This window comes from Bos indicus, chromosome 9, assembly GCF_029378745.1.
Source record: "Bos indicus isolate NIAB-ARS_2022 breed Sahiwal x Tharparkar chromosome 9, NIAB-ARS_B.indTharparkar_mat_pri_1.0, whole genome shotgun sequence".
Taxonomy (NCBI): domain Eukaryota; kingdom Metazoa; phylum Chordata; class Mammalia; order Artiodactyla; family Bovidae; genus Bos; species Bos indicus.
In genome coordinates this window covers 62,810,981-62,955,159 of record NC_091768.1, presented here as the reverse complement: position 1 = coordinate 62,955,159, position 144,179 = coordinate 62,810,981, and the positions used below count along the sequence as shown (strand labels likewise).

At 38.7% G+C, this 144,179-nt stretch overlaps 2 protein-coding genes and 1 pseudogene across 6 annotated transcripts; 1 reads left to right on the top strand and 2 right to left on the bottom strand.

Annotated features, from left to right (window-relative positions):
- Positions 1-17,389: 17,389 nt before the first annotated feature.
- On the bottom strand, positions 17,390-19,074 carry LOC109563645 (large ribosomal subunit protein uL16-like; annotated as a pseudogene).
- Positions 19,075-26,087: 7,013 nt separating this feature from the next.
- ZNF292 (zinc finger protein 292) lies at positions 26,088-121,601 on the top strand. Of its 5 annotated transcripts, XM_070796117.1 has the most exons (9): positions 26,223-26,361; positions 45,451-49,635; positions 78,559-78,713; positions 78,906-78,984; positions 81,232-81,367; positions 99,649-99,851; positions 105,552-105,688; positions 107,477-107,618; positions 112,050-121,601. In XM_070796117.1, exons 2-9 carry the CDS (start codon positions 49,456-49,458, stop codon positions 119,187-119,189), a joined length of 8,172 nt encoding a protein of 2,723 aa, XP_070652218.1. In that variant the 5' UTR covers positions 26,223-26,361; positions 45,451-49,455; the 3' UTR covers positions 119,190-121,601. The 5 variants fall into 5 exon arrangements, with proteins under 5 accessions (XP_019822950.2, XP_070652218.1, XP_070652217.1 ...); XM_019967391.2 differs by lacking the exon at positions 45,451-49,635 and having other exon boundaries at positions 26,088-26,361; XM_070796116.1 differs by lacking the exon at positions 26,223-26,361 and having other exon boundaries at positions 26,383-49,635.
- An 18,113-nt stretch (positions 121,602-139,714) lies between these two features.
- Positions 139,715-141,972, bottom strand: GJB7 (gap junction protein beta 7). The gene has a single exon (XM_070796120.1). It carries the CDS (start codon positions 141,970-141,972, stop codon positions 141,166-141,168), a length of 807 nt encoding a protein of 268 aa, XP_070652221.1. The 3' UTR covers positions 139,715-141,165.
- Positions 141,973-144,179: the final 2,207 nt, after the last annotated feature.

Genomic DNA, 144,179 nt, shown 5'->3' with positions numbered 1-144,179 from the left:
CTGACATCATGATGCATAAGAGGTAAGAAGCTGCAGTTTATGCTCATCATAATACATTCCTGTAGACTAAAAGTCAATATCCCACTTGACATTCAGAAAATGTCCTCATGAGCCTGCCATGAACAAATACCATAGACTGTGGGGCTTACACAGCATAAATTTATTTTCTCAGTTCTGAGGCTGGAAGTCTGAGATCAGGATGCTATCATGGTTGGATCCTGGTGAGGATTCCATTCCTGGCTTGCAGATGGTCACCTTCTTGCTATATACCAACATGGTGAAGAGAAAGAGAGAGCAAACGCTGGCATCTCTTCCTAAAGGTCATTAACCCCTTCTTGAGGGTCCCATCCTGATGACCTCATCTAAACTATAAAGAAGATTGAGTACTGAAGAATTAATGCTTTTGAACAGTGGTGCTGGAGAAGACTTTTCAAAGTTCCTTGGATTGCAAGGAGATCAAACCAGTTAATCCGAACAGAAACAGAAGATATTAAGAAAAGGTTGCAAGAATGCACAGAAGAACTATACAAAAAAGATCTTCATGACCCAGATAACCACAATGGTATGATCACTCACCTAGAGCCAGACATCCTGGAATGCGAAGTCAAGTGGGGCTTAGGAAGCATCACTATGAACAAAGCTAGTGGAGCTAGTGGAGGAATTCCAGTTGAGCTATTTCAAATCCTAAAAGATGATGCTGTGAAAGTGCTGCACTCAATATGCCAACAAATTTGGAAAACTTAGCAGTGGCCACAGAACTGGAAAAGGTCAGTTTTCATTCCAATCCCAAGGAAAAGCAATACCAAAGAATGTTCAAATTACCTCACAATTGCACTCATCTCACATGCTAATAAAGTAATGCTCAAAATTCTCCAAGCCACCCTTCAATAGTATGTGAACTGTGAACTTCCAGATATTCAAGCTAGATTTAGAAAAGGCAGAGGAACCAGAGATCAAATTGCCAACATCTGCTGGATCATCAAAAAAGCAAGAGAGTTCCAGAAAAGTATCTACTTTTGCTTTATTGACTATGCCAAAGCTTTTGACTGTGTGGATCACAACAAACTGAGGAAAATTCTTCAAGAGATGGGAATACCAGACCACCTTACCTGCCTCCTGAGAAATCTGTATGCAGTTCGAGGAGCAACAGTTACAACTGGACATGGAACAACACACTTGTTCCAAATCAGGAAAGGAGTACGTCAAGGCTGTATATTCTCACCCTGCTTACTTATCTTATATGCAAAGTATGTCATGCAAAATGTTATGCTGGATGAAGCACAAGCTGGAATCAAGATTGCAGGGAAAAATATCAATAACCTCAGATACGCAGATGACACCACCCTTATGGGGGAAAAGGAAAAAGAACTAAAGAAAAGAGCCTCTTGATGAAAGTGAAAGAGGAGAGTGAAAAAGTTGGCTTAAAACTCAATATTCAGAACACTAAGATCATGGCATCTGGTTTCATCACTTCATGCCAAATAGATGGGGAAACAATGGAAACAATGGGAGACTTTATTTTGGGGGGCTCCAAAATCACTGCAGATGGTGACTGCAGCCATGAAATTAAAAGACACTTGCTCCTTGGAAGAAAAGTTATGACCAACCTACACAGCATATTAAAAAGCAGAGACATTAGGTTACAACAAAGGTCTGTCTAGTCAAAGCTATGGTTTTTCCAGTAGTCATGTATGAATGTGAGAGTTGGACTATAAAGAAAGCTGAGCACTAAAGAACTGATGCTTTTGAACTGTGGAGTTGGAGAAGACTTTTGAGAGTCCCTTGGATTTCAAGGAGATCCAACCAGTCTATCCTAAAGGAAATCAGTCCTGAATATTCATTGGAAAGACTGATGCTGAAGCTGAAACTCCAATACTTTGGCTACCTGACATAAAGAACTGACTCATGGGAAAAGACCCTGATGCTGGGAAAGATTGAAGGCGGGAGGAGAAAGGGACGACAGAGGATGAGATGGTTGGATGGGATCACCGATGAGATGGACATGAGTTTGAGTAAACTCTAGGAGTTGGTGATGGACAGGGAAGCCTGGCGTGCTGCAGTCCATGGGGTCACAAAGAGTCAGACATGACTGAGTGACTGAACTAACTAATCCTAAAGGAAGTCAACCCTGAATATTCACTGGAAGGACTGATATTGAAACTGAAGCTCCAGTACTTTGACCACCTGATGAGAAGAGACCCTGAAGCTGAGAAAGATTGAAGGCAAGAGGAGAAGGGAATGACAGAGGATGAGATGGTTGGATGACATCACCGACTCAACATGAGATTGAGCAAACTTTGGGAGATAGCAAAGAACTGGGAAGCCTAGCATGCTGCAGTCCATGAGCTCACAGAATCAGACTTGACTGAGAGACTGAACAACAACAACAAAACCTAATTACCTCCCAAGGATTCTATCTCCGAATACCATGACAACAGAAGTTAGGGCTTAAATGCATTAATTTCTGGTGGTGGGGGAGGGGACATAATTCAGTCCATGACAGTTTCATAATGTTTTTTCTGAGCAAATAATGGAATAGTTATGCAGAGGTTAAGCTCCATGGGAAAAGCATGTGAAAGGAGTGATGTGGCAATAGAGGTTTAAGTGCAAGATCTTCATCATGAACTTCATGCACGCACACACAAACACACAGACACACATGATTTCACAAGTGGCATCTGGGAAATTTCCCCAAACAGTAGTGCATGGTCTTAACATAAGCAGCAATTTGCTTTCCTATTTGTTTCTAGAGGGGAAATTTATGGGCTTCCCTGGTAGGTCAGACGGTAAAGAATCCACCTGCAACGCAGGAAACCCTAGTTCAGTTCCTGGGTTGGGATGTTCCCCTGGAGAAAGGATACACTACCCACTCCAGTATTCTTGGGCTTCTCTGGTGGCTCAGATGATAAAGAATCCATCTGCAATGCAGGAGACCTGGGTTTGATTCTTGTGTTGGGAAGATCCCCTGAAGGAGGGCATGGCAACCCACTTCAGTATCCTTGCCTGGGGAACCCCATGGACAGAGGAGCCTGGTGGGCTACAGATCATGGGATCACAAAGAGTCAGACACAACTGAGTGACTAAGCACAGCACAGGGAAATTTATATTTCAGACTAATTTTTGTTGGTTTTTGTTTTGGACAATTCCACCTGAAGACTAGCCAGAGAAAGAAAATAAAGAACAATCATTCTCCCCTGGCCATTTTGCCTGCTGAAGGGAAGTTTCTTCATATATCTACATCCACAACTGAGCCTTCATAATGAGCACTGCTTTGCCCATTATGGGATTGAACCAGTTAAGGGGAAAAGGAATTGCTGTCATTTATTATCAGCTCTTAATTCTTTTTCAGTTGCTGCATGTATCCAGGCTATAGTGATTCTTTACTTTAGAGGGGATTCCAGAAATAAAAGATTATCCTTTTGAAGACCTGTTCCTTCCTTGCTTGGTTTTTGTGTTTTGTGTTTGTTTAATTTTTACTAATAACCAATATGTATCTAGAGAAGGAAATGGCAACCCACTCCAGTATTCTTGCCGGGAAATCCCATGGACAGAAGAGCCTGGCAGGCTACAGTCCATGGGGTCACAAAAGAGTTGCACATGACTTAGCGATAAAAGCAACAGCAATATGTCTTTGCCTTCCACCCAAGTCCTCTCTCCCCCATGAATCATATTTCATTCCATTCTAAAATTTTCCTTTTTCTGGTTCTTAAAGCATGCATTGTATGGGCTGCATAATCACTTCCCCAATAGTTCTTTAAGGTGATCACATATAACATCCAGTAAATATTTGATATTCTGTATAAATACTTCTAGTCTATTAATTGGACTTCCCTGGTGGCTCAGGTGGTGGGGCTTCCCAGGTGGTGCTAGTGATAAAGAACTTGGCTGCCAATGCAGGAGACATGAGAAACACAGGCTTCGATCCCTGGGTCAGGAAGATCCCCTGGAGGAGGGCACAGCAACCCATACCACTATTCTTGGACAGAGGAGCCTGGTGGGCTACAGTCCACAGGGTCACAAAGAGGTGGACACAATTGAGGCAACTTATCACACACATGGTGGCTCAGTGGTGAAGAATCCACCTGCTAATGCAGGAGATGTGGGTTCGAACCCTGGTGCAGGAAGATCCCCTAGAGAAGGAAATGGCAACCCATTCCAGTACTCTTGCCTGGAAAACGTCTTAGAGGAGCCTGGCAAAGGCTACAGTCCATGGAGTCACAAACGGTAGCACGTGACTTAGTGACTGAGCACAAGCACACAAGAGTCTATTAATTACCTGTTTCCTTAAAAAGAGAGAGCTAACAGGAGAGACAGCAAGCTATGTGCCATTGAGCTTCTTCTGGAAACCTCTTCATGGTTTATGCCATCAGGCAATGGTTTTCATTCACAGCTCTCAGGCAGGAATGAAGGGAGGTCAGGGCAGAATGGAACTCATTTATCAAGTATTCTTTCCAATTTCTCTGCCTTATACTTGGTCCTGGAGATTCAAATTTAAAAGCAAGGAAACAGTTGATCAAAAATAAGAGGTTGCTGCCTTAAGAATTCCTCCATTCGGGTTAGGATTCTGTGCTTTCGCAGCTGAGGACCTGAGTTCAATCCCTGATCAGAGAAATACGATCTTACGTGGCGCAAAAGAGAAAAAGAAAAAAGGAAGTTGCTACCTTGTTTTTCTGGTTCCATTGTCCTTGGGACATCTGGGGGCACTGGCAGCCTAACATCCATCCCATAGTACAACTGGGAAAGGGTTAAGGAAACAGAAGAACACAGAGGGGACCACATCCATAACTATTTAGTGTTCTAAAAACTCATTTGGGTGCAGATTATGGTGATTTGATTCAGTACCAAAGGCGGTTGAATAATTATTGAAGGACTTATTAAAAAGAATACATTTGAGAAACAGGATTTAGTGATCAATTTAAATAATTATTCTTAAATTAATCATAAAATTATGTTCGTCCTAGATTTCTACAGGTTTCTCCAATTCTTGGCTCACACAACTTACCCTATCAATGACATATTTTTTCCTACAGAAATCCATTAACAATTTATATCTGTAAAGTGCAATTTTGATCATTTGATTGCTGTGAAAAGCAGTGGTTTGCTTTCAGCAAAGGTGACATTTTGCCCCTGATCGAGTAAGAGAATAACTGTGTGTGGAGCTGCTATCTTGGTGCTAAACAATGGAGTCTGTGCATCCGAAACAAAGAATGTATTTGCCAGTTGTTGATTTCAGGAGAGATTTAGAGGAGGAAGTTAATACTTTCTTGTTAAATTCTATATCACCATAATACTTGGAATTAATTGCAAATTAATGCAAAGGTTTGTATGAGTGACAATTATATACAAAAAGCTACAGGAAAATAAATTTAGCTGCTGAAGATATATGTGTTATAAAGCTTTTTATTAAGAAATGGTTAATATTACATTCTTCTCCCAATATTTTCTACATTCTTAGTTCTGCTACTCAACTATGTTACAAGAGGAATTTATTACTTTCATTGCATTCCCATTAATCTTTTAAAAAATAAATACTGTATTGCTTTTCATTTTATTTCTCTGCTATTGTTTTTCCACTAGGCAATGATTTTTACCAGGAGGCTGAAATCAATAAACATTTAACAAGTACTATACATAGGTTTATCATCAATCAAAAACCCCAAGGACCTAACACAGCACTTATTAAAATTGAGTTGGATTTCATCCTTGCTATTGTATTTTGTGAAACCTCTTTTACAGGTTCTGGTTTATTTTACTGAGAAAATGATGCAATTCTCAATGATAATTGACAAAAGATTTAAGGAAATGTAATTCAGAAAAAAATAATTTACTGCACATAGCTGGAACATGAAAATTTGGAACCCTTTTCTTCTACTCTCATTCTGCTTTGGTAATATAATAGAGATGGATATTTTGAGACTACTTTGGCTTTATGTAATTTTTACATAGAAAACCTTTACTTAAAAGGAGATAGGAGATAAGAGTGCTTTCCAGGAAGGCAAAACCAATCTCATATTTTTGAGGAAAAGCTGCTTAAAATAACATGAAGTTGTCTCTGGTTATTTGATTATACTGTCTCCCCCTAAGCCAAGAAACTAGAATGGGACAAGTCAAAAACTTAAAGATCAAATTATTAAAATGATGGCAGAACTTTAGAATTAGAGTGTGGCACTAATTATTATTAGGAGTAGAAGGGAAAATACATAGTTAATACTAAGGAAAGCTGAAAATACGAGTACAGATTCTAGCTAGCAATGAGAGGTCCTGGTACGGAAAACCAGACAACTCCAGATGTAACAATGCAGAGATGATAGAAATGAGCTGTCAGGCCAGGACCTCAAACTTTTCATGCATTGGTCTCCTTGTATAATCCTCTGTCACTGGGTTACTTCTTCCTTTATTGCAGCCCATCACAGTCCAACCTGCAGTATTTCTTTGGGTTCTGGAACCCACTTGCTGGTTTTTCCCACCTACCAGGAAGAATTTATGGCTGAATATTTACCAAAGAATAATTCTCACTTATATTAACACAGCACAGCATCAACAGTGCTAGGAGCACACTCTTCCACTTCAAGAAACTCACAGCCATTATTTTTACACATTATCCTCACCAAATGGAACTCAATATTGTTTGAAATGGCTATGTTGTCTGTACATGCATGTATATGGTTATAAAGGAAATTTCTTGGGGAATGTTTTGATAGTTAAGAAAAGGAAAAGAAAGGAAAGGTGGGAAGGTGTACACACTTTGTGGAGAATACAGTTTAGTAATTAGAAATAAGTCTGTGCAAGAAACTGGGAATTTTGTAAGACTAACCATAAACTCTCTAGGCTTACAAACCCTTCTGTAATCAATCTATCCTCCCAAAAAAAGTCCTCAGAGGGCTGTCACTCCCTTTTCTCCCACCATTTGATTTATAAATTAAAGTCAGGGGTATTTTGTTGAAAATGTCCAACAAACCAAAAGAGGATAAGGCCCATTTAAAATTTGTATACTACCAGGTGTAAAATTAGAGAAGGAAATGGCAACCCACTCCAGTGTTCTTGCCTGAAGAATCCCGGGGATGGGTGAGCCTGGTGGGCTGCCGTCTATGGGGTCGCACAGAGTTGGACACGACTGAAGCGACTTAGCAGCAGGTGTAAAATAGATAGTTAGCGGGAACCTGCTACAAAACACAAGAATCTCAGCTTGGTGCTCGGTGATGACTTAGATGGGTGGGATGAAGGGGATGTGGCAGGGAGGTCCAAGAGGGAAGGGGAATATGTATACATAGCTGACTCACTTCACTGTACTGCAGAAACTAACACAGCATTGTAAAGCAACTATTCCGATAAAAAAAAAAGAATTTCAGCTTATGAAAATGCAGGAACTCATTAGAAAAGACTCTGATGCTGGGAAAGATTGAAGGCAGAGGAGAAAGGGATGACAGAGGATGGATGGCATCACCAATTCAATGGACTTGAGTTTGAGCAAGCTCCAGGAGTTGGTGAAGGACAGGGAAGCCTGGCATGCTGCTGTCCCCAGGGTTGCAAAGAGTTAGACACGACTGACTGATTGAACAACTGGTCAGTTCAGAGACTTCTTGGCTTCTCAAAGGCTAATATTACTTTTACATAATATGTTACAACTTGAATGCATGGTAATCTATAAAATAGGAGAAGAAAAATCAGGGCAACAACCGTCACTCCAAGCTTTAGTTAATATTCCTTTAGAATGGGGTGATTTTTCAGAGCCTTAAATGCTTGCAACTGAAAACAACTTTATGAATAAGAATAAGGTAAATTCTTAGCAGATCAATACCTTGTTTTCAAGGAGCCGGATTCTCATTCTATGTAACTATGGAAATCAGATTACACAGGAAGACAATCTTCCCCAGAGAGCTGGTTACAGGTGAACCTTCTCGTACTGCTAGTGAAATTAAAATTCCAAATCCAGCTATGTTGATTGAATTCAACACACTCTACTGGGCATATGCCTCCTTTTAGCAAGCTTTATTTTAGTAAATGGAAACAAAGTACAAATACTCTGATTGAAAGGCTTATTTGACTTCTGAGTGTAATGCTGCTGAACAATGTGAAAACATCCTCTGCATCAAGAATCCGGTATTAACATCTTTTACAACCAGCAGTAACACTTAGCAATTGGTTTTGATAAATTGTTTTCTAAGCCAAATCACTGTTATATTTTCTAACATCTCCAAGGCTCCTCTCTCCATGGGGTTCTCCAGGCAAGAATACAGGAGTGGGTTGCCATTTCCTTCTCCAGAGGATCTTCCAGACCCAAGTGTCAAACAGGAATCTCCTGCAACTCCTGCCTTGGTAGGTGAATTCTTTCACCACTGAGCCACATGGGAAGCCCATTTTGTCTTAGGTAGCTCTATTTTACAAATTTCAAGTTGTTGATTCTATACTAAAATTAACCAGTTTAAAGACTATCTTCCATCTTTTTAGGATATTAGCACTTGTTACATTTGCACTTGTGACTACTGTACTAAATGACCACAGACTAAGTAGTTTAGAACAATACAGATTTGTTATCTCACAGTTTGGGAAGTCAGAAGTCCTAAAGGAGTCTCACTGTTAAAAGTCAAGGTTTTGGCAGGGCTACATTCCTTCTAGAGGCTCTAAAAGAGAATCCATTTTCTTGCCTTTTCCAGTTTCTAGAAGCTGTTGCTCCCTTTCATCTTCAAAGCCAGCAATGGCTAATCAAGTCTTTCTCACAGTGAATCATTCTGACCTCCATATGTTATGACCAACCTAGACAACATATTAAAAAGCAGAGACATTACTTTGCCAACAAAGGTCCATTTAGTCAAGGCTATGGTTTTTCCAGTAGTCATGTATGGATATGAGAGTTGGACTGTGAAGAAAGCTGAGCACCGAAGAATTGATGCTTTTGAACTGTGGTGTTGGAGAAGACTCTTGAGAGTCCCTTGGACTGCAAGGACATCCAACCAGTCCATCCTAAAGGAAATCAGTCCTAAATATTCATTGGAAGAACTGATGCTGAAGCTGAAACTCCAATACTTTTGCCACCTGATTCGAAGAACTGACTCATTTGAAAAAACCCTGATGCTGGGAATGATTGAAGGGGGGAGGAGAAGGGGACAACAGAGGATGAGATGGTTGGATGGTATTACCAACTTGATGGACATGAGTTTGAGTAGGCTCTGGGATTTGGTGATAGACAGGGAAGCCTGGCGTGCTGCAGTCCATGGGCTCACAAAGAGTCAGACATGACTAAGCGACTGAACTGAACTGAATTATCTATATTCATTTGTATAATTTTTTCAGATTCCACATTTATGTGATATCACATGATATTTGTTTCTGACACTTCACTTAGCATGTTAATCTCTAGGTCCATCCATGTTGCTGCAAATTCTTTTTTATGGCTGAGTAGTGTTCCCTATACATGTATACGTGTATATGTATAGATATAGCTAAATGCATATGATATATATGTATGAGAAGTGAAAGTTGCTCAGTCATGTCCAACTCTTTGCAACCCCATGGACTATAAAGTCCATGGAATATCTAGGCCAGAATACTGGAGTGGGTAGCCATTCCCTTCTCCACGGGATCTTCCCAACCCAGGGATCGAACCCAGGTCTTCCACATTGCAGGCAGATTCTTTACCAGCTGAGCCACAAGGGAAGCTCAATATATATGTATGGAGTTTCCATACATATATGAAAACTATGCTCTCCACAGTGACTACACCAATTTACAGTCCCACCAATGGTGTAGGAGGGTCCCTTTTCTCCACACCCTCTCCAGCATTTATTGTTTACTATTATTATCTTCAAGTTTTTGGAATAGTTTGAGAAGTATAGTATAAGTTCTTCTTTATATATTTGGTAGAATTCCACAGTGAAGCCATCTACTCTTGGAGTTTTGTGTGTGATGATTTTTTAAAATTATAGACTCTGTTTCACTTCTAGCAATTGGTCTGTTTAATTTGTCTGTTTCTTCTTCTTTTTCAAAAAAATTGAGTAGAGTTGATTTACAATGGCATGTTAGTTTCAGCTATAAGCAGCATCATTCAGTTATACGTATAAATGTATAAAAGGGTAACCGACCACCATCACCAATATGTATAAATGTATTAATTCTTTTTCAGATTCTTTTCCCATTTAGGTTATTACAGAATATTGAGTAGAATTTCCTGTGCTATACAGCAGGTCCTTGTTGATTATCTGTATTATATATAGTAGTGTGTGTATGTTCATTCCAAGCTTTTAATTTATCCTTCTCTCCTACTTCCCCTTTGGTAACTATAAGCTTGTTTTCAAAATCTGTGAGTCTGTTTCTGTTTTTTAATGAGTTCATTTGTATCATTTTTAAAAAAAAATTAGATTCCACATGTAAGTGATATTATTGCCTGTTTCTTCTTGACTCAGTCTTAGCAAGCTGCATCTTTCTAGAAATTTGCCCATTTCTTATAGGCTGTCCAATTTATTGGCATATAACTGTTCCTCTTATGATTTTTTATATTTTGTAGTATTGGTTTTATTTCTCCTCTTTCATTTCTTATTTTGTTTATTCAATTAAATGAGACTCAATTTTAAGCAACTATTATGCTATGTAATATTAGTAAGAAATTCCATGAATATACCATGCTTGAAATTGTTTATTAACTTAGATGTTAAAATATCCCCTTAAGGGGAAAGCTTATTCTCTTACATCAGTAAAGGAATATTAAGAGTGAGCTAATGTTTCTTTCTCATTTGATACTTCTGATAGAATGGCTTTCTGGTGTATTATTTCTGTTTTATATTAGTGACAGGTCGCAAATGGCTTGATTTCTAGTAAGAATTACTTATTTTATATAAAATATTCAGTGAACCAGGGAGGCAACTTCTTTTAACTTTGCTTCAGGAAGCCCAAGTCTTGCTGTTACTTTCATTCCACTATAGGATTTCCTTCTTTAGTGCTCTGCCCTATTTCAAGTATAGAAAGAAACAGAACGCTTACAAGCACTCAACTGTCTACAGCTTTGGTGCATCATTTAGAAAGTAAGAATCATTTTTCACTGAGTGCTGACTGGCACAACACAGCAGGGGAGTAAAGCCGAAAAGAGAAACCGGGAGAAACTTGTGTGTTCTCTACGCTTGGGTTTCCTGTCAAACGAGTAAAAGCAGGAATTAAAAAATGAATCGAATGTGCTTCAAATAAACCTTTGAAAGATTAAAGTCAAAACATCAGGTTTTAACTTCCAAGTGATCGATATGTATCGCTCCTCACAGAGGAATTAGAAACTACTGTGTACATATTTATTTGAGGTTGTAGGTCTGTAACTATCAAAACTAGTTTATGACAAACAAGATGTTGGAGTATTTTGTATTTTTCATTTACTCAAGCCATATATATATATATATATATGACTCAAAAGGTTACTTTTAAAAGGGTAACCGATCACCATTACTATCCTGTATAAAGTTTTTGCACTAAGAATTTTCCGTTACTCCAAATACTTTCCCTTTAAAACACAGTACCCCTAAAGTCCCTAGTTGTGTTAAAGATGACTGCATGTATGCACCTTGCAGTGTGTCGTGCAGGATGTCCAGAATATCTGTAGTGATGGTCTTGGTGAATTGAAGCCTAAGCCCTCCATTTCCACCTCGGAACTCATAAAGCCATTTTTTGCTACAGTTCTTTTGGAAAATAACTTCCTTTGACACACTTGCCACTGTTAAGTTTCTATTTGGGGTGGGGGGCATATCTTCTCACATCTTTAAAATTTGAAATTGTTTCTTAGTTGCTCTTGATGTGGAGTGATTACTATTTTTTTTGTTTTGTTTTGCTTCCAGTGGCATAACATGCTTCTATTATATTGGATCTTTGATCTCTTTAGAAACCCCCTTCGGGCCACTAAATATGTTTCTAAGTTTTGGCCATCAGCCTTCTCATTGTATCCTCTACTTTGGCCATCTCATCCATTTTCATGGCTTTAATTTTTATTTTAATTTTTAGAAACCTGACTCCCAAATCAATATCTCCAAACTGAACTTTTCCCTTCACACCTCCACCTGCCTGATAGACAGCATCATCTAGATGTTGTGCTGGCATCTCCATCCCAAAAGGAACCCATCAAAATCCCCTCCCACACTTGCTCTCACCTGTGTTAAGCTTTCTTGCTTGCTTATTTCTGTTCAGGGTATTACTGCCCTTCCAAGTTTTGGCTTCCAAACCTTGAGTTCAGCTTTGACCTTTTGCTTCCCCTCTCTTGTCTGTCCCACAGCTGTTCAAACTTGCCTATGAAATCTTTCCATCACTTCTCTTCTCCCTTCCCAATGTTGTATCCCAGCAGCTCTCATAAATCTCTCCCAGGAAGAAGTTTCTTAATTAGCCTCTTTGCCTTCTGTCTCTTCTATTTTGTCCTAAGGATTCCCAGCTAGAGCTGCTCTTGTAAAGAACAACTCCAATTTTAAGGCAACGCAAGGTGGCTCAGTGGTAAAGAATCTGACACAATGCAAGAGACATGTGGAAGACGTGGGTTCGAGCCCTGGGTCAGGAAGATCTTCTGGAGGTCAGTGGCAACCTGCTCCAGTATTCTTGCCTGGGAAATTCCCATGGACAGAGAAGCTTGGCAGGCTACAGTCCAAGGGGTTGCAAAAGGATCAGACAAGACTTAGTGACTAAACAACAAGTTCAGATTTGAGCCCCCAAATCTGGAGTAAGCTAAGGGTGGAGGATTAGTTAAGCCACTTTATCTTCAATTCACTAGTTCTTATTTATAAAGTGGATAATAATAATTTCTATAAGCTATCATTATAGTTGCAATTACATGAAAATATGCACATAAGATGATTTTCCCTGGCAGTTTTGGTCTTCCCAGGTGGTGCAGTGATAAAGAATCCACCTAACAATGCAAAAGATGCAGGAGACAGAGCTTTGATCCCTGAATTAGGAAGATCCCCTGGAGAAGAAAATGGCAACTCACTCCAGGAATTCTTGCCTGGCATTTTATTATTAATAGCACTCAGTAGATGGTAAGTTAATTATCATGTCACTTTGCTGCTCAAAATTGTCAGTAGACTGGCAGTCCAGTGGTTAGGACTCCATGTTGTCACTGCCAGTGGAGGTCTGATCCCTGTTCAGAGAAGTAAGATTCCTCAAGCCGTGAGGTGTGGTCAAACAAAAAATTATCAGTGGTTCTGTAATAGTCACAGCTCTAATCTACCTTTCTAGTGCTGAATCCCACTTACTGGACCCTCACAAACTGTTTTCAGTCGTACGTGCTGAACTGTTCTCTACACATTTCATTTACCTAATATGTTTCTTAATTTCTCGTTTGTCTCATGGTTGTTTATTTAATTTCCCCTATCTGAGTCAACATTCTGTTAATTACAACTGACTTATATACTTTTCACAGTGAAGTTAAGTAAAAAGGGACATTATTAACTCAACCATGGGAGTCAATCAGGGACTACAAGGATGTCAAGCCTCATGGAAAGCACCTCCTTGGTCACTGGCTTTTGGGGACCCCACGGGCTCCACTTCTTTCTACACATCAGCTTCATTTCCTGCCCAGCAAGTTGGCTTTCTCTGCCTCTTCTTCTACCTGCAGCAACTCACCTCACAGGTGTATGCCTCACTATTTCCATCCACTTAGTTTCACACACAGATCAAGTGACTCTGCATTCCAACTGCAAATTTCTGGGTCAAAGAGTCATTACAATCAGGTACAACATGAGGGCAGATTGCCTCAAACAATCTGAGTGGCCAGGGCCCATCCTGTGTATTCCAGGCAGTTCTCAGAGCAAATCCATTCAGGGTAAGATGTTCCAAAGACAGTTAATATCTCAGAAAATAAGATCAATAGGGTATGATCCCTTGGACTATAAGGAGATCCAACCAGTCCATTCTAAAGGAGATCGGTCCTGGGTGTTCTTTGGAAGGAATGATGCTAAAGCTGAAACTCCAGTACTTCGGCCACCTCATGTGAAGAGTTGAGTCATTGGATAAGACTCTGATGCTGAGAGGGATTGGGGGCAGGAGGAGAAAGGGATAACAGAGGATGAGATGGCTGGATGGCATCACCGACTCGATGGACATGAGTTTGAGTGAACTCTGTGAGTTGGTGATGGACAGGGAGGCCTGGCGTGCTGCGATTCATGGGGTCACAGAGTCAGACACAACTGAGCGACTGAACTGAACTGAACTGAGGGTATGAGTAGTGTCTTCTTATCTTTACATTTTCTCATCATTCTTACAAATTGTGACATCCATAGACCCTTTCAATAAATGTTCGTAGAAAGATCTGAAATTTTCTATTGTGAGTTTGCTAAAAGCAATACCAATATTAAAAGTGAAGTTAAATTTATAATTTACTTAGTCTGCAGAGAAAGATATAGACTTGAATGGGAGCTCCAAGACCTCATAATGCAATGGAAATTTTTGCCAAAAAGTGAAGGCCACATGAAAAGAGGCTCAGTGTCACCAATTATTAGAGAAGGCAAAACAAAACCACAATGAAGTACCACATCACACTTGTCAGAATAGTCATCATCAAAAAGTCAACGAATAACATACTGGAGAAGGTGTTGGGAAAAGGGAACCCTCCTACACTTTGGTGGGGATATAAATTGGTACAGCCACTACGGAAAACAATGGAACTTCCTTCAAAAAATATTAAGTAGAACTATCATATGACCCAACAATTCCATTCCTGAGTATACATCTTGACAAGGGAGAAAATTCTAATTTGAAAAGATACATGTATCCCTATGTTCATAACAGCACTATTTACCATAGCCAAGACACAGAGCAACCCAAATGCTCATTAATAGATGACTGACTTAAGATGTGGTATGAACAGGCACACATACACAATGGAATGTTACTCAGCCATAAAAAAGAATGAAATATTGCCATTTGCAGCAACATGGATGGACCTAGAAAATATTATATTTAGTGAAGTAAGTCAGAGAAAGACAGATACTATATGATAGCTCTTATATGTGGAATCTAAAAAAGAGTACAAATGAATGTATATACAAACCAGAAACAGACTCACAGACTTATAGTTACCAAAGGTGGGGAGAACAGCTGATAGGCACAAAATTAACATATGCAAACTACCATAAGTAGAGCAAGTAAGTAACAAGGGTTTATTGTATAACACAGGGAAGTATACCAAAAACTTGTTACAACCTATAATGGAATATAATTTGAAAAAATACTGAATGCCTGTGTTGTACAACTGAAACTAACACAATAATGTCAATCGACTATACTTCAACTTAAAAAAAGATGCTCAATTCGACTCAAAATTTAAGAAATGCTCATCAAAATATGGTACTATTTTTAAATGATGAGATTGTTTTAAAGGCTTGACAAAACATAGTTCTACTAAGGAGTCCTTGAAAATGGGTTCTTTTCAACACCTTTCTAAAGTGTTGATGGGACTGTAGCTGGTCCAACATTTAGGAAGCACAATTTAGCAACATCTGACTAAATTAGGATCACAAATTATTTTGATTTAACAATTCTTTACTAGGGAAATTATCCCATTCATATTTACCTATTCAAATAATCAAATATATGCACAAGGAAGGTCACTGCAGCATTTTTATATTAAAAAAAAAAAAAAATAACCTAATTGCCCATTAGAGAAATGGTTAATTGAATTACCTTCATTTATACCATGGACTATCATATGCCCATTAAACAGAATCCTGATATGGAAAACTTGTAAATAAATTACTGAGAGAAAAAAGCAAAATGGAAAACCATCCAACTAAGTGGCATGAATAGATTTGTTAAGAAAATAAGAGTAGTAATAAGCATACATTGCTTATATATACAGAAGAAATTTTTTTTTCTTTTTTGGTCACTGCATGGCTTGCAGAATCTTAGTTCCCCAACCAGGGATTGAACCTCAGTTCCTGGCGGTGAGAGTATGGATTTCTAACCACTGGATCACCAGGGAAAATAATATTTTAAGACTAAGTAAACCATTGCTGAGCCAAGTAACAGGGTGGGACTTGATCTTGGAGGTTAGAAATGGAGGAAGATGTTTATTTTTTATTTTATATCTTTATTTTCTGGTTGAAAATTTTATGCAAACACAAATTATATTTATAATTTTAAAATTAATGGCACCTAATTAGCAATCAAAAGAAGTCTCAGAACCATGGATATTTGGAATTTACAAATCAAATTTAAGTCTTTCTTCCCTGTCCACTTGCCCTTATATGTATAAAAAGATGCATTTTAATAAGACTGGTAAATACAGGGAAATTTTTGAACTCTCTTCTCCTACCCCTCACACCACTTCTCATAGGGCTGTTAAAAAGTAATCATGTTCTTCTCCTTAACAAGAAGCTTTTCTGGGGATGCATGAGGAAGAGGTTCAAAAATTCATATTTATTAAAAACACACCTCCCACAAGCTTCACATTGAACTAGGAGCTTAAGAGTTAAATGATTCACAAAACAAAGGCTTTGAATAATAGGATGATTAGAGCAAATTTAGAGGAGTTGGCTATAACTTTTTTGAAAATATGATTTGTGCCCACTGGTGGGTGGGGCAAGAAAGAGGTTATTTAGGCTTTTTTTTCTTTCTTTTTTACAAAATAGGTACAATGGCCATGAGTCAGAGGGAAGGAGGGGAAGGTAGAAATTCGGTAACTCTACATCTAGAACCATATTATTTGAAGGATCCCAAAGTGATGGTTAGAAATGCAAATTTGTAGAGCCCAACTTCAGTCCATTTAATCAGACTTTCTAGAGGTGTGGCCTGAGAATTTGCATTTAGGTCAAAATTTTCAAGTGAATTTATGCACACTAAAGTTTTAGAGTTTCTCCTGTAAGATAATTCAGATACTGAAGAATAAATCGTATCTGGAGTCAGATGTAATCTTCTTACATTAATTTTTCTCTTTAGAATTCTAGGAAGGTGGTAAGGTCCCATATCAAGCACTGCACTAGATGACAGTGAGTGAACTCATGGTGAAGAAATTGAGAAAAGATTCGATTATGTTAAAAAACAATCGGACTGGAAATTTAGAATCTCTTGCTGCTGCTGCTGCTAAGTTGCTTCAGTTGTGTCCAACTCTGTGCGACCCCATAGACGGCAGCCCACCAGAGCAGATGATTAAAAAAAACAATATTGTGACAAAATGTAAGAGCAAAGACAAAATTAAATCAGATCTAAAGCACAGTTTGTTAACGAGAAAGCTAGAGCCTGCGTTTTTGCAGTTCATCTGATATAGTGTAACAAGTGAACGTCCATCTTGCCATCTTTTGATTCTACTTGCCATAACTTTTGATTATAGATAATTTGGTTGACAAAACACGAATTCCCCAAAATATTTGAAAGGCAGCTGCAAATAGGTTCTTAGAGGTGTGCTGTGCTAAGTCGCTCAGTTGTGCCTGACTCTGTGACCCCATTGACTGTAGCCTCCCAGGCTCCTCTGTCCATGGAGATTCTCCAGGCAAGTATACTGGAATGGGTTGCCATACATTTTTCGAGGGGATCTTCCCAACCCAGGTATCGAACCCAGGTCTTCCACATTGCAGGCAGATTCTTTACCATCTGGAGAAGAGCATGGCAACCCATTCCAATATCCTTACTTTAGTTCAGTTCAGTCGCTCAGTCATGTCTGACTCTTTGCAACTCCATGGGCTGCAGCATGCCAGGCCTCCCTGTCCTTCACCAACACCCGGAGCTTGCGCAAACTCATATCCATCTAGTCAGTGATGCCATCCAACCATCTCATCCTCTGTCATCCCCTTCTCCTTCCTGCTTCAATCATTCTCAGCATCAGGATCTTTTCCAATGAGTCAGTCCTTTGCATCAGGTGGCCAAAGTATTGGGGTTTCAGCTTCAGCATCAGTCCTTCCAATGAATATTCAGGACTGATTTCCTTTAGGATGGACTGGTTGGATCTCCTTGTAGTCCAAGAGACTCTCAAGAGTCTTCTCCAACACCACAGTTCAAAAGCATCAATTCTTCAGTGCTCAGCTTTCTTTAGGGTCCAACTGTCTTATCATGTATGGATAAGACTAGTCATCTAGTCTAGTTGACTAGACGGACATTTGTTGGTAAATAATGTCTCTGCTTTTTAATACGCTGTCTAGGTTGGTCATAACTTTTCTTCCAAGGAACAAGTGTCTTTTAATTTCATGGCTTCAGCCACCATTTGCAGTGATTTTGGAGCCCCCCAAAATAAAGTCTCTTACTGTTTCCCCATCTATTTGGCATCAAGTGATGGAACTGGATGCCATGATCTTAGTTTTCTGAATATTGAGTTTTAAGCTAACTTTTTCACTCTCTTCTTTCATTTTCATCAAGAGGCTCTTTAGCTCTTCTTCACTTTCTTTTTTTGTTTGTTTCAGTTTTTTGTGTTTTTTTTTTTTTTTTTTTTTTACAGGAAATAGCATTTATTGGTGAGCATGATTAAGGAGGAGACAGCACTGATGCTCATGAGTGCAGGGCCCGCCATTTGTCCAGGAGACCACGATTAGAGATGTATTTGACCCCACAGCTGTCCAGGATGAGTCGCTTTTCTGCCACAAGGTTTTCAAATTCATCTGTGTTGAACTTAGTAAATCCCCACTTCTTGGAGATGTGGATGTTCTGGCGGCCAGGGAACTTGAACTTTGCCCGGTGGAGGGCTTCAATCATATGCTCCTTGTTCTGCAGCTTGATGCGGATGGACATTATGACCTGGCCAATGTGGGCCCTGGCCACTATGCCCTGGGGCTTTCCAAAGGCACCACACATACCTGTCTGGAGTCTATCAGCTCCAGTGCAAGACAACGTCTTGTTGACGCAGATGACATGAAAGAAGTCGAGCCACACTCGGATGTGAAAACCATCTTTGCCACAGCTTTTCACCATGTGCTTGTTGGCACAAATATAGGCAGCCTCCAGGGCTTCAGAGGAGAGCTGCTCATACTCATATGACACCATGTGGCCCCAGAGTGGGAACTCATCCACTTTGGCTTGCTTACGCCCCAAGTCAAAGATGCGGATCTTAGCATCAGGGACACCTCAGCAGAAGCAGGACTTTGGGTACAGCTTGTTCTTCCAATACCCGTAACACCGGGTGGGGAGACAGCCCATGGCGACACCAGGATCTTCAGTGGCATGCTGAAGGGAAAGAGCTCTTCTTCACTTTCTGCCATAAGGGTGGTGTCATCTCCGTATCTGAGGTTATTGATATTTCTCCTGGCAATCTTGATTCCAGCTAATGCCTCATCCAGCCCAGAATTTCTCATAAAGTATTCTGCATATAAGTTAAATAAGCATGGGGACAATATACAGCCTTGATGTACTCCTTTACCTATTTAGAACCAGTGTGTTGTTCCATGTCCACTTCTGTTTCTTCTTGGCCTGCATAAACATTTCTCAGGAGGCAGGTTAGGTGGTCTGGTATTTCCATCTCTTTAAGAATTTTCCACAGTTTGTCGTGATCTACACAGTCAAAGGCTTTGGCATAGTCAATAAAGCAAAAGTAGATACTTTTCTTGGAGAAGGCAATGGCAACCCACTCCAGTACTCTTGCCTGGAGAATCCCATGGATGGAGGAGCCTGGTAGGCTGCAGTCCATGGGGTCGCTAAGAGTTGGACACAACTGAGCGATTTCACTTTTCACTTTCATGCATTGGAGAAGGAAATGGCAACCCACTCCAGTGTTCTTGCCTGGAGAATCCCAGGGACGGGGGAGCCTGGTGGGCTGCCGTCTCTGGGGTCACACAGAGTCGGACACGACTGAAGCGACTTCGCAGCAGCAGCAGCAGATACTTTTCTGGAACTGTCTTGCTTTTTCCATGATCCAACAGATGTTGGCAATTTGATCTCTGGCTCCTCTGCCTTTTCTAAAGCCAGCTTGAACATCTGGAAGTTCATGGTTCATGTACTGTTGAAGCCTAGTTTGGAGAATTTTGAGCATTACTTTATTAGCGTGTGAGATGAGTGCAATTGTGCGGTAGTTTGAGCATTCTTTGGCACTGCCTTTCTTTGGGATTGGAATGAAAACTGACCTTTTCCAGTCCTGTGGCCACTGCTGAGTTTTCCAGTATCCCAGTTTGCTGGCATATTGAGTGCAGCACTTTCACAGCATCATCTTTTAGGATTTGAAATAGCTCAACTGGAATTCCATCACCTCACTAGCTTTATTCATAGTGATGCTTCCTAAGGCCCACTTGACTTTGCATTCCAGGATGTCTGGCTCTAGGTGAGTGTTCACACCATCACAATGTGGTTATCTGGGTCATGAAGATCTTTTTTGTATAGTTTTTCTGTGTATTCTTGCCACTTTTTCTTAATATCTTCTGCTTCTGTTAGGTCCATACCATTTCTGTCCTTTATTGTGCCCATCTTTGTATGAAATGTTCCCTTGGTATATCTAATTTTCTTGAAGAGATCTCTAGTCTTTCCTATTCTATTATTTTCCTCTATGTCTTTGCACTGATCATTGAGGAAGGCTTTTTTTAATCTCTCCTTCCTATTCTTTGGAGCTCTGTATTAAAATGGGCATATCTTTCCTTTTCTTCTTTGCCTTTCACTTCTCTTCTCTCAGCTATTTGTAAGGCCTCCTCAGACAACCATTTTGCCTTTTTGCCTTTCTTTTTCTTGGGAATGGTTGTGATCACTGCCTCTGGTACAATGCCATGAACCCCCATCCAAAGTTCTTCAGGGACTCTGTCTATCAGATCTAATCCCTTGAATCTATTTGTCACTTCCACTGTATAATCATAAGGGATTTTGTTTAGGTCATATCTAAATGCCTGAAGTGAAGTGAAGTCACTCAGTCATGTCTGACTCGACCCCATGGACTGTAGCCTACCAAGCTCCTCAGTCCATGGAATTCTCTAGGCAAGAGTACTGGACTGGGTTGCCATTTCCTTCTCCAGGGAATCTTCCCAAACCAGGGATTGAACCCGGGTCTGCCACACTGTAGGCAGACACTTTACCGTCTGAGCCACCATTCTTGCTTACAGAATGGACATAGGAGCCTGCTGGGCTATAGTCCATAGGGTTGCAAAGAGCTGGACACGACTGAAGCAACTTAGCATGCACACAGTGTTGAGAGAGGACCATTACTCACTCTGTAAAGTCTAGGATATTTTTGATAATATGAGGATAAGTATAAATCCATTACCTATGACCACCCAAAATGAATTGAATTTAGTTCAATGGGCATTTATTGACTGCTCATTTTTACCTTAAAATGTGTCAAGGAATATTAGAGAAGGGAGCCTGGATATAAGACACAATCTCTACCCTCAAAGGGCTTACAGGCTCATGAGCATAGACTGTAATAAAAAGCAAGATAAGGTATTTCAAATCAAAATGCAGTAAATAATAGATTGAAGCTATAGGAGTATTAAAGAGTGGTTATTTCTGTATGGAAAGTGGGGAGGGAGGGCGGTGCATGTGAACTAAGGGAAAGCAGAACAAATCAGTCAACTCTACTTTGGTGACAGATATATCCAGACTTTTACTCCACTACCAAGATAAAGGAAGACTTATCAGAGGAGCCCTGATTACAGAGGGTGTGGTTGAGAGAATGAGGATGTGGAGAGAGGAATCATGAGTAAATGAACATTTTTGTAAAGGTGTGATAGAGGGTAAGCACCTAGTGGGACTGATCTGGTCCAGTGTATGAACAGAATATTAAACACTCAAATTGACATTATTATTAGTTGTTATATTGAAGAATATACCTGTACGAATCACAGAAATCAGCAAAACTCCTAAGAAGTTGATGTCCTAAAATAGTAAAAGAAACCTGTGCATTTCCAAGTTCATCACACTTTGACAGACCTGTTTTTAAAAATCCAGATACCACAAAAGTGATATTCTTTCATGGATTTTCAATGAGGTAAAGGAAATGCAATGATTAATACTTAGAAATAAGAAAAATGCACTTTTTATATTGCCTTTCTAAAGGCAATTTCTATATTTCTTCTCTGGACAGACACTGTGAATCAACACAAGCATTCCCTGAGACAGCATAGACCACATTTATGATTTCAAGATTTTATTTTGCTTTATCTTGCCATTTTTTTTCACCTAGGTTAATATGTTTGAATAATTGAGGCTTTTTTTCTTTAGAATGCTATTACTTTCTTTCTCACCTGCACTGGGCTTTTCCTCGTGGAAAGAAAGACAAATCCAAATAGGCAATACAAATATCCCTCTTCATTAACTACTTTTTCCTTTAAATATATCCCCTGGAGAGGGAATGGCTACCCACTCCAGTATTCTTGCCTGGAGAATCCCATGGACAGAGGAGCCTGGTGGGCTATGGTTCACGGACTGAGCAACTAACACTTTCACTTTTTCACTTTCATTTAAATATATATGCTATCTTCCTTCTGGGAAGAATTCAAGGACTCGAAGTAATCCCTTTAAATGCGGGCCCAGCGTTCCCGGTGCCTTTGGCATCGTTTCAGTGTGCGGCACAGCACCTGCCTGTTGTTTTCAACTTTGGACTCCACTCTCTGCTCGTCTCATGAAAAATGTTTTCCTCGGAAAAGTGTGGTGTGTTTTTAACCGATTCCAAGAGACCGTCAACCCATGCTCCTTCTTTGTGTCTGCACACAATGAGTGATTCCCAGACTCCGGGCGGCGTGGGGTGGGGAGCGGGGGATACTTTCTACCGGACCGATCCCCAGACAGACTCCAGCCCTCACCTCAGAGATTCAGAAGGCGGCCTGTCGGGCCTGGCGGCCCAGCCCCTCGGAGAAGAGCAGGTAGAGCCCACCGGAGACCCAGCAGCCGTGCCCGCGTCTGGGCCTCCGCACGACAAACTCTAGCATCCCCGCCGCTCCCTTGAGAGGCTCCAGCATCCCTCGGCCTGGAGATCCCGGGCGGTCGCGACTCCTGAGCCAGGATCCACAGTGGTTCCGCGGACTCGATCCGCAGGGCTGGGTGGAAGAGCCGCGCCGCCAGATGTCCGGGCTGCGGCTGCTAAGCGCCGGCCTCCGGGCAGCGAGCTCCCTGCCGCGGAGTGGGGACCCGAGGACAAGGCTAGCCGAGCGGATCGGAGGCAACCTCAGTCCGGCTCCAGCCCCATGCACCTTTCCGGTCGCCCCAGGAGAAAGCCGGGGAAGGGAGAAAGGGCGGCGGGAGGGCGGCGTGCCCTCCTCCCTCTGCTGCCCGCGGGCTCTCCCAGCTTGCCGGGATTGCTCTGCGCCCTGGGGGCCTCAGCCCTGAGCCATCCGCCGCGCCAGCCGCAGCCCGGGCGCGGCCTTCTGGCTCTGTTAGCAGGCACAGCCCCACGCCCTTCCGGCTCCCAGGCTCTGCTATTTCAAGAATTTTAGGGGGGGAAATGTGCACTGGCGAGGTGGGGGCCCACGCAGCCTGGGAAACTCGTGAAGCAGGCTGGCAGGCGCGGCCTGGATGCAGTGACCTCTGCCCCCTAAGGGTGTCCCCAGCTTTGCTGATCGCAGGGGTGGAGTGGTGGTTTTTTTCTGTCTCCCAAATTTACTCTGAAATCGAGTCTCTGGTGAGTGAAGGTCCACATGATTATATCACGTCCATAGCAGTCGCGCTGTGTCCTATATGGGTACGGGGTACTCGCGACGCAGACACTGAGGTCCCCAGAGACGCTGAGTCTCTCGGCCCCAGGGCTTATGCTTGTTTTCTGGATGGAACAGGCCTCCGAATTCCTCCAGGAACGTCTCAGTAAGTAGGGGTGGGTGTGCGTGTGTGTGCAGTGATTCCTATGACCTCACAGGTGTGTTATTAATATAAGACCAAATAGACTTAAGTGCAATAATACATCGTGTACTTGTAGATACCTTTTTGAATAGATAATGAAATTTCTGCGATCTTGAAGATCAACTCGTCAAAGCATAGTATTTCCAGTCCTCGTTTAATTAAAAAACCTGCATTCTGTAGAGATTCGATGGATGTGTCTAGCTAGCACCTTTGGAGTTCCAAATTGAATCTCCATTCATTTTCACAATGGAACACTTGTCAGAGAAACTGCCATAGCAGGTTACTCTTCCTCAAAACTGTAAGCTGCCTCCAGGCAGGGATAGTTTTCATTCATCTTTGATTTTCCCCTGCGCAAAAGTACTCAATAAATGATTGTTAAATGATTACACCACACCCTCCAATCCTTACATGTTCTATAAATTCTAAAGGAGGAATGTAGGAAGGGGGCGGGGGGGATGAAAGATACCAAATAAAAGTGAACGATTTAGTAGTCCAAGTTGGGGCACATTTGCAAGACAGTGATAATGCTTAGAATCAATTTGTTAATCAAATCTTTTTGGTTTTAGGACTATCATGGGCAGGAAGTGGAAATGATCCACATTCTCCGGCTTTTTTTTTATGCCAATAAGTGGATACATTTCTTTGGGATATATTTTGCTTTCTTCTCTTTTTTTTTTTCTTTCTTTCTATATATTAGGTGTGGTGTAAGCCATTATACTTGAAAGTATGCCTTGCTGGCTTTTGAAACCTTAGATGTTTTGGATTTACTGGTAGCTAATCTCATATTTCTCACTTTTTATATTTTCACTGGCATCCTACCATAACATACATTGGCGAAATCTGGTTTAGATACCTAAAATACTTCACTTGGGCACATGACCTACAAATACTAAAATCCATTAGCTGCCTTTATTGTTGCTTTTTAGCTCTCAATGATACTTTTGTATCTTTGTTCCTTAGCCTTTGAGTGTACTCCACAGACTTTTCTATTCCTAAATATCTGAAGAACCTGTGTTGTTAATAGGTAATATCAGCACACACATACTGTATTATTATTTAGCTGATAATAATTTTCATAAAGGATTCATTTTGTGCCCACTCATATAATGGCAGTTAAACATTGCCATCACTGATGCATTATAAAACATTCATTCTGGACAACACACTGTCTAGAATGTTTTCTACTAATACTAGAAATCTCTAGATACCTCATCACTATCATTGTTTCTGAATTTCTGTAGACCAGTTGTAAGGAAGATAAGCCTTTTGTCTAATTTTAGACTACTAAAAAATATTTGTTTTAGTCTGAACTTTAGGCTTAAGCACTTGAATTTTTGTACTACTTTTACTGTTTTGTTCAAGTGCCAAGTATCCATTCTTCTCAGGTTGTAAATAAAATATGGTTCAAAATACCATCTCTATTTGCAGCGCCAGGAAAAACTGCTGTTAAACTTATAACTCGATAACCTTATTCTTTTAGCAATTTTACCTCCGTTGTGATTTTTAATGAAGTCCTTATTGCTTTTTTTTTTTTTTTCCTTGACCTACTTTCAAGAGCTTTCATATACAACGTGTTTTCAGTGATGGTGATTTCTGTAGTGTGTAGGAGAGTCTTAAATCGCGGTGGAACAGATTAGTTGGCTATCATTTATTCCATAAATGTCTTCGTGGTTTCAAATCACCTGGTTCCAAAGTCCACAGTTTCACAGTCTGTAATCTTTTAAGCTCTGCTTTTCATGGGTTTGCTCCGTTCTCCAAACTGAGGACTGACTGGACCTTTCTGCTGTGATCCAATTGTTACTTTTCTTTGTTGCCTCCGCCCCCTAGAGATTGTATTTTCAAGGGAGATGCGTTCTTGGGGCTGCAGAGGAGAGTGGGACGAGATCTGGTACCTCGGGCAATAGGAGGAGATCCCTCCTTCGCATGCCGGTGAAAAGCTGGGGACAATTTTGACAGTTCAGTCTCGCTTTTGCTCTCGGGCTTGTGGTCCATGGGTCGGTTTTACCTGCTCCCACTTCGCCTGCCTCTGGCCTGCCTTCGGGCCAATAGCAAATGCAGCCCTTACTCCACCCCACCCAGAGCGCTCCCTCACCCGTTCTCTTGGGGAACTGGGGCATGTGTCCGTATTAGACTTCGGGGACTGGGGAAAGCCACGCCGGGATTCGGACGCTCGAAAGGGCAGCCCCTCCCTAAGCTTTTCCCCGCGTCGCGGCACCCACGTGACCGAGAACAGGCCTCCACCGGCCCGCCCCTTTCGTCCGCTGCTGCCCACTTCCCGCTCGCGGTAAGTAAACCGCGGTTTTCCGCACCGCCCAACCCCGCCCTCCTCCTTTCCCCTTCCCTTCACCTCCCTCCGGCTCCCTCGCACCACTCTACCCGCCCCCATCCTCCCCACCGGGCCCTTTGTACGTGCTCGGCGGCGTGCGAGCGCGCCCGGCACGTGACCCCGCCGAACGTGGCATTGTGTTATCACGTGACCCAGGTGCGTACGCGACGGAGCGGGGTGTGAAGATGGCGGACGAAGAGGCCGAGCAGGAGAGGTTGAGTCGCGGCGGAGGCGGCTGCGCCGCGGAGCTGCAGCGCCTAGGCGAGCGGCTCCAGGAGCTGGAGCGGCAGCTGCGGGAGAGCCGGGTGCCGGCCGTGGAGGCGGCCACGGAGTACTGTCAGCAGCTGTGCCAGGTGAGGGCGCCTGGGGTCCCCTCCCCCTTTCCCCCTGCTAGAGGGGGAAGAGAGCGAGCGAGCGCCTGGCGGCCGAGAGGTGGTCGGCGCTGCCTTGGCATCGTCGGCGCCGCCGCCCTGGCGGGAGCGGCGAGTACCAGGAAGACGCCTTTGTGTGGTTGCCGTTGTGGCGGTTGTTGTCGGCTGGGGGAAGGGAGTTGTGGTCAGGATGGAAAATCCCCCCTCCTCTTTCCTTCCCCGAACTCGGGACTGCGCGGTCCCCGAGACCGAGAGATGCAGACGGCGAGGTCTGGAGCCCTCCCCTCTGTGGGAGAGGGTAAGCGTGGAATGGAGGCCAGGTTCGCTTCCTCCTCTTATTGTGCACTGGGGATTACCGCGCCCCGCGCCTCTGCGCCCCTGCTTCTCACTCCGACGGGCCTGCGCCCCCACTGGTTTGATTCCTTTGCCTCCGCTAGCTTGCTTTCATCCGTCCCGCCCCCCGGTCCCGTTCTCGCTGTCTCCCTGCCTTTGTTGTTCGAGTTTCGCTTTAGGACTGAAGGGGCCTTTGTTGATGTTCCGAGGAGCAGTCCCCGCCGACCCCTTCTAGCCTGCGATACCTTCGGGGGTAGGGGGGCGGAGATTGTCCCCTCCTGCCTTTACTTGCTAGGAGCCCCGCTTCCATGGTAGAGGTTGCTCTCCTCGGCGGAGGAAAGCTGTGTGTGTATCCTAGGGTCGAATGTCTCTATGGGGTGGCTTCTCCAGAGTCCGGTTCTCGTTTGCTTTCACCCTTGGAGGATGTGTTTTCCTCTCTGCCCTTCCTCCCTCGTCTACCCACCCCCTATCACTTAGAGCCGTCCCTGTTTGGCCTCCCGGTGGAACGGAGATGATTATGTGGACCCGTGCTCAGGTCAGTTTCAGGCCTTACCCCCCTTTTTTTTGCAACAAGGACACTGCTTTCCAGTAACTGCGTTCTAACCAGGATTTGGAATGTTAATAGCACTGTTTGATAGAAATCGGGGAGTTTGTGTCTACATTTGGACTTGATTACATAGCCTCCAGTTAAGTTTGAATTTAAAGGTGCTGCTGCTGGCTATGGTGAAAATTTTGGTTAGATTATTTTCTTGAGGAAGCAAAAGAATTTATACGGGTCGCATTTCGAGTTAGCTTGTGAACACATTATAGAGAAGTTGTTTCGGAAAGATACTTAACTTAAGGTGGAACAATGGTGGGCCGTTTTAGCATATCAGAGTCATCACATTTTCACTTAATTTTTAGCCTCCACGTTCTGAAATCTTTACAAGATCAGGGATACTTGATACCATACTCAAAATTCTCCATTGTTGTTTGCACCTTGTTGTCACAGATTATTTGATAGTGGTTCATTTTCTTGAAACAAGCAAACCAAAAACAACTTTGTGAGACCGCAAGATGACTTTCTGGGAATAAATGCTATGTGAAAGCCACCCTGTTAAAGTAATATAGGTCTGGTGAATACCTATGGCATAATTAGAGATTATGTCATTCCTTTGAATCCTAGGTTTAAAGAATTGTTGAAATTTACTAATTTCACTATCCTGACTGTAACCACTCATTCCTAATTGGCCTTGTAGATATTAAAGTTTACTTAGATTTTTTCTTTTAAAAAGCCACAAAACTTTAGTAAGATATGCATAAAAAGAGCTCTTTCATTTGTAAGTGAAGTTAGCTTTTTAGTCCTTGAAAAGTGTATCTTAGCTGAAAGACATTTTTCAGGTAGCAGTTCCCACTGATGGGTTTAAGGCTGATTACTGTAAATACTCTTGACCAGCTGTAATTATAAGCAGAATTAATAATTCTGGGAAAGTGAAGTCTCATGGAAGTCGATCTTCATCTGGAGGGTGTGCAGCATAGAGAGTTGTCACTTTAAAATGATTTTTCATGTATGAAGCAGTCTTCCTTTTTTGTCAACATGAAAGAAATTTCCTGTAGCAGTTTTAAGTGTTCAGTCTTACAACATGTACTTTGTTTATACTGACCAGTGCTACTTGAAATAGTAATAAAACAAATGCTGGGTTTGTGAATTTCAAAAATAATGAAGTATTGCAAGCACTAAAATCCCGCAATAATGTAACTGCATTTAAAAGTGGTCTCCATTATTTGAATATGAGGGTGTATCTGATGTTTCAGATCCGCTATAGAACGTTTTCTTTATGTGTGTGTGTATATATATTTGGTTACCTGTTTGGTCTTGCCAGATGGGAGGTAACTGGAAACAATTGTTTCTTTAAAATTGTATCATAGCCGTTGTTACTTAACATTTCAGATAGGAATTGAGCAGAGCAATGGTTAACAAACAATTACAGAATTTATTAGAGCGGTCTAAAAACAGTGCTAGAAATACTAGGAGCTAGAAATTGCATCTACCTTTATTATTTAGCTTTTTCTCTCAGGTTTCCATGTAAAACTGGGATATTCACATGCTTCAGGAATGCAAAGATGAATAAATATTTGTCAGAGTTAGTGTGCTTCAGAGTTAACATTCTGTGAGTGTTGATGCTTAGTGCTTGTGTAATCCTCATTGTTGCATTTATTTTAAAATACGACTTAGTTTATATCCTGAATTTTTTACCTCAACAAAAGGTGAATTCTGGAGAATGAAGTGAAACCAACAGAAATAAAGTTGCTTACTCTTTTCTGTTATAGATTTTTCTTTCTTTTTGAATGAGGTATAGGAGAGTAACAGATTTCTTGAGTTCTGAGAACTCTTTCATTTCTAAAATAGAAATGAAAAATGTTTAAGTTCTTCTTATTGTTAACAGTATTGTTTTGCTCTTTATATTGGGTTGCTTCCTGGAAGCATGCCTCACTTTTACATGAGCATTTGCTTTAAGCTTAAAAGGAAAAGGAGGGGAAGATGGTAGAGGATGGGTACATGGGAGTATCAGTAAAGAAAAATCTTAGATTTCTTTATATCTTTATAAGCTAGTTGTAATCTGGATAATGCTTACTTTTTAAAAAACCAAATTAGAATAAAAATATCTGTTATCATTATTATATATAAAAACTGATTGTAGTTGGGACTTGGGACTCTTTATTGTATTAGACTAGACCAGCATTCACTCACGCATTCAGCATTATTATTGAATACCCGCACCATGGACCAGGTAACCATGAGTGTGGTCCTTGGTCACAAGGATTCTACAGTCTCTGGAGAAAGACAAATAATTGCAGCAAAGTGTGATTTATATCTTTTATACGAAACACTGTTTATTTGGAAGTTTCAGCAAAGGCATTCCAGTAGAAGAATTGTTCTGAAAGGATTTTAAAATGACTGTTCATTTAAAAAGTTATGCCATTGTAATAGTTGAAGAATGAGTTGTTGGAGCATGGTGTCTGTTGACAGCATTATATACTGGACTGGATGACTGCTTGATGAATGAGTAATGACTGTTTTTTGGTTATTATCAAAACTGATGACCATTAAAAAAATTTTTTTAAAATTTTATTTATTTGGCTGCGCTAGGTTCAGTTGTGATATGAGATCTTCAATCTTAATTGCTACATGTGGGGTACTTAGTTGTGGCATGCAGGATCTAGTTCTTGAGTTGGGAGTGTGGAATCTTAGCCAGCGGACCACTAGGGAAGTCCCTAATAATTATTTTTAAAGGTGGAATTGCTGTTGTGGAAATTCAGTTGCATATCATACACACACACACACACACACACACATACATATCTCATACCTTTGTTCATACCATAATTCACATAAGCAGTGCTTCTCAACTAGGCATAGTGCTTTTCCCACTGCATTTCTCCCTTCAAGGACATTTGGAAATATGTGGGTCAGTTGTTTGGTTACTCCAGTGACTGGGGTTGTGATAACTGGCCTTTAGTGCTCATGGGCCATGGATGCTACATTTTCTGAAGTCGCCAAGACAGTTGCACACCATTGAAATGTACCGCTTTGCCTAAAGACCCACAGTTCCCTTTTGAGAAACAGTGGCAAGAAAGAAAAGGAATATATTCATGTTTTTGGTTGTTATATTCTTTTTACATTAATATATAGGCATATTAGGCTTTCCTGCTGGCTCAGACAATAAAGAAACCACTTGCAATGCTGGAGACCTGGGTTTGATCCCTGGGTTGGGAAGATCTCCTGAAGGAGGGCATGGCAACCCACTCCAGTATTCTTGCCTGGAGAATCCCCCATGGACAGAGGAGCCTGGCAGGCTACAGCCCACGGGATTGCAGAGTTAGATATGACTGAGCAACTAGGCACATAGGTATATTAAGAAATGTAGTTAATCTGGAACAGATCCAGGCCAGAGCTTTTTGACCGTTGTGTAAGTGCACACTGAGCTTCAGTGCACATTGAACGTGAGCATTTCTACTTTCTTAGCACAGATTACAAGCAATTACTTAAACGGTAAAGCATCTGCCTACAATGCGGAAGACCTGGGTTTGAGCCCTGGGTCGGGAATATCCTCTGGAGAAGGAAATGGCAACCCACTCCAGTACCCTTGCCTGGAAAATCCCATGGACAGAGGAATGTGGTAGACTACAGTCCACGGGGTCGCAAAGAGTCGGACGAGACTGAGTGACTTTCACTTCACTTCACTTAAACAGTTACTCAAACAATTCACTTTTACTAGGTTAAAAAAGGTGACAAATTCAGCATACTTAGTTGACCTGATTAAAGGAGAGATTTGACCTTTTGATATCACTGAAATTCTGTGCTTATAAGATGATACAGGAGACTAGTAAGATGTAAACAAATAAGATTTAAATATCACTTTAGGTACATCCTTGGCGGTCCAGTGGTTAGATTTCTGCTTCCACTGCAGGGGGCGTGAGAGTCAATCCCTGGTCTCATAGGTGAGCTAGGATCTCACATGCCAAGTGGCAAAGCATTGTTCCCTCCCCACCCCACCCCCCCAAAAAAGAAAAGATTTAAATGTCACTTCAAGATGACAGTTGAAGAGAGTCAAAAGGCTGTGTATCACTAATATACTTGCTTTATTTTTTATTCTCTTTTTAAATTGAAAATGTGGTATGTTAAAATGATTTTTTAAAAGACGAACACTGAAAACTTGATCTTCTTCCCACCCTAGGTGTCCAATTACCTTCCACAAAGACAGTCCCTTAATAGTATTTTATGGATCTTTCCAGAAATGCCATTTACTCTTTTAAGAAAAAATTTAAAAATGAAGGCATAGTGTACAGTGCATCTTTGTTTCACAAAAAAAAAAAAAAAAGGTATCTGAGAGCATTTTGTAGCTGCACGTGTAAACCTGTGGCTTTCTGTTTTAAATTGTATATTGATTCTAGTCTGTGTCTTAATCAGTTAATTGTTGGTGATTATTTAAAAGAATAATTTAATTTCACCTGCAGTAGTTTCAGTAGAATTCAAAATAGGTAGTAAGCACCTCAGCCTGGGGTATCAGAAGGCTTTATTGAAGAGATGGGATTTGACTTAGACCTTAATGCCTTTATTAAAACTATGTTTAGTGCCTTATTGGTGTAAGAAACAAAAATGAAATTAAAACTGTTGAGAGCTACTCAGTTAAAATTGTGCAGTTACAGTATATCTTTGTATATGTTTCTTTCATCTATTTGATACAAGTTGATTCTTTTGTCTGCGTGTTTTGCTTCCTTTTAATTGTAGTGGCAAGAATTTTGAAAATTCTTAAAGTTCTCCTTGAGAAACCAGACTTGATTGATAGAGACTATCTTAATTTGTAGGTCACTTCAAATCAGAAGAAAAGATGGCTTGCTTGTTAATTAGTGATAATTACTTTAGGTATTGAGGGAGTAATAAGTCATTTAAACTTCAAAAGTTTAGGTAATGCTCAGGGGAAATAATTTAAGTGTTCATAATTAGAATGATTGCATGCTAGAGACATTAAATTCCGCTTTCCAGAATATACTTTTACCAGTTTTAGCAAAGGAAAGCTTTACCAAATTTTGCTTGTCTCCTTCTTAACACTTTTTGGTCCTAACTTAAAATAGGGGAAGGGAAGATGTATTCTGCAGTTGCTATTCATAATATTTTATATTACTAACTTGCAAAACCAAGGATTTTTAAAAATACATGGTCTTAACTATGAAACTGCTGCTGCACTTACTTTCCTTGAGATTCTTTCAAAGTTGAGAAATTACATTATTTTTCTCAACTCCCACACAAATTCAGTTCATAAAATTAACCAACCAATATGTGAGTAGCCTTGCTTCTAAAATGGAAAGTTTACTTATTATTAATGTGTTTGTCAGATACCCTGTGTAACTTTTAACTATGTATTTTCCAGGAGAGTCTCTTGATTCATTGTTTATCTTTTAGCATTTAGAGTTGCACAGTGCACCTCATTAGAAAAAATGTTACCTTTCTTGCCTTACCTATATTTAGCCAAGATTTGTTAAAATTCAATCAATTACATATATATTTTTAAATTTATTTTAAACAAGTATTTAAATTCCTCTTATGTGGGAGCACTAAGAGAGCTATGGAGACTTGTAGCATAGAGTTTACAAGGTCTGGCACATATATTCATAGTTAAGTAATACTATTAGATAGTAAAGTACCTGGTGATACAGTAAATAGAGTGTGAATTAAGAAAAACTAGATGGAAATGGAAACCCCACTCCAGTGTTCTTGCTTGGAGAATCCCAGGGACGGGGGAGCCTGGTGTGGTGCCGTCTGTGGGGTCGCACAGAGTCGGACACGACTGGAGCAACTTAGCAGCAGCAGCAGAGCATTTTGAAATTACTTAAATTAACTAAAAATTGAACAGGAAAGGAAAGCACTGTTTATGTTGGGTCTTAAATGTGGGTAACTAATGTTAGAAGGATGAGAATAAACCTCAGAGAACTGGAACAACTTTGGCATCTTGGAGAAAACGTCAGGGGCTGAGATGAAAAATAGGATAGAAAAGGTAGATTAGAACCAGCTTAAGGGTGTAAGATCCAAACCAAGGACTTTTAACTGATCTTTGTAAGTGTAGATGATACATAGTTACCATTTCCTGAAGACTTGCACTTCCAAGTTTGAGGTCCTGGCATATTTAGAAGTTCAGAATCTTACAGCCTTTTTTTTTTTTTTTGAAATATCCTGTATCAGTTAATGCCAGGTAACTACTCAACTACAGTGGTGCTAAAAGAGTAGCCCGTTTTTATTACTGTTATCAAGTTTATGGGTCTGATGGATAGTTCTGCAGTCAGCTGGTTGGTTGTCTGAACTGAATGATCCCAGATGATCCCACTCATGTCTTGCGGTTGGTAGTTTGGTTGAGGAGCCCCAGTTAAGTTGGCTAGTCTCTGCTCCACTCTTACCCTCTACCCTCTAGTGAGGTAGCCTCAATTTCTTCACTTTGCAGCAGGAATGCCAGTTCCCTCAAACAACTGCTTTCCAAGCTTCTGATTGTGTCATCACCCACTGGCTCAACAAGTAGTCAAAATCAGCCTCTTTGGGTATAGGGAGATGTGATTTTTCAGGGACCAATTTTATAACAATCTGTGACATATCCTGATGGTGTAATCACTCACCTAGAGCCAGACATACTAGAATGTGAAATCAGGTGGGCCTTAGGAAGCATCACTACAAACAAAGCTAGTGAGGTGATGGAATTCCAGTTGAGCTATTTCACATCCTAAAAGATGATGCTGTGAAAGTGCTGCAGTCAATATGCCGGCAAATTTAGAAAACTCAGCAGTGGCCATAGGACTGGAAAAGGTCAGTTTTCTTTCTAATCCCAAAGAAAGGCAGTGCCAAAGAATGTTCAAACTACCACACAATTGCACTCATCTCACATGCTAGCAAAGTGATGCTCAAAATTCTCCAAGCCAGACTTCAACGGTACATGAACCGTGAACTTCCAGATGTTCAAGCTGGTTTTAGAAGAGGCAGAAGAACCAGAGATCAAATTGCCAACATCTGTTGGATCATCGAAAAAGCAAGAGAGTTCCAGAAAAAAACATCTATTTCTGCTTTATTGACTATGCCAAAACCTTTGACTGTGTGGATCACAACAAACCGTGGAAAACTCTTCAAGAGATGGGAATACCAGATCACCTGACCTGCCTCCTGAGAAATCCTTAAGCAACAGAACTGGACTTGGAACAACAGACTGGATTCAAATCGGGAAAGGAGTACATCAAGGCTGTATATTGTCACCCTGCTTATTTAATGTATATGCAGAGTACATCATAAGAATGTATGGACTGGATGAAGCACAAGCTGGAATCAAGATTGTCAGGGTCAATAACCTCAGATATGCAGATGACATCACCCTTATGGCAGAAAGCGAAGAAGAGCTAAAGAAAAGAGCCTCCTGATGAAAGTGAAAGAGAGAATGAAAAAGTTGGCTTAAAACTCAACATTCAGAAAACTAAGATCATGGCATCTGGTCCCATCACTTAATGGCAAATAGATGGGGAAACAGTGGAAACAGTGACAGATTTTATTTTGGGAGGCTCCAAAATCACTGCAGATAGGGACTGCAGCCATAAAATTAAGACGCTTGCTCCTTGGAAGAAAAGTTATGACCAACCTAGACAGCTTATTAAAAAACAGAGACATTACTTTGCCAACAAAGGTCCATCTAGTCAAAGCTATGGTTTTTCCAGTAGTCATATATGTATATGAGAGTTGGATCCTAAAGAAAGCTGAGTGCTGAAGAATTGATGCTTTTGAACTGTGGAGTTGGGAAGACTCTTGAGAGTCCCTTGGACAGCAGGGAAATCAGCCAGTCCATCTGACAGGAAATCAGTCTTGAATATTCATTGGAAGGACTGATGCTGAAGCTGAAACTCCAGTACTTTGGCCACCTGATGTGAAGAACTGACTCATGGGAAAAGACCCTGATGCTGGGAAAGATTGAAGGCGGGAGGAGAAGGGGATGACAGAGGATGAGATGGCTGGATGGCATCACTGACTCAATGGACATGAATTTTAGTAAACTCCGGGATTTGGAGATGGACAGGGAGGCCTGGCATGCTGCAGTCCATGGGGTCGCAAAGAGTTGGACATAACTGAGCAACTGAATTGAACAGAACGACATATCCCACTTGGGTTTATTCTCCACTGCAATTCCGGGCACTTTTATGGATCAGATTTTTATTCTGTATAGCCCCACCTCTGCTTTCTTCTCACATATATTCTGTGATATTCAAAGATGTTCAAAGATATTAGATTTTCAAAGCATATCTAATTGCCCCTTTTCTCTCTGGTTGGCAAAAAGCATTTCATTCCTGCTTTCTAATCTCAGTCTCCAAATAGAAAGGCACCCCACCCCATCATTGTACCTTTGGAAAATGTATGGAACAATCTCTCATTTCCCATGGTTCTTTACCTTAATGTTAAACCTAGTCTGTATTTGGTGTTTTGTGTTGTCTCTCTGCCTTACACAATTTAATAATATAGTTATTGTCCTAATGTTTGAACTTATTTTTTCTTAACTGATCAACTTCTTTTAACCTGTCATTCAGTTTGAAATTTTCCCAACATCCTGCTTTTAACCTTCTACCTCAGTGACAGTCCAGTACTCATGACAGTTTTTTTCAGGTTTGTGTTTGCAGAAACTCAAGAGTCTGCAGATTTTAGAGTTACTCAGCTCAGTAAGATGTGACTTTTTTTTATGGCATCACTTAGTTGTCCACTGAAACAAGATTATCGGACAGAAATACTTACCTTTACTATGTGTAATGCATTCTGTATTCATTTATTATTTTTTGAAAGCTGCTGTTGATTTTGTGATCCACTAATACATCATAACCAACAAATTGGAAAACACTACTTTCGGGGAATTTCTGGGCACAATTCACTAATAAGCACAAACCCAGATAGCCCTTTGTTGTAAGGTGGCCTTCTAGTCTAGTTGATTCAGAACATGCATACATTTTTATTTTAGAGGAGCATCAAAATTAAAATATAATTTAAAATTTCTTATAATGAATGCTAAAAACCCAACATATGTCCAGGGAATTGGTTTGAGAAATGTTGGTACATAGGCTCAAATCCACACTGAAGCTTGAGCCCAGTGATCTCCATACTTTGTTACTACTTTTTTTTTTAACATTTTCACTATTCACCAGGAATTTTCTGCTCCATCTAAATTGTTCATTCCTCATTTAACTGCTTTTGTGACTTTGTTCAAAGGAGCAGTGTTATGCAGTGAAAAGTCAGATGTCTTTTGAGTTCAAATAGGAGGTCTCCAGCAATCCACACAAGGTTTTACTCATACTTTGGGGTGAGGATGAAGCTTGGCATTAGAGACTAGACCGAACAGATTGAAGAGGAAAAGAATTAATGTTCAATGCAGGCACTATTAGATGCTTTACTAACAGTGAATTGTTTAATCTGAAGACCTATGAGGTCATAGGATTAAGAACTGTTTAGTCTGTTTAAATGTTTGTTTACCCAAATTGCCTCTTAAGATCTCATCTTTGCTATATAATGCTTGTTCATTATGACATTGATTTATCAGAAAATGTTCAGTGTTGTCAGGCATTTGTTTAGGAAGACTGAGCTATGTGGATAAATGGTCAAAATGAAGCAGTTCTTTAAAACATGATTTTCAAATATATGGATAATGTATTCGTGTGGAAGATTTGGCATCCTAGTGATGCCTGACATATAGGCAGTGTTACAGTGTGTGTTCAGTTACCTAGTCATGTCCAGCTCTTTGCAACCCCACGGACTGCAGCACACCAGGCCTCCCTGTCCCCTCACCATCTCCAGAAGTTTGGTAGGCAATGTTATTTATGTTCTAAGTTTATCACTCCTAGATACAAGCTTTATTTACTTTTTTTTTTTTTTACTATTATTTATTTGTCCAGATTGGGTCTTAGTTGTAGCATGTGGGATCTTAGGGTATTTGGGCTCAGTAGCCATCATGCGGCCTTCGTTGCTCTGCGGCATGTAGGATCCTAGATCGAATCTGAGTCCCCTGCATTGGAAGCGCAGAGTCTTAACCACTGGGCTGCCAGGGAAGTCCCAGATTTTACATTTAGAGAGAGGTAATCTAAATTTAAAAATAATAATTAATTGATTTGGTTGTCATTCCAATTAGTTTGGGGATGTTTATTTATTTGTTTGGCCTCTTAGCTGCCTGACCAGGGATTGAACCCACATGCCCCAGTCCGTACCCCCCACCCCCACCCCTGCTATGAAAGTGCTGAAACCTAACCACTGGACTGCCAGGGAACTCCCCTAATCAATTCTGTAGAGATACTGGAAAGCTAGCATAACAAATATTTAAATTAAGTCCTGTAGTAATTTTGACTTACCAGAGTTAATGAAGCAGATATTTGTGATTTGAGAGAAATTTATTTCCAGTAAATCAGGATGATTGTGTTTGCTTCTTCTTTTAGATGAGACATTATTGTCAAAAGCAGGCATTTAGAATTTTTACTTGTGTAAATAGCTTACATTTTATGTTTTCTAGATAAACATTTGTACATATTCTTGATCATTTCCTAATTTCTGTAAATAAAAGAAATCCCATTTAACATAAACTTGAAAACATCATTATATACTTAATTCAAAAGCGTGAGTATTTATATTCTGAAAAGTGTAGATTTTTATTTTCTGAACAAAACTTGCACAAGATTATATTTCAAAAGAATAAAACATGAAGCTTAATAAAATAACTATTAAAAATTAATGGGCTTTCCAGGTGGCTCAGTGGTAAAGAATCCACCGGTCAATGCTGGAGAAGCAGGTTCAATCCCTGGGTTGGGAAGATCCCCTGAGTTGTTCAGTTGCTCATTCATGTCTGACTCTTTGCGACCCCATGAACTGCAACATGGCAGGTTTCCCTGTTCTTCACCAGCTCCCAGAGGTTGCTCAAACTAATGTCCATTGAGTCACTGATGCCATTCAGCCATCTCGTCCTCTGTTGTTCCTTCTCCTCCTGCCTTCAGTCTTTCCCAGCATCAGGATCTTTTCCAGTGAATCGAGTCTTTGCATCAGGTGCCCAAAGTATTGGAGGTTCAGCCTCAGCATCCCTCCTTCCAATGAATATTCAGGGCTGATCTCGTTTAGGATGGACTGGTTTGATCTCCTTGCAGTCCAAGGGACTCTCAAGAGTCTTCTCCAACACCACAGTTCAAAAGTACCAATTCTTCAGCACTCAGCCTTCTTTATGGTCCAACTCTCACCATCCATACATGACTACAGAAAAAACCATAGCTTTGACTAGACAGACCTTTGTCCATCCCCTGAGTAGGAGGTGGCGACTCACTACAGTTGCCTGGAGAATCCCCATGGACAGAGGAACCTGGCAGGCTACAGTCCATTGGGTTGCAGAGAGTTGGACACGAGTGAGCACAAGCATGACTTAAAATTGATGCTTAAGTACTTTGTATCTGTAACTTGCCATGATTTATCCACTACATACATATATAACTGTATTTTGAATCTTTTTAGGGAAAGTTTTTTAAAACCGCTGGACTAAAATGGGATATTGCAGATAGCATAATAGACAGTGTGAATAAAATTTATATCCTCAAACAAATTGATCATGAAGTTCATCATCAGCGTGAAGATATTTTATAGGGAGAATATCTGAGTGCTTGTAGGAAGAGTATATGAATGCTTGTCATAAATTACTGCTTCTTAGTAATTCAGGATTAACCCCAGTAGTATGTAAAATTGAATATGTTGGCAAGAAATGAGTCAGACTTAGTATATTTAGTATTGTGACCTATTTAGTATTTCTGAAAAGGCAACCTAATGTTGTACATGCTACCTAAAGAGAAATTACTAACACCCAAAAAGACGTTTGAGGATTTACCTATCTTGAGTGAAAACATGTAGTGTTTGGTACCCCCCTCCCCCCAGAATCATCTTTTATTTTACTTGATGGGAAAACCTACCCTCTAGATTCTTTCACATATACTTTGCTTGACAGCCCATTAGATACTGTGAATTAAAGTATTGGAATTCTAAGGGTGTTGATATTAATTTTCATAAAAATTGTTTATTGTGACCCTTGACATGCTACCTATGACTTTCCTGTTTCTTTATTGAAATTGAGATGCTACAGACTTTTGTTGGTTGTTATAAGAATTGATCAAAGGCATGATTATGTAAAGTGATTGTTGTCATATAAAGTACCATTTTAATTTACACTTAGAGACTACTTTGGAAACACCTTTGATGTTTTATATATGATAATGATCTAGCATAATTTTTTTCATTAATACTATCATTTCCAGGTCATCTATTATCACTCTGAAAATAGCATTAGATGACTGATTTACCAACTTGGTTGAAGCCTACATTTTAGAGAACGCAGGATTAGATTTTATAATAACTTATGAAAGATCTTTTTGTCTTTGGAGAAGGGGTACATATTACTCAATGTGTGTGAATATGCCAGGAGAAGAGAATTGACTTTGCAATTAAAATCTTTCCTTTGTCCAAAATTGTAAGACTGGGATTTGAGAGGCTGGGATGAGAGAATCTAGTATTACCTAGTAACCAAAAGCATAGATTTTGAGCTATGATTTGAATTCCAGCTGTCTTCTGTGGGACTTCAAGCTTGGTTTTGGGCCTCTGTCCTCATCTCTAGACTAGAAGTAAGAATAATATCTGCCTTAAAGCTGCTATGATTAAGATATAATATATGTTGGGTGCTTTGCATATCATGATGCTGGAAGCACACAGCAAACATTAGCTATTATTTATAATACATTTACAAGTATGAGATCTGAAACTTTCCCTCATAAAAGAATATTTTTCTGTCACCAAGTCAGGTCTGACTCTTTTCGACCCCATAAGAGAATATTAATCTTAGTAAAATACTATTTAGCTTCTTCTCTACTGGTTTTCAAACTTAAGAAATGAGGGAACTCTCTTTTCCTTCTTCTCCCCCCCTAAAATCTGACTTGAAATCTTGATGAGTAAAACAGAAAAGTTACAGCTGTGAAACAGTTTGGTAAGTATAAGAATAATGTAGAAAATTAATAACACTGTTGCCAGAGATTGTAAAGGGAGTTCAAGCATTGTTCTCTTCAGATGTTATTTTCTTCTCAGATGGTTCTTTTTTCTTTCTTTATTCTACTGCTGCTCTACACTCTCCCAAAAGAGAATGAATGACCTTGTCTTAGAGGCATTAACAAAGCCATCAATGAAGTAATATATTGTATTTAATTTTTCCACACTAAATAAGCTCATTTTTTGGTACTTCAGATTTAAAATATATTTACTTCTCTGGAAGCAGGGCACTGATGTAAATATGTCTAAATAGAGAAACTATTTTATCAGAGAAACAGTAAATGTTAAATAATAGTGAAACTTACACATGGAACAGTCCCACAAGTATACTCAGTGTTTGTGGTTAATTCTTTCTGAAAATTTATTGAGAGGACCTAGACCATCTTGTATATTCCCTCAAATATCATATTTTTCTCTAAATTATTTATTTTCTTCCTTGGATTTGAGAAGAAGTGACTGTTACCCGTCAAGAGGATCTTTATATCTGTGACCTTCTTAGATAACCTTTCTGCTAACCCTAATCCTTGCTCCAGACTGGATGGTCTTTTCACCTGTGCATCTTCTCAGAGAACCTTTCCACTTTCCTATTCCTTTACATTTTTCTTTCCATCACTTCTCTCCTTTAGCTTATAGAGATGTGTGTGTGTCTTTCTTGTCTTGTTGCTTTGTTGATCATGTCTTCAGATTGTCTTCCTTTTTTCTAACCCCTTCTCTCCACATATGAGATGTCTCCTATCCTAAAATTTATTTTCTTTTTAATTTTTAACTGGAGGGTAATTGCTTTATAATGTTGCATTGGTTTCTGTCGTACAACAGTGCATATTAGCCGAAAGTATCCATGAAATTAAAAGACGCTTACTTCTTGGAAGGAAAGTTACGACCAACCTAGATAACATTAAAAAGCTGAGACATTACTTTGACAACAAAGGTCCATCTAGTCAAGGCTATGGTTTTTCCAGTGGTTATGTACAGATGTGAGAGTTGGACTGTGAAGAAAGCTGAGTGCCAAAGAATTGATGCTTTTGAACTGTGGTGTTGGAGAAGACTCTTAAGAGTCCCTTGGACTGCAAGATCCAGCCAGTCCATCCTAAAGGAAATCAGTCCTGGGTGTTCATTGGAAGGACTGATGCTGAAGCTGAAACTCCAATACTTTGATCACCTCATGCGAAGAGTTGACTCATTGGGAAAGACCCTGATGCTGGGAGGGGTTGTGGGCAGGAGGAGAAGGGGACGACAGAGGATGAGATGACTGGATGGCATCACCGACTTGATGGACATGAGTTTGAGTAAACTCTGGGAGTTGGTGATGGAAAGGGAGGCCTGGCGTGCTGCAATTCATGGGGTCGCAAAGAGTCGGACATGACTGAGCGACTGAACTGATACATATATATAACCCCTCCCTCTTAAGCCTCCCCCTGCACCCACCCACCATCCCATCCCTCTAGGTCATCACAGAGTGCCGGGCGGGGCTTCCTGTGTTACATAGGAGATTCCCACTAGCTATCTGTTTTGCACATTGTAATGTGTTTGTGTCAGTGCCACTTGATTAGTCTCACTTTCTCATTCCCCAGCTGTGTCCACAAGTCCATTCTCTTTGTTTCTCTATTCCTGCCCTGCAAATAGGTTCATCAGTACCATTTGTAAATGTGTTTCTTTAACTCTTGTTTTCTAGTCTTTCTTGCCAGGCTTTGGGAAAGTACCCCACATGTTGTCTTTTGAAAATTCTCTTTTTAAGGTGCTTTGCTTGGCATATTTGTAATACTTTATTAATTTCAGACCCAGGTAGCAATCCAGCAACTTAGACTATTTCATATGCCTGCATGTTGTGTTTAATAAAATTTAATTGTCAACATTTTAAAAATCATAAGCTTTCATGTTGACATGAGAGTAATTTCTCCTGGAGAATTAGAAAATTGGGTAATATTGGACTCATTCATGGCTACAAGTTGAAGTAATGCTTGCTCAGCCTCTGTTAGCATTTTAAAATGTTTGACCCCATTTTAAGTTGCTCTCCCTTCAATTTATTTACACTGCTCTTCAGATTCTCCTACCTTTGTGACTGCTTCTTAGTCGTCTTCACTGACTTTTCCTTTCACCTGCTGGTCATTATTAGCTAGTATTAATATATTAGTATTTAAGGGGACTAGACCCAATATTTCTGAAAATTTTTGTGGCATTTCTTCAGTGTTCTTCCTTTCACTCTTCCTTGGTGACCCTCAACCATTTTTCCCACCTCATCATCATGCCTGAGACAGGACACTAATCAGGAGGTGGCTTATGTGCCCTGGTTGGTAATCCGTGCTTACATACTCATCTTCAGCAGGTATCCACTCTGACAGCCCCCTGTCGTTCTGGATGCGATTTCCAGGGGGTCCCTTCTCTTAGGCCTTGCCACTCTTCTTAGCTCTTGCTTTCTGTTCCAACCACTTGTGGAACCCTTCCTCATGGGAGTTCAGTAGTACTTTTTTTGTTGTTATTTTCATTTTTATTTATTTACTTATTTATTTTTGGCAGTGCTCAGTCTTTGCTACCGCACTGGCTTTTCTCTAGTTGCAAAGATTGGGGGCTACTCTCTAGTTGCGGTGCTTGGGCTTCTCATTGTGGTGGCTTCTCTTGTTGCGGAGCCCTGTCTCTAGGGTGCCTGAGCTTCAGTAGTTGTGGCTCCCACCCCTTGGAGCACAGGCTCAGTAATTGTGGTGCACGGGCTTAGTTGCTCCTTGGCATGTGGGATCTTTCCTGATCGGGGGTTGAACCCATGTCTCCTGTATTGGCAGGTGGATTCTTTACCACTGAGCCATCAGGGAGGCCCCAAGTTGGTATTTCTAATTAAACAAGTCTGAAATTGAACCCATTCATGCTCCTCTCCACTCCCCCACCCCCTACCAAAAGAAAGACTGATGGTATTGGTGTGACTACTCCCCTCCCCCTCAAACTTAGTGAAACCTTGAGTCATTTTTAGCTCCACCTTTCACTTCCGCAGTGCAGTCACTGAGTTCTGTTAATTTTATACACACACCGTTTCTTGTATCTTTCTCTGGTTATATCTGATATACTCTTAGTAACCATTTAGTTTCTTATAACAAAAAAAACCCAACAGGTTTTTTTTCATGAAGGTACTTTTCTGTCCATTCACTTCGCTAATCTGTTTCCTACATTGTCATTAAGATTATGTTATCCTTTCAAGGCATGGGTATCATATTTTTAAAGACTTTTAGAAGGGTAACGCAGTGTGGAAGAGTTCAGACACCATGAATTGAAATCCCAGCTCCACTGTTTACTGGCTACGAGCTCAGTTTCTTAACCTGTTAAATGAGGATAGTTGTATTGTGAGGCATCAGCACAGCACCCATCACATTAATAAGCACCACATAAAATGCTCTTCCATGAAAAATAAAATTCAAGCTCATTAGCCTTGCATTCAAGGACTGTCATGACCTGGCACCTAGCATGCCAGCCTGACTGATTGGCAGCCATATCTTATTTCTTTTTTTAGGTAAAGCCTTAAGAGTTTATAGTCTGTTCTTTTACTACGGTTTACATAACTTCCCTCATGTCTGTGCTTTGGCTTTAGCTTTCCCCTTTAGTGTTTCCTTCTTTTATCAGCTCCATTTCTCCATATTTTTTCTCTTAAATCTGATCAGATTGTTAGTTATTACATTTTTCATGGGGCTTTCCTGTACTTCTAAATGGATTTAATGATATATTCCCTATCCTTTTTTAACGAATTGTGTGTGCTTTTCTGACTTTCTATCACAGTTTTTCCATATTAACATTGTGGTTGTTGCTTCATCCTCTCCCCAAATTGGAGCTCCTTAAAAGCAGGGGCTATGCCTTATTTTACTGAAGCAGAAGTGGTTAAATCTGTTGAATGATTGTCTCCTCTTTTTTTTCTTGAATAGGTTGGTTTAAATTGTGGGTTGAATTTTGTGCTCCATTACTTAGTGAAATTAGGTTTCTTCTGAACACTCTTGTTTCATCTCAATTCCAACATCAGTTTTCTATGTTCAAGGCAAGGGTTCAATTTGATCAAATGTTTTTATAAAGCAAACTTGAGTGTATGATGAGTAGTAGCTATCATAATATCTTGCATTTATTAAGTGCTGGAAGGAAAGTTATAACCAACCTAGACAGCATATTAAAAAGCAGACATTACTTTGCCAACAAAGGTCCGTCTAGTCGAGGTTATGGTTTTTCCTGTGGTCATGTATGGATGTGAGAGTTGAACTATAAAGAAAGCTGAGCACAGAAGAATTGATGCGTTTGAACTGTGGTGTTGGAGAAGACTCTTGAGAGTCCCTTGGACTGCAAGGAGATCCAACCAGTCCATCCTAAAGGAGATCAGTCCTGGGTGTTCATTGGAAGGACTGATGTTGAAGCTGAAACTTCAGTACTTTGGCCACCTGATGTGAAGAGCTGACTCATTTGAAAAGACCCTGATGTTGGGAAAAATTGAGGGCAGGAGAACCGGACGACAGAGGATGAGATGGTTGGATGACATCACCGACTCGATGGACATGGGTTTGGGTGGACTTCAGGAGTTGGTGATTGACAGGGACGCCTGGCGTGCTGCAGTCCATGGAGTCGAAAAGAGTCGGACACGACTGAGCGACTGAACTGAACTGATTGTGTGCAAGACACTGGTGTATGTGTGTGTATGTGTGAGAGAGAGAAACAGAGATGGCGTGAAGGACTGATAGAAAGGAGCTCATTGTAATCCTCAGTCATCCTCTTAGGTGGGTGGCTACTATCCCTATTTATATATGAGACTGCTGAGGCACAGATAAGTAAAGTAGCTTGCCCAAGTCAGTAAACTCGTTTAATTGAAAAGAAAAAACCCAAACTAAGTTTAACATTTTTTTTTCTTTTTGGGTATTAAAATTTGTTTTACATACAAAGAGAACTTACAATAATAACCTTAAATTATTTGAAACTAAACTTCAGGAAAGCAGAGCAATGAATATAGGCAGTTAACTGTGATCAAATTTGAGTAATAGTCTTATTTAAGAATGTCTTGATCTCTTTGTTTAGCAGTAGTGGGAATTTCATTAGTTTTGAATTTCTTTGAGTAACGTTGCAAATTGAGGAAGAAGTATGTCAAGGCTGTATATCGTCACCTTGCTTATTTAACTTATATGCAGAATACATCATGCAAAATGCCGGGCTGGATGAAGCACAAGCTGGAATCAAGATTGCTGGGAGAAATATCAGTAACCGCAGATATACAGATGACACCACCTTAATGGCAGAAAGTGAAGAGGAACTAAAGAGCCTCTTGTCAAAGGTGAAAGAGGAGAGTGAAAAAGCTGGCTTAAAACTCAGCATTCAAAAAATGAAGATCATGGCATCCGGTCCCATCACTTCGTGGAAAATAGATGGGGAAACAATGTAAACAGTGAGAGACTTTATTTTCTTGGGCCCCAAAATCACTGCAGATGGTGACTACAGCCATGAAATTAAAAGACGCTTGCTCCTTGAAAGAAAAGCTGTGACCAACCTAGACAGCATATTAAAAAGCAGAGACATTATGTTGCCAACAAAGGTCCGTTTAGTCAAAGCTGTGGTTTTTCCAGTAGTCCTGTGTGGATGTGAGAGTTGGACCATAAAGAAGGCTGAGTGCCGAAGAATTGGTGCTTTTGAACTGTGGTGTTGGAGGAGACTTGAGAATCCTTTGGACTGCAAGGAAATCAAACCAGTCAGTCCTAAAGGAAATCAATCCTGAATGTTCACTGGAAGGACTGACACTAAAGCTGAGGCTCCAATACTTTGGGCACCTGACGTGAAGAGCTGACTCATTTGAAAAGACCCTCATGCTGGGAAAGATTGAATTCAGGAAGAGAAGGGGATGACAGAGCACGAGATGGTTGAATGGCATCACCGACTCAGTGACACAAGTTTGAACAACCTCTGGTAGATGGTGAAGGACAGAGAAGCCTGGCATGCTGCAGTCCTTGAGGTCCCTCAACAACAATTTATAGGTCTTTTAAGGGTATAATCAATACATATTTATAAATTAAAATCAGGGCAACTTGTTGAAGAAATCTGTTTCTAATGTCCTAATATAACTAAGATCAGTTCTTTATTGGATTAAAAAAAATGCATTTGTGTTGTTTGGCCTCTTTATATGGTGCAAAGAAGTACCTGAAGTCCATGGGGAAAAGTAGGTCATCAGTGGTCTTTAAGGCTGCTTTTAGTTGGGTATCCTGTAAACATTTTAATATGAAACCTCAGTATAGGGATGTCTCATTATAAACTTCACACATGTGCATGCATATTACTTCAGCTTATATTGCTATTTGAATGTTTATTAAGTAATAAAATTTGTATTTTAGATAGATTTCATAGAAAAAGTTTTTTCCCTCTTCTGTACTGTATTTTATACTCTGTTTGGAAACTGCTGGTTTATAGTGCTACAAATAGCTAATGTTTCTGAGATAACGTTAAATAACTGCTGGGTTTATTTTCCCCATTTTCATAGTGTACTGGAGAAGTGACAGTAGTGCCCAATCAGATTTTGTTTTTCATCCTGCCTTTTAGTCACATTTAATATAATGTGTATTCCCAGTTTATTGTTTCTGTCATGCTTTACCCTTTATGAAGATCCCTGAGCATTGAGTGCCTGTTAACATCAGATTCCCTCTCAGCTCTGAATCAACTTGCTCTGATATTGGAGCTTGGTCCTTTAAGCATTTCTCCATTGATTGGTATTAAGTTTGTCAGTAGAGGATCTGAAGGGACTTTACACAGAGGGGCTTCTTGCTGCTACTGCATGACCATGAGTGGCACAGATACAGGGACATCCACTGGTTCTCTGCCCCAGGTGAGTGCTCAGAGTGGACAGAGTCTTGTTGAGCTCACAGCCCCAGCCCCAAATTTGTGACCACCTCTCCATGTCCTGACACGGACACTGCAGTCCCCAGCTCCAGCACCCCACCTTTCCCTGTGTGGCTGCTTGCTCCATAGGTTGTTTCCCGTGGCCCTCCGTGCAGATGCTGCTGGCAAGCAGGTTCTCAGCTCCCTTTGTGGGCTCACCTCCCAGCGACTTAGGCCCAGAGAACCCAACCTGACAGACTTTACTATCCAGTAGGCTGCAACTGTATCTTCTCCAACAAAGTTCAAGCCCTAGCTTTGGGGAAGGGCCCTCTACCTGGTGTGTTTTTTTGCTTCTGGTACTGTCTCGGCTCTTGAGTATTTTTTTAGAGTGCTGTTTAATTGTCTGTGTTTCTCCCTGTTATGATCATTCTTCATGTGAAACTTTCCCTGTTCGAATCTCCAGTTTTTTGGTTTGACCCTGATGCAGTAGGCTAACATGAGATAAATTACATACTAAACATAAAAACTGTATGCAGATTAGTATCAGTACTTTCAGCCTCATACACTTTGGATATTTGGCTCATCAGCTAGTTCATGGAAACTGGCTTTGGTATTAAAGGAATATATATATATATACATATACACACACACACACACACACACACACACCATGGTTGTAAATTCAGTTTATTGCTCCCCAAAGTTGTTTAGATGAGGGAATGGAGCAGTTGTGTGTGTTTTCATAGTTTAATATCCTTATACTTGAAACAATCAGGAAGTGTCAAATGAGAACTTTCCAGTCTTATAAAGTTATTAGCATATTTATTGCTCAAAAAATTTCCACCTGGTCAGTTTTTGGAATAAATTAGCAACTGACAGGCAGAAATTATCTTTAAAAAACTTCCCCAAGTAGTAGTTTGGGTTAAGAAAAAAGAACACCCACACTCCCAGAGGATGTAGGGCTGGTGAGGCAAGGTGACAGAAATGTTATCTTGAGTAACTTATTAGTAGTAGTAACTTCTTAAACGGTTTATTTGTAGACTTCTAAATTTGATTCTGTTTAACATTTTCATATTAGAGGTTTCTTGTGGATGTTTAAAATCAGCTTTGCTAATTTTAAGATTCATCTCATATCTTTAGTAACACGTACCATATACCTGCAGTTATTGCTATACAGTTGACTAAAATACTCTATTAATACTACATGCATTCCCAGGAATTTTTCTCAATTTACTGGTTACTGGATTTCTGACTTCCACTATGGTTTGTGTGAACCCTAGTTCCAGCTTTTTCTTTGAAGCTTAAAATGGATGAAGATAATGTTTCTAGAAGTTAAAGAATAGAATAATAAAAATAATCAGATTATTGATTCTGTAGCCAATAATTTTGAGGTATCCAATAGCCTTTACACTGGCATGAAAGTAATGAATCTACAGTGTATTAAATAAATCATGTATTTTTAATTAATAAAAGGACACCAAAATCTGATTTGTGTTTAACTTCACTATTTGTGACAACTTTGGTAGAAAGATTATTGAAGATAAAACTGATAATCCGGACTTTGTAGATGATTATTTTCCCAGTGGAACATTTATCTAGTTAGTATTTTAAGTAAAATTTTAAAAGTAAATAACATTTCCTGTGAAGGAGCCAATTAAAAAAAAATAAACCTAGCTTATAATTACTGTGTACACCATGAGTGCTTTTGAAAAGGAAAAATGTATTTTTTAATAAAGTTACAAGTAGAAATTTTTCTCCCTGCAGTGGAAAGAATGGTACCTTATATGTCTTTAAGTCTTTAACATATAAGATTGATTCAATAAGGATGTGATGTACTTGAGAAGGACTATAATTACAAAGAGATGGACCTAATCATCTTAAAGAAAAATAGAATTCTTTGCAATAGTAAAAGTAATTGGGAGGAAAATAATTTGTAGTGTGTGTATGTGTATATTAGTCACTCAGTTGTGTCCAACTCTTTGTGACCCCCTGAGAAGGAGCCCACCAGGCTTCTCTATCCATGGATTTTTCCGGGAGAGAATACTGGAGTGGGTTGCCATTTGCTTCTCCAGGGGATCTTCCAACCCAGGGATTGAACCCAGGTCTCCTGCATTGCAGGCGATTGTTTACTGTCTGAGCCACCAGGAAGCCCAATTTATAGTATGTATTACTATCAAATACCTTTTTTTCTTGCTGGTTGTCTTCTGCAAGAAAATATAACATGAAATAGATGTGGCATATGTTGTATCTTACTAAAGTAAAATTCAAGTATATTATACAGTGTTGTAACTTAAAAGTTACATTTTTTAAAAGCCTCCTTTGGTTGACACAGTATGGCAGTTAACACAGTAATTTTAATTTTCTTGGTGTACTCTCTGTATTCTTTTAGAACTTTAAGCATACTTTTCTGTGTTATTAATGGAGGTGAAAGTGAAGTCGCTCAGTCGTGTCCGACTCTTAGCGACCCCATGGACTGCAGCCTACTAGGCCTCTCCGTCCATGGGATTTTCCAGGTAAGAGTACTGGAGTAGGGTGCCGTTGCCTGTCTTTTTATTCACACAGTAAGCCTTAAATTATTATTTTGTATTCTAGGAACATGATGCCATGGAGGAAAGAAGGGTTTCCTACTATTTTTTTTGAATATTAGGCAAGCTTACTCTGCAGTTTAGAAATAATAGTTGTGGGTGGTTTCTTTTTTTTTTTTTTTTGAGGAGGTGGGGAGGTTCCTTAAAACTTAATTTCATTCCTTCTCCTTTCCCCTGCGCTTTTCCCCAAGTAGTCACTGTTTTCATATTTCTGAGTCCCACTTTGCATCCTCACTCACACCCCCTATTGCAGGTGTTGAAGAATTCAGCTACCTGTTAAGGAGGATCTAGACTAATTTATGATGTCTTAATTAGATAAAATATTGAATAGATAATAAAAAATTATGGATAATTTGGGGAAGGGTAAGTTAGAAGAGTCTTCAAAGAGAAAAACCACATTATTGCTGTTACCTGAGTGCAACCTTGTATTATTTTTTTTTAAGTTGTTCTGTACTCCTAAAGTCATATAGTTTCTCTGAAAACTTGAACTCAAAACATGTCCCTAACTGCTCTTGTTACATGACAGCAAGTGTTGATGGAATAGATGAATAGGAAGATGGAGCCTTAGGCATAGTATGGATTTGTATGTTCAGGATTCCAGTTATGTCGTCATCACTCTCATCTTCCAGTTATGTGGGCAAATAAATTAACTTTTTTTCCCCTTTTTTACTTAAGTGATTTTGTGTTGAATTTCTAATCCTAATAAGAATATAATCCAAATTTTAAGGGGAAATTAAGTACAAAAATGTAACAAGTTGTCGGCCCTTTCTAACATAAAACATACAGATAATCATGGGTTCAGATAAATTATATGTGTCAGTGAACTTTAAAGAATAAATCATCTTGTCCAATAACTCACTTGACTACACCTCTGGATTCCAAGGCCTTGGCACCTAATACTGAAAAATATACATGTCCTCAGCCGAATCTTTAGTTGATGGCCTGTTGAATGAACCTGTTTTGTGGACAAATGTTTGATATTTACTGATGACCTAATGTAGTTTGGTGCTTCTGTGTTAAAATTGCTTTTACTGCTTAACTGTTTGCGCTGGCAGTGAGAACACTGAATGCCCGTAAATACCAGGAATGTGAAATAAATAAATCACTTTGATAGGGAAAGAGCAGCGAAGAACCAGAAAGCTCCTCCATGTTTCCTGAGGTGCTCTCTTCTTACTTATTACTGCCATGGGGAGTTCTGGATCCATTATTGCTAGATCTTCCAGTTTTTCCAAGAACTAGAAATCGTATGTGTATTGTCCTAATTTTGAAATATTGGCACTTAACTCAAAATGTCTGGGAGGATCCCCAAAACACATTGTGTCAGCCAAACAAAACATGTCTGGGAAATTTAAATTTATTCCTGGATATTTTGAGCAGTCTACAGTTTGCCAGAAACAGTACATGGAAAAACTCCTCCCCCAGAGTGAGATTTGGTTATGATTCTATCACTGTTAATGTGTTTCCCTTCTTCATTTGCATCTCTGAAAATAGTACTCTCCTGAAGGCATCTGGAAAGAGGTGTGTACAAATGGCTAATATGGTGGGAGGACAGAAACAAGTCAGTCAGCTTTGGCACCTTCTTTAGAATAGAGAGCTCCCTGAGGTAATGAGTCCTGTTGGCAGATACCTAAGAAGTCTCTTACCATCCTCCAAGTCTTGTATTTCTGCTGTAGGACTCTATGCATTGTTTAATTTATCCTGAGGCCTGACAGATTTTTAACCAGTATTCTAAGTTTCAGGAACTGTTTAAACGTTATATATATATCCAAGGGTGACTGTATATCAATGGACAGACAGAGGAGAGCACATCAGATATTAGCTTACAACCCTGTTAATTTGGTTTGGGTGATTATTTTAAAGAGTTAAAAATATACTTCTGTTAAAATTAGGTTTTAGAATGTTAGTATTCTTATTTAATTTTTTTGCATTATCTAAGAAGAATTCTTAAGTTTAGAATTAATTAGCTATATTAGCTTTTGTAACAAATAGCCAAATACTAAGTTTAAAAATTAATGAAAGATTTTAACAAGTAAATAACCTTTTAAAAATAAATTTCTTTTTTATTTGTTTGGCTGCATTGTGCTCATGCTCAGTAGTTGCAGTGTGGGTTTAGTTGCTCCAAGGCGTGTGGGATCTTAGTTCCCCAACCAGGGATTGAACCTGCATCCCTGTACTGCAACGCAGGTTCTTAACCACGGGACCACCAGGGAAGTCCCTAAAAATAAATTTCTTGTTAGGATAGTTTTAGATTTACAAAAACATTGTAAAGACAGACAGGACAGTGAATTCCCATTTACCCCATGACCAGTTTCCCACATTAGTCACATCTTGCATTTGTGTAGCAAATTTGTCATAGTTAATGAACCTATATTGATACATAGTCACTAACTGAAGTCATACTTTATTTGCATTTTCTTAGTTTTTTATCTTAATGTTTTTTCTTGTTTCAGAATCCCATGTAGAACACTTCACACTTAGTTGTCATATCTCCTTAAGTTTCTTTGTGCTGTAATGAACTTCTCAGACTTTTTGTATTTGATGACCTTAAGTTTTGAGCAGTTCAGTTCAGTTGTTGAGTCACTCAGTCGTGTCAGACTCTTTGTGACCCCATGGACTGCAGCACACCAGACCTCCCTGTCCATCACCAACTCCCAGTGTTTACCCAGACTTATGTCCATTGAGTTGCTGATGCCATCCAACCATCACATCCTCCATCGTCCCCTTCTTCCGCCTTCAATCTTTCCCAGCATCAGGCTCTTTTCCAGTGATTCAGTTCTTCACATCAGGTGGCCAAAGTATTGGAGTTTCAGCTTCAACATCAGTCATTCCAGTGAACACTCAGGACTGATCTCCTTTGGGATGGACTGGTTGGATCTGCTTGCAGTCCAAGAGACTCTCAAGAGTCTTCTCCAGCACCACAGTTCAGAAGCATCAATTCTTCGGCGCTCAGCTTTCTTTATAGTCCAACTCACATCCATACATGACTACTGGAAAAACCATAGCTTTGACTAGACGGACCTTTGTTGGCAAAGTAATGTCTCTCCTTTTTAATATGCTGTCTACGTTGGTCATAATTTTCCTTCCAAGGAGTAAGCGTCTTTTAATTTCATGGATGCACTCACCATCTGCAGTGATTTTGGAGCACAAAAAAATAAAGTCAGCCACTGTTTCCCCATCTATTTGCCATGAAGTGATGGGACCAGATGTCATGATCTTCGTTTTCTGAATGTTTTAAGCCAACTTTTTCACTCTCCTCTTTGACTTTCATCAGGAGGCTCTTTAGTTCCTCTTCACTTTCTGCCATAAGGGTGGTGTCATTTGCATATCTGAGGATCTTGATATTTCTCCCAGCAATCTTGATTCCAGCTTGTTCTTCATCCAGCCTGGCATTTCTCATGATGTACTCTGCATATAAGTTAAATAAGCAGGATGACAATATACAGCCTTGACCTACTCCTTTCCCAGTTTGGAACCTGCCTGCTGTTGCATGTCCAGTTCTAACTGTTGATTCCTGACCTGCATATAGGTTTCTCAAGAGGCAAGGTTAGGTGGTCTGGTATTCCCATCTCTTTCATAAAATTTCCACAGTTTGTTGTGATCCACACAGTCAGAGGCTTTGGCATAGTCAATAAAGCAGAAATAGATGTTTTTCTGGAACTCTCTTACTTTTTCAGTGATCCAACAGATGTTGGCAATTTGACCTCTGGTTCCTCTGCCTTTTCTAAAACCAGCTGGAACATCTGGAAGTTCATGGTTCATGTACTGTTGAAGCCTGGCTTGGAGAATTTTGAGCATTACTTTACTAGCGTGTGAGATGAGTGCAGTTGTGTGGTAGTTTGAGCATTCTTTGGCATTGCCTTTCTTTGGAGCTGGAATGAAAACGGACCTTTTCCAGTCCTGTGGCCACTGCTGAGTTTTCCAAATTTGTTGGCATATTGAGTGCAGCACTTTCACAGCATCATCTTTTAGGATGTGAAATAGCTCAACTGGAATTCCATCACCTCCACTAGCTTTGTAGTGATGCTTCCTAAGGCCCACTTGACTTTGCATTCCAGGATGTCTGGCTCTAGGTGAGTGTGAGTGATCACACCATCGTGATTATCTGGGTCGTGAAGATCTTTTTTGTACAGTTCTTCTGTGTATTCTTGCCACCTCTTCTTAATACCTCCTTCTGTTTTGAGAAGTACTGGTGAGATATTGTGAAAATCCCTCAATTGGAATTTGTCTAATGATTTTTTTCTTGATTAGACTGAAGTTATAGTTTTTTGGCAGGAAGACCAAGCATGTAAAGTGCTGTTGTCATATCAGTCATGTTACAGGTACATATTAACGATATGATCTAACACTGTTGATGTTGACCTTGATTACCTGGCTCAGTAGTGTTTGTAGGTTTCTCCAATGTAATGTCACTCTTTTTTTTTCACCCTTCCCATGATGTACTCTTTGGAAGGAAATCACTACACTTAAGATGTGGGAAGGTAGGTCCTACCTCCTTGATTATGGTGTCTGGATAGATTATTTGTAATTCTTTTTTTTTTTTTTTAAGAAATTAATACCTTTTATAGTCATTTAAAAATATTTATTTTTGGTTACTCTGGATCTTTGTTGCTGTGTGCAGGCTTTCTCGAGTTGCAGCAAGCAGGGCCTGCTCTTGGTTTTGATGCTTGGGCTTCTCACTGCAGTGGCTTCTCTTATTGCAGAGCATGGGCTCTAAGTTCATGGGCTTCGGTAGTTGTGGCTTGAGGATTCTAGAGGGAGGGCTTAGTAGTTGTGGCACATGGGGTTAGTTGCTCCGCAGCATGTGGGATCTTCCTTGACCAGGGATTGAATCTGTGTTCTCTGCATTGGCAGGCAGATTCTTACCCACTGTACCACCAGGGAAGTTCTTGTAATTTTTTTGTAATGGGAAGTTTGTCTCTTTTGCCACATTTATTTACATCAATATGCATTCATGGCTATGTTTTATACTTTGGGTTATAATTTAATACTATTGTACTTTGTTGCTCAAATTGTTCCAGTTTGGGGCATTGGCAGCTCTTTCATTTGACTCATGTGTCCTTTTGGATTACTTCCTCTCCCTACCAATTCTGTATGTGTGTGTGTGTGTGTGTTAGCACAATAAGTCTATCTAGGAAAAAAAATTGTTTTTAATAGAGGTTAAGTTTTAAACACAGGTAATCTTTCTATTTTTACTCTCTTGCTAACCCTAAATCTCCATAGTAACTAGCAAAATTCCACTATTATGGTTATGCCCTATTCTCGGCTTTCTTTATTCTGGTACTTTCACAGGCATTGGTGAACATTATCTTGGAAGTGAATATTGTCAAGATAGAAAATCCTAGAAGATTTTGAAGTTCTTGAAGCAGTGAAAAATGCCTATGCTTGCTACAGGAAAATTTAGCAGAAAAAGGAGTTCTTAGGCCCATGGATATATTTTTTAAGAATACTGAGGAAAATTCCTTCAAAGGAATATTTAAATATCTAAAAAATATCTTTGAAACATACATTTATTTTACTTTTAATAGTTTTTGGTGATATAAAACTCTTTTCCAGGGATTGGACCCTAATATATAATCTGTCTGTAGAGTTTGACTTATTAGGAGCCAGTGAAGTCATGGTTTGGAGTGAGGTTACTCACTGATAGTAATTATTCATAGAAATGTAATAGTCATTAACATCATCTGAAAGTCAGTTCTAACACAGTTATCTATGTAGTTGAAACATTCTTTAAGTCAGATAAGATGCTTCTGTGTTACTAGTTTTTCTTAGCTCTCCAGTACATAATATTAATAGTCTCTTTGCATTTTTTAACTATTCCCTTTAAGTTAAAAATGACATTTGTGTTATTTAAAAATCCATCAATACAAAAGTGTCATCCTCCCTCTCCTGTTCTACTCTTCACTCCAGAGATAACTAGTTACAAAATTGTATCTTTGTAGACATTTTCCATGCATTCACTTAAATGTAATTCTTTATATGTTTGTATTTAAGTAGCAAGATAATAAATATTGTTCTGTGCTGTACATTTTTTCATCTAATAATATATACTGATCATTTCATGTCAGTAAATTCAAAACTACTTCATTCTTTTTAAATAAAACATTTTATAATGAGCACATACCATAATTTAGGGCTTCCCTGGTGATTCAGGCGGTAAAGCGTCTGGCGGCAATACAGGAAGACCCAGGTTTGATCCCTGGGTCGGGAAGATCCCCTGGAGAAGGAAGTGGCAACCCACTCCAGTGTTCTTGCCTGGAGAATCCCATGGACAGAGGAGCCTGGTGGGCTACAGTCTGTGGGGTCACAAAGAGTCGGACACGACTGAGTGCCTTTACTGTACCTATACCATAATTTATTAAACAATCTATTACTGACATTTAAGTTTTATAATCTTTGTCATTTTGCAAAGTGAAATGGTAGTTCCGTGCTGCTCTTAGTCTTATATTCCTGACAGCTGGGGTGGTATGAAATTTCTTTTTCATAGACTATGCGATGGAGAAGCCTTTCAGAAGGTTTTATTTTCCATCTCTGATTCAAGGTTATAAAGGAGCTACAGCTGAAATGGTTTTCAGATAGTTTCTGTTTTAGGAGTATTTTGTTAAATCTTCATATCAGGTGCCTCTGAATTGATAGTTAATATTTTTTTGGAAAAAATATTTCAAACCATTAATGTTTTAAGCAATGTTAAATATATTGATCAGTATTTTCCATTAGTTTCATATTGATTCTATGAATATGATGCATTAAAATTAGGAAATTCAGACAGCTAAAGATCTATGTATTATATGACGCTGATCTGTTTAAAATTTAAATTCTAAAATAATTGAGTCATATCACATAATACACATTGTCTTTGTGCTTCATGTTCAGTCATTTAAAAAATGTTAAAATAAGGACTAATTTGTAGTTGGGAAATGGATGATGCTTAATATAGGTGATTAAAAGATACAGAATACTTGAATGTGTTAGAAGGGCTTGAGAAAGTTATTAATTCTGACTTCAGCAATCCTTATTTGAAACCATTGAAGCCAGATGTGATTCAGAATTCAAAATTTTATGACTTTTCAAAAAGTTATATGGGGTATGTACTGTGTTTTACACAATACCAAAGAGGGGCTTTGGGTTGCCCATAGGCACATAGCAGGATATATGAATATTCTTAGTAAGTGGGATAAAAGCTGTGAAGTATTTCATTTCTTTTTATTTTTTTTCATTGGATAATATTCAACTCTATGGATATAATACAGTCTGTTTGCCCATCTACTCCATCTAATGGACATTTGACTTGTTGCCAGTTAGTGTTGCTATGAACATTCATATACATTTCTTTTTATCAATGTGTTTATATTTGTTGGGGTGCTTTGCTAGTAGAATTGCTGGTTTAGATAGTGAATTTATTTTTACAGTTTTGTGAAACTGCCAGATTATTTGTCACAAGTGGTTGTATGTACCATTTTATATTCTTCCCAGCACGGCATGAGGGTTCTAGTATCTCTAGATTCTCACCAAAACTAGGTATTGTCTGTCTTTAATTACAGCTATTCTAGTGGATTTGTGGCTTCCCTGGAGGCTCAGACAGCAAAGCATCTGTCTACAATGCGGGAGACCCTGGTTCAATCCCTGGGTCAGGAAGATCTCCTGGAGAAGGAAATGGCAACCCACTCCAGTGTTCTTGCCTGGAGAATCCCAGGGACGGCGGAGCCTCGTAGACTGCCGTCTATGGGGTCGCACAGAGTCGGACGTGACTGAAACGACTCAGCAGCAGCAGCAGTGACTAATGATATTAAACATCATTTCATGTGCTTCTTAAGTCATTTGTTAATCTTTGGTGGACTGTCCATGTAAAACTTTTGCCCATTTATTTTAGGAGGGGGTGGTCATTTTTCTTTTTATTATAGAGTTGTAATAGTTCTTTATGTATTCTGGATACAAGTCCTGTATCAGGTACATTATTTGCAAAAATTTTCTCCCAGCCTAAGCCTTGTCTTTTCATTTTCTTTTTTTTAATAAATGCTTTCAATTTTTTCCAGGTCTCTTGAGGTGCAATTAATAAATAAAATTGTATTTATTTAGGGTGTGCATGATGATGATTTGATATACATACACATTATGAGATTATTACAATCAAATTAGCCTAACCATCACCTCACATAGTTATCATATTTATGTATGTGTATGTATGTGTGTGTGTGGTGAGAACACTGGGATTTACTGTCATAGCAAATTTGAAATTAATTCTGGTCACTGTACTGTACATTAGATTCCTAAAGCCTATTTACCTTATAACTGAATGTTTGTACCCTTGGGCCAGCATTTCTACATTCCTCCCACACCCCAATCTCTGGCAGTCACCATTCTACTCTTTGCTTCTATGATTTTGACTTAATTTTTTTTTTTTTAATTCTGTGTATGAGTGAGATCATATAGTATCTCGTTTTCTGTCTGGCTTATTTCACTTAGCATAACGTCCTCTAGGTTCATCCAAGATGTAGCAAATAACAGGTTTTTTTTTCTTTTTTTGTGACTGAATTTGTGTATATATAACATTTTCATTGTTTGTCAGTAGACTCAGCTGTTTCCATATTTTGGCAGTTGTGAAAATGCCACATGAACATGGGGTTCCACATATCTTTTCAAAATACTAATTTAGTTTCTTTGGGTATATATTCAAGAAGTAGAATTGCTGGATCATACAGTAGTTCCATTTTTAATTTTTTGAGGATCCTCCATACTGTTTTCCATAATGGTTGTACACTTTACACTCCCACCAATGTTCACAAGGGTTCCCTTTCCTCCACATCTTCTCCAGGACTAATTTGTTCTTTTTGATGACAGATACCCTAAGAGATCTGAGTTGATACCTTGTCATGGTTTTGATTTGCATTTCCCTGATGATTAGCAAAAGTAGATAAGGAGGACCACATCGAACTAAAAGGCTTCTGTACAGCAAAGGAGGTTTTTTCCTATGTTTTATTCTAGAAGATCTACAGTCTCCAATCTTCCTTACTTTTACCTCTGCAGTCTATTTTGAGTTAATTTTTATGAGTGGTTTAAGATAGAGGTTTAGTTTTGAAGAATTGATCACTTTTTAAGGTGGGCTTTCTGCTGTAATATTTCATGTTCTGAAGTAGGTGTATTAGTTCATTTGAGATGCTATAACCTAATTAACATAAATTTGGATGGCTTAAAAGCAATAGAAGTTCATTTCTCACAGGTCTGGGGATTGGGGAGTCCAATATCAAGGCATGAACAGAATCTGGTCTGGTGACAGCCCACTTTCTAGTTCATAGACAACACCTTTTCACTTTGTCCCACATAATAGAAGAGGCAAGGGAGCTTTCTAGGACCTCTTCTATAACAGCACTGCTGCTGCTGCTGCTAAGTCGCTTCAGTTGTGTCCAACTCTGTGCAGCCCCATAGACAGCAGCCCACCAGGCTCCCCCATCCCTGGGGTTCTCCAGGCAAGAACACTGCAGTGGGGTGCCATTTCCCTCTCGAACGCATGAAAGTGAAAAGTGAGAATGAAGTCGCTCAGCCGTGTCCGACTCTTGGTGACCCCATGGACTGCAGCCTACCAGGCTCCTCCATCCATGGGATTTTCCAGGCAAGAGTACTGGAGTGGGGTGCCATTGCCTTCTCCATAACAGCACTAACCAGATGTATTTTGTGTTCTTAGAATATAATTCTAAAAATGCGAAATTCTGTGGAGACGAAACTGCAGTCGCAGTTGTCATTTTTAGGGTAAAGTTCCTGTATGCAGAAAGAGTTATACAGTGTTGTAAGAGTTAATTGGATAGAATCTAAAAACACTTTCTTTCTAGGTTATGTTCTAGACATTGTTACTTTTTAATCTCTGTTACATCAAGTTTCTTAGGAAATTAAAGAGTCAATAATGGGCATTTTGGTTGAGCTGGTAAAGAGTCCACCTGCAGTGCGGGAGACCTGGGTTCAATCCCTGGTTTGGGAAGATCCCCTGGAGAAGGGAAAGGCTACCCACTCCAGTATTCTGGCCTGGAGAATTCCAAGGACTATATAGTCCATGGGGTTGCAAAGAGTCGAACATGTCTGGGCCACTTTCATGGGCACTGTGAACAGGTTAGTGTCAAACATGTATATATTAGTCTAAAATTGAGACCTTCTACACCAAGGAACTCATTTGACTGCTTTTGTAAACCTTGCTTATGTTATTTGTTCATTTGCTAAGTCTTGTGTCCAACTCTGCAACCCCGTGAACTGTAGCAAGGCAGGCTTCTCTGTCCTCTGCCATCTCCGAGTTTGCTCCAATTCATGTCCATTGAGTTGGTGATGCTATCTAATCATCTCATCGTCTGCCAGCCCCTTCTTTTGCCTTCAGTCATTCCCAGCATCAGGGTCTTTTCCAGTGAGTCACCTCTTCACATCAGGTGGCTGAAGTATTGGAGCTTCAGCTTTGGCATCATTCCTTTCAATGAATATTCAGGATTGATTTCCTTTAGGATTGACTGGTTTGACCTCTTGCAGTCCAAGGGACTCTCAAGAGTCTTCTCCAGCCCCATGATTCAAAAGCATCAATTCTTATCAACCTTCATTATGGTCCATCTCTCACATCCATGCATGACTACTGGAAAAACCATAGCTTTCACTGTATGGATCTTTATTGGCAAAGTGATGTCTCTGCTTTTTGATCTGCTGTCTAGGTTTGTCATAGCTTTCCTTCCAAGGAGCCACGTGTCTTTTAATTTCATGGCTGCTCTCACTGTCCACAGTGATTTTGGAGCCCAAGAAAATAAAGTCTGTCATTGCTTCCACTTTTTCCTCTTCTGTTTGCCATGAAGTGATGGGACCAGATGCTGTGGTCTTTGGTTTTTGGATGTTGCGTTTCAATTCAGCTTTTACATGCTCCTCTTTGACCTTCATCAAGAGGCTCTTTCGTTCCTCTTTGCTTTTTGTCATTAGAGTGGTATCATCTGTGTGTCTCTGGTTGTTCAGTCCCTCAGTCGTGTGCAACCCTGTGACCCCATGGACTGAAGCATGCCAGGCTTCCCTGTCATTCACCATTTCCCAGAGCTTGCTCAAACTCATATTGGTTGAGTCAGTAATGCCATCCAACCATCTCGTCCTATGTCATCCCCTTCTCCTTCTGCTTTCAGTCTTTCTGAGCATCAGGATCTTTTCCAGTGAGTTGGCTCTTCCCATCAGGTGGCCAAAGTATTTGGAGTTTCAGCTTCAGCATCAGTCCTTGCAGTGAAAGTCCTTGGAATCCTTCAGGATGGACTGGTTTGATCTCCTTGCAGTCCAAGGGACTCTGAAGAGTCTTCCCCAACACCACAATTCAAAAGCATCAATTTTTTGGTGCTCAGCTTTCTTTATGATCCAACTCTCACATCCATACATGACTACTGGAGAAACCATAGCTTTGACTGGATGGATCTCTGTTGGCAAAGTGATGTCTCTGCATTTTGATAATGCTGTCTAGGTTGGTCATAGCTTTTCTTCCAAGGAGCATCTTTTAATTTTGTGGCTGCAGTCACCATCTGCAGTGATTTTGGAGCCCAAAAATCTAAACCTGCGTATCTGAGGTTGTATTTCTCCCGGCAATCTTAATTCCAGCATGTAATTCATCCAGCCTGGCATTTTGTATGATGTACTCTGCATGTAAGTTAAATAAGCAGAGTGACAATATACAGGCTTGTCATACTCCTTTCCCACTTTTGAAGCAGTGATTTGTTCCATGTCTGGTTCTAACTGTTGATTCTTGACCTGCGTGCTGGTTTCTCAGGAGACAGGTAAGGTGGTCTGGTATTCCCATCTCTTTGATTTTCCACAGTTTGTGTGATCCACACAGTCAATTTAGTGTAGTCAGTGAAGCAGGAGCAGATGTTTTTCTAGAATTCTCTTGCTTTTTCTGTGTTCTGGCAAATGTTGGCAATTTGATCACTGCCTCTTCAAAACCCAGCTTGTACATCTGGAAGTTATCTGTTCACATATTTCTAAAGCCTTGCTTGAAGGATTTTGAGCATTATCTTGCCAGCATGTGAAGTGAGTGCATTTGTATGGTAGTTTGAACATTCTCTGACATTGCCTTTCTTTAGGATTGGGAAGATATATTGGGTTGGCTAAAAAGTTCATTTGAGTTTTCCATAAGATGGTATGGTAAAACCAAACTTTTTGGCCAAGCCAGTACTATTAGAACTAGAGGAATTAATGGGCCATACCATGGCAAGGAAGGGAATAGGAAATTTTGGGGTTGTGATGTTCATGCCACCAAAATGCTGCAAGGAATTAGGCCTTGGATTCTTGGAAATTCTGGAAAGTGAGTGTTTATAGCATCCATATTAGAAATTATTTAGGATTTAAAGCTGTCAGACACTCAGGTTCTGAATGGTCACTTCACATCCTAGAATGAGCGTATGGGCGTGTGAATTATGTCAAGTTCATAACTGATTTTCTTTGAAAATGCAGAAGTGCTACTAAAATAGCTACAAGAGTGGGCCATTGGTCAAGGACAGTAGACTGTGGTATTGGGAAACAAGTGTCTGCACCAGAATAATATGGAAGTAAGATTATGAAATAATTTGGAATTTCATCACAAGTAAGAGTGACTTAACCTCAGATATGCAGATGACATCACCCTTATGGCAGAAAGTGAAGAGGAACTAAAAAGCCTCTTGATGAAAGTGAAAGAGGAGAGTGAAAAAATTGGCTTAAAACTCAATATTCAGAAAACGAAGATCATGGCATCTGGTCCCATCACTTCATGGGAAATAGATGGGGAAACAGTGGAAACAGTGTCAGACTTTATTTTTTTGGGCTCCAAAATCACTGCAGATGGTGACTGAAGCCATGAAGTTAAAAGACGCTTACTCCTTGGAATTTTGAAAAGTTATGACCAACCTAGATGGCATATTGAAAAGCAGAGACATTACTTTGCCAACAAAGGTTCGTCTAGTCAAGGCTATGGTTTTTCCTGGGGTAATGTATGGATGAGAGAGTTGGACTGTGAAGAAAGCTGAGCACCGAAGAATTGATGCTTTTGAACTGTGGTGTTGGAGAAGACTCTTGAGAGTCCCTTGGACTGCAAAGAGATCCAACCAGTCTATTCTAAAGGAGATCAGCCCTGGGTGTTCTTTGGAAGGAATGATGCTAAAGATGGAACTCCAATACTTTGGCCACCTCATGCAAAGAGTTGACTCATTGGAAAAGATTCTGATGCTGGGAGGGATTGGGGGCAGGAGGAGAAGGGGACGACAGAGGATGAGATGGCTGGATGGCATCACCGACTCGATGGACGTGAGTGAACTCCGGGAGTTGGTGATGGACAGGGAGGCCTGGCATGCTGCAATTCATGGGGTTGCAAAGAGTCAGACACGACTGAGCGACTGAACTGAACTGAAGAGTGACTGATTCAGTTCTCACTGTTTAGGAGAAAGATGATACAAAAATAGCACCAGCATTAAGGGACAAACTCTAGCCTGAGATGCTGAGGAAGACTCGGGAGTTGCCAAGGATGCAGATAAGTGTCAGTCGATTTTTTGAAGTTAGACTTCTGACTAGTTTGGTAGTTGGGAATAACTTCCTTTACCAGTTCTATTCAGAGGAACTTTTTATTATGGATGTGTTAATATGTATTCCTGGGAATATGGGTTTCAAATACTTCTTGCCAGTTGTAGCATTTCATTTTATGTGGGGTTTTGGTGACCAAATACTAAGTTCTAGTGGAACTATAGCTGTCAGCATCTTCCTTTATGGTTGTGTGTTTTGTGTCTTGTGTAAGAAATCCTTCATTGTCCTTTGAAATACTCTCAAGATCTTGAGATCTTCTCCTGTATTCTTAAAGTATTGCTTTTCACATTTAGATTTTTTGATATTTAATCCATTTGGAATATAATTCTGTTATATACTGGGAATTGTAATTTTTTTCTCCTGAGGAGATGGTTGTTTCAGCATTATCTATGGAACGCTCTGTATATTTCTCACTGATAAAACTAATGGCACATCTGTTATATACCCAAATTTCCATATACACTTAACTCTGTTAAAGCCCTCTAGTTCTCCTTTGTCATCTGTACCTGTACAGATATCATGCAGTCTCAATTTCCATCTCTTTAAGATGTCTTTCTATCTGATTAGGGGATATAATCCCACCTGGCTCTTTCAAAATTGGTTTGGCAGCCTACCAGGCTCCTCCATCCATGGGATTTTCCAGGCAGGAGTACTGAATTGGGTTGCCATTGCCTTCTGTGATTGATGAGGGCAGGCCCTAACTTAATCAAGTGACCAACATAAACATCATCCATAATGGGACAAATTGAAATCATGTGTTGCTTGATAGGATCCAGTGGGCAGAAATCATCATGCTTCTGTGATATTTCTGCCAAAATTCATGGGTAAAATTATGAGAAAACACCGAATCCAATTTGACAGCTTTTCTACAAGAATAACTGGCATCTAATCTTTGATAGTGTAAGAGTCCTAAATGAGTCTTTAAGGTTCCACTTAGGACTTAGAGATTGAAGGGACCATGCCAACTAAATGCAGAACATGGTTCTGAACTATATCCTTTCCCATCCAAGATGACATTGGAATAATTGGCAGACTTGAGTGGTGTCTGAGAGTTAAATGGTAGTAGTGTACTATTTATTCCTGATTCTCATGGTCTTACTCTGATCATGTAGGAAATACACATTAAATACTTGAAAGCCATGGAGCACCAGGTTGGCAACTTACTCCCAAATAGTTCTGGAAAAAAACTTTCTTTGTACTGTGTTTTCAGTTTTCTATAACTTTGTGATTGTTTCAGTTTGTTTGTTTGTTTTTTTAATTTTGAGAGTTTATTGCAGGATTTGGTTGGGTAATATTTGGGATTTTAAAATCTGTTTACTAAGTGAGATTGGTCTGTGATTTTCCTTTCTCATATTATGTTTATTCGGTTTGTAGCCTTTTGGGGGAACTTTTATTCCCTCCCTTTATCCCTTCCTTTCTTCCAAAGGTTTCTTTAATAGACAGTCTGTTTCCTAAAGGATCACTTCCTGGATTTTCCTATAGAAAACCAACTTGATTCTTTTTTAAAAAATGGATTCAGTTTCTTTAGAGAGTAAAGAAACTTTATTATTGAGATAGTTTTAGTAACTTTTTCTCAAACACTTCCCATTTCATTCATATCTTTAAGCTGTTTCATTAAAAAACAAATAGTTAAAAAGATTTTTAAAGCTGTTTCAAATAAGGAATAACAGTGTATTAAGATTAAAAAAAAAATTTGTATTTTGTAGTTTTGGTCCCTTTCTCATTCCTAAGTCTATTTGTACCTTCTCTTTTTTCTTGATTACTTTTGCCTGAGGATTTTTTTTTTTTTTTTAAGTCTTTTCAGATGACCAGTGTTTGGTTTTGTTGATCCTGTCTGTTGCATTTTTATTTTCTATTTCTTATACGTCTGCTCTTATTTTTTATTACTTTTAAATTTTTATGCTTTCTTTGTATTTTTCTCTTTGTCTAATTAACTACTTAGTTGTTTTGACAAAATTCTGTGTAATAACCACAAAACCCTAGTGACATCTGATAGTATATATTGCTCATTTATCTGAAGTCAGGACAGGGTTGGCAAGGCAATATGCTGGCCTTGGCTGAAGTCGTCATACACAGGTTTAAGGTTGACTGGATGTCAACTGATAGAGGGTGGTCTCAAGAGATAGAGGGTGGTTGCTCCCTGGAGCAACAGGGATGACATGTTCTCATCTTCCTGGAACAGCAGGCTAATTTGGACACACCTCCTTTTGATGGTAGAAGCATACAAAGGAGGAAGATTCTTAAACTCAGAGATAACCTACTATCACTTCTGCCACACACTGTTAAAACAAGTCACGTGAGGTAGGAAAATATTCTCTGCCATTCTGAGAGAAGTATTCCAAAGTCATGTGAAAAAGTGTGGATACAAAGAGTGAGGAATTCAGTCTGCCACTTGCCATCCCCAGTATTTTGCTTTTCCAAGCTTTTTATTATAGAAGAAGTACAAGGATAGTACACTGAATGCCCAGTGTTAGCATTTTGCTATATGTATCTTGTCTCATGCTTTAATTCTCTTTTTTTCCCTTGAATTCTTTAGAGTTAGGCATCATGACATTGCTCCCTTGTGTTTCTCTCTTAAGTCCAAAAAATGCAGTCATCACACTCAGGAAATTTAATACTGACACAATAATAATAATATTGTCTGATTACAATATGTCTTCAGATTTCTCTGTCTCAATATTCTCTGACTTTTCATTTGGTCTTTTTCTATTGCAGCCAGTTTAGCTTTATCGCAACGTAAGTATTACTGCCAATCACTTTGCTGTGCAAAATTGCACAACAAAAATCACAAGGCTTATGGGGGAAATGGGGTTAAAGGTACAACACTCAAAACTTCATCAGTGTCACCCATGGAGTCTTGTAAGAACTGCAGTACAATTTTATATCTAGTGGTTAAGACGTACATAACTAAGATAAACGTGGTGCTTTACCTTGAAAAAGACCTATACTTTGTAGGAGTGGTGTCAGAAGAGTTGCAGTTTGTTGGTGAGGTAGTGGGAAGAGAATTCTCTGAAATTGGACGGAAAGTTGAAACCATGTGTGGATAGATATGGCTCATCACACACCTGGTGAACTGACATAGCTGGTACATATTTGAGTTGTATGCATTTTCTGTTTTCCTACACAGCTTAGTTCAGCCGGGTGTAGTTTTCTAGTTTCACCTAATGTTTCTCACTAAAAAAGTTACACATAGGCAAATAGAAGATTAATGTTTTGCTCATACTGTGTTGGAACAAATTTGCATGTTTTTTTTTAAGCTGTAGCATAACTTAAAGTACAAACATACGCATCTATAAATTTCCCTCTTAAGATTGCTTTAGCTGCATCCTGCAGATTTTTAAATATTTTGGCTATAATTTAAATCTGAGTATTCTCTGATTTCTATTATGATTTCTTCAACCCATGATTTAGAAATACACACGAGGGAGGGATAGATTTGGAATTCGGTGTTAACATGTACACACTCCTATATTTAAAATAGATAACCAACAAGGACCTAGCACAAAGAACTCTTCTCAATATTCTGTAATAACCTAAATGGGAAAAGAATTTGAAAAAAGAGTAGATAACATGTATAACTGAATCACTTCACTGTACACCTGAAACCTAACACAGCTTTGTTACTCACCTGTACTCCAATATAAAATAAAAATTCTTTTAAAAAAAGAAATGCTCTTAAAAATTTTCAAATTTGTAGTTTTCTTTGTAGGTGTATCTTGTTAATATTTTCTAACTATTGCCTTGTGTTCAAAGAATGTGAAATGTATAATATTCTTAGTTATTTTTGTGACTGTGGCATAGTGTGGAGTCAGTTTTTGTAAATGCTTTGCATTTTTAAAGATGTGCATTCTCTAATTGCTGAGTAAAGGTTAATATATTTAAATTACCTTATTTTCTTAGCTGAATATTCTATGTTTATCTCACTGATGCAATCCAGACTCTCCCTCAGTTGTATAAATCTCCTCTCAGCTTATTCAGGCACGTTAGGTAGTCTGTTAAGTTCATCTTGAGGAAATTGGTCCTAGAGTCATCTGATATGTGATAGTTGTTTTTCAGGCCCATTGTCTTCTTGGGATGTTTCTCCTTTACCTCTCTCCTGTTTCCCTTTTTCCTAGATATCATTTTCATTCCTTCCTTGGTTTATCTCCCCTCATTTTGATGAAATTCTCTCTTCAGTAGCATTGTGAAAAAAAATATGCCGACAAGTTGAACTTTTTGAGAGCTTGCATGTCTGAAAATGACTTTTCTGTCTTAATACCTGTGGTAGTTGGGCAGAAATGATTCCCCTTCAGTTTTTAATGGAGTACCTCATTTTCCTTTGGCTCCAGTGTTGATATTGAGAATTCTGTTCTGCCCCAGTCTTGTCTGAAGCTTGTTTTGATCTTCTCTGTCCTTGAGTGCCAGGATTTTATGAAGTAGTGCTTTGATACAGGTCTAATTTAAGTGATTGTGCTGCACACTCAGTGGGTCTTTCAGTTCTTAGAATTTGTGTCCTTAGATTCTAGGAAATTAACTCGAATTAGTTCTTTGATTTCTTCCCCTCCGTTTTTCTGTTCTAATTTCTGGAATTCCTGTTGTTGATTTTGAGATCTCTAGCGCTCTTCTCCAGATCTCTTTTCTTTATTATGCCTTTTAATTTGGGGGTAAATTTCCTGAATTTACCTTCCAACTCTTTGATTGAGGTTTTCATTTCTGCTATTACATTTTTAATTTAAATCTTTTTTCTATAAATATTCCTTTATGATACGGTATTTTTATTCATAGGTCTAATACATTCTCTGACCCCTAAATAGTAATGATAGTTTCTTGAAATTTTGTCTTCTTGTATACTCCAAGTTTCCTTTTAAACTAATATGTTTTAACCTCTTGAGTGCTCCTTGGTTACCATTCTTTAAAGGGGTGTGTGTGTGCATGAGTGCTCAGTCATGTTCAACTCTGCAACACCATGGACTGTAGCCCACTAGGCTCCTCTGTCCGTGGGATTTTCTAGGCTGGAATACTGGAGTGGGTTGCCATATCCTTCGCCAGGAATCTTCCTGACCAGAGAAAACTGCATTGGCAGGTGGATTCTTTCCACTGAGTCACCTGGGAAGCCCCATTTAAAGATATACTACCAATAAACCGACTGAGAACTCCAAGCTCATGAGTGGGATTTGTTGTGACTTTCACCATAAGGGGATTCAGCTGTTGTCTTTTAATGGTGGAAGACTTTGTTTCAGAATCTTTGGGTCTTTTCTCTTGAATTTCCTGAGAATGACTCAGCTAAGGAGATTTTGGCAATTTTGAGGAGAAAGGAACTCAAGAAGGGAAGTTGTCTCTATAGTCCATATTTGGAAAACTCAGCAGGGGCCACAGGACTGGAAAAGGTCAGTTTTCATTCCGATTCCAAAGAATAGCAATGCCAAAGAATGCTTAAACTACCACACAATTGCACTCATCTCACACGCTAGTAAAGTAGTGCTCAAAATTCTCCAAGCCAGGCTTCAACAGTACGTGAACCGTGAACTTCCACATCTTCAAGCTGGATTTAGAAAAAGCAAAGGAACCAGAGATCAAATTGCCAGCATCCATTAGATTATTGAAAAGGCAAAAGAGTTGCAGAAAAACATCTATTTCTGCTTTATTGACTATGCCAAAGCCTTTGACTGTGTGGATCACAATAAACTGTGGAAAATTCTGAAAGAAATGGGGATACCAGACCACCTGATCTGCCTCTTGAGAAACCTGTATGCAGGTCGGGAAGCAACAGTTAGAACTGGACATGGAACAACAGACTGGTTCCAAATAGGAAAAGGAGTGCGTCAAGGCTGTATATTGTCACCCTGCTTATTTAACTTCTATGCAGAGTACATCATGAGAAATGCTGGGCTGGAAGAAGCACAAGCTGAAATCAAGATTGCCGGGAGAAATATCAATAACCTCAGATATGCAAATGACACCACCCTTGAAAGTGAAGAAGAACTAAAGAGCCTCTTGATGAAAGTGAAAAAGGAGAGTGAAAAAGTTGGCTTAAAACTCAACATTCAGAAAACAAAAACTATGGCATCTGGTCCCATCACTTCATGGCACATAGATGGGGAAACAGTGACAGACTATTTTTTGAGGCTCTAAAATCACTGCAGATGGTGACCGCAGCCATGAAATTAAAGGATGCTTGCTCCTTGGAAGAAAAGTTATGCCCAACCTAGACAGTATATTAAAAAGCAGAGACATCACTTTGCCAACAAAGGTCCATCTAGTCAAAGCTGTGGTTTTTCCGGTAGTCATGTATGGATGTGAGTTGGACTATAGAGAAAGCTGAGTGCTGAAGAATCGATGCTTTTGAACTGTGGTGTTGGAGAAGACTCTTGAGAGTCCCTTGGACTGCAAGGAGATCCAACCAGTCCATCCTAAAGGAAATCAGTCCTGAATATTCATTGGAAGGACTGATGCTGAAACTGAAACTCCAAATAACTTTGGCCACCTCATGCGAAGAACTAACTCATTTGAAAAGACGCTGATTCTTGTAAAGATTGAAGGTGGGATAGAAGAGGATGACAGAGGATGAGATGGTTGGATGGCATCACCAGTTCGATGGACATGAGTTTGAGCAAGGTCAGGGAGTTGGTGATGGACAGGGAGGCCTGGCGTGCTGCAGTCCATGGGGTTGCAAAGAGTCGGACACAACTGAAGGACTGAGCTATTGAACTGAACTGAATGCTCCCCTCATCTCATGCAGATATCTTTTTTCCCCTCTACTTCTCCCCAGAATAAACTACTGGGGATTGTGGTGGTGCCCAGCTTGGGTCACCTAACTACAGAGAGGGATGCAGAAATCAGAGGGGCCACCTGCCTACACAGTCCTGTCATTCTCGGTCTCACCTTTGCCTCATTGCCAGAGGCACCAAATGCTCTGGTTCTTGAGCCCTTTGGTGATTGCGAAGAATTAGGTCTTTACCTAAACCCTACTTAGGAGTCATTTTTCTCAGAGTGCTAATCTTACATATGCTTTCCAGTGTTTAAAATTTTGTTTATCTTTCCCCTACTTCTGTTTTCTTAGTCCTTGTAAGTTTATGTCACTTAAATCACTCTTGGTTTATTGAGGTTTGAAGGGAGCAAAGTACAAATTCTATGTGTCTAGATCCACCGTTTTCACACAAAACCTTAAAGTAACATTTAGCAAGTTTGAAATTCTGAAAGAGTATCACCCACACTCATGCTCAGTGGGTACAAAAAATTGAAAACCCTGTTATTTCTTTCACTTCTGTCCAGTGGAGTTTTCTGGAGGTTACATGATATGTGATATTGCAGCAGATTAAATGCAGAGATAGATACGAGAATTCTCTTTTCTATTAAGTCAAACATTGAAGAGATTTGAAAAATGTAAAAAAGGCCACTCTTCTAATTTTTTGAAAAAAATTTTTCATTAAAAATACCGTGTTGATAGTAATACAGGATGAGTTTCTTGTTATTTAAAATCCATTTGTAAGTATATAATTAAACATCTCAGTTTTCATTTGTAATTCTCACGTGGTGAAAAGCAGTAGTTTCAGCCTTCATAAACACTTTGGATTTCTCAGTAATTTTTAAGAAAGTAAAGGGTTATGAGGTCAAAATTTTGAAAACATGTGCTCTAGAGAATCATAGATGTAAACTGAAATTGGACCATGTTTTTAACAATATAGACATATCCAACACTCCAGTCTTATCTTTACCTAGCACAATAGTGTAATTTAATCCTCATGCTTATTAGATTGAACACTCCTGTGGATTTGTTCGTCTTTTGTTTTTTTCTCCTAATAATCATGAGAGGAACTAAATGAAGCTTCTGGAAGTTACAATCTATACTGTCGTTATCCCTATAGATATTCCAGTCTCTTCTGATTTAGATAATAATAAATCACCTTGGCCAGAATATTAAATGTCTATTTTTGTTCCCTAGGGAACAAAATTGGTTCTCAGGGAGTAAAAAGAATTTTAGATATTATAATAGTTTGTGGTCCATAAACAGTTATATAGTACATTTGTGGTCTTACAGTTTCATTGGGGGTGGGGGCGAGTTAGGGAAAAAAGTTAAGTCTCCATAGGAGCAGATGAGAGTGAAAAAGAGGTTGAGAAACACTGTTTTAGAGATCCTGCTGGAATATGACCCTTTAACCTTTCTTTTGCTTGTATTTCTTTCTCAGATCCCAGGCTTGCTGCCTAATACACACTATAGAATTGGGGTGATGACAATAGTTAACTTGTGGGAATCCAATAGGTCCCTTCAAGAGGGAGACGCTAGGTGAGGATTCCAGCAACCAGAGAACTAGTGCCTCAGCTTCAACCACTTGTTGCAGGGCTGGACTATGAACCCAAGGATTCCAAATTTTCCAAATTAAAAAAAGTTAGAAATCCAAATTCTCTGTAAACTTACGATTTCTAAATGTTAGAAACTAAACTAATTTGTAAACAATATGCCCATCAGTCAAAACCTCTGTGAATCACCAATTTAGGGACTCCCTCCCACCCCCACTAGTATAGTCTCTTTTGGCATGATGGAATGTGTCTCCCTAAGTATGATTCCTTTATTTATTGCATTCTAAACTCAGAGCCATTTTGTTGCTGCTTTGGTAACTTCAGTGATAGATCCTCCTGTCCCAGGAGGCCAACCTGCTCAATTTTTGGTTAACTCTGTTGCATGGTCAGTCTGATAGAAAGCAGAGATTTATCTTAAAACTTTAACCTGGTGGTCTTGGTTTATCCTGTGAGACCACAAAGAATAAGACTAAAACTCTGGTTTTGTGCGATAAGTCTTCAGATTTGTTACTTTGGCTGTGAATCGGCACTTTATTTTTCTAGAAATGTAGAGCTTAGTATTTGAGAATTTGGGCTCTGAAGTCAGACTATACTAAGGTTTGAATCTCCTCTCTGTGTCTAGTTCTGTGATCTTATGACTTATTTATTTTATACCTTTGTCCATTTTAATACCAGCATATGACTGTAATTTATCTAATTGGTGGTACGTATTACGTGTCTGGTATATAGTAAATATTCAGTAAATGTTGTTTATTTCCCACATTAAGCATCTGAGCCTTAGTTCCACCAGTCATTCTTCAAGCTGTGCTGTGCTTAGCTGCTCAGTTGTGTCTGACTCTTTGCAACCCTATGGACTGTAGCCACCCAGGCTCCTCTGACCATGGGGATTCTCTAGGGAAGAATACTGGAGTAGATCGCCATGCCCTCCTCCAGGGGATCTTCCCAACCCAGGGATTAAACCCAGGTATCCCACATTTCAGGTGGACTCTGAGCTACCAAGGAAGCCATTCTTCATAGACCACAGGTTTAAATTTGCTTACTAAACTTATAGTTTACTCATTAATGGAAGCAGTCTATGCCTTGTAGGAAGACTTACAGATTTCTTTTCCTATCTCTTCTGTACTATTTCCTCCCATATGCCTCTCCAAACCAGTTCCCGATGACTTTTATCTTTGTTCATTTCTGTATGTATATATAAATATAAAAGCACCACACACAGGCACACAGACTTACTCATTCTTGAACACAAGATCATTGGAGGGACAACCAAGTGTGAAGCTTAGGCTGTCCCCACTTCTAATAGAACCCTGATTTTGCTCACACGTTTTTATTTTAAAATAGGAATCTTGGAGAGTGCCATTTGATTGGTTTAAAAGTCAACTATGGAGTTCCTTTATACTGTGTGATTTTTTTTTTTAACTTTTTATTTTGTATTGGAGTAAAGCAGATTAACCATGTTGTGATAGCTTCAGGTGGACAGCAAAGGGACTCAATCGTACATATACATGTATCCATTTTCTCTCAATGGCTCTGTGATTTTTGGCATAGGCATGTGATGAAATTCTGGTCATTGAGACCTGAGGAAAAATTTACTGATAGAATTGAGCTTGTGGTTTCTGGAAAAGGTTTCTCTGTTCCTTAAAAAGATGCACATGAAGTGGTGGTCTCATCTTCTGGCTATTGCTGAGACCTGGGGATTGGGTGGGAGTACCACCTGAGGATGGCAGAGTGAAGGCAGAGATGGGTCCTTGGAGAAATTGTTGAGCTGCTAAACTAGCCAGTCCCGCAACCTGTCCTTCTTCTATTATGTGTGAAACTTTTCTTACTGATTCTGCTGCCTTCAGTTGGATTTTCTTACTTTCACCTGAATATGGCTGGCAAATTGGATAAATAGTCCATAACCTCATAAAGTTAGGAGGAATAATTGAAATAATAAAGTAATCTACAGGTTTACAGTTCTTTGACATTGCCACAAACAGTATGTGAGTGGACAGAATGTTTCATAGAGAGTGAGGCTACCTGGCTTTGCTAATTACTGATTCAGTTAATATTCGAATTGCAGGTCACTCAACTTCATAAAACAAAATTAAGTGATCTTTAAGATCTATTCTGATTATGCGTAAAGATTATTATTCTGGAATTCCTGCCTGAAACGGAAGGTTTTGTATATATTAAGGCAGTAGATATAAATAACCTTTTTATTTGAAGAAAGCGTAATTTATTAGCCAGTCATGTTGGGAATGCTTCCAGTTCCACAGTGGTTCTACTAATTTTAGTGTCTCGGGAAACAAGGGAAGCTCTACTATCAGTACACTAACCAGCTTGAATATCACCTCATAGCTTTGTAAAAATAGATATTTGTTTTTTAAACCAACTTTGAAACTTATTCCCCTGTAAGTCATCAGTATGAGCATGTCATTAGTTTTCTTTTTCATACCATCTCATCATCTGCTGTGATCCTTTTCTTCTACCCTTTCCCCAGTTATTAATACACTTAGTCCCAGACCACTAAGCAGCCACCTAAGAGCTCTGCTTTTCACGAGACTCTTTCTCTCTCTTTCTTCATCTATAAATGAAGTGAAAATATGTAATTTTTAAGGTGCTTTATGGTTCTAACATTCTGTGATTTGTCAGTTATTTTTCTCATCAGTTCAGACCCTGTTATACCTAAAATAACTCATCTTTGGTTATAACTAAAGTTAAGAAATTTTTTACCTCAGGACAGTAGAACTCACTTATGTAAAGGAAAAAAGGTAATGCATTAAATATCCTGTGCAGAGCCAGATATATCAAGAAATGTAGAGCCTGGGCAAAATGTAGATATATATACACACATGTAGATATATATAGTTTTTTTAAGGGTTTTTTTGGAAGGGGATTGATTGGGAGACAAGAAAGGGAAGAAACTTACAACTTCAAAACTTTTGGGAACTCAGTACATTATTTTCTTTTCCAGGAAAAGTTAAAACTATTACAAGATTGATTCATTACTGCAAGAGAACTAATAGGGGAGACCTAAGTGTTTGATCAAACCCATATTAACATTTGCCAGGCATGAAATTCCCTAGACATCTACACTTCTTTTTCCAGAAAAAGGAAAATAATATTTAATGATCTTCAGTAGAGAGACAGGTGCTAGGTGAAGTAAGAATTATACGCATCAGTTCAGTTCAGCCGCTCAGTCGTGTCCGACTCTTTGCAAGCCCATGGACTGCAGCATTCCCAGCCTCCCTGTCCATCACCAACTCCCAGAGTTTACTCAAACTCATGTCCATTGAGTCAGTGATGCCATCCAGTCATCTCATCCTTTGTCATCCCCCTTCTTCTCCCGCCTTCAATCTTTTCCAGCGTCAGGGTCTTTTCCAATGAGTCAGTTCTTCACATCAGGTGGCCAAAGTATTGGAGTTTCAGCCTCAGTCTTTGATTTCCTTTAGGATGGACTGGTTGGATCTCCTTGCAGTCCAAGGGACTCTCAAGAGTCTTCTCCAACACCACAGTTCAAAAGCGTCAATTCTTCAGCACTCAGCTTTCTCTATAGTCCAACTCTCACATCCATACATGACTACCGGAAAAACCATAGCTTTGACTAGATGGACCTTTGTTGGCAAAGTGATGTCTCTGCTTTTTAATATACTGTCTAGGTTGGGCATAACTTTTCTTCCAAGGAGCAAGCATCCTTTAATTTCATGGCTGCAGTCACCATCTGCAGTGATTTTGGAGCCTCAAAAAATAAAGTCTTGTCACTGTTTCCATTGTTTCCCCATCTGTTTGCCATGAAGTGATGGGACCAGATGCCATGATCTTAGTTTTCTGAATGTTGAGTTTTAAGCCAACTTTTTCACTCTCCTTTTTCACTTTCATCAAGAGGCTCTTTAGTTCTTCACTTTCTGCCATAAGGGTGGTGTCATTTGCATATCTGAGGTTATTGATAATTCTCCCAGCGATCTTGATTCCAGCTTGCGCTTCTTCCAGCCCAGCATTTCTCATGATGTACTCTGCATAGAAGTTAAATAAGCAGGGTGACAATGTACAGCCTTGACGTACTCCTTTTCCTGTTTGGAACCAGTCTGTTGTTCCATGTCCAGTTCTAACTGTTGCTTCCTGATCTGCATACAGGTTTCTCAAGAGGCAGGTCAGGTGGGCTGATATTCCCATTTCTTTAAGAATTTTCCACAGACTCTATTTGTTTACTTCCACTGTATAATCCTAAGGGATTTGATTTAGGTCATCATATCTGAATGGTCTTAGTGGTTTTCCCTATTTTCTTCAATTTAAGTATGAATTTTGCAATAAAGAGTTCATGATCTGAGCTACTGTCAGCTCCCCATCTTGTTTTTACTGACTGTAGAGAGCTTTTCCATTTTTGGCTGCAAAGAATATTATCAGTCTGATTTCAGTATTGACCACCTGGTGATATCCACATGTAGCGTCGTCTCTTGTGTTGTTGGAAGAGAGTGTTTGCTGTGACGCGTGCATTCTCTTGGCACAACTCTGTTAGCCTTTACCCTGCTTTGTTTTGTACTCCCAAAGCCAAATTTGCCTGTTACTCCAGGTATATTTTGACTTTCTACTTCTGCATTCCAGTCCCCTGTAATGAAAAGGACATATTTTGGGGGTGTTAGTTCTAGAAGGTCTTATAGGTCTTCATAGAACTGTTCAACTTCAGCATTACTGGTCAGGGCATAGACTTGAATTACTGCAATATTGAGCATTCTGCATTTCAGACTCTTCTGTTGACTGTGATCGCTACTCCATTTCTTCTAAGGGATTCTTGCCCACAGTAGTAGATACAATGGTCATCTGAGTTCATCTGGAATTCATGCATTCCAGTCCACTTTAGTTCGCCAATTCCTAAAATGTTGATGTTCACTCTTGCCATCTCCTGTTTGACCACTTCCAGTTTGCCTTGATTCATGGACCTACCATTCCAGGTTCCTATGCAATATTGCTCTTTACAGCATCGGACTGTACTTCCATCACCAGTCACATCCACAACTGGGTGTTGTTTTTGCTTTGGCTCCGTCTCTTCGTTCTTTCTAGAGTAATTTCTCCACTGATCTCCAGTAGCATATTGGGCACCTACCGACCTGGGAAATTCATCTTTTCAGTGTCCTGTCCTTTCGCCTTTTCATACTGTTCATGATTGGTGTTAATTTCAAAAAACTTGAAGGTGTGAGTGAAGTCATCCTGCATCATATCATCATATCATAAAATAACCAAAGTGAAGTGTTAAACACTCAGTGTGTTTGACTCTTTGTGACCCTGGAGACTGTAGCCTAGCAGGCTCCTCTGTCCACGAAATTGCCCAGGCAAGAATACTGGAGTGGGTAGCCATTCTCTTCTCCAGGGGATCTTTCTGACCGAGGGATCGAACCCGAGTCTCGTATGTCTCCTGCATAACCAAGGAAAACACTAAAACCAACCATGACAACATTTGCAGATTTAACGTTTTTTAGACACAGAACATCTGCTGAGTTTTATTCCTAGAAGTAGAAGGATAATCACAAGACCATTCCAGAATGCAGATTTTTCCATTCAATTGGTAGGTTTTGTTTTGATTTTTCCAAGTCCTATTAAGAGAGATTTGTACTGACAACTCTATAAACACGTGGTATTTTTTCCAGTACCACTTCTAAAACGCTCTTAACACCAAATAGATGTCCTACAATTCAATTCAATTAGGTCATACTCCACAGGTAAAGGGCTCAATCCCACAAGACTGCTCTTGTTTCACATGCCAGTTCCAAGGACTAGGCCTTCGGGTAATTTGTACTTCTGTCCAACTTGGAGAGGGTCTGGGTTTAGGAATATATATACTCAGAAAAAGTAACTTGTTACTATGTTGCTCTTCAGTTCACCAGATTACCTTTTCTATTCTTCCTCCTCTCTGATGGCTTACTACTTCTAGTAGTTATAGGGTTGTAGAGAGGACAAGGTAAGAAGTGTTTTCTTTTGAGTGTTTGATAGTAAAATATAATTCTGTCCTTCCTACTTTCCTCCTTGCACAGTTTTAAAAAGCTTCCTCTGTATGCCAGAGGATACAAGCAGGACCTCATGGAGTGTTCCTTCAAGATGCCCTCTTTTCTAGGAAATAGCACCTAAATTTGCCATGTGTTGATGAGTCTTAAACCTTGAAGTGTGAGAAGGCCACTAATTGTGGCCATCTTCTATATTATAAAAACATTTAATTAGAGTTCTATTTCATTTAGCATAATTGTAGAACCTTTTAGATAGTTTTTAGTAAGTTAACTATTTTAATAGTTGTAGAACAGATGTGTGTCTAATTACTGCTGCCAGTTTCTTCCATTTCTTCTGTAGGATAAACAGCATTTTGATTTTCCTTGTAATAATTTTGATGAGGTGAAATATTTGAACTCTTTACTTCATTAAGGAATAGTGTTCTTTATTTAAAAAAATAAGCGCTTTATTATAAAAATTTCTTGAACTTATAATCATTCTTTAAGTCTTTAATAATGATTTTATGTATGTTGAACATCTTTAGATTCATTTTTTTAATGGTAAAACTTGTCATAAAACAGTAATTTTTTATGACTGAAAATACTTCATGTCTTTTCTGGCCATAATGTGATTCATTTATTGTTAGATGTTGAGTTTTATGTTCCTTGAATGAAAAATAGAAAACATAAATATTTGAAATTCTTCACTGCATACCTGCTCAAATATAACTTGCCCACACATCTTCTTTTTAAAATAACTTTTAAATCTCTGAAATTTGGGGGTGAAAGATGGCATTTTGACTCAGAAAGATAGAAGAGAATGCTTACACTATTTAAAACCAGACTTCATGAAATGATGCTATTTTTGGATGAATTAACACTATAATTTTCTCCTACAAAGAGTTGCTGGATTATGGCTTTATTACTTTTAATATTTTAATCAGTATAAACTGCTTTTTGTTTTTATAAAATAAAGTTGTTTTTCAAAATTTCCTAGGGAGGAAAGAAAAACAGTTGATTTGTCAATCTGTATTTTGATTTACATTGAATACTTTTTATTATTCCTTCCAAACAGACACTCCTTGAATATGCAGAGAAATGGAAAACTTCAGAAGATCCTTTACCTTTATTGGAGGTATACACAGTGGCTATCCAAAGTTACGTTAAAGCCCGACCTTATCTTACCTCTGAATGTGAAAATGTAGCTTTGGTTCTGGAACGCTTGGCATTGTGAGTAAACTTTTGAGTAAATAAAAAACTTAGATTAAGCTTTTTGTTTTAACTCTGCATCTCAGGTCTTATGATAGTTTAATTTTAAATAGATTCGTTATGGAGGCTCTACTGATAATATTAGAATTATTTATCTTATTTTACTTTAAATTTTAATAATTATTTGTATCCTTACAACTTCTTGTTTTTTAGAAGCTGTGTTGAACTTTTACTGTGTCTGCCTGTTGAATTATCTGATAAGCAGTGGGAGCAATTTCAGACACTGGTGCAGGTGAGACTATTTACCTACTAGATTTAACATAGGTATATCTTATGGCGATTTTCTTTATTCTGAATAAATTATTTAGTTAAGATTTAAAAGATTTAAGTAATGACAAACATTAATTGCTGTTCTTATAAACGGTGATGACTTGCACATAGTCAGTACTCAAGATGTTTATTAAATGAATATATACATTTAAGTAGATTGATTGAATATTGCACAGTTCTTTAAGATCACATTAGAACTTTGCCACAGCAGTAAAAGAACACAAAAGAAAATGCCCTCATTTGTGTTTAGAAACAGTTTAATTGCTGAAAATTGTGGTGTGCTTTATAAGAATTTAACATATCTCATTTAATCCTTATGAAAACTTTGTGGGGGTAGGTATATTTTTCCCATTTTAAAGGTGAGGAAACTGAGGCTCAATTCTACAGTATTTATTGGCCCATACTTATACAGCTAATATCAGAGTAGTAATTTGAACCAAGATTCTTTATTCCATAGCCCATACTTTTTCTCCTATATCTGAAAACACATGCTTTATCTCTTTTACTTAGTGCTGTTATTCTACTTATAAAAGTACTACATAGTTTAGCACTTAGTTGTTTTGGAGTATTTCAAGAATATTAAATTTTGTTTAAGCACTAGATTGTGCTGGATATATTATAGCTTCGAGTAAATTTTGATTAATTGGTTAGTTTAAAAGAATGTTCCTGCCAGCTAATCTCAGAAAGTATAGTTGTCTCTCTATTCCTCTAGCCAGAGTTCTTAAAATACCTTTTGGCCTTATGTTTTTCCATAGAAGAAATATAAAAGTAGATTAATCTCAGATTTTAGAAGCATGTGAAATAAACTATAGTTAGGCAGAAAAGTCAACTTTTCTATTTTAATATTAAATATTAAAATCTATGTCGAGTGCAAAATTCTTGAAGATAGGGGTCATGTCTTTATACCATAGGATTTCACATAGTATTTTACACATAGAGATACTTAATAACTGTTGGAAGTGTCTTGTCCTGTTTGTCACATTGCAACTAACTTTTTGATCATGCAGTTTCTACTTCAGCATATCAATAACTTGTGTCTCAGGTTTTTTCCCCAGCAAGTGGTTATTTTTAGGTAAATGATTGTTTCAGAACTATTTTCATAGTTTGGTACTCACATACACAGAATTAATTAAGTAGATAGTTTATATGCAAATATAATACTGAATTCCTCATACTAATTTTATTGTTTGTCAGCATAAGGTAAACTTTGAAACTTTCCTTTTTGAAACAGTAGCACTACTTGATAATTTTCATGTGGATTAATGAGAAGGAAATAACTAAATCCCAGTATGGTAGCTCTCAGCAGTTGCTCAAAAAAAAAAAAAAATCTTAAGGCACTTGAACTTGTTTTGGTGAGATTTTTATGGTTTTGAGGAATAGATTTTTAATACAAATACAGCATGAGCTTTAAGAGTTTCCATGATACTTTGCTTTCATTTCAGAGCTTCTTTGGGCTTATTTTATACTGGCTTAACTACATTTATTTTATTTTGCTTGTGTTTTAACTAAACATTTCTCTACCCCACTAGAGGATAAGCCCCAGAAACGCAGGGACTAGTTGCTCTCTTCCCTGGTACTTTGCCCACAGAAATTCTCAGTAAACATTTTCTGAATTGAATTAAAATTGTTGGTCTTTTGTGGCCTGAAAAATATGCCAGTTGCACGAACACTTTAAAACAAGTAAGCAAGGTTCAGTGTCAGCTTTAATAGGATATTGCTAAGACTATGTAGTCTTACAGATGTATGAAAAGTCATACATTTAGTTGTTTCCCTAAGTCCATTTTATTGAAATAACGTGTATATAAGTTGTCATTTAGCCTTTGATGTAATTTGTCATCTGTTAATGGTAGAAGTTTTTTGGAAAATTTTTTTTACTAACAGAGGATATAAAATGTATAAGGTCTTTCATGGTATGGATATTCTGATAGCTTCCTCGAGAAATAACTTTGCTGTTGGTTTAGATCTTGGGGGAAAAATAATATGAACTTATTTCTAGAAATATATTTTATTTATTTAAAATTTATAATTAGTATAATTCTTATTTTTGAGATTCATCTTAAAAATCAGAAGGATGCAGCACTTTGTAATGTGACATGAAAATTTTAAGTTAAGTCTTATTTTTCAAAAGTTTAGTATTATATTTAAAGGCTGATAAGCTTGCTTTTGAAAATCTGTTGTAATTCTTTGGATGTTTATTTAATATTTGTAGGTAGCTCATGAAAAGCTGATGGAGAATGGCAGCTGTGAATTGCATTTTTTAGCTACTCTAGCTCAAGAGACTGGGGTGTGGAAAAACCCGGTACTGTGCACTATTCTTTCCCAGGAACCATTGGATAAGGATAAAGGTAAATTTTCTAGAGAGAAGAGAGAAAGAAAAAAGAATCATTAGACTAGAGAAAATAAGTACTTAAAATTGTTTTGATATAATCCCAGAATATTCCAAGAAGGACCATTTTGTTTAAGTTTTATATGAGGTACTTGAGGCCCTTCACTTTTTTTTTTAATTGGGGGAAGATGTATTTACAGGATTATGTAATCTTAGGGTAACAGAGAAACTCTTTTTTTTCCTCAACATTATTTTATCCGAGGAATTCCCTCTGTAACATCTGACAGGTGGCAATCTAGCTTATACTTGATAACTTATTTGACAGATGGAGAAGCAAAAGTAGGGTAGTGAAATGATTTTTCTCAAAATAGATAAGAAATTAATGCTAGTAACTCTAAAGTCTTGTGCCTCTAAGATTAGTACTCTTTCTTAAACAGTTTTTTTTTTCTCAGACTTATTTTATCCTGCTTTGTTATTATTATATGGGCTTAGGCAATAAAGATCCCAGTTAAACTGACAGGTATCCTACTAGATAGATGGCTAAACCACTAATATGTATAACACTTAATGTTCAGAGTTCAAAAACTGTATGTGCTGTGAAGAAGAGCACATATTATTATCTTTGGTATTTTCTTGAGATTATTTAGGAAAGTGCTCAGATTTCCCAAGGTATTTAACTAGAGAAATAAATAAGCTTCTTCCATTGTCGCTTTTCGTGTTGGTTGATGGCAAAGCTTAGGCATTTTGCTATGTGATAGCAATTTCTGATTTAGAAAGGAGTAAACTCATCATTTGTTAACTCTTCTGGTACTTTGATATTTACCAAAAGACTTCTCAGCTAATCTCCAAACTTCTCATCAAGCTGATTGTTCCTACCTGACTCCTCTCTTAATATTTACCCAGCTTTCTGGATAGTTTTAGCAGTGTTATCTGTTTCTTGGCTTTCACTGCAAGTTTATTTGTATTACTGCCCTTTGTGTATTTCCCCAGATTAGTTACATTAGAGGTCTCTTAGACCTTAGAGAAATAGATCCTCATTATTTAAAATAATAAGAACAACATTTAAAGGTTGAGAGTCTTAGGGGCTTTTTGCCTTTGGTGTATTATTTTTTATCCCCAGTATATTACCACCACTGTGTTTTTATTTCTATAATTAAATTCTACTTTTTACTCTTCTCAGCTTTAGAAATATTGGATAGAATATATTAATAATAATACCAAATTACATTGTATAGTTATTGCAGTTTGAAATGTGCTTTTAATCTTCACAATGATCCTATGGAAAAATGGGATCTTTTTTTGTCCCTGTTTCACAGGTGAGAAAATACAGGCTCAGAAAGATTAGTTGTCTTTTCTGTATCACACTGCCAGTGATGTGAAGTAGAGCTGGGAATCGAAGTGAGGTCCCCAGCTCTGTCCTTTTTATATTATGCCATGTTGCACCCAGCCTAATAAAATAAAATCACACCTAGCTTAAATAAAGATTTAACTCCTTTTTTCTGTTGTCAGCTTCTGAAGAGCATCTTTGCCAAACTCTCACATTATGCTGATGCAGAAAAATAGAACCTTTACCTTAGCAGAGATTTAAAATTTACCTTAAAAGAATATGTGCTCAGTATGTGCTCAGTGTCCTTTTTTGTTTCAATGTGCCTAACATTGTTTCTGTTAACAAATGTCTTTGCCCATCTCTGTGCCACTTTATTTCATGATCCTCACCTGGCATAGCTACTGGAATAATTTGGGCTATAAAGCAAAAGGAGTTTCTACAGTAACAGATAGACTGTAGGTAGCCAGATTTTAATATGACTCGTGAAGTAACCAGAGGGATGTTATATGACTGAGAGACTGTGCAGCTATAATCTTTATTTGGCCCTGTTATTTAGCCTACTTCTTTGACGGAAGTTACTCTGTGGGTAATCACATAGACTTGAACTATATGTTGAAGTAATTAACATTTTACACATATACACTAATTTATTTACATTTTCAAATTGGGCAGTTGTACAGCATGTGGAACTTTCAGCTTTTTATATGATATATCCAAACCCTTGGTTTAACCTATACTGGCCTATGGCAAGTTTGATAAGAGCTAGAGCTCTGCCAGCAATAGGTACACTGTAATAGGCTATGTTCATTAGTTTGTTGATAGCAAAGCGTTTGAAGTTTTGATGTAGTATTTGAACAGTGGATAATCGACTTAATTCTGATTTATTTTAAATAACTAATTTTTATTGACTAATTTTAGAACTAAAATTTAGTTTTATTGACTAAATTTAGAACCACAAAGCCAGGTGGCTCAGTGGTGAAGAATCCACCTGCAGTGCAGGAGATCTGGGTTTGATTTCTGGTTCGGGAAGATGCCCTAAAAGGGAATGGCAACCCACTCCAGTATTCTTGCCTGGAGAATCCCAGGGACAGAGGAGCCTGGCAGTCTGTAGTTCATGGGATCGCAAAGCATTGGTCGTGACAACACACATGCAAAGCCCAGCTAAAACCAACAAATGTTCTTTGATTTAGGGATTGAGGGTGTATGGGACTCAATTAAAAATGCTGGTTTCCCTTTAAGGTTTTAGCATCTTAGAATAATGTAACTCTGATATTTAAACAGTGTAATTAAGTTGATGGCCTTTGAATATCACAGGAACTTTAGGCTTACATGTTACTTGTGCCTTCCTTTAGTTATCATCTAAGAATTGGAAAGGCGCTGAATAATCATTTATCTTTTACTCAATTTTAACTCCCTTCTAAGACATTACTCACTGGTAAAATGAATGGGCCTTTGCTTGAATACTCATAGAGAATGGTAACTATGTAATTCACTCCATTTATAGCTGCTATTAGATAATCTTTATTGTGTAAATTGTGAAAAACTATGTACTTAAGAGTTGCTGTCTTGGATCTAGTGCTACCCATAAGGCCATGCATACCTAACAAAGTACAAATCCCTCTAAAGGGACTAAAAGCTATCCTGGTGTGTCCTGATTTTAAGTCTACAATCATGATTTCTGACTTCAGTGCATTTTGTTTCTTGTTCATGTGTAATTCTCGAAACTTAACATGAACCCCGAATATGATCTGGCCGGCATTTTTATACATAGTATTTTGGCATACAAAGTATTCCTTTTTTTCTTTTTTTAAATTTCACTGTGTTAAATCCATTCTGCCTCTGCAGCTTGTCCATATTATGTTACATCTTGGTTTTGTTAGTTCAAGGGTTTTGTCTTTCCAAGTTTAAGCAGATATTATTAGCATACAGTATGTTGGCATCCAGGTTCTTGATAATGACCATTAAAAAGGTCATACTCAAACACCTAGCCCCTGGAATACTTATAGACATTTTCTTGTTTCCTTTTAGTCTTTTAGCCAGTGCCCTTTTGATTATGGTTGTTTCATCACATATGCCTGTTTCCTTGTGTCTGGTCCATGGCTTTCCTTTTTGTCTATAGTGACACTATGATGAAAGACCACAAGAGGTATTTGGCTAGAGTTTTATTAAGTAAGATTATTTACTATTGAGGTTAGTCTGACATTAATGTTTTAAAAAATATTTTTGTTTATTTATTTGACTGCGTCTGGTCTTAGTTGTAGTGCACAGAATGTTCATTGCATCATGTGAGATCTTTTACTGCTGCTCATGGGCTCTAGTTGTGGCACAAGGGCTCCAGAGCGCGTGGGCTCAGTAGTTGTGGCACAAGGGCTCCAGAGCATGTGGGCTCAGTAGTTGTGGTACAGGGGCTTAGTTGCTCCATGGCATGTGATATCTTAGTTCCCCAAAAGAAGACTGAACCCATGTCCTCTGCATTGCAAGGTGGATTCTCAAACACTGGGCCACCAGGGAAGTCCCTGACCTAATCATATTTTAAATGAACTATTTTATAATAGTTTTCTAAATACTCCACACCAGTTTTCCCAACTGTTAGTATGTATATATTTATTAATTATATATGTTAATATAGTATATCATTAGTATGATCTGTTTGTCACAATTAATAAACCAGTATCAATACTTTGCTATTAACTAAAGTCTATACCTTATTCAGATTTCCCTGGTTTTTACCTGTTGTCTTCCTTCTGTTCTAGGATTCCATCTAGGATATCACATTACATTTAGTCATCATGTCTGCTTAGGTTCCTCTTGGCTATGATAGTATTTTCAGACTTTGCTTGTTTTTGATGATCTTGGCAGTTTTGAAGAGTATTATAGGATTTCCCTCAGTTTGGATCTGTCTGATGTTGCTCACGTGATTAGTACTTGGCTTATGGGTTTAGGGGAGGAAGATCACTGAGGTACAGTGCCATGGTCATCATACGAAAGGTACCTGTAACCAACATGACTTCCTCACTGTTGGTATTAACCTTGGTCACCTGGCTGAATGTGTTTTTCACATTCAGTGAAATTACTGTGAAATTACTCTTTTTCCACCTTTCCATGCTGTACTCTTTGGAAAGAAGTTACCTTATGCAGCCCACACTTAGGAGTTGGAGAGTTAAGCTCTACCTCCTTGAGGAGGCAGTATCTACACAGATTGTTTGGAGTTCTCCACAGCAATTTGTCTTTTCTTTTTTAAAGATTACTGATGTTTTGGCTGTGGTAGGTCTTCGTTATATGTGCTGCCGAAGCAAGCACTGTGGCAGGTCTTAATTACTGCCCTCGGGCTTTCTCTTAGTTACGGTGAGTGGGGGCTACTGTTTGTGTGTGAGCTTCTCATTCCTGTGGCTTCTCTTATTGCAGACACTGGTTCTAGGCTTGCCAGCTTCAGTAGTTGCAGTGCCTGGGCTCAGTAGTTGTGGCACCTGGACTTAATTGTGGGATCTTCCCAGACCAGGAATCGAACTGGAATTGGTTGCATTGCAAGGCAAATTCTTAACCACTGTACCACCAAGGAAACCCGAAATCTGTCTTTTCTTCCTTATCTATTTGTTTAATTAATATGGACTCAACTGATATTTACTTTATGCTTTAGTGATAATACAACACTATTTTGTTGATCAAATTGTTCAGCTTTGGCCACTGGGAACTCTTCAAGTTAACTTCTCTGTCCCTTTGACATAGCCCCATGGTTGTGGGTTATGTTTTTGTTTGAGTACTTCCTTGTTTTTTGTTTCTACAAGATGCTCTATGTTTATTCTGTGTATTTCTTGCCCCAATCCTATAATCAGCTGTTTCTCCAAGGAACCTTAGTTCCTTTCAGTGGAGAATAGTGTTAGGAACCAAGCCCTGGTAACTGGTTGTGCTCGTTGCTACTGAGGTGTCATTGCCTCCAGGAACTCTCAGCAGACAGAGTAAAAAAATATATGTAGGTATAATTAATCTGTGTGTGCACACATATTTATAAATGTTTGTATATGTAACCAGTTGTATCTATATTACACTAAATGTGAGAGTTTATACAGATGTCTCCAACTCTAATCTATAGCACCTGGATCATTCTGACCTTCTCTTCTTATCTATAACCTCTCATTTCAAAAGAATGTCATATAATTGGAATTATACAATATGTAGCGTTTTCAGACTTCTTTTACCGTAGACCATCCTATATTGCTTAATCATCCATATATTACTACTTACTTACTCCTAGTGTATGTATAGTGATTTCAGAATTGATAACCTGTATCCCTGTGGAAAACAACTTTTATCAGTGTACACAGTGCCTTTTTCCATATTTGTACTGACTCCTCTTATCCCAAGTTAGGTGAGCAGCCCATTCTCCCATCTCTAAGACAGAATCTTTTGCCATATTCTACAGTCTCTCCTGGGCTTCGCAACCTCCTAAATCATATTTTCAAATTTGCCTACCATTGGAGTCCTTCTTCATGCCCTAAAGTTGTTTGGGTTTTGACCAATGCATATTATCATGTATCCTCCATTATAGTATCATACAGGATAGTTTCGTTGCCCTAAAAAAGATTAACTGTGCTTCACCTGTTCAACCCTCTCCTGAACGATGACAATTACTTATCCACGTTTATAGACTTTTCAGTCTACCTTCATTTAACAATATGCATGTAACATTTATCTATGTATTAGAGTGACTTAATAGCTCATTCAAAAAAAAGTTGCTGAATTATATTCCATTGTAAGAATCTACCACAGTTTGTTTATCCATTCACTTCTTAAAAGACATCTTGTTTTCTACCAGTTTTTGGCATTAATGAGTATAACTGCTATAAATATTTGCATACAAGTTTTTTGGATAAATTTTCAGATCAGTTGGGTAAATACCTAGGAGAAAGATTGCTTATATGGTAAGAGTATATTTTGCTTTGTGAGAAGCTGCCAACCTATACCATTCTGCATGCTGTTCTAGATTCTCACTGGTAGTTACTTTTATCTATTTGGGCAATTTTAGCCATTCTAATATATGTGTGTCATGATATCCCATTACTTTAATTTGTGTTTCTGCACAGACAGATGATACTGAACATCTTTTTACATGAATATTTGCCATCTGTATATCTTCTTGGGAGAAGGATCTGTTTATATCTTTTGCTTTTTTTTAAATTTTTTACTGGTGTATAGTTGATTTACAATGTTGTGTTAGTTTCTGCTGTACAGGAAAGTAAATCATTCATACATATACATATAGCCACCGTTTTTAGCTTCTGTTCCCATGTAGGTCATTACAGAGTATTGAGTAGAGTTCCCTGTGCTATACAGTAGGTTCTTTTTAACTTATCTATTTTATGTATAGTAAAGTATATATGTCTATCCCAATCTCCCACTTTATCTCCCCGTCTTTCCCCTTTGGTAACTGTAAGTTTGTCTTCTACATCTGTGACTATTCCAGTTTTGTGAATAGGTTTATTTGTACTCTATTTTTTTAGATTCCACATATAAGCGATATCATGATGTTTGTCTTTCTCTGACTTATTCAGTATGACAATCTCTAGGTCATTCACTGTTCCCTTTAGTTGTTATAGTTTGATATAGGTCCTTTAGCAGATAGGAGCTTGGCAAATATTTTCATTTACTCTGTGACTTGTTTTTCTTTACAGTGCCTTGCAGAGGGCAGAAGTTCTAAATTTTAATTAAGTCCAACTTATTTTTTTTTTCTTTCATGGATTGTGCTTTTGTTGTTTTGTCTAAAAATAATCACCAAACCAAATATCATATAGATTTTTCTCCTCTTATGTCCTGGACCCTGGAGAAGGAAACGGCACCCCACTCCAGTGTTCCTGCCTGGAAAACCCCATGGACAGAGGAGCCTGGTAGGCTACAGTCCATAGAGTTGCGAAGAGTCAGACACGACTGAGCGACTTCACTTTACTTTATCTCCTGGATGTATCATATTAATAGTTTTGCGTTATATATTTTGGTCTGTGATACATTTTGAGATAATTTTTGTAGAAGTGCAACCTAATTTATGTTTGGTGAATCTTTCTTGGTTCTTGACAGTCACTTTTTTTTCCTGAACACTCACAAGTCATATTTCTAATGTATTAATTTTAAGAATCTTCAGTTCAGTCGCTCAGTCATGTCCGACTCTTTGCGACCCCATGAATCACAGCACACCAGGCCTCCCTGTCCATCACCAACTCCCAGAGTTCACTCAAACTCACGTCCATCGAGTCGGTGATGCCATCCAGCCATCTCATCCTCTGTCGTCCCCTTTTCCTCCTGCCCTCAATCCCTCCCAGCATCAGAGTCTTTTCCAGTGAGTCAACTCTTTGCATGAGGTGGCCAAAGTACTGGAGTTTCCGCTTTTAGCATCATTCCTTCAAAAGAAATCCCAGGGCTGATCTCCTTCAGAATGGGCTGGTTGGATCTCCTTGCAGTCCAAGGGACTCTCAAGAGTCTTCTCCAACACCACAGTTCAAAAGCATCAGTTCTTCAGCGCTCAGCTTTCTTCACCATCTCTCACATCCATACATGACCAGAGGAAAAACCATAGCCTTGACTAGACGGACCTTTGTTGGCAAAGTAATGTCTCTGCTTTTCAATATGCTATCTAGGTTGGTCATAACTTTTCTTCCAAGGAGTAAGCGTCTTTTAATTTCATGTCTGCAGTCACCATCTGCAGTGATTTTGGAGCCCCCAAAAATAAAGTCTGACACTGTTTCCACTGTTTCCCCATCTATTTCCCATGATGTGATGGGACCAGATGCCATGATCTTCGTTTTCTGAATGTTGAGCTTTAAGCCAACTTTTTCACTCTCCACTTTCACTTTTATCAAGAGCCTTTTGAGTTCCTCTTCACTTTCTGCCATAAGGGTGGTGTCATCTGCATATCTGAGGTTATTAATATTTCTCCCGGCAATCTTGATTGCAGCTTGTGCTTCTTCCAGCCCAGAGTTTCTCATGATGTACTCTGTATATAAGTTAATAAGCAGGGTGACAATATACAGCCTTGACGTAAGACTCTTAGCAATATATTTATTCCTCTAGTCTACAGTTTGCAAAATGTACCTTAGGTCCCATTTTGAAAATTATATTTTCCCACCTGTTTCCATTTGCTCCATTGTTCTATCTTTTTCAATCTAAAGGTTGTTATCAGACCCACCATTCTCTCTATCATCATAAATAATGAATAATCAAACCCAAGGAGCAGAGACCCTTCTCAAGAAGTTACCCACTTCCACCAATTTGATTATATTCATCTTATTTGGCATGCTTGTTGTTTAGTTGCTATGTTGTTTCTGACACTTTTTCGACCCCATGGACTATACCCTTCCAGGTGCCTCTGTCCGTGGGATTTCCCTGGCAAGAATACTAGAGTGAGTTGCCATTTACTTTTCTAGGAGATTGCATCGCAAGCAGATTCTTTACCACTGAGCCACCAGGGCAGTCCAGTTGGTAAGCTAGGGGTCATCTTTTTAATAACAGTTTGCATGGTGTATGCATCCTTGGTCCTGAACCTGCTGTTTTTTCTTTTTTTGTACATGTCATTATTGTAAAATCTAAACTTTGAAAGAGCTCCCTACTAACAGTTACACTGAATTCCTTCAGCCCTTTCCCTTCTATTTTGGAATAATTTGCAGTTGCATAAATTGTGTTTTTATTCAGCTTGCCAGTTCTTTCTTGAATCCTAAGCCCTGGGGTTCATTTTTTGTTTTTTGAACTCCTTGGTTTTCAAAGGAAATTTCTAAAGCTTAAGATTTTCCATAGTACTTATAAGTCCTTCAGAGCTTTGTGAGAAAATAAGTCTTTATTTCAGTAATAAACTTTACGTTTTAAAATAAACAGGAAAAACATGCTGCTTGGTTTACCAGATATTAGCATATCTACGATGTAATAATATTTTAAAGGAAGAGATGGGAGGAGAGAACAGATGAAATGAGGCCAGATCTGATTACATGCAGCTGAATTTGTTTTCAGATAGAAATCTCTAGTTCTTCTACTTGTTGAAACTTTTCCTGTATATTTTATGGGCCTATGTGTATCTTCACCTGTATTCTATGTATAGAATACCAAAATGGGTGATTCTGAAACCTACACTTAAATATGTTGACAGTTTTTTTGAGTGTTAAAACATTTCTTATACAAAATCACTAAAAAGAACATCTTGTAGATTATACATTAAGTAAGCTTAAGAAATACAGTTCTCCTAACATTTCTATTTGGTTATCCTTTTTTTTTTTTAGTTAAAAAATTTTTTTTGCTTTCTCTCTCTTTGGCTCTTACTGACCTTGTCTTGTTATAAAAAACAAATAAACGGAATATTTTGAATTTTATTTTTAAAAATCACTGCTAAATTAGATTGCCCTCTTTAGGTTTTACTTAGATCATTGAGGATCAGTGACTCTGAATAGAATTAAGCTAATGGAATTTAACGGCAGTAAAACTGTAGAAGTGTTCACTTTCCCATTTCAGACTGATGTTTTATTTTGCATTTTGTTAACCTTAATTATATTCTACTGTTACATAACTAGATATATGGTGACCACCAAGATTTTATTTTTACTAGTAATGATTTAAAACATAAACTTACTGGCTTTTCTAAACATCCTAGAAAAAGTCATTGTTTCTGTTCTAATGAGTCTGATTTCATTATCATGTTACATGGATAAAGACGTGAGAATTTAATTAAATGTAATAGTAATAATTAAATCTTACTCCACAAGAAAATTTTATGGTTACATACTTACTTTTGTTGTTGTTGTTCAGTTGCTAAGTTGTGTCTGACTCTTTGCAGCCCCATGGACTGTAGCACGCCAGGCTCCTCTGTCTTCCACTATCTCCCAGAGACTTACTAGATTCATCTATAACATGGAATTTTTAAAATTTATATAAATTCTATTTTACATCAATCATGTCAAAAATCAGTTACGATCATAAAGTTTCAGGCTTAATGACAAAGCAGGTGGTTTAAGCAATTCTGAAATCTTCAGTGAAAATGCTGTGTCTTGAAATTTAGCTTATTCTCCCAGGAAAGGGTGAGAGGTTGGGTGAAGGAAGTGTTAAGCTTTTATTAAATTTCTGAATTTGAATTTTTTGAACTAATGCTGAATTGATTTTTTCATTGCATTTTTTTCTTGTGGTAAAAACGCAGAATTTAATCATTTTTAAGTGTATAGTTGGAGAAGGCAATGGCACCCCACTCCAGTACTCTTGCCTGGAAAATCTCATGAACGGGGGAGCCTGGTGGGCTGCAGTCCATGGGGTCGCGAAGCGTCGGACACGACTGAGCGACTTCACTTTCACTTTTCACTTTCATGCATTGGAGAAGGAAATGGCAACCCACTCCAGTGTTCTTGCCTGGAGAATCCCAGGGACGGGGGAGCCTGGTGGGCTGCAGTCCATGGGGTCACGAAGAGTTGGACACGACTGAGCGACTTCACTTCAGTAAGTGTTTGGTAGTGTTTTGTATGTTCATACTGTTTTGAAACATATCTGCAGAACTTTTTTAATCTTACAAAAAGATTTTATCACTTGCAAGAGTGATTTTAAACAATAGCTCCCTCCTTTTCCCATACTCCACTCCCAGTCCCTGGTTAGTCAACATTCTGCTTTTTGTTTCTATGACTTTGACTACTTTACATACCTCATATAAGTGTAATCATACTACATATTTACCTTTTTTTGACTGGCTTATTTCATTTAACATAATGTCCTCCAAATACAACTGTTGTTAGCATGTGACAGAATTTCCTTCTGTTTTAAAGGTGAATAATACTACATTATATGTATGTGGCACATTTATTTATCAGTTCACCTGTTGATGGACATCTGGATTACTTCTACCTCCTGGCCCTTGTGAGTAGTGCTGCTGTGAACACAGGAGTGCAGATGTCTCCTTGAGACCCTCCTTGACTTCTTTTGTGGCATCCAAAAGTGGGATAGCTGCACCACATGGTAGTTCTGTTTCTGATTTTTTGAGGAACTTCTAGACTGTTTTCCTTAGAGGTTGTATCATTTTATAGTGCTATCAATAGGACACAAAGGTTACAGTTCCTCTACATCTTCAACCAACATTTATTTTCTCTTTTTGTTTTGTTGTTGTGTTTTTGAAAATAGCCATTCTGAGACAGGTGTGAAGTGATATCTCATTATTTTCATTTGGATTATTTGATTGTTGTTGTTGTTGAGTTATAGGAGTTCTTTATATATTCTGAACATTAACCTCTTATCACATATGTAATTTGCAAATATTCTCTCCCATTGTGTAAGTTGCCTTTTTACTCTGTTGATTCTGTCCTTTGATGTAGGAAGTTAACTTTGATGTAGTCTTATTTTTTTGTTGTTGTTCTTGGCTAACCCTTGGTATCATGTCTAATAAATCATTGCCAAGTCCAGTTCTTGAAGCTTTTCCCCATTGTTTTCTTCTAGAAATTTTATAGTTTTGGGTGTTATATTTAGGTCTTTAATTCCTTTCAGATTGTTTTTTTGTATGGTATAAGGGTTTAATTTTAATCTTTTGCATGTGGATATCCAGTTTACCCAGCACCATTTGTTGAAGAGACTATCATTTCCTCTTGAGTGGTCTTGCCACCTGGTTGAAGATTATCTGATCATTTAGTGATGGTTTATTTCTGAGCCTTTTCTATTCTGTTGCATTGCCTATATTCCTTTTATGCCACTTTTGATTGTTTTGTAGTCCATTTGAAGTGAGGAAGTGTGAGACCTCCACCTTTGTTCTTTTTCAAAATTGTTTTGGCTGTTTGGGATTCCTTGAGATTGCATATTAGTTTTAGGGTCAATTTTTCTATCTCTTCAAAATAGCCATTCCAGTTTTGTTGGGATTACATTGAATCCATAGCTTGCTTTAGGTTATTGGACATCTTAACCACATTAAGTCTTCAAATCCATGAACATGAGGTTCCCTTGCATTTCCCTGTGTCGTCTTTAATTTCTTTCAGTAATGTTTAATTTCTTTCAGAGCTTCCCTGGTGGCTCAGACAGTAAAGAATCTGCCTGCAGTGTGGAAGACCTGGGTTCAGTTCCTGGGTCGGTAAGATCCCTGGAGAAGGTAATGGCTACCCACTCCAGTATTCTTACCTGGAGAATTCCATGGACATAGGAGTCTGGTGAGCTGTAGTTCATAGGGTCGCAAAGAGTCGAACGTAACTGAGCAACATGAATTCAAATTCATTCAGATTAGCTGTTTGCTTCCCAGGTGGCACTGCTGCTGCTAAGTCACTTCAGTCATGTCCGACTCTGTGCGACCCCAGAGATGGCAGCCCACCAGGCTCCCCGTCCCTGGGATTCTCCAGGCAAGAACACTGGAGTGAGCTACCATTTCCTTCTCCAGGTGGCACTAGTGATAAAGAACCCCCCTGCCAATGCAGGAGACGAAAGAGACTCGGGTTCAATACCTGGGTTGGGAAGATTCCCTGGAGGAGGGCGTGGCAACCCATTGCAGTATTCTTGCCTGGAGAAGGCCATGGACAGAGAAGCCTGATAGGCTGCACTCCATGGAGTTGGAAAGAGTTGGAAACGCCTGAAGCGACTTGGCACACACCCAGTGTTTATAGGTTTCACTGTATAAGTATTGCACTCTCTTGGTCAGGTCTGCTAAGTACTTTATTCTTTTTGTTGCTATTATAAATGGAATTGTTTTCTGAATTACCTTTTCAGTTTGTTCATCGTTAGCGTATAGAAATGAGTCTTGTTTTTGTGTTCTGATTTTGATATCCTGCAACTTCACTAAATTTATTTAGTGCGTGTGTGTATGTAATCTTGAGGATTTTCTACCTATAAGATGATGCCATCTGCATTCAGATGATGATATTTCTTCCTTTTTATTTTAGATGCCTTTTACTTCTTGCCCAAATGCTGAATCGATTTTAAGAGAAAATAAATTTTTTTAATGGAATAGGTGATGCAGATTCATGAAGGTTATGATGGGAATTTTGGAATTTATCATTTGAACACAAAGGGAAACCACTTGGAGATTTTAACTGGGAAAGGAGAGTTGCATATGTTCTTCAGAGGTGCAGGGAAAAAAAGCATCCTGAGTCCCAGTGGAGATGTGTTAGAAAGACTAGCAGAATGCAACAGAGTGGTCTGGGAGATTAACAGTTTGAGCTGAGAGAAGAGGGTGAATGGTAGCTGTGTAGGTGGAGAAAAATGAATGGGAGTATGGATGTGAGAGTTGGACTGTGAAGAAAGCTGAGCACCGAAGAATTGATGCTTTTGAACTGTGGTGTTGAGAAGACTCTTGAGAGTCCCTTGGACTGCAAGGAGATCGAACCAGTCCATTCTAAAGGAGATCAGCGGAAGGAATGATGCTAAAGCTGAAACTCCAGTACTTTGGCCACCTCATGCGAAGAGTTGAGTCATTGGAAAAGATTCTGATGCTGGGAGGGATTGGGGGCAGGAGGAAAAGGGGACGACAGAGGATGAAATGGCTGGGAGACTCTATGGACTCGAGTTTGAGTGAACTCCAGGAGATGGTGATGGACAGGGAGGCCTGGCGTGCTGCGATTCATGGGGTCACAAAATGTCGAACATGACTGAGCGACTGAACTGAAGTATTTGGGAGCTGGAAGTGACAGGATCATATGGTGGATTGTAGGTTAGGATAAGGAGGAACAAGGCAGAAGAGGAAAGTTTTCATACCACCTTTTAGTTCTCTTTAGTTTTATAACACACATTGTGGCATACATATTTTTGTATGCAGAGTTTGAGATGATTGTGAAAGAGCTAGCTGGAGATGCTGCAAGGGGAATTATGTGCAAATCTGAATGTGGAGATAGACACTCAGTGAATAGATTTGACTCCACTTTGGGGGGAATCCAGGACCTAGTCCTGGGTACATGGTCAGTTAATATTTATATAAAGATTTATCACAAATATTCAACTTACATATTGTAATAGTTTAAAAATTAATTATCTTTCATGTTTTTCTTTTTACTATTATGTAAGTGGCATTTTATGGAAAGAAAGCCATTATTACTTTAATTGAACTGACAGTATCACTCATTTACATTGCCATTGTAGGTCATCCAGATCTCTTGATAGGGTTGAGTGTAGTAAAACCTGCTTTTTCCTCCCAAGGATGTAAATACACAGGACATAAATAAAAAGGCTACCCAAGTAAAATTCAATGTATTTTATGGTTTTCTGGGATAGGGGTGGGGAAAGCAGGGTCAGATCAGATCAGATCAGTCGCTCAATCGTGTCTTGACTCCTTGCGACTCCATGAATCGCAGCACGCCAGGCCTCCCTGTCCATCACCAACTCCCGGAGTTCACTCAGACTCACGTCCATCGAGTCAGTGATGCCATTCTGGCCATCTCATCCTCTGTCGTCCCCTTTTCCTCCTGTCCCCAATCCCTCCCAGCATCAGGGTCTTTTCCAGTGAATCAACTCTTAGCATGAGGTGGCCAAAGTACTGGAGTTTCAGCTTTAGCATCATTCCTTCCAAAGAAATCCCAGGGCTGATCTCCTTCAGAATGGACTGGTTGGATCTCCTTGCAGTCCAAGGGACTCTCAAGAGTCTTCTTCAACACCACAGTTCAAAAGCATCAATTCTTCGGCGCTCAGCCTTCTTCACAGTCCAACTCTCACATCCATATATGACCACAGGAAAAACCATAGCCTTGACTAGACGGACCTTTGTTGGCAATCTGCTTTTGAATATGCTATCTAAGTTGGTCATAACTTTCCTTCCAAGGAGTAAGCGTCTTTTAATTTCATGGCTGCAGTCACCATCTGTAGTGATTTTGGAGCCTAGAAAAATAAAGTCTGACACTGTTTCCACTGTTTCCCCATCTGCAGGGTAGGGAGTGAAATTTGATGTGACTAGCTACTTAAGAATAAAGATAAAGCTTTTTTCAAGAGTCTGATAATCTTTGATGTGCTGTTATAACTTTGTAAGGAAAACAGGTCCTGGAGTGGAAAGAAATAGAGAAACATATAGAAGAATGAGGGAAGGAAAGCAGGTAAAAGGAAAATGGAGAAGGAGAAGGGGGAACGTGGGGAGTGAGTTTCCCTCCCCTAAGGGGGAGGTTCTGAATAGAGGTTAAATGTAATCTACTTTTGATCCATTTGAACTGTGAGCTTCAGAATACATAATTACTTTCCTCTGAAAACAAATGCTACTTCACAGCTCTCTTACTTAAAGTGCTATTCTAACAAGTAGTAGGCACACTAGCTAAAGAATTTACTTTTTCTCATTGCATCACTATGTTAAGGTGGAAGTTTGCAAGACTGGGCTGCTTCTGGTCCCGGTTCTATTGTTAACTGGTTTTATGACCCTAGGAAGTCATTTGCCTTCTGTGAGCCTCAGTTTACTCATCTGCCAAATGATGGAGCTGGATAAAATGATCTATAAAGCTCCTTGTGCTCTAATAGTCTGTATTTCTTGGAAATCTGTTTTGCGCTAAGTGTGGCAATGGTTTCCCATTGTTTAAAAACACACACACAAGTATGTTTTTGAAATATATAGTAACATATTCTACTCTACTTGAGTTAGTACAGAAACTATTTTGTATAATTTGTCATTCTAACTACATGCTGCTCTTTGAGATTTTAGGGACTGTTTGAAATTCTATTAAGATTATCATTAGTTTCATTTAAAAGTTGCCACCTTTAAATAATTTCTTTGCTATGATCTTCAGAGTTCGCTGAGTATGAGTTTTTCTGGGAGTATGTGAAATAATTACCAGGCTTTTTACCACTAGTGTTTCCTGGAACCTCAGGCTGTTTCTTAAAGTCCATAACTTATAGCCAGAATAACTTTTAAAAAAAACTCTTATTTCCTTATGTTTTCATTGAAAATCTTTACAGATTTTGCTTTGGCTATTGAGTTAAACTATGAAAAGATATTTGCAGTGTAATTGTCCTAACAGAATTGTGTGATATTGAAAAGAAAAGTAATGCCCTATGTATGTCAGACATACCATCAGAGGTACCAGAGGGTTATACGGATAGTGTTATTTATCTGTGTTTAGTCTTTATACTTTTTTTTTTTTTGGTGTAGTTTAATGTGTAAAGAATAGAGAGTAGCAGGAATAAGGTCTAGACTTCAAGAAAAGGATGAAATTTGGGATCTTGTATTATTAAATTACTTATATGCTCATGGTTTTAATACTGAGGAGCTTTGATCATACTATTTTATAGAAGAATATTTTCACAGTGGAGTACAGTTAGAGCTAAAGTTACTAAATGGTAGCAAAGGATATTTACTATCCTTTGCTACCATTTAGTAGCAGAGAAAGTAGAGAGGAAGAACATCTTTTATTTTCCATGTTCTAACCCACAAATTACTTCCTAGACATGTTTTCCAGTCCTTTCACAAGTTGAGAAATCTTGTGTTTTATTTATAGGGCATATAAAATTTTATCACTTGAAAGCCTTCCAAAGGTTGTCGGCTAGCCGTCACCAAGTAAATTTTTAAGCACCATTTTCATCCTGGTAAAGAAAACTTAGGGAAAAGTTTAAATTTGTGTTTGTTAAATTTTAAAATCTCCTTCACAAATTAGAAAAAAAGTTAAATTCTTCCTTGTAGTTCATCAGACAAGCACTCAGAAATCCAAAGTTTGAACAGAATGAATATTTATTATACATTAGTGGGTCTTACGGAGAAGGCAGTGGCACCCCACTCCAGTACTCTTGCCTGGAAAATCCCATGGATGGAGGAGCCTTGGTAGGCTACAGTCCATGGGGTCGCTAAGAGTCGGACACAACTAAGCGACTTCACTTTCACTTTTCACTTTCATGCATTGGAGAAGGAAATGGCAACCCACTCCAGTATTCTTGCCTGGAGAATCCCAGAGACAGAGGAGCCTGTTGGGCTGCCGTCTATGGGGTCGCACAGAGTCGGACACGACTGACGCGACTTAGCAGCAGCAGCAGCAGTGGGTCTTAAGCAAGTGTTGAGGTTTATTGGTTGATACTTTTAAAACTTAGAGAACTTTCAGCAGACTACCCTCCAACCCCTTATTTATTTTTCCATGGATAATTTAAATTTGTCCTAAAACACCTATTAAGGCAAGATAGGGCTTCCCTGATGGCTCAGCGGTATAGAATCCACATGCAGTGCAGGAGCCGCAGAAGATGCGAGTTCCACCCCTGGGTCAGGAAGATTCCCTGGAGGAGGAAATGGCAACCTACTCCGGTATTTTTGCCTGAAAAATCTCATGGATAGAGTAGCCTGGCAGGTTACAATCCATGGGGTCACACAGAGTCAGACATGACTGAGCATGCATGCTCAGACTTCACCTTTTAAAATGAAAAATACATCAACAGAATTGAACACAATATTAGTTGAATTTCATCCTCTAGAATATCCAAACATCCTTTTGTGGTTACCATATAAGAATCCTCCTGCCATCACAGGAAATGCCAATAGAGACAGGTTCAATCCCTGGGTCGGTAAGATGCCCTGGAGTAGGAAATGGCAACCCACTTCAGTATTGGCTGGAATAGTTTATGGTCAGGGGAAACTGGTGGGCTTTAGTCCATGAGATTGCAAAAAAGTGAGGCACAACTGAGGGACTGTGCATATACACATGAATGTGTAATGCCCTCGCCCTGCAGATTTCTAGAAATGCTAACCCCTGATATTCAGGAATAAAAGCTGTGGGAGAAAGAATTTAGTATAATTTTAATAATACTGACTCGGAATCCAATGCAAAATTATTTTTATAATCAGGAATTCAACTCACCTCATTGTAAATAACTATAAATGGTACTTTAAGGGGCTAAAGTATTAATGCAACTCTAAAAAATTAACTACATAATCATCTTCTGCTTATAAGATCAAATATTTTGTGACAGTCTGAGAATAATAGAAAATTGCAACAACAAAAAAGTTTAGTTTCTCTGCTTTAAACAAATATTCCTTGTTAAGTATTTGTATTGCAAATGAACTATTTACCAAATGTTAATAATCTATTATGTCTTGTTTTTTAAAGTGAATGAATTTTTAGCTTTTGAGGGTCCCATCTTGTTGGATATGAGAATTAAACATCTAATCAAAACAAATCAGTTAAGTCAAGCAACTGCTCTAGCAAAGCTGTGTTCTGACCATCCAGAGATTGGTACAAAAGGTAGTTTTAAGCAAACTTACCTTGTCTGTCTTTGTACATCGTCACCAAATGAAAAGTTAATCGAAGAGGTGAGTATGTTTTCTTTTGTTAGTAATTATTTTTTAAAGTAAAACTAATAATTTTTAATTACATTAGAATGTCTTTGACTTCCTTTTCTCTTAAATAGTGAAGAGCCATTGTTATCAGTGTTAAGTTTTTGATGTGCTCTTAGATAGTGATTGTAAGCAGCTTTCAGGATTATATGTAAACATTTCACCTGGCTTCTACTTTAAATAAATTGGCTCTTTTTTATCGGAAAGATGGTGGTAGCTTAATTTAGCTAGCATTTTTTATTAGTGTTCAGGCTTTAATTTCAGTTTTACCTGACTTCACAATACTTGCAGATTTTATTTTAACTAAGTAACTTAAAAAAATGTATGTCTTCCCCCTAAGTATACTCTCTCTCTGTCCCTCTGTATACATATCTATCTCTGTATCTATCTATATTCATTTTTATTTGCATAGTTTAATTTAAATTTGCATGTTTAGTTTTTGTTTGTAAGACAAGTGATTGTGTTTTTTTCACTTCTAGTTGGCATAAAGTATAGTATTCATGTATTTGTGTATTTTATACTACAGATTTCTAAAAGTAGAATCGTAATCCAAATGGAATTTTGCATCTTAGAGGACTCAATTCCAAAATGAAGTTGAAGATAGGGTAGGAGAATTGAAAGTTGTTGATCAAAAAAGCAGAATATGTATATAAAGACAGTAGATAAAGAAAACTATAATACATTGGACAGTGATGTGTATATATGTCTTATTATCTCTAATATAAGTATCCTTTGATTCCAGAGCAGTAGCAAATGGAGAACAAAGGGATTGTGGGACAGATTTTAGGATATGCAAAGGGAGAAGCTGAAATAAAAGAGAGGACAATTAACAGAGGGTGCGTGATCCCCTGAATAGATGGAGATTGTAATCAGAATCCAGAAGAAAGATAACCTCTAACAGAAAGCTAAATGGCCACATGAGGTTAAAGGTTGGAATTATAATGGTGATTGTGCGATTTTTCTTGAGAATAGTAAAGAGGAAGACGATAGCCTTGGACCAAGATGAGAAGCCTGTAGTGTATGTTTTGGATAATGAGGATCCTAGGAAGAGTGATGGCATGCAGTTTCTAGACCGGATGAAGTAGAGCCAAGGGCTCTGGCTTAGGAGATCATTAGTTTGGATATTAGCTATTTTTCTCTTTAGTGTTTCTCTTTTATCTCAGGTAATGGCTTTTTCATTGCTGTTTAGTAGGAGCTAAATAGAGGATTGAAATTTTCTTATTAGTCAAGAATAACTTTGTAGACAATTTATTGGCAAATATATAGTTTCTTGAGATACAGCCTTTGAAATGTGTGTGACATTTTTTAGTCCTTAAATAGTTATTATGATATTGCATCCTGTGTATTTTTCAGCTTCATTTAAGTTTTTATTATCAGTTCAGTCCCAGCCCTTAATTAAGTCTGTCCATCTGCTCATCCTTCCTTCAGGAGATTTTTATTAAGTAAATGAAAGGTGTCATCTAAACACCGAGGGGGTTGTAAGTGAGTAAAGCATGGGTCCTTAGAAGCATACCTTCTAGCAGGAAACTGTCTAAAGATAGGGTGGTTACATTAACTTCTAAAGTCCTGTTTGAAGTTGAAGACTGAATTTGTTATCTCCAGGAAAGTCTCTGTTTCTAGCTATCCTGAATAGTCAAAAAAATCTTGCAGCACTGAACCTAAATTCCCTCTTGGTTTAATTATCCAGAGTTAAGTAACAACAGCCCACCCTGCTGTGGGAGATCCTCAGGAAAATTCTATCTCTGATGTCATATGAAGTTGTTTTTTCCTTCTCATTTTAAGCAGGTGGAATTAAGATACTTCATGTTCTTTAAGCAGAGTACACAGAATCAGTTTCCCCACCCAGAAGCAAAACTAGATCACATGCTGTAGAACAGAACAGGATATGTGTAAGTCTAACAACATTTCTTGTTAGAAATCCCTTTTCACTTAGAGATTGTTTGATTATTCATTTATTTTTCTATTAGAAACATGTTGAAACTGACTCTTCATTGTTCCAAGTGAAGTAAATTATGTCATCACTTCTGCCCCAGGGAGAGTAATCACTTTGGAGCAATTGCCCAAACATTGCCCCCTTCGAAAGAGGAATGCTCTCTCCCTCACATGACCCACTTGAAACATTTCCTTTACCTATATGGTTCTTGTAAACATTTGAGGTTTTTACCCATTCCTTAGACTAGGTGGGAATAGATATTGGAAAGAGTCAACCATGACCTGGACCTATAGTCTGTGTCCAGATGAGCCAGTAAGCAAGGAATTGACTATTTCTCAGGACCCTTCCACTGTGATAGAAATAACAGCTAGCCCTGGTGGATGGCCGAGGAATGAGGCTGAGAGAGACCAGTGTTTATCTGGCTTCTCTTGAAGGACTGGGCTTTGGCCTGGGTTCTTGGTGTCAATATAAAAATGAAGTTAGAAGTGTTTATGTATTCAGTATTTCTATTGGTTTTGTTGTCAAACATAAAAGTAAAATCTTCTACTTTGTCTCTCTCTGTTATTTCCCATTTGACCCAAGTAATCATTAAATGTGAAATTTGTTTATTTCTAATATTTTTACATAGAAACATACTTTAAACATGCACACATCCTTGCTGCTAGGCACTTTTCCTGCTCTTAGTATGGACATCTTTCCATGTCATTTCTTTATAAATCAACCTCATTCCTTCTTCTGGCTGCATAATTCCATAGTATAGGTTTGTAATTAATATTTTAGTCAAACTAGAGGACATTTAAATTGTTGCCTGGTACTTATTGATAGATCCTTTCATTCTTCTTGGGAGTACACTGGTGGGATAAATTTCTGTAAGTAGAATTGCTGAATCAGAGAACCTACACATCTTAAATAGGGCCGTGCTAACAACCCCTCCCCCCCCAAAAAAAAGATTATATGAGTTATGCTCCCATAAACAGTATATGAAATTTTTTATTCCTTAACACTATAGAGTATTTATCTTTTAAATCTAGCTTAAGATTTTGCTATTCTGAGAGTTTAAAAAAAAACAGCTAATTATTTTAGTGTAACAGGTTTACCGTTTAAGTCCTTTTCTGGATGGAGGAAAGCAGTTTTATTTTGATAAGCAAAAAGCTTCTCCTGAAATGTGTTTAAGCCCATACATTTTAAAAGTGCACTTAGTGAATGTATGTGAAATATGAAGTGTTCTGTATTTTTTGAGTATCTGGCAGAAGGCCATATTAAAACATAAAAGTCATTATTTGCAGTTTTGAAATAATTTTTACACTTTACAAAGGGATTTAGAAAAGTATATCTTTAACAAACAGATCATGCTAATTGACTTTAAGAGTTTTATTCATATTTTTAAATTTTCTAGTGTTAAATTTTTGGTCATTTTTTCAAAGCAATACAGAGTAGATATTTGTAACACATAAATAGTCCCTATATTGGTAATATATTGATAGTCCTTACTTTATGCTGCCTTGGATTATGAAAAATAGTTCTTGCTCATTGATGGCTAAAGTTGACCTATGTTTCACTTGCACAGTTTTAATTCAGCCATTGATTAGGTTTCATTTTCTCTGTAGTGTCCTCTTTTTTTTCAAGTGGGGTATCTATATTAGGGAAATAAAGGCTATTGAATAGTGCATAGTAAAAATTGCTTCCATAGCATACCAATAAAAAGTGAAGTTTTCTGTGTAATTAAATATAGCAGATGTTTCAGTTCGTATGTTGTGTATTTGTGAATTTATAGTTGTTTGTTGTTTGTTTATAGTACCTTTGTTGTTTTTATATTTTACATAGATACATGTTTTATTATTAAGTGTAAGCTAATACAGATAATATCTTGGAAAAACTAATTTATTATATATAATGTATGCATTTTGCATTATCTAACCATTCAGTAAGAACACCTTAGGTTTTTAAAACACATGAAAATTTGATTCAAAATAAATTAGACTTTCATGATTTAAGAATTTTTTTAAAATTGAACTTGTAAAATCAGCATTGATCAATGAAGACCCTCAATGTGCTTATGCAATATGCTTATGTAGAAGTCTAGAAAAAGCACAGACTTTGAAGCTAGATCTGGGTTGAAATCTTGACTGCTAATTAAGCACGCAGCTTTGAGCAAGTAACTTAATTCTCTAAGCCTTGTCTCTAAAAGAAATAGTATTAGTTTAAAAAAAAAAAATCGTAGTAGTATTTACCAGGCAAGCCATTGTGTTGGTTTAGCAGTGCTGTTCCTGAAGAAACTGACACAAATAAATGAATAGTAGAGTAGCTGCTATTTTTATTATTACTGACATCTTAATGTATAAAATGTTACTAATACCTATCTAGTAGAAAAATTATGATTAATAATTATATACATGTATAAGATGTCTAACAATACATTTAACTTATTGTAGGTATTTGAAAATACTAATTGTATAAATGTGTATTGTTCAGCCCTTTTTGTGTTTGTTTACATAGGGTTCCTTATAGATAAAGATCTATACAAAAGAGGAAGACACAGGAATAATGGAATAAGTACTGTGCCAGGGAATTCCAGGATTTGGGTTTTAATCATAACTCTTATACTAACTTCATATTTACTTTAAGAAGTGATTGTTCTTACACACATAGATTCAGAGTTGGGTCTTAGTGTTTTCTAGCTTGATTTACTGTGTAAAATGGAACTTCTGAATCTGTCCCCTTGCAGTCTTTATCCTTGTTGTCAAAGATCAAACCTCAGGATTACCCCATTTCCATTCAGACACTTGTTTAATTCTAAACACCTTACATTTTACACACAGACACACACAAACACACACACTTTCCCTGTACTCAAAAATTAATGAGGAGACACAGAGATTAACAGAGATATGTGTAGTTAGCTCTGTGGTACATGGGTGCTAATGGTTTGTATTGATCTTCAATTCTTTTTGCCATTTGACAGTTGTACCATGTTAATTCTGTGGAACACCAGTGATTTGGGATTGTATGCTCTTTGTCACATCTTTATCTTAAAGCAAATACTTATAGAGATCATAGGTAAATTCTGATTGTTTTATGTAGTAAATCATTGTAGTAGAGATAATAAATTTTAATTTTTAAAAAATAAGCAATAGATGTAAGTGCATAATTAAATGAAGCAAGTTGCCTTCATCTAGGTTATACTTATGCATGCATGACTTGACAAGCTTTGAGATGGAATGAATATATATGAAAAGAAAAATAATGGAGATTTATAGAACTCTGAGGTGAGCTTCATTTAAAAGTGGTATAGCTACATAAAATGTTTCATGTTTTATTTTATTCCCTCTGATGAATAGACACTTTGTTTTTTAGTCTATATCCAGTAAATGTTTATCTTTTTGTTCATTCTAATGCTTTTTAAATTACTGGATAAAGGGGAAAAAATACAAGTAGCAGCTTTTCTTTTTCAGTATTATAGACCTGATTTAATGGGTAGAGGTTGCTTATAATTAGCATTAGTTATTTACATATAAATGAACAGTTGTAAAGGTCTTGAAAATCATTGGTTCTCTGACTTGAAGAAAGATTATTTTTTTTAACAGTAGCCCAGTCATGACAAATTATGAATTGCTAATTTATGAGTTAATGAGGTTTTGCCAAAGAAAATGATCTGTACATATTAATAAAAATTGTAAAGTATATTACTATATATTCTAACATAAAACCATTTTATGGCATATTTCTGTATCCTTTCTCTGTAGATTTCAGAAGTTGATTGCAAAGATGCCCTAGAAATGATCTGTAACTTAGAATCTGAGGGTGATGAAAAAAGTGCTCTTGTCTTATGTACTGCATTTTTATCACGTCAGCTTCAACAGGGAGATATGTACTGTGCTTGGTGAGTTGATTTTCTTTTGAAAAGAGAAGGTTGTTAAATAAGATTACAGATAGGTTGTGCAGATACCTTAAGAACATATTTTTAAAAGTCTTTTTAGTGTTACCAAGACAAAAAAGCTTATTTTCAGATACTATATGCTGTGTAAACTGATTATCAAGTAGTTCATATTATAACTTTAAAATTTTTTTGTATTGAGAGACCACACAATTCCTTAGTGTACCAGTAATGATCATATAATGATCAGTTATAATTAGGAAAATTTTAAATGTTGGAAGGTGAAAGAAGGGCTTATTTTATTTAATGCTACAATAAAAATGTTTTCAGCTATGTAAGCCACCTTTAATTTAATGTATGTATTGTTCCTTTGCATATTGCACACTTTTTGCTATTAATGCATAACTAGGTGCTAGTCATTAATGTGTAGAAATATAGTTCATTTACCCACTTACGAGGTGTCATTCTGTTAATACTTCACTAAATTCTTCAATACACATTTCTTCATATGGTACATTCCCTAGTGTGCAAACCTGTTAAATATATCATCTTTTGGGAGGATACAGATAGCAGGGATAATTACTTCAGTTAAATCAAAAAACTTAAGATCAGCTGTCTTAAGTTGGTGTTAGCTCAGACTGGCGATTTATCTGATCAGTCGACTGTATTATTAGTCTTAAGTGTTATGCTTGTATTGTGGAAACACAAAAGAAAATTCAGTGTACAACATTCTGAAATTTAAGAATATTTACCTGAACTGTGAGGGTGAGCTCATGGTAGGAAGTGGCAGTACAGGGGATTGAGTTGAGATAGAAAAATCAACTAGAAAGCCTGTAAGTAGTTCAGCTGGGAAGTTAGGAAAGTTTCCTGTGGATATGGGGTGAGGTGAGAGAAATGTTTGAAGAGGCTGATAGATAGGGTTAGTAATAATGATGCGTTAAATTAGAAGGGCAGTGAACCAAAAAGAATGTTAATTATCCTGTTCATGTATTAACTTTCAGGTTTCAGGAGAGATCAAAGTGGGGAATTCTTAGAAAAAACTAAAGAGGTGAAAGTGGTCAAAACTAGAGAGACAGATTCTGAAGTCCTCAGTATGCAGGTTAAAATCCAGTAGATGAGCGGGTTATTCAAGTGGATGGTGAAAAGGGCAAATTTTGTAGGACTGGAAACTGAGGAGCTAATTGGAAAGGCCTGTATGGAGAATACTTGAAGTAGCAAAGATTTGTGTGGAAGTTAACTGTGGAGGACAGAGAGAAATAGGATGATAGGTAAAAAGGTGGAAAATTTCTCAGTTCAGTAGGGTTATTTTCTAACTGTGGTAGCACAGAGCAGTTATTTTCTTCTGGGTTCTATGTCATCATTGATTCTTAACATTATCTAATAATAAATTATTAGAAGATAAAAATTAAATGCTTTTTAAAGATCATTTTGCCATTGATGCATTTTATATATACACATGTATTTTGCATTTCTTATTACTTTTAAAGTTCAGATGTGGTGTGTGTATCTTGTTTAAATGTGAGGTATGTATCTTATTTAAATGTCACATGCTTTCCTAGTAAAAGGTAGTGAGTGCTTCTTTGAGATTGAAAAATCTTAATAAAATGATAAATCATATCTTGATTTTATTTAATAAGTCTCTAGAAAATTGAGAGTCTTTTTCTTTTAAACCTCATTCCACATATAGCTTTAGAATCTGAAACTAGTTTTAATTTCAAATGTAATTACTAGACTAAGTTCATGATTTTACATTGCACCTCCAACTTACTTTTTTACTTTTTTTTTTCTTTTTAGGGAACTCACTCTCTTTTGGAGTAAATTACAGCAGAGAGTAGAACCTTCTATTCAAGTGTACCTAGAAAGGTGTCGTCAACTTTCTTTGTTAACCAAGACAGTATATCACATTTTCTTCCTGATTAAAGTTATTAATTCAGAGGTAAGAATGATCAAGGTATCTTAATTTCAGATATGTAAATTACACATTTAATATGTGTACTTCCAGTGACTTTTATTTCATTTAATGCTTTGAACATTGATTTTCTTATTAGTCCTTAATTTTACTTGATACAGAGAAACTTAAAAATGCAAATAAGAGCCAGGGGCTTGCTCTTAGCCCAAAGACAAGCAATGTATACATAATACTCATATTTTATCATTCCACAGTTTTTCTTCTAGGTGTTACACTGTTTTGATAATTTGGTTCTATATAAATTTAGAAAGTGTAAAAAGAAATATAGCTTCCTTTGCTTGCCATCTGGCAGACTACAGTATCTAAAATTCCTTCTTCTACAAAAGACCAAGAAATACTTGATGAAATAAAACATTGTTCTTAGTGCTTAGCAGCTTGATTACAAGAATAGTGGAGAATTCCCTAGGCTCAAAAAGAAGAATCTAAAAATTGGAGTAGAAACTTTGAGCTGAGGCTAGGGTTCTCTTAATCTGCTGGGGAGTGGGGTGTGTTAGAACTTGGAGCAGCTAAGGGGTTTGAAGTTTTATATCCACACAGGGATAAGAGATAGGATCTTGGGCCCTTTTAAGTTGGAGATTTAGAACTGAGTTCCATGTCCCCCACCTCCTCTCCACTAACTTGTAAAGTACTATAATTTCATTGCAAAGTGAACTAGGAAAATATTACTTGAACACAGATGATGGTCAGGAACCTTGTACATGTCCATCTGGACTATGGGTCAGAGAAGGAAAATATTTTCCCTAACAAATTATAACCATAGGTCTGCCCTCACACAGATTTAGGGTCCACATTTACCCTACACTATAACCAGGAATCCCCACATCAAGTGAGTGTCAGGGAAGAAGACCTTTTCCTCTCCATTTCCTTCTTAGTTATGTTGGTTTTTCTAAGAATTAAACAGACATGGGGCAGATTAACAGGAGAACACCAAGCAAAAGTTTAATAACAGATATACATAGGAGAGGCCCAGGAAAACTAAGAAACTCGCCAAAATGGCCAAAATCCTCACCTTAAATACCACTTTCAGTTAAAGACAAAGAGAGGATGTTGGGAGTAGCGGTTTGGGCCTTCAGAGCAAAAGGAGGCAGTTCACATGGAAATGGAAAAGCAAGTGCTTGTTGGGTCCTGCAGAGACAAGGGGACACAGTGGACTCTGATCTCCAGGCCCTGCAGAGTCTCCTCCACCATGCCCAACCCATGTTCTTTGCAGATACATCTGGGATAGCTCTGTTACAGGAACAGGCCCTTTTTCTAAATTCTTTTAGTCGATAAAGAGGAGTTTTGGGGGGTAACAAGAAAAACCTTCTTTGTCTCTTCTTAGTCTTCTGTTTCTTAAACATAATCAGCCTAAAATAATCCTCCTGTCAAAGAGACACATTTTGGGGTGGTGGAGTTTGCTCCCCTACATAAATAATATTTGAAAAGGTAAGCGTGAAGTCCTGGGCTGGTAAATGCCTAGGATCCCTGGCAGAAGCAAATTGAAGAACTACTTTGGAGGAACATACCTTCAATACATGATTCTTTGATAAAGTTCTTCTCAAGATAGGTTCACCATCAAGATTTACAATGAAAATGTCATCCATGGGCAGTTTTTGAGGAGAGAACTAACAGTAGGATTAAACTTTTTAAAGGATAAAAAGTACATAAATTACATATATTTAAAGACATAATTTAATCATAAATATCTATTAAGCATACAAAACAATCCAACATGAATGAATTTCAGTAGAATGATGGAATCATTTGCTTAATTCTTTAAATACAGTCTGATAAATCTATAAAATACATATATTTAAAGATATAAAATAAGGAATGAAAGTATGAAAAAGAGAGAGAGGTCCTATAAAATGACCAGGCAGATTTTAAAAAGAGTCAAAAGAACTTTTAGAAATACAAAAACATAATCATAGACATGGAAACAATAGATGGATTAAACAGTACATTAGACAAAATTCTAAAGGGAAGTGATAACAGAGATTGCATATGTTTCCATTCATTTACTAGCAAAAATCAGAATCCAGCTTTTACAAAACTAATTTCTTTTGTAATAGTAATCCTTGTAGGAATGCATTTGGTTTCCACTTTAAAAGTACACAAGGGATGCCAAACAGGTCTTAGGGATCCTTGAAAGCTAGGATGTAGCTAGGATGTAGCATGACATGAAGTATTTGTATGTATAATTTTATTTTTGAAAGTAGGGTCCAGCAGACATTCTTACTGTCTTTGATCTTTTAAGATCTATATTTGGTCCGTAAATCTTACATGTATCTTTTGCTTTTTTTTTTCTCCTGAAATAATTTCTCTTCATTTTCAGGATTAAAGAACAGGAATGAACAGTAAAGGAAAGAACAGTAAAGAACAGGAATGTTTATCTGGTGTACCCCTTTCCCCTTTGTACCTCAAAACTCTAGGAGTTGTTGAGAATTGTTGCCCAGCTACTCACATAATGAGTATTAAAATAATTATTTCCTTCTTAAACTGTAATTGAGATCTGTAAAGAAAATGGAGCAAATAACTTAGTTCATCATTTTATTTATTTTTTCCTAGACCCCTGCAGTCAAAGAGTTGAAAAAATAAAGCCCTACCCTTAAGGACCTCATTTTTGCCGAGACACATTACCAGTTGCTTTGTAATGTGTCTTTCTTTAATAGTGGAATATCGAGACTCCTGAGAGGGAGAGAGCACATGGCTTAGCACAGTCTCTGGTATAGAGTAGGTGCTGAGTGAAGAAAGAAGAGGGCCCTCTAACCCATTTACCTATTAGACTCTCAAGTAGTGTTGGCCAAACAAAGTTCCTAGTAACCAAAAAAGCATGAAAAGTAGTATAAAGAAAAAAACTGTTTTCTCCTCTGTTCGCTACTCACTAAGTGCTTCTGAGCACCACGTGTGTGATTTTTTTCCTACACTAAGTATTCCTCTGATTCTCCAGACACCAGTTCAGTGTTCTGTAATTTAACTGAGTTCTGACACTGTTCACCTAACTGAATCTCTACTCAACTCTAAAGATAGTTGACATATAACCAGTTTATGAATTGAATATTACCTGTAAACTTAATCATCAGTCACACATACACAGAACGATAAAAAACTCAAAAGAACAAAAATTTTGATACTGTTTTGTTGGCCTTATTTGTTAAGGTTTCAAATTGATTTACATCATTAAGATGGCCAGTTCAGTTTCTCAGCCTGTTTCACCCACTCTTCTTTTGGCCCACAAATCTAAGCTTCCCTTTCAGTAAAATATTTTGTTTTCTTAACCTGTGAAAATACAAATCCTTTCAGCTCTTTTGAACTTCTTTTGACTTCCTTGCCCTTTGGTCTAAAGCACACATATTTCATTACCCTGAATGTGGCCACATCTTGTGACTGGCTTATTTTTCAATTGTTTGTTCTCTTTTAGCCTTTTAAAACCCATTTTTATCTCTTCATATATTTTTCAACTGACTCTTACCTGTGTTACTGCTATATTATCATAATAGTTCAAGATGCTAATTCAAAAGGATAAAAGGTTTGTTGTGTCTTCTGCTATTCCTTATTCTTAGGATGTTCCAGTCATGAGGTAGGTGATTTGGCATTCAATTTTGGGCTTCCCTCGTGGCTCAGCTGGTAAAGAATCCTCCTGCAATGCAGGAGACCTGGGTTCAGTCCCTGGGTTGGGAAGCTCCCCTGGAGAAGGGAAAGGCTACCCACTCCATCCAGTATCCTGGCCTGGAGAATTCCATGGACTGTATAGTCCATGGGGTCGCAAAGAGTCGGACATGACTGAGCAACTTTCACTTCACTTCACTTTATGATCAAATTAGGATTCCCAGTATTAAAAAAAGAACTTTATTCTCAAATGTGAGAATCTCTTTTCATTGCTAATGAGTTAGGAATTATGGGGACATTCTCAGTTTTATAACTGAACTAAGAGGGTTGTTGTTTTCAGAAGGATTGTAAATACAAACTTAGGAAATGAAATTTGCGATAAAGTTAATGACGTTTCTTGATCACTTACTATGTGCCAGACATGATACTTTAGATCCATGTTATCTATTAATGTTCACAGCAGTTTGATTAAGTTTAAGTGCTGTTTTGATCTCTTATTTTATATTGTGATATGAAAGATCAGAGAAGTTAAATAACTTCCAAATTTGCTGGGACATTACATGATTTTATACTCTTGTCTTAGCTACCAGTGTTTATGTTTTTTGCTATTCTCTACAGCTCATTTCACACACACACACACACACACACACACACACACACACACAGCCACGATGCTTGGGAGGGGTTATCTTCATAGATGGTCTATTGCAAAATTTGAGAAAACAAACCTCAGTTTTAAAATTACTAAATTCACAAATCTGCATTGATGAGTGTAAATTAAGGTAACATTTCTTGCTTGCTTCTTCACAGACCGAAGGAGCTGGACTTGCCACTTGTATAGAGCTGTGTGTAAAAGCTCTCCGCCTGGAATCTACAGAAAACACTGAAGTGAAAATATCTATCTGCAAGACCATTTCATGCTTGTTGCCTGATGATCTGGAAGTTAAACGTGCTTGTCAACTGAGTGAATTTCTTATTGAGCCTACAGTAGATGCATATTATGCTGTGGAAATGTTGTATAACCAGCCAGACCAGAAATATGATGAAGAGAATCTTCCAATACCAAATTCTCTACGCTGTGAGCTCTTACTTGTATTGAAAACTCAGTGGCCCTTTGATCCAGAATTCTGGGATTGGAAAACTTTAAAACGACAGTGTCTTGCATTAATGGGAGAAGAAGCATCCATTGTGTCTTCAATAGATGAATTAAATGACAGTGAGGTTTATGAGAAGGTAGCAGACTACCAGGAAGATAGTAAAGACACTTCTGTGAATGGTGGAATTGGTGCTAATTCTGGCCTTAGAGACATTTGTGATGAAAAGCAGAAAAAGAGAGAGATAAAACAGTTAAGAGAGAGGGGATTTATATCAGCTCGGTTCAGGAATTGGCAAGCCTACATGCAGTATTGTGTGCTGTGTGACAAAGAGTTCCTTGGTCATCGAATAGTACGACATGCTCAAAAGCATTACAAAGATGGGATTTACAGTTGCCCCATATGTGCAAAGAACTTTAATTCTAAAGAAACTTTTGTCCCTCACGTCACGTTGCATGTTAAACAATCAAGTAAAGAGAGACTGGCAGCTATGAAACCATTAAGAAGGTTGGGAAGGCCTCCTAAGATCACAGCTACCAACGAGAATCAGAAGACAAATGCTGTGGCCAAGCAGGAGCAGCGGCCAATCAAGAAGAACAGTCTCTATTCCACAGACTTCATAGTGTTTAATGACAATGATGGCTCAGATGATGAAACTGATGACAAAGACAAATCTTACGAGCCAGAGGTGATCCCAGTCCAGAAACCAGTACCTGTTAATGAGTTCAATTGCCCTGTCACTTTTTGTAAAAAGGGCTTTAAGTACTTTAAAAATTTAATTGCTCACGTAAAGGGACATAAGGATAATGAAGATGCCAAGCGCTTTCTTGAAATGCAAAGCAAAAAAGTTATTTGCCAGTACTGTAGGCGGCATTTTGTAAGTGTTACTCATCTCAATGATCACTTACAAATGCACTGTGGCAGTAAACCATACATCTGTATACAAATGAAGTGTAAGGCTGGTTTTAACAGCTATGCGGAGCTCTTAACCCACCGAAAGGAACATCAAGTCTTTAGAGCAAAGTGCATGTTTCCTAAATGTGGTCGAATTTTTTCAGAAGCTTATTTACTGTATGACCATGAAGCGCAGCATTATAATACCTACACGTGTAAGTTCACAGGTTGTGGTAAAGTTTACCGTTCTCAGAGTGAGCTTGAAAAGCATCTGGAAGATCACAATACGCCTGAAAAAGTGCTGCCTCCTGAAGACCAACTTAATTCAGCCAGAGATTCTGTTCAGCCTTCCAGAGTGAATCAGAGTGCAGAAGGGAATGCTGAGAAAGAAAGATCCATGCTTCCTTCAGAAAATAGTGTTGAAAACACCATCCCAGCTGATAGAAGTGGTGCTTGGGATAAAAGCAAGGCAGAATCACCTGTGACCAAGCAAGACCAGATTTCTGCTTCGGAGCTTGGGCAGGCTGATGGACCACTGCCAAATGGTTTGGGGAACACTGCTCCCACTCCTCTGCTTCAGGCCAGTGAAGTAGCCGTGTCCATTAAGGTGTCCCTCAATCAGGGGATCGAGGAGAACTTTGGAAAGCAAGAAAACTCAACTGTGGAAAACACTGGTGAATCACTGGTCACAAACTTACATATACCAGTTGAAAATGCTTGTAATGATTTGTGTCACACGGATTTCCAAGAGAGAAAGGAACAGGAGTGTTTTAATGAAACCCAGATTACTCAGAATTCTTTAGTGGCCTCAGAAGCCCTCAAGATAGACGGCATGACCACACAAAACTTAGAAAGACAAGTGAGCAACCTGATGACCTTTTCTGTGCAAAACCAGGCAGGGTTTCAGAACAGTTTACCAACTCCCAAGTTTGAATGTGGAGGTAATGTTAAAACGTCATCTAGTCTTTATAATTTACCTCTGAAGACGCTGGAAAGTATCACATTTGTTCCACCACAGCCCAACCTCAGTAATTCCTTAGGAACTCCATCAGTGCCTCCAAAAGCGCCAGTTCAGAAATTCAGTTGCCAGGTTGAGGGATGTACTCGAACCTACAACTCTTCACAGAGTATTGGGAAACACATGAAGACAGCACACCCCGACCAGTACGCAGCATTCAAAATGCAGCGCAAAAGCAAAAGGGGCCAGAAAGCTAACAATTTAAATACACCAAATAATGGAAAATTTGTTTATTTTTTGCCATCACAGGTGAGCAGCTCTAATAATGCATTTTTTACACCACAGACCAAAGCCAGTGGGACTCCTGCCTGTTCTGCTCAGTTGCAGCATGTCTCATCTTCCATTTTCCCAGCTCATCTAGCAAGTGTGTCAGCTCCACTGTTGCCCTCGGTGGAAAGTGTCATGAATCCAAGTATACCTTCTCAGGATAAAAACGAACAAGGTGGTGGTCTGTTATGTTCCCAGATGGAGACTTTATCTAGCACCACCTTGCCAGCACAAATGGAAGACCTAACCAAAACGGTTTTGCCTTTGAATATCGACAGCGGCTCAGATCCTTTCCTTCCGTTACCTGCAGAAAGCAGCTCTGTGTCTCTCTTCCCTTCACCAGCAGACAGTGGGACTAACTCTGTTTTCTCCCAACTGGAAAATAATACAAGTCATTTTTCTTCACAGATCGAAGGAAATACCAATTCCTCCTTTCTAAAGGGAGGGAATGGTGAGAACGCAGTTTTTCCTTCACAAGTCAGTGTTGCAAATGACTTCAGTGGCGCTGGTGCCCAACAGCCTGGACCAGAAAAAGTGAAAAAAGACCGCGGGCGGGGCCCAAATGGGAAGGAAAGAAAACCCAAGCACAACAAAAGGGCTAAATGGCCGGCAATCATCAGAGATGGGAAATTTATCTGTAGCAGGTGTTACAGGGCTTTCACTAACCCCAGATCTCTGGGTGGACACTTGTCTAAGCGATCTTACTGTAAACCACTGGATGGAGCAGAAATTGCTCAAGAACTTCTACAGAATAATGGGCAGCCTTCTCTTCTTGCCAGCATGATTCTCTCCACAAATGCCGTGAACCTGCAGCAGCCACAACAGTCTGCATTCAGTGCAGAAGCATGTTTTAAAGATCCATCATTCCTGCAACTTCTTGCTGCCGAAAACCGCTCCTCAACATTTTTACCAAATACATTTCCTCGGACTGCTGTGACTAGCTTTAATTCAAGTGTTAGTCAAGAGGGGAGCGAAATCATCAAACAGGCTTTGGAAACTGCTGGCATTCCCAGTACATTTGAGGGTGCCGATGTGCTCTCTCACGTCCCCACAGGTTGTGTCTCCGACACAGCACAAGTAAACACAACAGTGATGCCAAATCCACCTGTGCCAACCCTGCTGCAGACAGTGTGCCACCCAAGCCCCCTGCTGACAGACCAGAATGGGACACCAAACCCCAAAACTTCCTCCATTGAGGAATGCAGAAGTTTGCCTGTTTTTCCAACAAACGACTTACTACTAAAGACTGTTGAAAATGGTTTGTGTTCTAGTTCATTCCCTAATTCTAGCGGGCCATCACAAAATTTTACTGGTAGCAGTTCTCGTGTTTCAGTTATAAGTGGTCCTCAGAACACAAGGTCTAGTCATTTAAATAAGAAGGGAAACAGTGCTTCTAAGAGAAGAAAGAAAGTTACTCCTCCACTAATTGCCCCTAATACTCCCCAAAACTTGGTAACGAGTGACTTAACAGCAATGGGACTTATAGCAAAGAGTATTGAGATACCAACTACTAACCTTCATTCCACTGTAATTCCCAATTGTGAACCTCAGGGTTTGGTGGAAAATCTAACACAAAAATTAAATAATGTTGACAATCAGTTGTTTATGACTGATGTGAAAGAAAACTTCAAAACCAGTCTTGAGTCCCATACAGTGTTAGCTCCTTTAACATTAAAAACTGAAAATGGTGATTCCCAAATGATGGCTTTGAATTCATGCACACCTTCAATAAATTCTGACATGCAGATCTCTGAAGACAATGTCATACAAAACTTTGAAAAGACTCTTGAAATTATTAAAAGTGCTATGAATTCTCAGATACTTGAGGTAAAAAATGGATCTCAGGGTATTGGTGAAACATCACAGAATGCTCAAATAAATTATAACATTCAGCTTCCTTCAGTAAACACTGTACAAAATAACAAGTTATCTGAGTCGTCTCAGTTTTCCTCCTTCATAGGTATCATGCCAACAAAAAGTAACATTCCTCAGTCTGAAGTATTACATAAGGAGGATCAAATACAGGAGATTTTAGAAGGCTTACAGAAATTAAAACTAGAAAATGACCTGTCCACTCCAGCACCCCAGTGTGTACTGATAAATACATCAGTGACACTGACTCCCACTCCTGTGAAATCAATTCCAAATGTCACAGTTCAGCCAATTTCTGAAATTATAAGCAACATTCAGTTTAATGACAGAGTTAATAAACCCTTTGTGTGTCAAAACCAAGGCTGTAATTACAGTGCTATGACAAAAGATGCACTGTTTAAGCACTACGGTAAAATTCATCAGTACACTCCAGAGATGATTCTTGAAATTAAAAAGAATCAGTTGAAATTTGCTCCATTTAAATGTGTAGTACCTACATGTACGAAGACATTTACAAGAAATTCTAATCTTCGGGCACACTGTCAGTTGGTACATCATTTTACAACGGAAGAAATGGTCAAATTAAAAATAAAAAGACCTTATGGAAGAAAGTCTCAGAGTGAAAATTCATCAGCCCCACGAATTACACAAGTGAAAAGACAGCTAGCTCTGACAGAGGAAAATAAAAGGGAATTCCAGCCTGCTTTAGAATTGGGAGCAATGAAAGAAAATACCCTCAGTAATATAGCGGTGATCCCAGAAAAACAACTTCTAGAAAAAAAAAGTCCTGAAAAAACAGAAAGTTCTTCTCAAGTGATTGCAATTACTTCAGAACAGTGTAATACAAATCCTCTCACAAATGTGCAAACCAAAGGACGGAAAGTTAGGAGACATAAAAAAGAAAAGGAGGAGAGGAAACGCAAGAAGCCAGTTTCTCAGTCTCCTGAGTTTCCCACAAGATACAGTCCCTACAGACCTTATCGCTGTGTTCATCAGGGTTGCTTTGCCGCTTTCACAATACAGCAGAACTTAATTCTGCATTACCAGGCTGTGCACAAATCAGATCTACCTGCATTTTCTGCAGAGGTTGAAGAGGAGAGTGAAGCTGGTAAAGAGAGTGAAGAAATTGAAACGAAGCAAACTGTGAAAGAATTTCGATGTCAGGTGAGTGACTGTTCTCGAATTTTCCAAGCAATTACTGGCCTAATACAACACTACATGAAGCTTCACGAGATGTCGCCTGAAGAAATTGAAAGTATGACCGCTTCTGTGGATGTTGGGAAATTTCCATGTGATCAGTCAGAGTGTAAATCTTCATTTACCACATATTTAAACTATGTTGTTCATCTTGAGGCAGACCATGGAATTGGGGCCAGGGGAAGTAAAACTGAAGAAGATGGCATATACAAGTGTGACTGTGAAGGCTGTGACCGAATATATGCAACCCGGTCTAATCTCCTCCGACACATTTTTAATAAGCATAATGACAAACATAAAGCTCATCTCATTCGGCCACGAAGATTAACACCTGGTCAGGAAAATATATCAAGCAAAGCAAACCAAGAAAAGACTAAGTCTAAACACCGGGGGACAAAATACAGATCTGGAAGGGAAGGAATCAAAATGCCTAAGACCAAACGAAAGAAAAAAAATAATTTGGAAAACAAGACTGCAAAGATTGTGCAGATTGAAGAAAATAAGCCTTACTCTCTGAAACGTGGAAAGCATGTATATTCTATAAAGGCTAGAAATGATGCCTTGTCTGAGTGTACGAGCAGATTTGTCACCCAGTATCCATGTATGATAAAGGGGTGTACGTCGGTTGTTACAAGTGAAAGCAATATAATCAGACATTATAAATGCCATAAATTATCTAAGGCATTTACATCACAACACCGCAATCTCCTCATTGTCTTCAAACGGTGTTGCAGCTCACAATTAAAGGAAGCTTCTGAGCAAGAGGTTGAAAAGAGTGGTGTGAAGGATTCTGACACAAGTGTATCAGAGAGCAATGATAATGCAAGAACAGCTGTAGTTCCACAGAAGGAAGTTGTAAAAAATGAAAAAGATGAAGTGGATGAACTAACAGAATTATTTATTACCAAATTAATAAATGAAGACAACACAAGTGTGGAGACCCAGCCTCAGACCTCTTCAAATGTAAGTAATGATTTTAAGGAAAATAACCCCTGCCAGTCAGAAAAACCAAAAGCAAGTAATTTGAAGAGAGTTAATAAAGAAAAAAATGTCTCCCAAAATAAAAAGAGAAAAGTTGAAAAAGCCGAACCAGCACCAGCAGTTGAATTAAGTAGTATACATAAGGAAGAAGAAACTGCTGTTGCAATTCAAACCACTGAGGAGCACCCTGCGTCTTTTGACTGGAGCTCATTTAAACCAATGGGATTTGAGGTATCATTTCTCAAATTCCTGGAGGAGTCTGCAGTGAAACAGAAGAAAAATACCGACAAAGATCATCCCAATAGTGGGAGTAAAAAAGGATCCCATTCAAATTCAAGAAAAAATGTCGACAAGACTGCTGTGACTAGTGGAAATCATACATGTTCTTGTAAAGAAAGTGAAACTTTTGTACAGTTTGCCAATCCAACACAGCTTCAGTGCAGTGATAGTGTAAAAATTGTTTTAGACAAGACTCTGAAAGATTGCACTGAGCTTGTCTTAAAGCAGCTTCAGGAAATGAAACCTACCGTCAGTCTGAAAAAACTTGAAGTACGTTCAAATGATCCAGATGTGTCTGTTATGAAAGACATCAGTATGGGCAAAGCCACAGGGAGAGGGCAGTACTGATAACTGATGTGCTATAAATACATTATTTACAGTTTTATTTTAAATAGGAAGCCATCAAGCATGCTAAAATTGTGAATCCTTTTCGTTATTTTTTGTTGTTGCTGACGTGAATTAACCTGGCCAAAAAAGAAAAAAAAAACAAAAAAAACATGACGTTTTGTCATGTAAAACTTTTTTTTATCCCTATGGGACTTGAGGAACAGAATCCATACTTCAGTTACTGTAAATAGTTGAGCTAAACCTCAAATTTCTATCAGCCAGTTGCCCTTTTCATGAACTAAACTGAGTTATCTGTGTGATTGATTTGTCTCACCAGGTCACTGCTCATGTGTAACAGTACTCTTTGTAGATACCTTTTTTTGTATATATTTATTATTGTAAATCATTTGCTGCCACCAGCAGTGTGTAAGTCTAAACTATTAAATGACACGTTTATATTTGGAATTTTAATTTTTAACCAAGTGATCAAGTTTTTAAAACTGTTCTTTTATTGTTTTAAATTAAGAATTTTTTGAACTAAAAACTAGAAACTCTGCCATAGTTCATTGATTTTTTTTACATAAAACATTTATTTATAAGATGATCTCCCCAAAAAATTTACTTTTCACAGAGTAGGCACATTATATCAGCAACTTGCTCTGCTTTGTAAATTTACCTTCCAGGATTTTTTTGGGTGGTATACATATGAAATTAAAGCAGATTCTTTAGCAATTTCCTATAGCTACAATTTTTTTTTCAAAGCTTTCAATTGGATATAGTTACTATGATTCCATGAAATATAATGGGAATGTGAATAAAGGATTTCCTACATCAAAGATTTTAAACATTTGGTATTTAAAAAAAAAAATCCTTTGTGAATGTGATAGAAACTAGTAGTGTGGAGCAGTGTAAATATTTGAGGTGGTGATTTGTGAAGTAGCCCAGTATTGCCTTAAATAAAATCACATTTCATTTCTTGTTTTATACATGTGATCTTATAAAGGTTTTGTTTTTTTCTCCCCCATTTTCTGAGATTTATAGATTGGTGTATAGCTTTAAACTGTATAAACTTTTGTGGAAAGATTTTTTTAAACATTTTTATAAATCTTAAAATTGGTATCATCAAAGTGAGCCCATCTTGTGTTTATAAAATGCAAGAGTTCCTTAAACATTTATAATTACATAGATAAAACACTTTCTATAAGGAAGTTGGATGTTTTGATTTTACTGTTTATAGATGTTAGATTGTACAGATTTGTCTGTATTTTCCTGCCATATCTAATGATACTTTTTTCATTAGATTGGTCTTCCAGAACAGTATTAGTTGTTATAATTGATTATTTTGATTATTCAGTATATAGTTAGCTCTTATAGTTTAGCTTTATTCACCATATTTATACTGTGGATTTACGGCCAGAGATAGAGGTTATTTCAGGAGAGTTTATGAATCTTTCTTTGAAGTCCAACTAAAATCAGTACTGGAAACAAAAGAAAACATTCTCTCAAATTTACTTTTGTTTCTGTTTGCCATGAATAGTAGCATTGATTTTTGACTTTGTTTGTTATAAACCAGTTACATTCACAATATTATTGCCTGAGATATTGATGATATTGTGATATGAAAATGTGTATATTCCCTGTGCAACATCAGACTTGGCAGGAAAAATGAAGCACTTAATATTAACTGAAATTGCTGGTACTCTGAATAAATAAGCATGGTCAAGGAGTGAATTATTTTCTTTTGGGAAATATTTTTTTAAGTTTTATTATTAAAATATTATAGTTTTATTTTTAGGGCCAAATGGGGTATATGGAATAGTTGGTTTCTCCTCCTTAAGGTTTATTACCAATATGCATAAAACTTGACACATTAAAATCTCTACCCTTTGGTAAGCCCACTGTTATTTATTAAAATAAAAATTGTTCTTATGGGTGATTAATACATGTTTTATTCCTAAATAATAACTTAACTTTGAGTAATTTTAATATTAAATTTTTGTCAACAACTGAATGTTTCCGTACAGTTTTCTTAGAAGTTGACCTAACTCTTAAAGGTAGGCATTTGGCAAACTGCTTATAGTACAGCAACAAATAGGTTTATTTCTGATGAATGTAGTGATGAACCTGTTAAGGAAAAATGCCAATGTATTGGGGCTTTTCTTTTGCTCATTAGCTTAAGAAAATTAACCACTAGATGTTTCTGTAATTGTTCTCCTACGTGTCAGTGGGGGAGATTTGCCAACATTGAGTTAATTTTTTTTATATTCCAGGTACTGTATGCTTAAACTAATTATGGAATAGTGGGCTTTTTAGCATGGAACAGAAAAATCAAATTATGGTATAAAATAAATAATGAATTTATAGAACAACAGCATGTTGGTAAAATTTGATACGGAATGTAATGCCTAAGTATTAAAAAAGAATCAAAAATTATATATTTTTCATGGTATACTTTTCCTCAATGCCTTGTCTTTGAGATATTTTCTTCCCACAGTGTAAATTTGCCTAACCTTTCATCATTTGAAAAATGGATTTTTTTTTCCCCTCTTCTAAACCCAGAGAATTTGAATCTTACCAGTCAGAACATGTTATTCAAAATCGAGTTAAGTGAAATGTAACGTTTTGAGAATTTTTTCAGCGATGTCAAATTCAGTCAGCATAAGTAAATTTTTTTAAACTGTTGGACAGAGAGTTTAACAAGGCAAATTTTGATCAGGTAAGCAAACACAGTTGCTATAGCTATTAAAACTACATAAAAGCTAGAGATATTGAGGAAATGCTCTGTTTTCAGGGCGAAAGATAAGTGGTTATGAGTGTTTATAGAAAGATGAGTCTTGAAAGATGAATGAGAGGTCAGCAACTGATCAGAGGGGAAAAGGGAATTCTAGGCTGTAGGTAGGGAGTAGCCTAGTGCATTTGCAGTATTAAGGTGGTCAGTGTGGAAACATAGGGAGTTGGAGAAGCTGAACCCAAGAGGCAGATGGGCCAGGTCATGAAGGTTCTCATATGCCATGTTATCTTCACCATGCTTTGATTTGTAAGTGCTTACTGAATGCATTTATGTTAAACGATCTAATCAGGTACCAATTTTAGAAAGGCAGTTGGTACGGTATAGAGGATAGGTCGGATAAGTTGGAAGTTAAAAGTGGGGAAACTTGAAATAGTTCAGGCAAAAATTAGTGGGTAGTGTGTGTGATGTCAGTGCATGGGAAGGTGATGGGAGTGACCAGAGAAGTTTTCTAAACTGTATTAGATGTCCTGTTAAAGAACCCAGTGTGTCTTAGCATGTGGAACTTTTGTACAGAAAAGATGTTGAATGTTAAAGTGGGAATTTTTCAGACTTCAATGATGGTGAAATATAATATTGACTATAGTTCCCTATGCTATACAGTAAACCCTTGTTTCATATCTATTTTTTAATTAGAAATCTAACATTCTACTCATAGTCTAGTGGAATCAAAATGTCATAATTTTTTTAGGAAAAATTCATTATTTTCCTAATACATATATAATGCATTTATGTATATATATATACAAAAGCTTTCCTACTACACTTGATAAAGACTTGAGAAAGAACATAAAAAACAAGAGATGGAAAAGTTGAAAAACAAACTAAATGAAATGGGAGCACTGAATATGAAATAGAAAAAGTAAAACATAGTAGATAAAAGATCATTGTGTAGTCCAGTTGTTTTTAAACATGACTGCTCATTAGAAACATCTGAAGCTCTGGCGAAAAAAGCAATGCCTGAGCATTTGTATTTTTCAAAAAATTTCAGATAATTCTGATATGCATCTGGATTTTAAAAGGTGATTGTAGGTTTTTTCTATTATATCCTAGTTTTGGTGAAAATGTGGTTAGTCACTCAGTTGTGTTTGACTCTTTGCAACCCCATGGATTGTAGCCCGCCAGGCTCCTCTGTCCGTGGGATTCTCCAGGCAAGAATGGGTTGCCATGCCCTCTTCCAGGGGATCTTCCCAACCCAGGGATTGAACCCAGGTCTCCTGCATTGTAGGCAAGTTCGTTACCATTTGAGCCACCACAGAAGCATTTCAGTGAAAATAGAGTTTTATTCTTTTTCTGTTGACCAATCATACAATGATATTAAGTGAGTAATAGTTACATAATTCACTAGAGTAAAAGACGTTTATCAGTTTCATAATCAATAGCCAGACAAAAAAGATAATTGTAAGCCATAATGGGAACATGATTAACATGATAATATAAAATAATTACATATAATTTGGGGAGTCTGCGAGTCATGTGGTAAGTGGAAGTGCATACATGCACATGTTTTCATCCACCCAGTCAGTCTGTGTCTTTCGGTTGATTTAATCCATTTACATTTAAGGTAATAATCCATATGTATGATCCTACTACCGCTTTCTTAATTTTTAATTGTTTTGGGTTTACTTTCTGTAGGTCTTTTCCTTCTCTTGTGTTTCCTGCCTGCCTAGAGAAGTTCCTTTAGCATTTGTTGTAAAGCTGGTTTGGTGGTGCTGAACTCTCTTAACGTTTGCTTGTCTGGAAGGCTTTTGATTTCTCTGTCAAACCTGAGGGAGAGTCTTGCTGGGTAGAATATTCTTGACTGTAGGTTCTTCCCTTTGATCACTTTTAGTATATCATGCCATTCCCTTCTGGCTTGTAGAGTTTCTGTTGAAAAATCAGCTGATAGCCTGATGGGAGTTCCCTTGTAGGTCATTTGTCATTTTCCCCTTGTGTACTGTGTGTTGCATTTAATATTTCATCTTTGTCGTTAATTTTTGTCAGTTTGATTACTATATGTCTCTATGTGTTCCTCCTTGGGTCTGTCCTGCCTGGGACTCTGTGCTTCCTGGACTTGGTTGATTATTTCCTTTTCTGTGTTCGAAAAGTTTTCAGCTATTCGTTCAGTTAAGTTGCTCAATCATGTCTGACTCTGTAACCCCATCAACTGCAGCAACCAGGCTTCCCTGTCCATCACTAACTCCCAGAGCTTGCTCAAACTCATGTCCACCCAGTTGGTGATGCCATCCAACCATCTCATCCTCTGTCAACCGCTTTTCCTACCTTCAGTCTTCCGCAGCATCAGGGTCTTTTCAAACGAATCAGCTCTTCCCATCAGGTGGCCAAAGTATTGGAGTTTCAGCTTCAGCATCAGTCCTTCCAATGAATATTCAGGACTCATTTCCTTTAGGATTGACTGGTTTGATCTCCTTGCAGCCAAGGGACTCTCAAGAGTCTTCTCCAACACCACAGTTCAAAAGCATCAATTCTTTAGCACTTAGCTTTCTTTATAGTCCAACTCTCATATCCATACGTGACTACTGGAAAAGCCATAGCCTTGACTAGATGGACCTTTGTTGGCAAAGTAATGTCTCTGCTTTTTAATAAGCTGTCTAGGTTGGTCATAACTTTTCTTCTAAGGAGCAAGCATCTTAATTTCATGGCTGCAGTCACCATCTGCATTGATTCTGGATCCCAAAGAAATAAAGTCTGCCACTGTTTCCACTATTTGCCATGAAGTGGTGGGACCAGGTGCCATAATCTTTGTTTTCTAAATGTTGAGTTTTAAGCCAGCTTTTTCACTCTCCCCTTTCACTTTCATCAAGAGCAGCCCACTCTAATACTCTAAATCCCGAGATGGAGAAGCCTGGTAGACTACAGTCCATGGGTTTACAAAGAGTCTGATTCGACTTGAGTGACTTCACTTTCACTTTCAGTGTTGTTGAGAGGTCTCTTAAGCTGTCTTCATTTCTTTTCATTCTTTTTTCTGTATTCTGTTTTACAGCAGTGATGTCCACCATTCTGTCCTCCAGGTCATTTATCTGTTCTGGTTCAGTTATTCTGCTTTTGATTCCTTCTAGTGTATTACTCATCTCTTGTTTGTTTGTTCTTTAGTTCTTCTAGGTCTTTGGTAAACATTGCTTGCGTTTTCTCAAGTCTTTGGCTCCATTCTTTTCTCGAGATCCTGGATTGTCTTCACTATCATGATTCTGAATTCTTTTGGAAGGTTGCACCTCTCTATTCTTTAGTTGTTTTTCTCAGGTTTTATCTTGTCCCTTTATCTGGGACATAACTTTCTGCTTTTTATCATGATTAATTTTCTCTAATTTGGTTTTTGTTTTAGCCACTGTGAGACTGTGCTCCTTCTTCTGACTGCCTTCTGATGGATGAGGCTAAGAGACTTGTGTAAGCTTCCTGATGAGAGGAACTGGTGATGGGGAAAACTGGGTTTGGCTCTGGTGGGCAGGACCTTGCTCAGTAAAGCTTTAATACAGTTAGCCGCTGATTGGTAAGGTTGCACTCCCTGCATTGTAGTAGTTTGGCCTGAGGCAACCCAGCCCTGGGGCATGCAGACTCTATGGTAGGGCTAATGGCGAGCTCCAAGAGGGTTTACACCAAGGGTGACCATCCAATGTTTGCATCCCTGTGGTGAGCCCTTGCCGACCCACATCTCCACAGGAGGCCCTCCAAGACTGGAGTCTGTTTCCCCTAGTCCTCTAGAAGTCCTATAATCAAATCCCGCTGGCCCTCAAGGCAAGATTCCCTGTGGAGTCCCAGTTCTTTTGTCGGATCCCTAGGCTGGAAAGCCTGGGGTTAAGAACTTTCAAAACAGTGCAGTAACAACTTCGGTATTCTTGTTCTCCAGTCTGTGGGTCACCCACCTGGCAGGTATGGTATTTGATTTTATTGTGACTGTGTCCCTCCTGCCATCTCCTTGTGGCCTTTGTCTTTGGGTGTGGGCTGTCGTTTTTTGTTGGGTTCTAGCATCCTCCTCTCAATGGTGGTTCAGCAGCTAGTTGCAATTTTGGTCTTCTCACAGAAGGAGATGAGTGCACCTCCTTCTGCTCCACCATCTTGAACTAGAATCTTTCCAGACACTCATCCGATTTCCCATTTTCCTGATGCTTCCACATCCTCGAACACATTGTAAGCTTACCCACCCCCACCACCTCAAGCCTTTACACATTTTCTTTGTAATGCTTATTCCTCTATTTTTATAAGCTCAGCTTAAATGGCAGCTTCTTAGAGAGTCACCCAGATCTCTCTAGTGAAGTTTCATGTGTTCATTTTCTATACCAGTATGTTTAATTTTTGTATTTGTGGTTAATTATCTGCCTCCCAACCTACCACTCAGTGAACAAATTATATCTTCTTTTATTTCCTAATGACCTTGCTCATTAAAGGTACCTCTCATTGCAGTGATCTTCCCATAAATGGGAGCACTGTGCTTTGACATAATCAAAACCTGTATCACTTACAAGTCTGGAATTAAAATTCCATTTCTCCAACCACAAACTTTCCAGCTCATCTGCTTGAGCTCCCGCCACTAAAAAGTATTTCTACGACATCACAACTAACAGTTAATCCCACCACTTGATCACTCTTTACCAGTTCACTCCTGTCTTCATCTGGTCTGGCTTAGAGGCTAGATTCCACTTTACAGATACCTTCAGACCATACCCCCGCACCTCCCTTCACATCATGATCTGGAAAACCCTCAATGTTTTCTGTCTACTGTTGAGCAGTTGAATGGGAGAAAATTATTACAAAAGGCAGGTTAACAATCTCAAATAGGCCCAAAACTACCTGGCAATTTTTAAATTTTCTGAGAAAAATGCAAAAATTTGATAGGAACTTTGTCAGCTTTTCATCCCTAAATTTACAAACCCATTGATATCTGCACTCTCTTCTACTTAGGAAAAGTCAGTCCCTCTTCACTTTCTCAGAACTTTGAATTAACTATTCTTGTTTCATCAGTCTTTTACTAGATTCTTCCCAACAGCCCATAATATGCCCCTAATGGCTGCTGCTATTTAAAGAAAGGGGTGAAGGAGAGGGGTCTTTTGTTCCCATCCAACTATAGCCTCTTTTATTTAGTTCCCATCATAACTAATTTGAGTTACCTCCATTTTTCATGTACTAGCACCTTGTATCGGAGAAGGCAATGGCAACCCACTCCAGTACTCTTGCCTGAAGAATCCCAGGGACGGAGGAGCCTGGTGGGCTGCCGTCTATGGAGTCGCACAGAGTCGGACTCGACTGAAGTGACTTAGCAGCAGCAGCAGCACTTTTATATCCCTACAAGTTTTCTGAAATTACTTTCATTAGGATCAGCAGTCTCTTCCATGCTGTCATAGCTGTTGGCTCCTTTTCTTCTCTCATTTACTACCTCAGGAGCATTCAGTAGGGTTGACGACTTCCTCTTTAAAGTATTTTCTTGGTTTTTTGGGTTTGGTTTTTTTTTTTTTTTTTTTTTTTTGCATTTTCTCTTGGTTTTCTCCTTATCTTTAGCTTTTCTGGCTGCTTCATCACTGGGTCCAATCCTAGTTCTCCTGGGACCTGACCTTTGGCTCCATGTGAGTCTCTACACTCTGGATGATGCAGTCCATTCTGTGGAGTTCAGTGTTACCAGTGTGCCTGTCACACCTGTCAACCCAAAGATCAAACTTTTTATAGCTTCAGGCTTTCATGTTCAGCTGTCTACATCACAGTTAAGCATGTCACGTCCAAAGTCATTGTGTTCCCCGCTTTACCTTCAACCTATTCCTCTCCCAATTCTCTCTATCCAAAGTCACTACCTAGGTTTCTCAAGTTAGGCTTTGTAGCCCCATCTGTAACATGGCCAGTTAACAGTGTTAACAGCACTCAATGTCCTTGATACCACTCATCTTCAGCTGTAATTGCTTTTTTTCTACCTTGCTGAAATCTCACCACCCATGCCACAGAAGCAACTTACAGGTTGCACGAGGGCAGAAATCTTTAATTAGATCACCTACCACTTTATGCCAAGTACCTAGTCCAGTACCTTGAACATAACAGAACATACTTAACAGAAGTAAAATTTTATTGAATTCTTAAATGGAAGATTATTCAAATTCTCATGGAGCTCAGAATTACACTTATTATAATTTCTTAGTTCTAGGGATACCGTAAGATTAATAAGGTGAGAATATGATACTGTATGGTCTGTAGTGAGGGGAAGCAGTTAAAGGTTTAACTGAAGAGGGAGATATTGAGGGAGGGAAAGAGAAAGCTCCAGGCTATGGGGAAATATGAAAAGCTGTGGTAAGAATAACTTTTGAGGAGATGGTAAAAAGCTGAAAAGAGTTTAAAGTGAACAAGGAAAGATAAGCAAGGGCCACATCACACAGTGTCTTAGACCTAATTGTATTTGACTTTATCCTCGGTTCACATTTGGGTTTCAAAACGAAACAATGAAATTCTTACAAGTTTAAAAATTCACTATTGAGAGCATTTTACTGGGGAATTCAAGTAAATCAGTTAAGAAGGCTTTCCAAGTCATCTGGGGGAGAGAAGATACTGTTGGTGTGGAATGGTGATGGCTGAAGGAGAAAATTGAATGGACTTGAGAGATCTAGAATATTGGACAGGACTTAAATAATTATGAGTTATGGAAAAGGAAGAGGAAGGGAGAAGTAGAGAAGATTTCCAGGGTTTTGGCTTGAATGGTTGAAGAAATACCATTTATTCAGGGAGATGAGACTGGAAGAGGAGCAGTTTTGTGAATGGGTGATTGGCTAGAGAAGTGTATACAAAAGGGCCTAGGGCTGAACTCTGAGGTGAGTTAATTGAGTATTTTAAAGTAGATTAAGAGAAATAGGAAAAATCATGAAACTAAAAGGAAGCAAGTATCCTCTGGATTTAGTAGTAAGAAAGTTAATTGGTGACCTTGGCAGTTTCGTAGCTTGACTCGGTAAAAACCTATTTTTGGAAAGTTTGGTTGTGAAGGAGAAGATAGAATGGTAGCTGGAATCCCATGGACAGAGGAGCCAGGCTGGCTACAGTGTATGGGGTCACAAAGAGTCAGACACGACTGAATGACTGAGCACGCGCACACTGGGGAAGTACCCATTAAAGAGGCAAAAGTTGACAGATTAGTAGATGGAACCTCGCCTCAAGAATAGGTGGCCAAGGTCAGCGTTACCAAATAGAAAGGACATCTAGACTAAGTCTGTTAAGTAGGAATGATGATCTAGGAAACAGCATTCCTGCCCCACAGCAAGCGTTGAAAAAGTAGGAAATCAACTTAAATGTTAAAGTTTGAGGTGAAGAATAGGAGAAGAGGCTGTATATACAAGGATTGCTGATAGAGCATTCAAAACCCAGCTAAGTTAGAACATAATCTTGCAGTATTTCCAGTAGTGCTGCTCAATTTAAATAGAGGAGGAAGAGGGAAGAGGTTGCATAGTCCCAGGACAGGTATTTCATCAGTGAGTCGAGCCTGGTTAGGGTAGGAAACAAAGCTAAGAGGACAGAAGAAAATTGAACAGTCAAGGGACTGGAGGTCTTTTGGGGGGAGAGTGGGAGTGTTAGAAGGCTCAATGTTTTTTTATTTTTATACAGTTTAAATTTTTTTAAATTTTGGAGTATAGTTGATTAGCAGTGTGTTTCAGCTGTACAGTAAAGTGATTGAGTTGTACATATTCCCATATGCTTTTTCAGATTTTTTTCCCATTTAGGTTTTTGCAGAGTTCCCTGTGCTATACAGTAGGTCCTTGCTGTGCATGTCAATCCCAAACTCCCTATCTGTCCCTCCCCCTCATCTTTCCTCCACCCTGCTAACCGTAAGTTCTTTCTCTAAGTCTCTGAGTCTGTTTTGTCAATAAGTTCATTTGTTTTATTATTTTTAGATTCCACAGATAATCAGTATGGGACTGGAGGTCTTAATGTGCTGAAGAGAGGGTATTATGGGAATAAGGCTGAGAATTAGGTATGAAAGACTAGAGTGTTGAAACTTAAGATTGTAGGAGTAATGCAGTGTCTGGAAATGACCGTAGAAGTATATTATTGAATTAGAATGTCGATGAAGGCTAAATTACAATGTTGATGAGTTGAGAAATTGAAACAGATTTTGGTCTGATTATTGGATGGACTGTATACAGAAGATGCTGTTAGTAGGAAGTGATGTAAGAGCCCGAGTCCAGTGCTGAAGTCCTGCTTTTATTAGAGATTTGGTGGGGAGCTTGCTTCCTTCCAAACTATGTGGTACATGTAGAAGTTTGGAAAATAGTTTCTTCATAGTATCATCGTGGCCCCAAATCCTTGGGAGATCCAGGTTCAGTGAAGATTCAGTTCCAGAATATAAAGATGAGCTTTGAATTCTTTCTTCAAGACCAAGGGTACAGTCTAACAGGAATCTGCTGTATCTGGCTTGCCTAGGCCTAGGCTCCATGTTCAGACCTGCCATTGACAGTAAAACAGTTATATTGCGTGTGCTTAGTCACTTAGTTGTGTCCCACTCCTTGCAGCTCCCCAGACTGTAGCCCTCCAGGCAGGAATACAGGTGTGGATAGCTTCCAGGGGATCTTCCCAACCCAGGTCTCCCATGTTGCAGGCAGATTCTTTACCAGTTGAGCCACCAGGGAAGCCCAAGAATACTAGCATGGGTAGCCTATCCCTTCTCCAGAGGATCTTTCCAACCCAGGAGTCAAACTGGGGTCTCCTGCATTGCAGGTGGTTTCTTTACCAGCAGAGCTACTAGGGAAGCCCAAAACAGTTGTATTATTTGACTATTACTGTGTGCCAGGCACTGTGCTAAGAATTTTCCTTGTATTTTCATTTATTCTTTTACCAACTCAAAGAGTTTGGTGCTCTCATTCTCATTTTAAGATGAGGAAGTCTAGGTGTCTTGCTTAATGATTTCATGGCTAGTATGTGGCGGAGCTGAGAGCTGAAAACAGGCAGACTGACTCCAGAGTTTGCGTATCCCTTGATTTGGAGAACAGGCTGACAGCTTGCTCAGTGTCTTTAGCTGAAATGATGCTGTGAAAATTGTCCTGGTAGCTGGAGGGAATTTTCCCCAAATGATTAGGAATCAGTATTAGGAGATGATTGGTAAATGATAACTCTTTTAGGGCTTCCCTGGTGGCTCAGCTGGGAAAGAATCTGCCTGTAATGTGGGAGACCTGGGTTTGATCCCTGGACTGGGAAGATCCCCTGGAGAAGGGAACAGCTACCCACTCCAGTATTCTGATGTGGAGCATTCCCAGGACTGTATAGTTCCTTGGGGTCATACAGAGTTGGACATGACGGAGCAACTTTCACTCTTTTAAGACCCACATCTACTAAATTTTTTGGTCTATAGTTTAATAGTGATTCCAAAGGAGGGGAAACCCTTTCTGGAACCCAGTCGAGAGTCATGACAGAGGTGGCAGTGATCATGAAAGTAGGGAACCTGGAGGAGCAGAGGACCCCGCATTAGAGGTCTGCACTTGGAAACCAAAGAAGCTAAGAGAGAGAAGAAAGTGAGAAGCGGCTCTGGAGGACTGGAGTGGACTCTGTCTCACTCTCCACTCTAGTTAGCATATGTTGGAAGCCCTATACTTGAAACTAGTCTGGCCTTTTGTTCACTGCCACCTTGGCTACCAGGTTCTTGTGTGTTCCACAGAATAGCTATGGGCACAGCAAAAGAATGTTCATCCTGCATGCCCCGAAAGCTTTAGTGCTGCCAGTCTTGGGCCCCCCAAATGTCCCTGTTCCACAGGAGAGGTTGGAGAAGAGGAACCAGAAATAAGGGTCGTAACAGTAACCCTCATGTGCCAAGGTCCCTGTGAAGCAATGAGGTGTTAAAGTCGCAGGGGGTTTAAGGACACAGGGTGGGTTTCAAACTGTTCAGGAACAGATCACACCGGGAATAATTCTTAGGAATCAGGTACCTAGGAGTCATTCTGACCAGGGGTTGGCCCCTCTTTCTTACCAAATCATAGTCCTTTCTTTACAGAGACTTCACAATGGTCATCGACACCTAGACACTTAGGGATGGAAAGGGGGTTGGGGTTTTATAGAGAGTCCTACGTGTTTCCAGAACGCTTCTGTAATCAGTACAACCCAGATGTTCAAACAACTGAGTCATTTTGGCAATTCTTGCTTGTTTTCTCCAACTCTCCAGAAAACCACTTAGCTGGTAAACTCATTGTCTTTCCTTACTTGAAAATTTCAAAAGCATCCTTAATGTATTTATTAAACCTGTTAACACATCTACTTTAAACTGAAGCATATCAAAGTTTTTTTTCTCAAGTATATCTGCCCTCAAACGGAAATTTTCTAATACATGATGGTGGTTGGGTGGTATTCTAGCCTGAGTTACACAATTTAAAATGTAATTCTTAACCACAGGAAAGTTAGCAACCTTGTTTTATGGAAAGTTCTTGTTGATGGTATGGGAGGCAGTGTAATATTTTAGTAATACAAATGTTTCAAGTCAAATGCCATGGCATATGTTGGTGTCTTACACTTCAAAAATAGTTTTTTGAAAAAAATGTAGTCTACATGTTACCAGTATAAAACAAGAAACTAAAGCAATTCTCGTTTCTTCCAACAAAACCTTGATCCCACACCAGTCCTTCAGCCAAAGTAGATGAGCCAGAAGTATGAAAGGCAACAGTTGCTCTGCTAGAAGTGAGGCAATCAAAAACATCCAGAATGTTCTGTGTGATGATGGTGTGCGCCTTTCCAACACAGAATAATGGTTGTGTGTAGTCATTGAGCTTTTAGCTTGTGTTATTGCTCAAGTCTGGCTCTATCTAAGTGAACAGTGGATAATAATTAATAAACAGTCATGTCAGACACTGTTTGAGTTCCTGACATGCTCCGTTGCTCGGGAGTGTCTGATTTTGCAACCCCATGGACTGTATCCCACCAGGCTCCTGCACCCATAGGATTTCCCAGGCAAGAATACTGGAGTAGGGTGCCATTTCCTACTCCAGGGGATCTTCCCAACCCAGGGATGAAACCCCTGTCTCTTGCATCTCCTACATTGGCAGACATTCTTTACCACAAGCGCCACATGAGCCCAAAGCTCCTGACAGTGGCCACTCATTTAATCACAACCATAGGAAGAAGCTGGCATTGGACATAACTTTCACAGTTTCTATTTGTGTCACCACCATACTCATCTATTCCAGGAGACCTGTGTGTGCTTACTGAGGTTACCAATCCTAGAATACTGCTTGAAGGGAACTTACATAGTAGTTACAATAGTATGTATGTGCATGTACACACACGTTTGTATGTATACCTTCAAGAGAGAAAACAGACATCGCAGTAGATTTTATAATCCTGTCAGAATGGGAAGAGAGACCTTGCCACCGTTTGATTTGATAAAAATCTGTATTTAAACCCTGTTACCACCTTGCTTTCCCATCTTTATATGAGGCGATGTTCATATTGTCTTCCCAGGACACGTTACACACACACCTTTTCCGCAATCACATATGCATGTGGCAGTTCATCAGTACGTAGGCGGTTTATGCGCACTTGTCTCCGTGCAGGTTTAGCTGCCGGCACCTCTCTTTCTGACTTAAAGTTTGTAAGCCTTTGCTGAAATGAAGTTGGTCTGGAGGTGAAATTTGCGGTGCAGCTCGTTTACATGCATATAAATACATCTAAAGTGGATGTGCCTGTGTAAAGTCACGGATACCAGAGGCCTTACCATGTGTGCTGGTCAGACGCTGAGCTGCACGAGAGTGAGAGGCCACAAGATGGCAAGCTAACACTGGAAAGCATGTGTGCAGTTAGGGTCCCAAAACTGAACGAGAAATTACATTTTCATTGTTTTTATTTCTTTTTATTTCTACTTTGTAAAGGGTGTGGGCTGATACGTGGTGGTCATTTACATTTTTGAATACTTACGATTGGAATAACTATTGAAACAGTTTTAAAAATTGGGAGATGACTATAATAGATTGGCTGTTGATTCATTTTAGTATAAGTAGGCCACGGTTTACAGTAGAAACAGACTAGAGTCACCTTGCATGGATTATGCGTATTTTTAACTTTTCCCAAAGCACCAGTCAAAAAGTCTTGTTTTGATAAAAAGATCATGCTTTGTGTATATGCAAGGGAGACTTGGAAATGTGACTTTTAAACTGAGCATGTTGCCATTCCCAACAAAATCAGAATCATCAAAATCAGAATTTGTTGCCTAACAAAGGAGAAAAACAAAAATAACTGGATGTGGTGCAGTTGGTTGTTACATGGAATACCAACATTCCAAAGATCTTTGAAACTTTGTACAGGAAGATTCTGGAAGGCTAGATTTGGAGTTTTAAAAAATCGAATTCTTGCTCTGTCATTTCATTTAACATTAGGCAAGTCACTTTATAATTCTGAGTTGTCATTTTTTCATTTGTAAGTATTTTTAAGATTTCCTCTGATTCCAGAATGCTATAATTTTTTTTTAGTTTATACAATGTAGATATGCTGTGAATTTCATGAATACATTAATTGATGCCAGCAACTACTATGGATTAAGCCCTAAAGGTATGATGATGAAGGCCTTGAGTTTTGCCTGCATTCAGTATACTTATAATTTAGAGTGGGGTTAAGAAAACAAGCAAATAATATAGGAAGAAGTGATATAATAAAGCCATGTGCTAATTACAATATCTAACACTTTAAAAAGTAACGTCTATATGCTGATGCTTCACGTGGATCATCTCATTTAATTTGTTCAACAACCCTATGAGATAGGTATTATCTACCCCCATTTTACAGCAAAAATTTGCTCTCTAGTAGAAATACTTGATCTAAGCTTTGAAATGAGAATTTCTCAAGCTGGAGAAAAGAAGAATGGAATAATACAAAATATTGATTACCTTACATGTCACTATAATATAGCCATGATTTTAAAAAAGATAAATCTTATAATCATTTCTGTGGAACTTCCTAAATTGTTTGTTATACAAGGAGGTCTTGTTATTGTACATGCCATTTCTTTTTTAAGGTGATTCTCTTAATTATCAGAGATCTTTCTATGATATCAGGTTTATATAGTAATATAATCAGTATAATGTCTCACTTTGCATCCACACAATATATGTTCTAGGTACAAGAACCACAATCTGGACCTTGGGGAATTCAAAGGAAATATTGAACTCATCTAGCTATACCTTCCATTCAGTCCAGCATTATTATTGATCATCTCTTTCAGTGTTATTTAGGAATCTCACTGCTTTATCAGGCAATCATTTAAATATCAGGCAGTTCAAATCAATAGAATGTTTCTATATTAGGTAAAAATCTTTATGATGTTCACCCATTGGTCCTGGTTCTCAAATCTTGGAACATGAAATAAGCAATTTGTCTTCCAGGCGTTGGGAAAGTCAGTCCCTATCATGTTTCATTTCTGTCATTCAGTATATTGGTCATTTCTTCTGTCTTCAGTAATGCCTTCAGGAAGCATGCCTTCTCTGTCTTCATCCTAATCACTAACGTGAATGTAGTCAGGAACTGTTTTTGTCTGTAAATAAAAGAGGCTAACAAGTCAATGACTTCCCTAAGGTGGAAGTTAAGTTCTCTGTCACATAACAAAAATAAAAGCATGGAGGGACTTCTCTGGTGGTCCAGTGGTTAAGAATCTGCCCTCCAATGCAAGGGAAGTGGGTTTGATCCATGCTTGGGAAAAGAAGATCCCACATGGCACAGAGCAGCTAAACCCACACACTTTGGAGCCCATGTGCTGCAACAAAGACCTCCCATGCTGCAACTAAGACCCCAAGCAGCAAAAATAAATAATAAAATATTATAATAATAAAAAAAAGCATAGAGACAGGCGGTGCAGAGCTGATGGTGACTCCATATTGCATCATCAGTGTCACAGGAGCTATCTTTCTACTCCTTTATCCATAAGGTCCATAAGCAGCTCCAACTATGATGTCTCAGGCAGAAAGAGGATGGGGAACAAAAAACATGCAAGGTAGTTCAGCCCCACTTTTTAACTCTTCCCCAAAGCATCGGTCACCATATCTTGTTTTGACAAGAAGGTTCTCACCCTGCTAAATCTGCGTGCAAAGGAGACTTGGAGATGTGCTTTTCCTTTTTTTAAGCAGGGGACATTGGCATCCCCAGCAAAATCAGAATTCTTTTAGGTGGAGAGGAATAAATAGATGGAAGAGGCAAGAGGAACACATTTTTTTCCCCCAGAAACACTGTGCTTCTCAGTACTATGGACCTAAAAAGCTGTGGCAATACAAAGATGTGAATAGATGAATAAGATAAGATTCTCAACCTTGGTCATAGTAGTTTTAACGTCATCATCAAATTAACGTGATTAGGAGCAGTCTTCTCTAGGAAGATTGGCTTATCAGGTTTGCTAATCTACAGAAAGTCAAGTCTCAAGTTACTATACTTACTCTCCTTTGAGATACTTTTTAATTGAAGTCACTTGGCTAACCTGATGATTCATACTTCTTTTAGTAACGAGATTGATGATCATCAATTTAGTTAATGACATTTTTATAGCAAGAATGTGGAAATTGTGTTGCTTAATATTTATCACTAAAAATTAATTTAAAAATGTGTCTCCTCTGCCTCACTCTACTGCAGTTTTACCAGTGACCTTTTCCTAAGGGTCAGGACCCTGCAGTCCACTTCTTCAATGTCCTGTTACTCTGCACAGATGAGTAGCGTCTGCCTCAATTCTATACCATAGTTGTCCTGTCAATCTCTACTCTGATAGGAGCATGTCTGAAAAATTTTAAGATAAAAATAAGTTAACAGAAATTACATATATTACTTTGATCTGAACATGTTTTCTTTTTCCTTTTAATAGAACATTAGATCTCCATAGCTGGGGAAGGATCTAATACTTCACCTGTAAGTACAGGGACTGTTGACTTACGCAGTAATTTCCCTTTGCTTTCAGACACAATATGTGGGTACATTATAGAATTGTGAAAGTTCATCTTTGTCTTCTCAGAGTCAGAAAGTTGTTTACTAGACCCTCTGGCACAAGAAGGACTTCCCCTGGTGGCTCAGAAGGTAAAGAATCTGCCTGCAATGCAGGAGACCTGGGTTAGATCCCTGGGTCGGGAAGATCCCCTGGAGAAGGCAGTGGCTGCCCACACCAGTATTCTTGCCTGGAGAATTCCATGGCAGGCAGGATAGCTCTGTGGAAAATTCTCAGAACTCACCACAATCACCAATGCCTTTTATAGCTGAAGGAAGATTTGCTTTGGAGAGAAGACCCAAATCTATAATGAAGAAAGAGCTGCTGGCAGGTCTCTTCCACACCTCCCTTGGGCTTTTGTCATTAAAATTCAATTGAACACTGATGCTTTTTGTCTCCCCAGGCTCCACCTCTGCTTTCTTTCCTCACCAGATTTTCAGAGCTGTGAAATGGCCTCTTGTTTATGCTGTCATACTAAATATACAAATAAAATGTAAACTAGGGATGAATTCAATCAGTGTTTATGAAAAGTGTTACATACCTGTGATGGGATATGAGCTAGAAATATTTTGAGATGGGGCTCTTTGGGGTTTTCAATTGCTTTGTTTATTAAAAACTTAAAAGCAAAAGTACATGCAAAACAATGAAAAGGTTTGTAAAGAAAAAGTTCATCTCTCCTCTTATTGTGACCAGTGTTGACATCCTTCTCATTCTTTCTTCCTATTGACACAAAAATTCTATACATACACATATGTCAAAGTTAGAATGCTTGAAGCCTGAAAAGGAAAGGCTGATCCGAGTCATACCTCTTTTTTCTAGTATACAGGGAAGAAGTTTTTGAAGAACATGAATTTTATTAGGACTCTTAGTTGCAAGATCTAGAAACTTAATTTAAACCAATTTAAACAAAAATGGGGTCTTACCTTCCATGTAAGTAAACTAGAAAGGGTAGGGTGGAGCCAGTGTCCGGGACAGCAGGATTGAAGAATCAACATCCTCAGGTCTTTGCCTTTCCCCCACCTCCTCTCTAGTCTGCAGTCTGTCTGAAGAAAGCTGGCTTTATTTCCTTGGAAAGACTGGAACCATAACCACTTGCATGCCTAGGCATTCTTTCATCCAAGAACTTGAAAAAAAAATTTTTTTTCCTTCCAGCTCCAATTAGAAGAAACCCTGTGGCCAGGGGCAAAATCTGTAACCGGAAATATTTTTGCAGAAAAGTACAAGGAAGACAAAATCGTTGCAAATCAAGAATGAACGTGAAAAGTGTTAGTTGCTTAGTTGCATCCAACTCTTTCGGACCCCATGGATTGTAGCCTGCCAGGCTCCTCTGTCTGTGGAATTATCCCAGGCAAGAATACTGGAGTGGGTAGCCATTCCCTTCTCCAGAGGATCTTCGCAATCCAGGGATTGAACCCACATCTCCTGCATCATAGGCAGATTATTTACCATCTGAGCCACCAGGGAATGGCTTGAATTAAATCTATTTACTGATCTGGAAGCCTGGTGTGGTGAGCAGGTGGTTTAAGGGAGACCTATGGTGATTTTTAACTCTGCTTTTACTAGATGAGTGTCTTTGAAAAGGCAACTGCGTTTTGGGATCTCACCTTCTTCTCTGTCTGCTTCCTGGGCACCAGAAGCATGCAGGGGGTTAAGTGAGGTGGTACATTAATAAATACAGGACACAGGTGTGAAATACTCCATGGCACTTTCACCTCCACCCTTGTTAATAGAAGTGGAAATTTTCTTGAGATGGGAATTATGTATCTCTAAAGATGCACAACACAGTGTCTTCTATTAATTGTTGCTCAATAAATATCAGTGTATCCATAAGAGAAAGAATAAAGAAGGCAAAGTTTAACTGCCAGTTTTTCTCAAATGCTTTGAGTCTTCACTGACACCCAGACAGCTTCCAGAATGTTTGTACAGGAAACTCATTTTGTAAATTAAGCTTTAAAGAAAAAAATTATCCCCGTTTCTATCTAAACAACTTCACGCATGGCCTTTGCTTCCATTAGCTTTAACTCTTCTCCGTATGCAAAATGGAAAAGCACAAATGTACATATGTTTTCATTCCTTTTAGCTTGAGCAGAGCTTGTTGTCAGGTGAAGAGGCTGAGGTCCCCAAAGACATTTTGACAGCAAATTCATCCTCAGACTGAAAAATTTCCTGACCTCCATCCCAGTTGTGTACACAGAACCCTATTTTCTAGATTCCATGCCATGATCAGGGCCTCCAAAACCTTAAACCTCTGTTAACTGCAGATATATATACATACATATATATACACACACACACACACACACACACACACACATATATATATATATATATATATATCATATATCCTAAAGGAATATATATATAGTGTGTTACTTGCATTCAATATAAGGCTTTCAGTGGTTACCTGCATTTGTGATGGCTACCTGTTTTCATAGCACAAGGTGAAGTAAACTGGATATAAGTGCCTGAGTCCAGCAGTGACCTGTGGAATAAACTGGAGGAAGGGGGACCACAAAGTTCACATCCTCTCTGCTCTCCAAGACAAGTCCTTAAGACAGATTACAACTGTTGTTGGTGGCATGATCTGTGGGCTACATAATGACACAACCTTTGTTACACATGAATTGTAATGAGACAGTTTAGGTTAAAGGAGGGAAGGCCAGGGAAGACATGACATAATCAGTTTTTGTTAAAATTACATTTTTATGCACTGACTTTTTGTTTAAAAAAGTCACAGCAGAGAAGAATGATTTCTGAGCTATCTTTACCAGGGAGGTTTGCAAATCCTATTCTAAAATTGTCAGAACAAGTTTTATGTCACAGAATAATCATGCCCAGTGTGGCCAAGTAGTGATATCAATGACAGCCAAGTAACACCACAAAGTCACTTCATTTTTATTCTGGAGAAATGCACATGTGTTAGCATATTAAATCCAAAAAAGGAGGAAAGTGAAAGCGATAGTCAACATCTTTTTTTTTAACATTTTTTTTACACTAACATAACAGCATAATACACTGTTACTGTCTATCCTAGAGGGAGATGTACCAGCAAATTGTAGGCAAACCACAACCCTTGTGAATTCCTGCTTGTAGAAAGGTCCAACAATATGGAAATTTACAAAATCTTTGAGTGTTCTATGGTTTAAGATAAGTGTTCAGAAATTATCAGGTGGGTGTATTTTTTTTCTGGGTTCTGCTCCCCATCCACGTGGGACCTACCTCCTTCGTGACTACAGTGCCCCTTGCACATGTCTGCTAGTTCAGGCTCAAGTGGACTATCCCCCAGGAATATTTGTATTTAAGTTGCCTTGCATGCATGCTCAGTCATGTCCAACTCTTTGCAACCCTACGGACTGTAGCCTGCCAGGCTCCTCTGTCCATAGGATTCTCCAGGCAAGAATACTGGAGTGGTTTGCCATTTCCTTCTCCAGGGGGTCTTCCCCACCCAGGGATCGAACCCAGGTCTCCTGCATTGGCAGGTAGATTCTTTATCGTCAGAGCCACCTGGGAAGTTGGATACCAATAAACGATGGCTTTCTTCCCTTTCCCCTAGTCCACTTCTATCCAGAGACACTTATACTGCAAAGTGTCCTGGACTGAACCTTCTCACCGAATGTGCTCCTGTGTGCCCCTGGCTCAGCTGCTGTTCCACCCTCATCACGGTCTTTCTCCACAGAGACTGAGCAGGGCTGAGTGAGGGGAGCCTTGGCTGCAACTTGAGAAAGATCGCCAGTGCCTCCATCGTTGCTTGGAGGCCATCACATTTGTCAGAAGTGTCACTTTTTATGTTTTCCAGTTGATAGATCTAAGTGCTTAGAAGAATGTTGTTGGATTTCTTCAAACTAATTTGCAGTTAACTATTCAAACACAACTCATGTAGCCTCATGAACCCTACAACCAAACAATGAGACCTCTGTCTAGTATATACAACTGAGCATGAAAATTTTTAAGAATTTCTCCCAAATGACATTAAAGTTGACACACTTTGTTTGCCAAGGAAGCCTGCTACTGCTAAGTCACTTCAGTCGTGTCCAACTCTGTGTGACCCCATAGATGGCAGCCCACCAGGCTCCCCTGTCCCTGGGATTCTCCAGGCAAGAACACTGGAGTGGGTTGCCATTGCCTTCTCCAATGCATGAAAGTGAAAAGTGAAAGTGAAGTCGCTCAGTCGTGTCTGACCCTCAGCGACCCCATGGACTGCAGCCTTCCAGGCTCCTCCATCCATGAGATTTTCCAGGCAAGAGTACTGGAGTGGGGTGCCATCGCCCTCTCCACCAAGGAAGCCTAGTTCTTGCTTAAGGGAGATGCAGGTTTTGCTTTGTTTAAGCCTCTTGTGTGTCACAGAGTAACTTTGTTTCACCTCCCTGGGCTATGCTTGTGGCCAAGTCTGAAGAGTGCTTCTGGAGCAGGGGAGGGGCCCCTATCTCAGCACATGTAACATACTTGAGGTTGTGGCATTCACACGTGGAGGACTTGAGTCTTTTAGAGTATTTTTGGAGGCAGCACTTAATAAAACACTTGAGGACCAAAAAGCTCAGTTCAGTGACATTCAACACAATGCACAGGCATGAAGTCACGACCAGGAAGAGGATGAAAATCGTTTTCTCTGTGGGTTTGGAGACAAAGCAATCCACAGTATTGGGGCAGGGCTTCAGATCACACTTCAGGAGGTAGGGAACATGAAAGCCATCATATAGCTTGTAAAATAAAACCAGGAAGCCAATTTCGAAACCGGTTTTAACCATGAGGCTGATAAGGTACGTGTACCACAGGCCCCCACCCATGGTGCCTGGGCTGACATAGAGTTTCTTCCTGTGCCTTTTCTCTCTACCCTCACGATAGGCTACATGTAGAACCACCAGCAGTGAAGGCGTGGAGACCATGATTAGTTGTAAGGCCCAAAGTCTGACCTGGGAGATGGGGAAGAAGTAGTCAAAACACACATTTTCACAACCGGGTTGTCTAACGTTGCACTCAAACTCTTTCTGCTCTTCTTTCCACACGTGTTCTGCCGCCACCATGTAGACCAGCAAACGGAAGATGAACACGACAGCCAGCCAGATCCGCCCAATCCCCATGGAGTATTTATTTACTCCACTCAAGAGGTCTCTGAGGAACATCCAACTCATGGCTGAGATTCCAAAGAAGGCAAGATTCTGCAAAAGAAAATCCCTCATGATTCATTTATCTTGATTCCATTGATTGTTTCTGCTACCTTACCTGTTGGTTATGGAATTGACATTTTGCATTATTACAACCCTGGATATTGAGGGCTCTCTAAGAATCCCATAGGATATCCTCGCTTTCATACAAGGAGATGACACAGCTGGTCTACAGGACATAAATGATCCTATGTCCAGTTTGATTTGGAATTTGTTTGGTCACCCAGACTACCCCATCTCCAAACAAATCCTTCTAATTTATGACTTCTCTCTCAGGGTGGTTGGGCTCTGTGGCTGAGCTGGAAAGAATTAGATGTGACCCCCTAGGTGACCTGGGTACCTTCAGATAACCTTCACATGCCATCTTCTCTCTCTCTTTGTATAATGTTCTTTTTTTTTTTTTAATTGAAGTACAGTAGATTTGGGCTTCCCTGGTGGCTCAGACAGTAAAGAATCTGCCTGCAATGCAGGAGAACTGGGTTCTATCCCTGGGTTGGGAAGATTCCCTGGAAGGGGGCATGGCGATCCACTCCAGTATTCTTGCCTGGAGAATCCCAATGAACAGAGGAGCCTGGTGGGCTACAGTCCATGGGGTCGCAAAGACACAACTGAGTGACTAAGCACAGCACACGTAGTAGATTTAAAACATTGCTTTGGTTTCAGGTATATGGCAAAGTGATTCAGTTATGTGTTTTTTTCAGGTTGTTTTCCATTATATGTTATTACAAGATACTGAGTAGAGTTCCCTGTGCTATGCAGTTAATCCTCATTACTCAGCTGTTTTACGTATAGCTATGTGTATCTGTTAATCCCCAACGCCTAATGTATCCCTCCCCTCCTAGTACGCTGTCTGTGCTGCTCAGTTCTCTTGCTCCCCTCTCCACCTCTTCTGCTCTCTTCCCTGTAAAAGCAGATGGGAAGCTGTCATCGTGGTGACATGGTCTTTCTTGCACTCTGCTTCCATCTTGCTGTAGAACTGAACTCTGGTCTGGGCCCTGATTTGTGTGTTGGGCCCACAGAGTGCTCAGCACTCTCTGTTTAGCAGTCTTTTGAGTTGATCTCTCACAGTCACCCCAGAGAGGCGGGGTTTTGTCTGTCTGTGGTGGTGGTGGTAGTGTTTTTTCAGATGAGAAAGCAGACTCTGAAAAATAAAGTCATCTGCCAGGCTCACAAAAAAAAAAAAACAAAAAAAACACACCAAAAAACCATTGGTCTTAACTCTCTACCACAATCAAAATATATGGACTGGAGCTCCAGGTCTGCTACTAAGATACTGCGTTATTTCTCAGGTGAAAATCTTGCCACTTCAGGTTCTATCTCCAATTACAAAGATGAATTACTTCTTGCTTTCTCTATAGACTCAGCTAAGGGAGTATCATGCAAATGACGATGTAAGGGAAACCAGGGGGTTAAGAAAATGGGGATGTTGTGGCAACAACATTCCTATCAGAGCACATCACATGGTCTCTTCCAGAGGGAACAATATGTAATGAGCCCTTGTGCTAGAGCCCCAAGGAGATGTATGAAAGTTAAGAGGTGTTTTCAGAAAAAACAAAGACACAGGTACACAATGCCCTATTCAGTAGGGAATAAAATACTTCAATGTCCTTGGCTTCAGAACACAAACAAAATTGCATTAAATAAAAAGGATTCTCAAATCCACCTCAAAGGTTAACATCTCCATGAATTATTAAAACAAAGCCTCAGAGATTAAAAAGGGGAAAGGGGGATATTATGTTTCCTATGACATGTGTCACTGGGCATTTGTCCATGTTACTCAGGAGGATGTTTATGTAATGTTGCAAAACGTTTAAAAGTAGCCTGTTGGACATTTTGGAGAAGGGATAAAGGTTAAGAGATTATCTTCCTGTTTTTCCAAAAGTAGTAAGAAAGTGATCAGTGTTTAAATAGAATCAGAAGACTGCTGCCATCAAAAGTGCCGGGATTTTGAGTATCATCTGACTAATGTCCATCCTATTTTGAATCTCTCTGCTGGTAGAAAGGCAAGTTTTCTCAGGAGGGAGGGGTGTTCTAACACCCACTTTACACGAGGGTGCTTTTGCACTGTGGATAAGAGCCTGGGCACAGTGTTGGACCCCTTGGGTTCAAGTCCAAGTTCATCTCTGATGCGGACAGTACTTCCCTCATGGGACTGAAAACAGAGACTGACCCAT

Bases quoted from the DNA above. Each gene is read 5' to 3' on its own strand.
- ZNF292 (XM_070796117.1), top strand. From the start codon at position 49,456: ATGGCAGTTAACACAGTAATTTTAATTTTCTTGGTGTACTCTCTGTAT. The intron at 49,636-78,558 runs GTAAGAGTACTG...CCTTCCAAACAG, and splicing joins CCGTCCATGGGATTTTCCAG to ACACTCCTTGAATATGCAGA. The intron at 78,714-78,905 runs GTGAGTAAACTT...CTTGTTTTTTAG, and splicing joins GTTCTGGAACGCTTGGCATT to AAGCTGTGTTGAACTTTTAC.
- GJB7 (XM_070796120.1), bottom strand. From the start codon at position 141,972: ATGAGTTGGATGTTCCTCAGAGACCTCTTGAGTGGAGTAAATAAATAC.